General features: G+C 40.3%; 4 protein-coding genes across 6 annotated transcripts; 1 reads left to right on the top strand and 3 right to left on the bottom strand.

Moving 5' to 3' along the window:
- Positions 1-14,510: 14,510 nt before the first annotated feature.
- Positions 14,511-62,503, bottom strand: slc49a4 (solute carrier family 49 member 4). Its single transcript, XM_072686128.1, has 9 exons — positions 62,034-62,503; positions 56,406-56,499; positions 47,623-47,891; positions 45,437-45,566; positions 33,603-33,711; positions 27,521-27,588; positions 23,361-23,488; positions 22,600-22,782; positions 14,511-15,660 (listed from the first exon to the last, which is right to left on the bottom strand). The coding sequence occupies exons 1-9, from the start codon at positions 62,332-62,334 to the stop codon at positions 15,545-15,547; spliced, it is 1,398 nt and encodes a 465-aa protein (XP_072542229.1). The 5' UTR covers positions 62,335-62,503; the 3' UTR covers positions 14,511-15,544.
- A 61-nt stretch (positions 62,504-62,564) lies between these two features.
- hspbap1 (hspb associated protein 1) lies at positions 62,565-76,206 on the top strand. 2 transcript variants are annotated; one of them, XM_072686131.1, is made up of 8 exons: positions 62,565-62,682; positions 63,531-63,728; positions 66,128-66,312; positions 68,632-68,768; positions 70,004-70,175; positions 72,845-72,928; positions 73,819-73,929; positions 74,596-76,206. In XM_072686131.1, exons 2-8 carry the CDS (start codon positions 63,545-63,547, stop codon positions 75,106-75,108), a joined length of 1,386 nt encoding a protein of 461 aa, XP_072542232.1. In that variant the 5' UTR covers positions 62,565-62,682; positions 63,531-63,544; the 3' UTR covers positions 75,109-76,206. The 2 variants fall into 2 exon arrangements, with proteins under 2 accessions (XP_072542232.1, XP_072542231.1); XM_072686130.1 differs by lacking the exon at positions 62,565-62,682 and adding an exon at positions 62,695-62,779.
- Positions 75,753-92,793, bottom strand: slc15a2 (solute carrier family 15 member 2). Of its 2 annotated transcripts, XM_072686123.1 has the most exons (25): positions 92,691-92,793; positions 90,544-90,587; positions 89,834-89,933; positions 86,592-86,638; positions 86,173-86,260; positions 84,366-84,507; positions 84,176-84,268; positions 83,988-84,087; positions 83,351-83,441; positions 82,970-83,047; positions 81,906-81,988; positions 81,739-81,822; positions 81,553-81,642; positions 81,403-81,447; positions 80,097-80,132; positions 79,791-79,879; positions 78,640-78,721; positions 78,416-78,541; positions 78,094-78,249; positions 77,895-77,941; positions 77,612-77,719; positions 77,331-77,430; positions 76,876-77,019; positions 76,693-76,797; positions 75,753-76,513 (listed from the first exon to the last, which is right to left on the bottom strand). In XM_072686123.1, exons 3-25 carry the CDS (start codon positions 89,871-89,873, stop codon positions 76,301-76,303), a joined length of 2,187 nt encoding a protein of 728 aa, XP_072542224.1. In that variant the 5' UTR covers positions 89,874-89,933; positions 90,544-90,587; positions 92,691-92,793; the 3' UTR covers positions 75,753-76,300. The 2 variants fall into 2 exon arrangements, with proteins under 2 accessions (XP_072542224.1, XP_072542225.1); XM_072686124.1 differs by lacking the exons at positions 89,834-89,933; positions 90,544-90,587; positions 92,691-92,793 and adding an exon at positions 88,235-88,363.
- A 4,717-nt stretch (positions 92,794-97,510) lies between these two features.
- cyp27a3 (cytochrome P450 family 27 subfamily A member 3) lies at positions 97,511-111,134 on the bottom strand. Its single transcript, XM_072686132.1, has 9 exons — positions 110,776-111,134; positions 106,475-106,665; positions 105,394-105,593; positions 103,434-103,631; positions 102,891-103,054; positions 102,641-102,807; positions 101,842-101,923; positions 100,949-101,152; positions 97,511-98,524 (listed from the first exon to the last, which is right to left on the bottom strand). Exons 1-9 carry the CDS (start codon positions 111,013-111,015, stop codon positions 98,402-98,404), a joined length of 1,569 nt encoding a protein of 522 aa, XP_072542233.1. The 5' UTR covers positions 111,016-111,134; the 3' UTR covers positions 97,511-98,401.
- Between the last annotated feature and the right edge of the window lie 323 nt (positions 111,135-111,457).

The following is a 111,457-nucleotide window of genomic DNA, read 5'->3' as shown; positions in this document are numbered from 1 at the left end:
ATATTATTCAGCTGGTGCTTGAAAAATAAATAGAGCCTCTCTCCAGGCAGGATCTCGCATTCATTAGGCTAAACTAAGTTAAATGGTGCTGACATTATCTTCAAATACTGTGCAGAGAAACAAATTGTAGCTATTGTCTGGCAAAAAATTTAAAATAGTTGTTAATTGTGAAAAAGTCTCTGAAAAAAAAAAGTAAAGAAGAAAAAGAAGGCTATTAATGCAGTCACTGATGCAAAGCAGCAACAGCCGCTATTTGAGTGCTGCTAGCACTTCCTTGTGGAGAATCTTTAGTCTTCTTAATATTTACGATGTATTTCCATTACAAACCAGGTCCACAATGTGCTTCATATCTAACAGCCTGCTGTGATTGGCACTTAGCCTAGAGTGACCATACATCCTCTTTTTCCAGATATGTTCTCTTTTTAGGATGTAAAAATGCCTCTGACTGGGATCTCTAGATTGTGTAAAATCTAACTGGCATTCACTTCAAAACTTCAAGACTTGCATCAGCCGTTGGTTGAAATGCGAATGGTTGCCTAAAATGCCTAATTGCAAATGTAAAAAAAACACAAACCAGTTACAGAAAAAAAATCTGTGGTTTTTTCTCAGTGGAACCAAATGGACCAAATATGCAAATCTATTATCAAATCAGTCACAGACACTCTGTTACAGCCTGTCAGACACACCAGGAGGACTGAGCAGTGGGCCAGTGAAATAGTGGATTTTATGAAATAATAGACTTAATTTTAATTGTATAAATTTTGCCATGAAACAAATGTCATATAAAGTGAAATGTATTTAATGCAATGATGGATAAACTGGTCAGAAGCTTGTGGACATAAAATGAATTAGAAGGGTTATATTATATATTATTATTATTATAGGGTTATATTATTATTATAGGGTTAATGCAAAAGAGAAGTCCTTAAGCCAGTCCAGGACAAACACAGACATAACAAAACAAACATAATAAAAGTCTAAAAAGCAAAACCAGTAAGCCAACAAACGAGTTACTGTAGCCAAAGGGGATAAACCTAAAGACATAAATGAGAAGAAAACCCGGTCATACTAGAAATTACCTGCAGCAGCACTTTACAAGTGAAGAACTAAACAAACAGTGTGTGACAATGACAGAGATGCCATTCTTCCTATTACAGGTCAGTGGAGCACCAGGATGATTTTGAAGCTGTTATTTTGAGGTAAAATGCTGCAGCGTCTTGCTTTAAATGGAAGTGATTATGCTACTGTGCAGTTTCTGATCTGTGACACTGTTTGTGTCAAACTTTGTGACATTTACCATTACATTTTGAAGCTGGAGACTCTCTCACGCTAGTCCAGTTATTGACCTTAGCCTGTGCTGCTGTCTCTGTGATTACAAATGTGTAACATTCACTGCTCTTCCAGAGTAAAACACACCTGTAATACAAAAAAATAACACAGAACATAACAGCATCCATAACATTATTTATTTACTCAGTATTATTAATGTTGTACTGCTCCAGGCCATGGGCTTGTGGGTTTGACCCTTGCTCTGGTCTCTGTCTTTGAGGAGTTTGATTATTCTCCCCCATGTCCTCTAGTTTCCTTCCACCTCCCAAAATCATGGTGGGTGAATTGCCCATGCTAAAATGCCCCTGAATGAGAATGAATGGGTGTGTGGATACCTTGCAACCGTTGCGGTTTGTCACGAGACAGAGGTGGACATACTCGCAGGATAATGTTTTAATACAAGACAAGAAAACAGAAACCAAGTTTAGCAAAATAAAGAACACAAGACTCACATAAACAGGCCAAATCAACGAACCATGAACTGGCATGAACACAAACGCAGGAACAGGAACATTTGCGCACATACATGCACAAGACCAGACAAGGGACGACTGAAGCAAAGGGGTACTTATACGGACGCTAACAAGGGAACCACGAGGAACTAACAAGGGGGCATGGCTAAAGAGGAGACACAGGTGGAAGCACTAATAGAGAGGCGTGGCTAAGGCAGACAAGACACAAACAGAGCACATGGCAACACAAAACAAAGGCAGACATGACAACAGGGGCAGGCATGACAGCAATGGACTGGTGCCCTGTCCAGGGGTATCCCTGTCTTGTGCCCAATGATTGTGGGTAGGCTTCGGCCCCACCATGACCCTGACCAGGAAGAAGTGGATAAGATGAATGAATGCATGAATGGATAAATATTAATGTCTGCTGTAGATCTAGGGTGATCTACATTATATTTGGATTTATTCAACAGGATAGATATGTTTGATATGCATCACGCTACTGTGTGTGTATATGTGAATGTCGGAGGCAAGAGAGGGTACGCAGCAGGGAATTTAATATCTGAAGGGGTATAGGACATTTCATTATACTGTAGACTTGTGTAGATACATATTTAATAATAATAAATCTGAATTGAATTACATTTTCATAATTCTCTTTCACATTAAAAACCCTCCATTGCAGCACTTTGAATATTAATCAGAGGTCCGTGCCGCAATCTCTTACATTTTCTATTTAACTGAACTATTGTTAACATTCAGCCAGTTAGCAAAGCCTTGATTGTGACTCCCCTCAGTAAAGGGTCTCCATCTCCTGCTAGAGGCTTAATGTATCCCAGTTCAACCTGAGTAAGCTGTTTGCAGTTATATTACCTTTGTGGTTCTCAAGAGGAGCAAGTGGCAACTCTAAATCATTTATGTCGCGGCGAGCTCGGTGGGAAAATGCAATGCAAGCAATTTTTTGCCACCCCGAGTAAACAAGAATGACTCAGAAGTTTGAAAGTAACCTGTACTTGAACAAAGCAAAAAGCGGTAGGTGCATTAAACTCAGGAAAGGGTGGGAAAGGAGAGTGGTGTTGAAAACAGCACAGCGTTTCTCAAAGCACAATTCACTAGGCTTTTAAGCAATTTCCCCATCTTACTGCTTCACTAAAAATTGAACCCATTTCCCTCAACCTATTGGGAATGTGTGAGTTGACACACTTTTGGCAGTGAAAAGAATGCACAAAACATGCACAAAAATGGGACAGATTAGCACACAGATGCTGTCTTCGTCAGCTTACAAGTATTACTGATGTTTTTAAAAGAAGACTTTATTTTAGAACATTACTTCAGTTCTTTTTTGACGAGAGAGCGGCAGACTATTGTACAATAAAAGTCACTTTTTTCTTTATAAGGTCACTGAGTTGTGCGTAGTCATCACAGATGCCACTCCATTACTTTTTTAATTGTCGTCTTGGAGGCTGAAACATTCTGATTTTGTAGCATATAAATAACTCAAAGTGAGCTTAGCCAAGCTAAAGTACTACACATGGCTGGGCTAGTCGTAGTTGTCATTAATAATTAGCTGTAGTTCATTGTGATGCACAACTAGCTCTTCCAATGCAAGGGAGATGTTGCATAAGTAAGCAGAAAAGAAAATGAACGTCCCATTGTATGTACTTGGACTGATACACTGACCCAGGATGCCATAAAAGTAAAAGGCTTCTGCTCCAAAAACAAACAAACAAAAACACAAAACAACTTTCAATCTTTACTACAGTTTGCGATTAGCATGGACAAAAAAAAAGTGTTATGGTCAGATGAGACAAAGATATTTTGAGGAGTAAAGGCATTGGGGCATTCAACCTTAAAAAAACAATTTACCAACTGTTAAGCATGGTGGTGGTAGCAACATGCTCTGGTGCTGTTTTAACCCCTTAACACAGGAAGGCTAATTACACACTAAGGTGTATTACTCAGTAACTACAGGGACATCTGTGCAAACTGATGGGGCTATTCTTTGGTAATAGAAGCTTGTAATAATACTTTATAACAGCTGTTTTAAAGGATAAAAACTAGTACATTTTTACTGATAGTGCTCACTGGTACTTTGGTGCAGGATTTGGGAAAGTCTTGACCTCAAATATGTGGACAGTGAACTTGTGAAAAACAGTGAAAAGTTGGGTCTGTGATTGGTAAAGAAAAATATATTGAACCACTCTTCTCTACCAATTCTGTCAAGAACAGGTGTCAAATATCTAACCGTAATTCTGCCAGAAGCTTGCTGATGCCCACTACAAGCATGGTCAAGTGTAACTGGCTAAGGAACTTTTCTTTGACAGTCATGTTCATGAGGAGTGGGTGTATATTGTCTAAAAGCAATTTTATATAATTAGAAAAGGAGAACTAGGCAGTGGGGTACATTAACGTGTTCTTTTGAAGAAGCAATTCATCTGCTTTGCTTTATGCATTATTTAAGAAATCATTCAGCATGAAGAACGTCCTGCAGATCTATTCAATCCTTAGCCTCTAATATCTAATTTACTGCTGTTTCATAACACATGAAGTGGCTGTAGACCACAAAAACCAAACGATTGCATACTTTTGTGATGGACAGGCCATTTTAAAGCCTCTTTTATTCCGGCACTCTGTCAAACAGCCTATATTCTTCGCAGGTGAATTGAGTGCCGATGCCGATGCTGAACTCACTTGTCCTATAATAAATCTACACAGAAGAATGGCTCTTTCACTAGGCTGCTGCACTGCAGGAAATACTATCTTGGCAACCGAAATGCTCCTAACTTCAGTCAGTATATCTAATATTCTTCATAGTTAGATTATTTCATTATGATGGTTGATAATTAATAATGATAATGGTTGGTTAATTATGTATAAGTTAACAAAAGGTCACCCTTCATTTATTTATTTTACAAGTTGATTTTTCAGGAGATATTATGGAGCGGATAAGTGTGGAGATACTATTTAAGCGTTTAATGCTTTCACAGAAAAGGAAGCTCCACTATTGCTTGAAAGCTGAAACAAATCTAGCAGTTTCTGCCCACCCTTCTATTGTGAAAAAAACACAGCGCAGTGGCTCTGAAAGAACGTGAAGCTAATGTGAAAGCCCTTGCTAAGAAAAAAAAATAGACAAAAAAGAAGAGCATTTGATTCCAGACCTCAACATCATTGAAGTATTTGAGATTATTTGGCTCCAACTTTTATGACTTTTGGAGTACAAAGAGTGGATATGATAAACACTGAAACACTGAAATATTACATTTTATGTGTTTAGCATTTTGCTATCATTGTTATTAATTTCTTCATAGCTGTTTTGACACAAAATTAAAAACTCTAGTACTCACAGTCCTGCCAGTTTAGCAATTGTATAATATTCCTATAAGCCCATAATAACAATAAATACTACATACTGTGACATGCAAATATTTTGGGAATCCCTAGTAAAAAGCTGTTTTTTTGTTTTTTTTTACAACATTTCAAACACAATTACTGTAATATTTTAATTTAGCATGACAAATGGAAAGGAGCATTTGAGCTCTCAGATAGATCTGACCAAGGCCTCAGACCTTAATCAGCTTGTTAGGGCTATGGCTTGTTCACAATCATCATTGGGAAATGCCAGGTGATGCAAATGTCAAAGCTTTAGAAATAGCCTAACTGCTCAAACTCTGTCCAACATTTAGCAGACACAAGCTCCTCTAAGCAGCTGCCCAGCACTCTGAACATTACAAAAAACAAAAAGGAACAGTGGAGGTCAAGTTGAGGTCTGGAAGATCAATAAATCTTTCATGGGGAAGTACTCGTAGGATTGCTAGAAAGGCGAATCACAATCCCAGTTTGAGTGCAAAAGACCTTCAGAAAGGTTTAGTAGACCGAGTGGTCTGAGCACTGTTCTGCTGTGCACAAAGATGACCTTCATGGAAGAGTCATTATTAGAAAACCCTTCCTGTATGCTCACCACAATGGAGGAATGGGCAAAAATCCAATAAACAAGAACTGAAAGCCTCTTATCTGGCTGCAAAAAGCATTTACAAGCTGTAATACTTGCCAAAAGGGTTTTTTTTTGTGTTGTTCTGAAAAAAAATTATTTTTGTTTAAAATATTAAAGAAATGTATCACTTTTCAGGTAAATCAGGTCCCATTTTACTTGCCAAGCTATTCACAGTCACAGATATTTAGACCAGGAGTGCCCAAACTTTTGCATTCCACTGTATATTGACCACATTTGATGATTTCACTTGTCAATATGTTTTATCTGCAGTGGTAAGAGTCTGAGCAGAGAGTCTCAGGGGCTCATTTGACAGCATTGTGCTGAGAGTAGACCTGCTGCTGGAGCCAGGACACTTCGCCACAGGAGCTTGATTTGAACAAAATGCTGCTGTTTAGGTGAAACAACAGAGCGGGCCTTTGTGATGGACTCTTTACTTCTCTGCTCCTCACCTCTCTTGCTGTGACAAGGACCCTAAGCCTTGTTCCTCAGAGTACATCAAACATGGCTTTGTATTCAGTCAAGCCAAACTGACATGGAGGGGGGCAACCCATCGACCCTTGACTGAGGTATACCTCTTTAAGGTTATTAGATATGCCCTCTGGAGGGCTTCACGGTGGTGGAAAGAAGCAGGAAAGAAGGATTTATGAGAGTGCTGTAAATTTCTCTTGATTCAGGGGAGTGCTGAACAATGTCAATGACAAACGACCAGCCACCTCCTTGGCTAAGCCGCTAGTCATCCCCAGAATTGACCTGTTTCTCCACATCTCTCTTTCTTTGGTCGCATCAACAACAACAGATGCTGAGAATCAGTGTTCCTTCTTTCCTGACCACACTTTGTGCTTTGTGCTCTGGCTGTGAGTTCAGCATCTGTGTCTCCGTATGTTGTACAGAGCAGGAAAAGCTGTAAGTATCGAATTAACACAGCTTGCGGTCCATCTCAGGGTGTCCCACTCACCGCTCTCCATTTGCCCACTCATACACACTCACCTCTGTGAAGCAGCAGCACAGCGCAGGTAGGACAAACCTGGCAGCTCTGCTCTGTGGGTTTGACGTCAGCACATCTGAAGAGCAGGATCTGCAGCAGCTGCCGTGACAGCAGTCTGTCACAGCTTGGCCATCAGTTGCCATAGGGACAGTTTAATGGATCTGCTGACTTCTTACGGCCAGCCTCCTCAGCTCCGGGCAGTTTCTTTCGCCACTGCGCCACTTTTTTATGGCTGAACACAGATCAAAGCTGCAGCTCCTGACCTGCCACCCCACACCGCCCACTCCACGAACCCATCTCCACTAGCCCTACAAGCCTCTGTGTTACATTCGTAAGTGAACAAAACCCTTACATACATACATATTCACTGCCATTCAAAAAAAAGAGACACAGTAAAAGGGCAGAGAAGCTCTAAGGTGGTATCAAAGGGAATGTTCTGCTTTGGTCTCTTTGCACAGAAGCAGGAGTTCACCTTTGATGAGTGAGAGAGGGGCTAGCAGAGGCTAAGATAGTCCCAAGGCCCCCTCGGACTCTGAAGCAAGAGGGATTCCTGTAAGGTTTCATCAGAGGTGGTAGATTTTCAGAAAATAAATAGAATATATACCGGAATACATCAAAAGGTTAAGAACACTCTAATTTTCCATTTTTGTCATACATTCAGTGACCACAAATGCTACAAAGGTAAGCAGTCAACTGCCAGTGCTTTTGAGAAAAAAAGTGTTAGAGAATAAGTCAGTGGTTAACAACTTACAGCGGGTCTGCAGCAATGGAAGTAAATTAAGCTACAAGTGTGTGTAAAAGCAGTGTTGGAACAGACTGCATTACTGCACTTTCTACAGCAGTGCTGTAAAACCCAACTGCACTACTAATTAATAAACTACTTAAATACTACAGAAAGTTGGGCTCACTTAAGCCAAACTAAGTCCAACTAACTCAACAATGAGTAGTTGAGATACACACTCAGCTTGTGTGAGATCAACATTTTGAGTTAAGATGAAATTATTCAATTGAATTATACTGAATGCAGTGAACTTAGTTGTTTCAATGGCATATGGTGACCTTTAGGGTGTGCCTTATGTTTGGCATTGTAGTGCAATCCTGAAGAGTGAAATGCATAACTTTCCCATTGGCTCCTGGCACCATCTATTTGCATATTGGGTGTGTCCTTCCACCCTGCACGCACCGTCATTGTGTAGTCATTCCCCCGAGGCTACCTTCTCGTATGTGGTCAGTAGTATCTATATTGTGGTGTAGCTGTCAGGCCTTCAATGTTGAAGGTTGTCAGATCAAGTTACCACTTGCACAGTTTGTGCTTTTCTTGCTCAAGCACACTTGATTAATTGGTAGATTTTGTTGGCCTGTTAGAGCAGTGACAACAGTAAACTGTGATTTGTGGGCACTGGTACCTACCTCTTGCCTGGGTCTTTAAATCTGGACCTTGAATCCTGTTCCCAGTCCTGGATTTCAACAGTTCATGTAATTGATTGGTCAGTAGGGTAGTGTCACACCTTTGAAAGGATTACAAAGTCCAGGACTGGATTTATTCTGAAACTAAAGAACTAAACTCACTCGTTAACTGAATAACAAGTGCACACTGCGTTTTCTCAAACCATTCACTTAACAAACCATTCATCAGGTTTTATAGTATATTTACACAGCACTGTACATTCAGACAGATCAAATTGACTAGAAAAAGACACTTAATAAAGCACTATGGCTCTCAAAAATGTCACTCTTTTCTTTATAGAAATGACAAATAAAGCCAGTGTGTTGTGAGTACAGTTTCATACATCACTAGAAGACACTTGGAAAACTGAAGAGGTCTGGAGAATCAAATTCCCATCAGCATCAGAAGACAAGTTTCTAAGAGTCAACAGCTTGTGTGAGATGCAGCTCCCATGACAACACCTGTAGCAAAGCTGGATCACCTACTACCAAATCAAATGTTTCAGTTTGTCCTCCTTGCTGCAGTAGTAGCCTCTAATTTATGAGACATTGTTACAGGTATTGGAACATTGCTGGGAGGATTTGATTGCGTTCAGCCACAAAGCCCACTTCAGCTCATCCCAAAGATATTACTTCAGAGAACCTTAGCCCAAAGCTGGATGCTTTATACATGTCCAGCGTTTGATTTGTGGCATTGGTCATTAGGACCTAAGCTTATGTGCAAATTATTCTATAGGCAATCCTTTTCAATGGATTTACTGAATACATAACCAGTGTATATGTGATTGTCCATGTCAGCTGTGCAAGATGATCACTGATTAGAAGGGGTATCAGGATACTGCTGTGTTAAAGTGTGTGTTGATTACTGAGTAAGAAATCTGGGTGAAACTTGAAATGTTGGGAATGAAAGCCAAAAAGACAGACACTTGAAAATCATTGATTTTGGTACCCGCTACTGGGTTTAATACATATTAACTGAGGCGTGTACTGCCGATGCCCATCTGAGGCTTGTTCCACCAAGTCGCCCACAGCAGTAGAGCATGACTGGTGTAGGAAGGTGTGCTGTGATTTAAATGAAATGCCTGTATGATCAAAGACTGAGCTACCCTGCCGGCCGTGGCATTTCCTCCCGTCTGGATCATATAATTGCTCTGGGACGTGCTGCTTTTGGTTAGGCCACGTCTCCCCGCATTAGGGCCGTGCAAATGAATCCAACCCTGCTGCCTGCTTGTTTCTCCCTCCCTTTTTCCTGTTCAGGAGTCGGGTAGGCATCATGAGCATCTTCCACACATGCTCTCCTACAGGACGACTCTCATTAAGTACAGCGTGCTGATCGGGACCCTGACTGTTCCTGTCTCCGACTTGATCAGTGTGATCTGGTTTCTCAGGCAGCAGAGCGAGCGCTGGAGGGAGACAGAAGGCAATGATATCGGGAGCATGTTAACACACATTCCTGCCAGCCAACCGGTGTAATGCAAACATGTTTACCCCCATGCAGCATCTATGAGGCTCCAGAATGCTAATGCAGCGGAATACACGGAGAAGCAACAGAGGCCAAGAATAGCAGCAAAGACTGACATACTGTGGCATTACGATGTAAATTGTAAATGCACTGTATTTGAAGTCTTATCACAAGAAACGCAAAAAGTATGCAGTGTATAAAAAATGACATACATAAGCAGTTATGTAAATCCGACTTGTAAAAGCGTCATAGAAAAGCATTGCCAATGGAATTGGATGATCTAGTGCAGCCACACATGGGCTTATAGTCATTGTGCCCAATGCCAAGCATCACCTAGAGGGATTCAGAGCCTTCCAGCATTGGGATGTGAAGCAGTGGAATTGTTCTCTAATGTGATAGAGCTCCATCCAGTAGGATCTGGATAAGTTGGAGTGGTGTTTATGATCCACATCAACTGACCATCCAACTGGTTCAACATCTACTGTAAAGTCTTCCCAGGAGAATTGAGGGACATACTCCATATTAATACCCTTGATTTCAGATGAAACATAGGATGAGCAGATGTCGTCCAACAAACATTTGACATATCTTGTGCAACTGGCACAAGCAATCACTCTGGCCTAAGACTAATCAGTGTTCATCCAAGCAGGCCTACATTGAAAGTCCCTTCTGTAAATTTAATGAAGAAATGCTGTCGTACTCCATCACTCTCTCCTTGACCCATCACCATGCTTTAATTTCTGCCAGATGAGCAAGCTAAAAAGTATGTATGTTCGCAGTTTGGTTAAATTAGGCTGTAGGAAAAAAACAGGCATTTTTCATAATACAGGTTGTTTGACTTGAAGTCTTCTGAGAGTTCTTGCTACGAACAGATGCCGTATTTATGAAAGAGGAACTGAAGGAAGAGTGGAGGGAGCATTTGAAGTGAAGACTAAAACCCAAAACAAATGAGAGGGTATGAAAACGTCAGCTAGACTGACAGTGAGTCCTATTTCCATCAGCAGGTGTGTAAGGCATTCAACAATACGAAGCATGTCAGAAAAGAGCGTGCGTGATCAGAGAACCAAACTGAATGTTTTACCAAATTGCTTGTCATCGAATGAAAGTGCCGGTTTAAAGACACAATCTTCTTCCAGACAGTTCAACGTTGTTGTTGACATGCAAAATTACCACCACAACATGCTAAAAGTTACAGAAAAGCTGTGCTTTGCACTCTGAAACCTTCAATTTAAACAAGTTTTAACAGACAATTTTCTTATTCATCTTCAGCACTTTAAGAAAACAATCTTGACATTTGGTTCCTTCAGTGACTGCAACACTTATTGGAAATACAAACAATAAACAGGTCCTCTTCCTTCGCCAAAATGCTCCTGTAAATGTTGTTTGGTGTGTATATTGAAGGGATACGATCTTTGACCGTAGTAATGATTGTGGAAGCCTTTTTGGCACTATACAGAACATCAACAAGCGTTTTTCACTAATCTGAAGATACTTTTTAGCTGATAAATAATCAGCATTTTAAGCATTCAAATAGTTAAACCCAGTGCCAACAAAACATGGACGCCATGGATCCATACCCTTCCGTTCTATAGAAATGAAAGTAATATCTGCCATATAGAGACCAGAGGCAGAGCCAGACTCGCCTATTAGGTAGGCCTGCCCCCTTCTCCCAGACCATCATTGAGTTACAGTGCAGCCTAGAGGACCAGAAGCAAAGCAGATTTTAACACTGCATACCTAGTATGTCCAGTTAGTGTGACGTTTCAATAGTTAAAGTGCAGTTCATGTATTTTATTACAAAACAATTGAGATTTCCATCAAATTATAGTACCAGAGCTCAGCTCTGTTTGCAGCAGAGATGAACTGAAGCTTGTACGATCCAGTTTAACCCAAACCAAGATGCTGTAATGAATAAATGAAAAAAGAAGGTGTTTTAAATAGCATTTGGACTCAGTGCAGACCCGAAAATAAATGTGACGAGAGCGCTGGTCAAGACCGATTACAGATACTACTACATTAAAGTAAGCTGGCTTGCTAACAACTAAATAGTACAGGGAAAACTAATTGTTGGAATTATACAGTGGAGATAAAAAGACAGTTTAGAGGAGACCAAGGAGATGGAAATTGGGATGAGACGTATGGGGATGCACGGAGCTACACATCACACTGCAACCAGCCAGCAGAGGCGCTGGACCTGTGGTGGCTTCACTTTTGAGAGATGTTGCACTGTCCACGTTATCTGGTTAAACCAGATCACATTTAAAGCAGCATTATGCAAGAACTGGTATTCTTTGATCCTGGGCTCCTCCTACAGTCAGAAAGTGTAATTTAAGCCTGAGCCACCCTTACAGGACACATTACACATGCATTTCTGGACAGGCTGAAAGATAAGGAACCACCATCTGAAAATGAAAGAAGCATGTGGACTGAGACAGAGAAAGTACTAATTACAGGAATCACATGAATTTGTCTCGGTTTGTGCAGCGTTACTTAGTTCTTGCAGTTGTGTTGTCTGGCCCACTTCACCAGAGTTACATAGTCCAGTTAGCAGAGTGCTGAGCCCAGAGTAGCAACAGTAGAGATGTTTTTCCTTCCATATGTCAGTGGAGCATTACAGTTATTCTGAAGCTGTAAAAATGCTACATATTGTGGCTTTAAGCATTCAAACAGTTGGGTCTTCATGATTGTATATAGAACAGATGTTTTTTCTTAACCTTCAAAGAACCTTTTTTTAGTAGTGTAGCTTAGAGCACATGTTAATCCAGGTCATACCAGACAGACACTGAGAACTTTCAGCACATCCTGCCTGCTCTCATCCATGACCTCATACTGGAATGGGTGGGGGAGGTCACAGCATGTTTAAAGGCTCCAGTACAGTGAGCTCATACATGTTAGCCACAAGGTTTCATTTAGGGGAGCTGAAAGAAGTCCTCTGCTAGAAGAAAGCAAGTGGTCCCTGGCCATTTCCTGTGATGTGTTGGTGCAATCACAGTATTGTAACATATGACTCTGCCTGCCCCCTGTACATACGCTGTGAAAAAGTATAAGCCCCCTTTCGAATTCCAGATATTTGACCCAGTAATTGGCTAAATCACTAAAGAATCATCACTGTTCCAAGTAAGGTCTCTTTGTTTAAAGATAATGTCTCTAATTATGGTTTACCGGAGTCACAGAACCACTGAAATGTATATTTTTGTACATTTCAGTAACTTCCCATTTTTTTCTTGATCATGGCATATATACTGCTGCTTGCTGAGACTCTTCAGCACCCTTTTCACTCTCAAGAAGGCTGGCAGTAATCAAGCCTGGGGGCCTCCAGTTTAACTGATCCCCAATTTAATTATGAGGGGGCAAATACTTTTCCACAGCACTGGGACTCTGCATCAAGACCTTGTTCTAACAAAAAGTAAACAAGGCTTGTTCTTTCAAAACAGGTTTTTAATAAGGTGCTGAAAATCATTGACATACAGAATTTAGAACGAACACACGGACAAGAACAACCTGATCCTACGGAATCCCTCTAATTACCATTACAATTAGAAACACGTCTCCTAATCGCAACTCTGCACAGAAATCACAGAATGCATCACAGTGGTGAGAGACAGAGGAAACAAAATTGCACAGGTCACTGTTAATTAAGGCAATGCTTCACAACCGTTAGGACAGAACCTTTTTGTACAAAGAAAAGAACCGCAATCCACATGCAGGCTTGTCCAGAAGAGGTTCAAAGCTGTGCTTTCTCACAGTCTTCAGTGGCACAGCAGCATAGACAAGGACTGGTTGAAAGTAGAATGGCTTAAAACACTCACAGAGATACCATGTGACCTCTGAGTGAACGTTTGATGCTTTTTACATCAATGTAAACTGTAAATCAGCCCATAAGGTCCAATCTATGGAGTACACCAACATCCACAGTAGATCCACCAAGTTGGTTCCCCATGAAGCTTTTCTGAGTAATGGTATCTTCTCTGTTCACAGCTCGTCCTTGCCTTCTTTGGAGATTTGCTTTAATCTGAAGCCCAGGGACCTTACATTAAGCCATCCTTTAGTGGACTTCTAGCTGTGATATCTTCTAGCATAGATATTCTAGCTGTGAAATCCTCTGGAGTAATATTCTAATAAATAAGGGTTCATAGTGGGAAAGCTGCCAGGAAAGGCTTGGCAGTGAGTGGACCATGATTATGTGAAACTGCAGAGGACCTACTGCATGCCAAAGTCCAACAAACTGGTCGGCTATGATCATCTCCCCATATTAAGCTCTAATCACTGAGAAGATCATGGGCTACATTAGAAAATGCAGGCTACCTGAAGTGGACACGTCGCTCATTTTATTAATAAGGTATACTAGTCTAATAGGAGTGAGCATTTGAGGGGGGAGGAGGGGGATGCTGCTAAGTGGTCCAACTATTAGTCATTGCTGGCCATGTTAGCATTCTTTGACAACCATCCCTTCAACCAAGAAACATCTGCTGGTGCACAGGCAGTCTTATATCTACAGCAGTCTGCTGTCAGCTATGATCATCTTCTCATATTAAACTCTGTAATGACTGAGAAGACTATGGGCTACATTGGAAAATAAAACGACTAGCAAAAAGGTAAATCTCATAAATAACAAACACAAGTCAGAGAACATCAGGAAAACAAACAAACCAAAAAAGAATTATGTGCAGAAGTCCAGCTATTATTCACTGTTTGCCATGTTAACATTTTTAAAACCATCCCTTCAACCAAGAAACATCTGCTGGTGTTACATCTACAGCAGTTACTGATGGCCATCCCAAGCACTGCAGAACCATATTCAACTAGATACACAATCTGTTAACAGTCTCTTAAAATCTGTTAGTGTTTTGATCCCTCAAAAAAAAAAAAAAAAAAAAAAAAAAAAAAATCAAACAAGTATGCATAAATGATCTAATCCCCTTTAAAACATGCTTGATTGTATAAACCCCAATGCTACAACTGTAAAAAATTGTGATCACTTCTGAAATGCCTATACAACTGACATCTACAATCTGCATGCAGCAACTGTAAAATCGAGATGTATAATCATGGGGAAAACTGGCACGACCTTAAATCGCTTCCGTTATACATATTAATAAGTTCAGGGACAGAAACCCTGTGACCCAAACAAAGGCCTGAAAGCTACCTCAAGGCAACTGCTCCTACTTCAGGTTTCTTTGAAGAGGCTCTATCCCATCAAAGCCTTTGAAACGGAGGTGCAGTCTGAATCCCACAGGGAGATGATGTTGAAGGCTAAAATCATTGTTTGCATAATAATAAGCGCTGAAGAGAAAAGATTACAACAAGAAGAGAGCAATCCATATGCCACTTAATCATGGGTACCATCACAGGTCGTTTAAAGCACTAATCCCCTTCACAATTTGCTCGCCCATGGGTTTAAAGAAATGCTAAAAATGCTAAGAGGTCCCTTCTTTAGACAGTACCAGGGGCTTGTGCTAGACATCTGACTGTTCCAGACGTTTCTACGTAATGTACACAGAAGGACCAGTGACGTGGTGCTCAGCAGGGGGCGTCATTATATACCCAATAGGAGCTGTAACATCTCCTTATAAAACACATCATCATTACATCCTTTCAAAGTTAAAAAAAAAAAAAAAAAAAAAAAAAAAAAAGACCATTATATCTACAACACTGCCGTTTTAGCTTACGCCTTGGTTTCTGTCGCTGGATAAAAAGCTATCACAATGCACCATCATGTATCTTTAACCACTACAAGTTCTAGAAAACATGTAACGAAAGTTCAGTAAAATTGAGAGAACCACGCTGCACATCCCAGGTTCTAGTTCTGTGTTCTTTGTGCAAGTTGGTGCCAGCAGAGCTCCTTTTCTCCAGGTTACAAAGAGGCGTGGTGTGCTCACTCAGACTGACACAAAGACGTCCAGATACAGGCGGTCGTAGGATTCCCTAAAGAAGAGAACGAGAAGCAGGCTGAAGAGGCAGGAGCCTGTCAGACACCAGTTCAACCAGGAAAGCTCTGAAACACAGAAAGAAAAATACGATAGCAGTAACTGCATTCACTAGGATGAGAAGTAATGTATGCCACTGGCTGTAAAAAAGTCAAAGGTCAAAAGTCAAAAGTAATTGAGAAGGTGTTATGACAGGTAAAGATTTTGATTCATTATTCTCTTGTACCGTACCCTTGTCTTTTTAACCTCTTATTGGTGAGTGGTGAGGGCTTTAGTGGTTAAGTGGTTAAGTGGTTGTTAAATGTGGCAACAAGTGTAAACTCATGTGAAAGTAACCCAATATGGACAAAAGTATTGGGACACCTGCTCATTCTTTCTTCTTAAATCAAGGGTATTAAAAAGAGTTGATACTGCTTTTGTTGGAGTAACTGTCTCTACTGTCCAAGGAAGACTTTCTACTAGATTTTGGAATTTTGGATTTTGGCTGTGAGAATCTGACTGCATTCAGCAACAAAAGCACTGATGAGGTGAGGCTGTTGGATGATCACCTCACATCCCATCTCACCTTATCCTCAACTCATCCAAACAGTATTCCAGAAAACACAGCTCCACTGTTGGGGGATCTTTATATCCCTCTATCTTACACGTGGCATTAGGCATGATGCAAATGGGTACATGTTTTGGACATTTGGACCTATAATGCATTTTCCTTCATGTGCCTGTGTAAGAATGACACATGGGAATGTACTCAGTACAGTAAGTGACATCTACTAACTAGAGCTGTCTTATGATGCAAAAAATGTCTGAAAATTGTATCCTCTACCTGGATTTAAAATGAAATGGATTTTGCTAATGAAAGCTATGTAACTAACTTTGAAGGTATAGTAGCTTTATTATGTAACATTATATTACTTTGTTAAGATTACAAGCAAATGTTCACTCATCTTGCATAAGCAATTCTGACTTGGATGCAGTCACGCAAAAATATAGCTCAAATCAAGAGGCTTTTACTGTCTTTTCATCTGGGCAGAAGTACACAGTGGAGCGAAATGTATTTTCTCCAGGACCACAGTGCAATAAAAGCTGTTGAAATTATGAAGTTTCAATGGAAGTCATCATACAAATATTTCTATTGATCAATTCATCATGGACATTGCAAGTTTTATGGCAATGCATTGCATGTAATGATACCCAGGTTCTCACTGCTGAAGCTGTTGAACCATTTTATATTAAAATAAAGCTGTTAATGAAAAAACAGCTTTTCTAGTGTTAATGAAAAGTCAATTACAACACTGTTACGATGGCACATTATACATGTAAGTAGTTCTGGTGAGAGGAAATTAGCAGTGCAACATGTTTGCTTCAATATAATTACAGTAATTGTGAGTGTTTAAGATAAGCACAGTGAATATCCATTTATTGGCACATTCTCAGTCTAATATTTTTTGTAACATTTAACATTAAAATTGCTACTCATATGATAAGCAGGGTAGAGAGAGTGTGTCCTACTAAAAGTCGAAACGAAACCTATGCCACTTGGTTTGATGTGTGTTCAGTCTATTCAAGGGTCTTTTTCTATTAAACGTACAAATGAAAATTGCTCATGAAAAGAGGAGGAAGCGGCACGCAAGAGTAAATTAAGCCAAGTCTGCGGAGAGCATGTGACCTGTGGCACGGGTCACAGAAACCACAAGCACAATGGATGAGAACCTTGCAGCATCTGCTCTAGCCCAGGTAGAGCACTGGGACTAAATATAACACAAAACAGGTCAAACGCACAGACCCTCGGGACTGGGGGAAAGCGCACCTCTTAATTCAATAGAGGAGTGGATTTCAATTTGATGCCGCCCTGAACCCAGATAACGGGTTGATCAATTGCTCCAGAAGAGAGCGCTCCAATCGATGCTAGAAGGTGAAATCCATGCTGGGTCAGCTGCTGGGCCCATTTGGAGCAAATGATATGATTTAGCCATGCAGCACAGTCCACATCAGCTAGCGTGGGTCTGGAGAAGGGGGCTGAGACAGAGAGGGGAAGATGAGGAAGGTAGCACAGATAGGAGGCGCATGGGGGTCCTCTCCAAAAGCCTGCTCATTAATCAGGCCTCACTAGCTAGCCGTTCAGCAGCGTCGGGCTGCAGAGGTAGGTTAATGGAGTCGTGTTTATCTGGCCGTTTTGTCTGTGCCACACGCCTGCCCTGGCCTCATCAATTTAAGAAGGAGAGGCAATGTTAGCGGTGCTGCGACCACAATGAATGCTAATGAGGGAAAGGCTCGCCCCCCGCTCACGCTCAGGTAATCCAATCAGCTGCTCCTAAAAAAGCCAACCAGCCAGCAGCGGTCAACGTTCACCCCTCAAGCAACAACAGAAAGGAGGATGCTGGAAAGAATGAAAAGCGCTGCAGTCTAATCGTGAAGTCTTTTTGCTGAGAGTGGCCTTCACCAAGAGCACGAGGATCTCTCTCGTTCCTCTCTCTTGTTCCTCTCACTCTCGCTCTTTCCTTAGCAATCACGACCAGCAATTACAACCTGCCTGTCAGTTTGCACGGTACTCAAACTGCTGCTGTTATCCATTACTTCCTTCCTCTCCCCACTTTTATACCTGGTGTCAAGAGTGTGGAGATGTTGTTATTAAGGCACCAATTCAGGCTGACTCCTTCGCTCTTGCCGGTGTCTTCTGGGATTTGGTGTGGTGAACAGTCCAGAGCAGCAAATGACAGCATTAAGAGCTCCAGCGCGATGCTGAGCGGAGGGACACGAGTGCCGACAGAAGGGACCAGAGTTCTCACTGTCTACAGGGCTAAACTCTGCGGCAGGCGTGATGTTCCTCTTACTGCCCGTAATTATTCTTAATTGTAGCCCATTCAGTCCCCAGACTGACGGCTTCTTTCAGCCAGGCTTAATGGCTTCCCAGACCTTTCTGTAGCACTATGGGTGGCTAATGGCAAGCCTAATGATTGGTATGCTCAATTTTCTCTTCATGTGAAGAAAATCATCACGGAACAAAAACAAAAAGCACATCTTTTACATATTTGCTCATCCTGGTACTGTCCATCCTTCCAAGAAAAGAAGATGCCGTATGCGTAAACATGACCTCCATGCTCCTCCTGTCTGTGGTACCCTCCTTGCCTTCCCCTTTCTTTCTCAGCCCCCTTCTTCAGGTGGACTGTGCTGCATGGCTAAATCATATCATTTGCTCCAAATGGGCCCAGCAGCTGACCCAGCATGGATTTCTGTCCATCCTTCCAAGAAGAGATGATGCTGTATGCATAAAGATATAGCACAGACAGTCCTTTCACATGGCAGGATCTTTAACTAAGCTCTAGTGTAATTGGTAGATGGACAAGAGCTCTGGAACCATGATCTTCATGAAACCGTAACTAATCATCTGCTCATCCTGCTATTGTTCACAATTCCAAGGAAATGACCTCTGACCAAGCTTTAACGTTAATGGCCGTTGAACGTGTACAAGATCCCTCAAATGAAAACCTCTCCTTCCACGAAAAGAACTGACTCCAAGACCTTCGTGAAATGGGAAATGATGCCTTCAGCTTTACTGTTTGTTCCTGTCAGATGAAGCAACCAGACATAGAAAAGCAAACCAAACGACATTTTCCAAGCAAAGCGAATTACCTCTGCGAAGCGTCGACCCTTTGACAGCAGATAGACAGCCAGCATAATGCAAGAACAAGACGACCTTGCTAACCTGGTTTCTTCCCGCAGACACACAAAAGCGTTTGGGGATGTGGCTCTCTGCTTTGTATTCCGCCCACCCCCTTCTGCCAAATGACGACCATAGAGCAGATGGAATCAAAAGTAGAAATATATCCATCTTTTCACCCTCATTCATGCTTTCAGATTCAAAGTGAATGAGCTGGGCTCACAAGTATCCCACTGAGAGGGGCTGTAATGGAAGGAAACTCAGTAATGTGAGACTCCTCCATTTCAGTATGAAAGCAGACATACTAATAATACAATAATTCAATTATCATTTAAGCAAACTGATGCTTTAGGGAAGGGCTTTCAGCTCTGGGCAGCTCAAAATGTGCAGAACTAGAAAATAAGTGAACAGGCGGAGGTGATTACTTTCCACAGAGAAGATCTGAAATTCAGACTGACAGAGCTGAGAACTTAATTCTCGTCCGTATGAGCAACAAGATGGAAATAGCTGATTAATTACAAAATGATAAACATGGAAAGTGGAGTGAGTCACTGGGGAAGATTTATCAACCTTCTGCAGGAGTGTTGCAGTTTGTGAAGTAGGCCAGTGCATGTGTTGGAATTTATCAGTGCGGCACACAAAGCAGTGAGCCACGAGTGAACAGGAGACCTTTTGAACAGAGCCATCGCGATTAATGATTAAACCCATTTATAAACCAGAACAAAAAAACTCCTTGATTAAAATATGTATCAATACATAGGCAACCGTCTGCATAATAATGCTCCTACTGGTCTTCCTAGGATAATTAACTAAGTCTAATGGACAAACTCTCTTCCAATGGCATGCAAATGTTTGGGCACCCCTAGTCGAATTGCATGTTTTGTTGCTTTTCTATAACACATTCTCCATAGTAAATTTCTGCTCAATTTAATAAAGAATATATTTCTACTTGCTTGATTTACCCTTTTGGGGAATAAAAAAAAATATTAAAAATAAAACGTATGGCTTTCCCACAGAGGATACAGTAACTTACAGCAGAATCTAAAGTCCATCACTCTACAGAAAGAAAGATTAAGATTTCTAAAAAGAACAAGGCAACATGGCTTAAGTAGCAAAATGACATCTGAACAAACTACAAGACTTCTGATAACTTCCTTTGGACAGACGAGACTAAAGTGGACATGTTTAGCCATAATGCACAGCTCCACAATTGGCGAAAACCAAACACAGCATGTCGGCACAAACACCTCATACCAACTGTCAAGTATGGTGGCGGAGAGGCAATGATTTCAGGCCTGTTTTGCAGCCACAGGAACTGGGAACCTTGCAGTCATTGGGAAACAGAGTTCATATTTGACTCAAAGTATTACAGTCTCATCTATCCAACAGCTAAAGCTTGGCTGAAATTGGGTGCAGCAGGACAATGATCCTAATTACACCAGCAAATCACAGAACATGACGAAGAGTTGTCCAAAATTTCTCCAGAATGAGATACTGATAAAATCATACAAAAAAACATTACTTCAAGTAACTGCTGCTAAAGGTGGTTCTACAAAGTTATTTATTTATGAGGTGTACTTTGTTTTTCATTTTATGTTTTTCTTTTGTTTTTTAAAAAAAAAATTAACACATGGCTTTTTCATTTTGGCTTCATTTTCGTTAAATAAATAATGACATGATGGAATCTGATCTTTTGTTTATCTTGGGATGTATCTACCTAATTTTAAGACCTGCTAAGGACTAGGGATGTTTTTTTTTATAACATCCTGATACGTTAAACCATAGAATTCAGTGTACTTTGTTTTTTCCACACGACTGTATGTCCCAGTTGTACATAGTAAAGCGATCGGCATTTGAAGCATGCCAAATATTGCCTAATTGCTAATAAACATTCTAAGATGTGCAATACATTGAACATCGCTGGTGTAAATAAATTGAAAGGATTGGATCCAGAGTGCACATTTTGATAAACACAAGAGGAGCACTTTAACAAGTGAGGAAAATGCGGATTGGAAGGCTTCAGGAAGATTCTGATGAAACTTGAGGAAATTCATGAGCTCCTTCAGTGCGTACACAACTGCCAAACTGAGACAGAAGGGTCCAAGGACTAAGTCAACAGCACAAAAAAAACAAAACAAAAAAAAAAAGATACAGTACACACAAGACCATACAGGCACTGTCTGCTCGGTCCACAGCTTCCGCCTGGTCTCAGCTGGTCAGTGCCTCCACCAGATGCACAGAGGTAGGGAGTGTCATGTAGCTTTGTTTGGGAGCGATAAGAGTATCAGATTTCAAAGGCTGAGCCATGCTAAGCTTGCTCATCATGCTATAATCTTCTCAGGGGGATCAACAGGAAGATGGAAGAGCTGGCAAAATCTTTCAACACATCGGCCACATCCAGCTCCCCACTCACTCACACAAATCCAGCGTGCTGTCCGTCATAGCTGCACACGATCCGTGGAAGAGGCTGAAGGGGCTAACGGTGACGTTTGATGGGGCTGGCTGAAACAGTTTGTGGAACACGCTGCGACGTAATTCATCATTTATCATGATTGTGGAACCTCAACATGAATCAGCAGTGATTAGACACAGACCCAAACAGAGCGGGCTCCCAATGCTAATGTATATGCATGAGCACCTGCCCTCTGTCAAAAGCCTTTAGTGAGCACAGACAGTGTGCACTATTGCTTTATGCCACATTGCTTGCTACGGAGTGAAGCGCCTGTGGCCATTCTGCTTCAGCAATAGGCAAGGACGGAGCAGACCTGGGATAGAGCTATCATTGAGCGCTTGCCTAGCCACCTGCTCACCAGGAGGAATCTGTCAGCAAGTGCCTCATCAATATTCAACAGGAAGCTTTTTATTTACCCAAGAGGAGAGGGGGAAAGTCCTGTCAACCTCTTGGCACATTATTCATCATTCCACCTGATTGGCTTTCTCATGTGCATAACCTTATGGTAGAGGCTAATCAGCATTCGGAGGGAGGACACAACTGCTGCTAATAAACTAGGCATTCTCTGGCTGACCGAGACCAAGCTCCACTGATTCCATACCATACAACTGTAAACAGACTCCTCATGCTCTGTTCTGATAACAAGTCTCAGCAACACCATGCAGGGTGAAACAAGTCACTATACAAGCTGTGACCAAACATAGTAGCAGTCTAGCTTCGAACACTAGCCTGGAATTACAAAGTGTACTGCTGGAAAATGCTCTCAGCACCTTGCCTGCTCCTCAAATCCACTTCAATTAAGCTGTTGGTAAACCATACAACAAATTTGAGATTGAAAAAAATTAGTGGAAATATACATAAGTCAGTCCTTCTAGAGAGCAGTGGTAATCAATCTACCTGTAAAGTAGAAGGTGAGAAAAAAGAGCATCAGGCCCGTGAAGAGATTGCTGAGGAAGGTGACCACTCCACAGGTTATTCCCTCTGGTACCGGGTAAACTGTCTCAATGAAGAGCTCGAAGAAAATAGGAATGCTGCTGTTGATGAAGATGCCCACCAGGATGCAGGAGGTATAAAGGGTGGCTGAGGAAACAGAGGAAAGCATTAGCATTAGTACAGTCTAATTTTCGCAGTACCAGGAATGGTCTATATTGCACATTAGGGGGATGTGAGAAGGCCCATAACTCAAACAGCATATTACTTTATGTAAATTAAACCTAGGAAAAATTCAACACTCTACTAAACACTCTGTTGCTCAGTCAAAGCCGGCTTCTAGACAGCCACAGGGTTCAAGTGTGAAGTGCATGCTTGCCAGGTGGAGAGAAACCCCACTGGGCCCAAAAGACTGTCTGGCAGTAATGCTGGGAGAAAGTAGATAAAAAAAAAAACAGGTGCCAGGCAGGAGATGATGATGGATGAAAATGCCCGAGTTGGCTGATCTGAGGGGCATATGCTCATTTCAGGCCCTGCTTATGTGGAGCCACAGTTCCTGCTCCTCCTCACTGATCTGGACCTAATGAGCTCCGCTGGCTCTCACGCTTTCAGCGGCATCGCTGCGGTTTGCCTACGCTGCTATTTGCCACCGATACGGCCCCGCAGGCTTCCACTTTCAAGCCCTTACGCAACACCGCAGGCAAAGGTTATATTTATCCCCAGACTACCTTTAGTGGAAGGCAGGTGAGTGAGTCGGGTCAAGCAGGTGAGAGTGAACCAGGTGGCCGCCAGGGAGGCTCCAGCTAGCATCAGCACCAGAAGCAGCTTCAGCATTCCCCGGATGAAATCAGCAAACCTGCAGAACATTGCCGGAGAGAGGGAAGAGAACAGGAGAAAGTCATGAATTTTATCCGACACCATTGCGATCACAAAGTGATAGCAAAAGCTCTAAATTACCGCCCAGCATTAGACAAAACTTTTCGGAGGTGTTATTTCTGGCAACAGCGCCGGAGGAGAGAGAGAAAAGGCAAGGAAAAAAAAACTGTCCTTTCATTTTTCTGTGTTAGTTTCTGTGGAGAAAAAGTCCTACTGAAGTTGACTGACAACTTCAAATAAACATGCAAGCGTTTGATCCGAGTCGAACTCAGTCGGCGGAGACAAAGTTCTCTCTCCACTGCTCCTGCTCACAAATTTCTATCAGCGCCTCGTGTAGATAGAAGACTGTCTCCAGGGCATTTCTCTACAATGAAGAAATCAGAGGTAAGAAAAGCACTCTGAGGCCCTGTCTGGTTTCGCTGTATTCAGTCTCAGTTATTACAGGTTGGATTAAAACAGCATACAATCTTAATGGTAAAAAACCTACCCACGTAGGTACGGCTGACACTGTACAAACCATGTCACCAGTACAGGTAAAGTAAAGGTTAGCATCATTACAAAAACAAGGCTTTAAAAAACCCTAACATGTGTAATTACTTACTGAACAGAGTGTTCTTAACAAATGCGTGACCTGAATGAATAATGCAAAAGGCAAATGTCTCCACTCAGTGCTGGGAAACACACTGTGTTTAATGTCTACATTAGACTCTGCCCTATTGCCCTAATGGATTCTTAGGAGAAACCGAAAGGGTTCTAATCCACCCCTTGTTCTTCTCCCAAAATTGGACACTGAATGCCCTTAGACAAACTCTGATAAGTTAGTACTGAACAACTAAGAAGTGTTTCAATTAGAGGTGTTCCTTACAGACATCATATTCAATACACATAGCCATGCTGAGAATATGCGGTGCCAGTATTCCAAAGCGCTGGTATTAGAAGCTCCATCAGCCTTGTGTAAAGGTCCAGTTTTGCTGGGTGTCGTGTGCTCCCTGCTACGGAAATCATGGCCAAAATAATCTCATTTGTCTGAGTGACTGGTTATTTCCCAGTAACACACCAGTGAAACAAAGGAATGCTGACTGCAGGAGAAATTATACAAGTTATAAGCATTACATTTTGCCCTCCTGCTCTGTCAAACCCTCACCTCAACTGCATGGCCCAAAGGGGGCTGTTCACTTAGTAAAAGATGATGATCTGGTCAAGGTAAAATGTAAAATGTCAGGATCTCGGATTAAGGACTCAGAGAGAGAATACCAGGGGGGTACGTCACATATGCTCCTCAAACAGAACCCCAGACTCTCTCCCTGGCTCTCTCTCACTATTTCTTTATATCGTTCTTCCTCTTATTGGCTATATTCACTCTGATCTTCAGGGTAGTACTATTTATAGGTGTTATTCATATAAGGTATTTGCCTTTTTTCTCTGGGTATAGCCTCATTACTTGATTTATTAGCCAACTGTATCCTCCTGTATGTGTGGAGGGACAACGATTACAATATAACTTATTACTATTATTATTATTGTGTATTATTCATAAATCCATCTGTGTGACCAACATGAAGTTTAGCCTGCTGGTTTGCTATTATTCTAACCTGTAGTTAAGGCATAATGCTACGCTAAGTCTTAAATAAGGTCCTTTGGGTATTCATGTTTAAAGTTATTCAGACATTACTCATATAATGTAACTTGTATGATTAAATAAATAATTACAATCAGGCATTTAACTTTCACCCGTCTCTGGGCCAGGTTTCAGCGGTAGGGTATACAGTAATAAAAATAAATAAAGTAAAGGGGTTTAGATACAGAACAGAACAGCTTCATAGTTTTAAGATTATCTAGAATAGTAGTAGAGAGTGTTTAAAAGTCATACTTTTAATTAAATATTTGAGGTGTTCAAACTGAAGATAAGTGCTGAATGGATCACATCTAAAAACAGAACTAATCAGGGTCATTATTTTATTGCTGCGTATACTGAGTAAGTGGATACAGGTGGGTCTTGACATGCAAACATTTGGGAACCTGCAGTAAGCTGTTAGCAAATTAGCAACATATTCTAAGCTTAGGTGAAGCTTGGAAATGAACATGTTAAAATAAAACTAAATAAAACCTCTTGTTTTTTTTTTTGTTTTGTTTTTTTACCTTTTTATACTGAATAGAATTGTTGTTTCCAAACCATGGTGTGAATCAAACCGTGACTTCTGTCTATCCCTACCCCCTTAGTTCTAATGAACTTGAATGGTTCAGTTTTTATTAAGTCACAGCATGTATATAGAATTTTGTTTACATGGTACTGATGTCACTAAATAAGAGAGCTGCATTTGTGGAATGTGGCAAAATCTTGCTACTAGCAGAGCAAAGTCTGAAAGATCAAATGGCTCAAGGCTGCTATATATATATCTGAATTTGACACTTCTCTAAGATAAAAATACTCATCTTCAAGGTAAATGATGCCATTTCAGTAATAACAAACAGCATTATCTGGATGAGACAAGGTCAAAACTGGGGTGCAAATGTATTCAATTCTCCTTCTAGTACATAGAAACCTTTTCACTTCAGATGGCCATTAATTAAAAGCTCCTTGGGTAGGCAATGGGCCACTGTGTGATGGAGTATATGAGGTGTATCTAAAAACAGCAGTGCTACTCCTTACACAAGCTGTTGCGTGACAATTAAAAGTCGCAGCGCTGTTCATCAGGTGTCTCAACGCGTCCAGCCGTCACACTGCGCGGCACAACACACTAATTGACGTACGGAGCCTTTGGTGATTCATGTATTTGGATGAACTGTGGCGTGTCGGTGAACGGGAACGCATCTTGGAGGAGAAAAAGAGCCATTAAAAGGTGCCTCTGGAACCGAATCAATTATAATGTGTGGCCATCACCTCTGGAGCTCAATGTTAATGCAGTCATTTTTCTAAAGCCAGGACATGGCCCACTGGGCAGGGAAGCAGGAGCCAGTGGCATCCAATAACTCATGTTCATACATGCATTTGCATTATGATTCGCAGCAGACGAAGAGCACTGTGGCCGTTGGTAACTCACGGGGGCCCATTAACGGCACATCGGCCTGCAAACGATCACTAATGGCACCGCAAAGGAGCAGGCTGCCAGGAGGAAGTAGTGGGGCATCTGTTGCTTTTCTCTGACGCCTCCTTCACGCGTTCCCAACAGAGCCTCCGGCTGGCCTCCACAGACGCCGTAATGACACACACACAAGCACAAAAACCAGAGAGCCAATCAGCGAGGCGTCTGGCTTCTTTAATCTGTCTTCCTGGATCCCCGTCCAGGCTGCTGTCCATAGTTCATTTGAATAACAAGCCGATCTGGAGCCTTTCAGTGGGCTCTGCTTTGCCCTACAGCTCTTAAATGATGTAAGCTCCATCATGTTTCGCTGCGAACTTTACCGCTGCCCCAGTTTTAACCCTGGACCAATGATTTGCCAACTGATTATCAGGAGGAGTTATACCCTCATTTTCCTAATTACAACATTTTAAAAATGTTCACTGTTCCCAGAACTGCTGATTGGACCCAACAACAAACATTTATTCATCAACCGGAGACAAATACTTTCCTATCGCCAGCTCCACAGTTTGGTTGCGTCTGCGCTAGAGCCTCATCCATCAGCTTTGCGGCGCGGCCATTTCATTAGCATTTTCAGCTGCTGCTCATCACAAAGCTGATTTTAATAAATTAGGAGGGCGAGGAGAAATTAGCTGGGGAGACTGGGAGAATCCAGCCCCAAATAAATAAATAAATAAATAAATAAATGAGTAAAGAGCTGGGCTTTAGAAAAGCAGTGACATTGACAAAATAATGTTTTCCTTCAAGGTCAGGGAAGATACAGGGAGGGGGGGCGATTCATCTCCCCGCAGTGCCGGGCACAGGAGATTCTTAAGATACGTACTGCATTTAAATGTCTCAGAGTACAAGGTACACGGCTGCTAGACACAAAGCTTCAATTTAATTGTATTCTGCTGCTTCTGCCCTCCTTAAGGTAATGTGTCGGTGCTTACCTTGCCATAGCTACTCCAACCACACAGCCTCCAACAATGGACCAAAATCCTATCCAACCTGCATCCACCTGTAAAACAGTGTAAAGGGGAAGAGAGAAAGAGAGGATTTTATTTCTTTAAAAGCCGGTCACAGGCTTCAGACCTTCAAGTCTGGGGCATTCTTTTGGTGTATAGGAGTAGAAGACATGGCAAAAATATAATATCACAATACTTAAAGACATTTTACAGAATTGATCATATCCCTTTTCCCGCATCTGTGTAGAGTAGTGCCTCTGCATTCGTGCATTCGTCTTTGTAATGAGGGCTTTATGCACTGCAGTCCTACTCGAACACCCCTCTCTATGAAGTTGTGGACTACAGACTGTTCTTTATTACACAGTCTGACCACATCTTGCAGTGACATTCTCAGTCACATGAGGAAGTCACTGTTCTGTTTTCATTACATTTGGCCCTAACGTATGAGGATCTCTTATGATAACTGAGCTTGCACTCTCAACCACAGTTTCCAGCCCTGTCTACTGAAATGCAGATGTGACTTCAGTAACTGTTCCTACTCAAACACTGGTCAGTTGGTCAGTCTTTGTGAACGAAGCTCCTGCCATGTCATTGACACAATACTTTTATAAAGTTTCAGACATTATGTTTTCCACACTACAAATGCTTTTATTTACCTTATGAGAATGCTCCTCTGTGGTCGCAGCTGGGCAACTAGGTCCATTAATGGTGCCTTGAGGCCAACAGATGGCGCTCTGAACAATGTGGTTAAAACAAAGAATTGAAAGAATCCAAAATATCGGATTCAGATGAAAATAGCCGATACTCGATAACATTACAATATGCCCGGATCGGGACGCCCCTAATATACATAATATTATTTTACACCTGCAGGGACATCTGCTCATTCATTGTTTCACTCATTCAAGGGTATTAATTTTTTTTTTATCCTGCTTTCGTTGGAGTAACAGACTCTACTGTCCAGGTAAGGTTTTCTACTAGATTTTGTACCATTGCTCTCAGAATTTGATTACACTCAGGCTTTATATCCCTCTAGCCCAGGCCTGGCATTAGGCATTGAGAGCTCTATTCTATCGGTAATATTTATCTACAACCTGTATGTGTGTGCATATGCACATCCGTGTCAACAATGGGTGCAGCTTAAAACAGTGAATTTTATTAGAATTGGTTGTTCACAAATTCAGTATTTGGACATATCGTGTACATCGCTGCTGTCCAACAAAAAACATGCATCTCCATTTTTATCCATTTTAAGTTTTCTTCATGGTTTGAGGTTGCTCTGTACATTGTGTGAATAATGCTGGATGAATAGACCAATAGAAATGCTCTAAATTACTAAACTTGTACAAAATGTTCCACTGATGTCCTTTTAGAGTCAAGAACAGTTTTGCCTTCTCTTGTAAAATCACCATGTTGGATATACATGTTTTTCATTAGGCTGCGACGGTATGACCTTTCATCATGAACGGACCAATAGAACAGAAATGGTCCCGTTACATTACCATTTTGGAAATGGAGGAAATTTGTTCAGTGAGCAAGAAGATATTTGCACAAGACATTTTCCTAACTAGCACACAAATAATATAGAGTTTTATTTATTCTGCTGCCCAGATAAATATTTTTAAACAACTTAAGACCTCTGCACAGTATTTTGTGCAGAGAGAAGAGTGGAATGAGAAGGGAAGAAGGAAGAAAAACAAAAACTACAAAGGAGACAGGATTATTCATTGTGATTCAGGGGCATTGCTTATAAAACTCTGGCTGCAGACTGAAGCAGCGTGTTTGCTTTTGGAGGGAACATGTCAATCGGGTGAACAGAAAATTGCCAGTCTGCATTCTGTCCATGATACAGGTCTACAGACTTCAGTAAGAGTCCTCTGCTTCAGCTTGTTTTAAATCAATGCGGTGACTGACACAACCTGTAGTCCACCATAATGGTAGTGATGAGATACCAGAGGCTGCATTTCAAACAGCTATCAACCCATCACCTAAGAAACCCTTAAAGAAAAGGCTCAATGCTGTTGATGAAAACTGGTGATTACAACCTTTTCTACAATCGAATAACATATAATAAGAGTAATTTATGGGAGACATTTGTGTGCATGTGCTCATCCGATTACCTCAATACAGTCTTGGCTTTCTCACAAGTACAAAATGCCACTTCATTCCAGGTTTGTGTTTACACTAATTAGTCAAGCAAATACAAATTGTTTCAAAGTCATTTGGCTGCCAGGAAGCGAATCCAAGCCACATCATGCAAAGGGAAGAAGTTAATTAACGGCTATATGCTAAGTGGAAGCAGAAAAGATGAGATCTGTGGCATGTAGAGTGTTATCATGCATTTTCTGAAACATGGTCAATAACAAGGAAATGAGTATGAGAAGCTGAAGTTAAAGCCAAGGCTTCAGGCTCCTGGCACGCAAGTGTGTTTATAGCCCTTAATTCTCCCTTGTTCGAAAGCCTGGGGGCAAACAAACATGGCATCAGTCCTTGAAATGAGCTCTACCTCACAAACCTACACCAGTTTCCTAGCAGTTTCATCAGAGAACACAGCTTTCAAGAAGCAGCCAGCTTTTTTTATATCATATAAAACAAGTTATTGTACGCCTGTACACCCTGTGTGCTCTACAGCGGTTCTAATGAAACCCATCGTTTCTACTTTTATGCTCATCAAACTCAGCCAAACATCTAGAGTTGGTAGCGACTTTGCAAGGGCAAAAGGCGTCTCCCTAATCAGAGAACGCAGCCACTTTGTGCAAGCCTAATGGCCATTCTCCATTAACAGAGCAATTACATGGGACTGATTTACGCAGCCAGGGAGCTTGCTCTTAAACGTCACTAATTACAGTCCTGTGCGCTTTATTCCACCATCTTGTCTAGTCTCGTTCCATTCCTAGCAGCGTAACTCTGACAACACCATGAAGACAAGAGGCACTCGGCCTGAGTAGTGCTGTCTGATGACTGATTTTGCGCCAAACTCGAGCTTGAAGCTTGAGCTAGTTCAGTGAATTTGAGGTGAAAGTGCTTTAATGAACTCTCTCGAGTTCTCTGTAAACTCGACCAGCATCAAACTGTTCTAATTCTCACTTTACAATGTACACTATTATTTACAATAAGGTATTAAGGTACTTTACATTTAATAAATGTGTTATTAATCTTTTCCCACCCATTAACTTTTCAAAAGAATGCACAGCAGCAGCTAACCTCCTCATTCCACCTTACAGCTCTTTTCCATGGTACCATCTAGCACAATTTCAAACAGCTATGGTGGCATGCAACAGTAACAATGATAGCCAGACAACAAGCAAGCTAGCTAGCATTTAAAGCAGCGGTATGCTGAGTCACCATTAAAGGACAAGGAGGTGTTCTTGCGAGCACTGTTCTGCCTACTTCACCAAAGTTACATAGTACAGATAACAGCATTCCAAGACCAGAGTAGGAATGGCAGGGATGCTATCCTCTCTATTACAGGTCAGTTGTTTAATACAGCTGATATTTTAAGGTAAAAATTCTATGTAATGCTGCTTTAAATATAATGGTATTTTGTAAAATGTTTAACATGTAAAGTCATTTAGATTTTTTAAATATATTAATAGTGGAATGATAGAGGGCTGCCCACCAAAAATCATGTATACTTAGATACATTACTATTTTAGAATTACTAATATTACATCCAAAAAAATAGGTAAAATAACTATTTGCATTGTGGACACTATGACTGCTGGTTAACACAACTTTTGACAATGCATCACAGAGTGCGAGAGTGTGAGAGAGAGAGCTAAAGAGAGAGAGAGAAGGACCAGCAGTGTGCTATACCATAGGTAAACCTCTAATCATTGGGGTTACACACAGGACCAGGCCTATTCCCACCTATATTCTAAATCACCCACTATGTTGTAAGCTCTTCACAAAGGTCTTCAAGTAGTAACTTCTTATCGTCAGTGTTCCGCTGAAAAAGCCCGCAACATCTCTGGAAGGCTCAACAGTGAGGTCTGATATCCCAGACCCACTCATCTCTAAGCTCACTGCACAGAACTATCACTTAACCAACCTCAGAACTGTAGAACCACACTGGCCTCCCTGGTGACTAAGGCCGTACCCAGCCCCACTGGGACCTTTGATGCATGCTCAGTGCCGCCAGTTCCATGGGGACTGTACAAACTACAACAACAACAACAACCACAACAACCACAACAACCACAACAACCACAACCACCACCAAGGGGGGGGGGAGAAGGAGAGAGACCAACTGTCCTTTTCTACTTCCGGCGCCGCACGAGTGGCCACACTTTACAGCAGCTCCGTCTCTTGAGACGCTATTTTCTCACCTGTATTAGGTTTATTTACGTTTTCTTAGTTATGTATATTATAGCTGTATTTATTAATATAGCTGTACTTATAGTCAGGTTTACTGTTTCCTACTATTTTATCTAAGTGTGCAGCAGTAATATTATCTGATAGCAATGTTTTTCCTGTATAGGCTTTATCCAATTTCTGTCGCTTACTGAAAGGCCAAACTCTGTTCCACATGGACTACAGTGCTTCTCGTTGAGTTCTATATAAGGGCAAAGAGGAAACGCAATCCCTGCAGTCCTGTTAGGGCAATAAATCTAGGTACAGTGTGTCCTTTGTGATTGAGAGACAATAATGGACAGAAATGAGATGTACTGCATTTGTTTGGCATTGATGTCAGGAACCATTCTCAGAATGGATCCTTCCTCTGAGCGCGGATGTTTGGAGAGCAGAGTGCAGCGAATGGGCCCGTGTCCAGCTGAAGCAAAATGGTATTGATCTACGCCTGAGAAAGCTTCCAGTGTTAACCAGTATGAAGTTGTGCAAGGAGGCGAAAAGCAAATACAGCACATTCACAAGTCGCTTCAGGTGAAAAGCTATCATTCCCATCTTGAATGTTCAGATCTTCCACATAAACAAAAGGTAAACCAAAGGTATTCAACACATTTAGCGATCCTGCTGAAGCTTAACAAAGCAAAAGGACAGAGCAGCAGAGAATATCAATATCAATACTGGGGTTTTCTGTGAGAGCTCACTCTCGAAAGTGAAGAACGAGACAATGATGATGTCTTTGACAGCTGTGAGAGACACAGGAGAAGGGCACTGTGCCTTTTGTTTGATTTCCTCAGCAGCAACATGTGTCTAATGATAACCTTGAACACAACACCGCCACACAAGGGACGAGGAAACTTCACATCTTTGTCTCCCTCAGGCCCTGCGCTCAGATCGGCCTTGAGTGCTGCGTGACCGTTTTATCTCGCCGCCCTCAGGTTTCACATGCAAATGCGAGGAGGTTGGGAAGAATCAGGGACGCCGAGATGGAGGACTTCTCTCATTACGCTCTAGGGCTATTGAACGTGGAGTATTTTTGCAAACATGCAAATAAAGCAGTCTCTAGCATGTATGTTTGATTAGACTCCGACGTGGACAGCTTTGGATTATTTCAAGGCCGTAATTAGATCTTTTCAACAACAGTTCTGAAGTTCAAAGTGTATTCACATAGGCTTGCCAGTTTTTAATGAGGAGGCCCAGGAAGGAAAACAGTTTTTTTCGTTTTTTTTTTTTTTAAGGTTTAGCTGTGGGCTCTCATTCTCAGCTTATGTGTGTATGCCCTGGGGTTAATTATGAGTCAACATTCATTTTGGCCAAGGAAATTGCATTTTTTGTGTGCTTGCCTTGATCATAATTAAAGTCATCATCAACACAGCTACAGAGGAATAGAAGGAGAAGTCTGACAGTGATCCTCAGGTAACTGCAGTTTAAAAAACCGCTAACCCCCACCTCAAGACACACTGTACATGAAAGGCAGATCTGTCCTGCTGACAATAAATTCATCAATTTATAAACACGAGTCTTTTGCTAACTATAACTATATGCCATAATCTTCTACCATCAGGCTCGGTTTAGTGGTGCTTGAAATTACGAAGATGCTTTGCTAGGCTCATCAAACTTAAAGGGCATAAACTTGGACTCGTTCCATTTATATAAAAAAATAATAATAAATTCACAGAGCCTTTTACACAGGTTCTTTATGAGAAGCAATGAGATTTCTTACCTGGCTGACTCTGGCGGGAGTCAGAATCATGTCCAATACCCCAGACCATCCAGCCACTACTCCTGTAGGTACTGAATAGGCCAGGGCTATCATGAGGAACCTCATATTACTGTGAAAACAAACAGCAGAGGGAAACTTTGATTATTCTGAACATCAACATCTTCTGCTTTCTTTTCTGGGCTTTCCAGGTGTTCAGACCCGCCACAGACAGTTAAAAGAAAATGGTGGCCTTCACATACAACTGATACCTCTGCACTTTCATTACATTATATTACACAGACCGGGAGAACTGGATGGCTGGAAAACTGGACCTTGAATCTTTCACCACCAGAAACATTTCCCAGTGATAGAAACATATGGTTATGCATGTAATCATGCTACTCTAAAGGAGAGGAATGAGGTACATATGGAGTACAGGATAGAATAGGCCAGGGTGTCTGTCTGAGGACACCTTTATTCATGCCTGCAAGGCAGATGACACACAGTGATGAGAGTAGGCTCTTAACCTCTTAACCACTTTTTAAAACTCTCATTACAAGCATCTGCCCTGAGTTCTATAAGCCACTCTTCATCAAGCTTAACAGCAAAGCAGGACAACCTGTGCTGTACCTCATTCCCCTCCTTCAGGGAACAGTGGTTACATGCATAACCATAAGCTCCTCTCAGCCAATTCACTCAGTACAATAAATGGAGTTTTGCACTTTCTATTCATGCTGGGCACAGCCAACACTGAACAGACAGAATCCTGGAAATTAGTTACAGTGATGTTGCCATTCTCCTTTTGAATGCAGCCACTTTCCTTCAAGTAACTCCAGATTCTTTGGGACAGATGTCTAAAACTTAGTAGTAACAGCGCTACACCAAGCAAATGTGTAGCATAGTATTTAAGTCCTATTCACAAAGTGCTAAGCACAGTGCTTCTTGGTGCCTGTTCCTTTTTTTTTTTTTAAACATGACCTGAATAACAGCCAATCAACTTTACTTACCAGTGCTCAGGACTTGTTAAGGTGCCAAAACATATCAATCAGAGATTATTTAAAAAACAAACAAACAAACAAACAAAAAAAACACTTTGACAAATTACAGAAACAGTAAGAAATAATAATCACAAAAGAGCAGCAGACTAATATATTCAGTCTATATTTGTTCATATTTCTAACTGGCAGAGTAAACTCAAGTTGTTGTAAAATACTCAATATTAAATCGTCATGTTTACGATAAAGCAAAATCCAAAATTAAGAGATCTAATAGAAGAGGTCTTCTAAATACATTGGTTAATCAGTTGAGTGTGTGTGTGTGTGTGTGTGTGTGTGTGTGTGTGTGTGTGTAATCCACCTCTGCGGTACAGAATTTTGCGTGGTTTACTAATTGCTGATGACGAATGCAAATGAAGGGACAGATTTCAAAGCAATGGTAGCCACTTGGGACTAATGTAGAACTACAGCTACTTCCTCAGGTATATCTACTGTTTCCCGCTTCCCACGTTTTGTCTCCGGATAGTATCTGGATGTACATTGACTGGACACTGTTTACACTTGTTATTAAACAGCGTCCCCAGTTTAACAAGATGAGATCAGTTTTCGCTTTCCTGTGTAAACATCTCACCAACACGTACATCATTTCTGCTTAACTTCCAGAAGACTGTCTCCAGGAGACAGTTTGAACAGTTTAGAGGAACAGTGATGGTTCTGGTACAACAGATGTTTCTCACATTCCTGTAACAGCCTTGTCAAACCACTATTAAACCAAGAGGAAACAAACTCTTTAATACTGCTCTGTTCTTACGCTAAATAAGCACAAGCACAAGGTCGGCGGCACAAACACACAACAGAGAGCGAGGGCGATAGAGCAAGAAGGAGAGAGAGGCCAAGATCCACAGAAATTAATACTTGTTTCAACTTTTTTTAACAGATGTAATTCTGCTTGCCTGACAGAATCCGATCACAGAAATCCCATTCTGTTCACACTTGTATTAAATGTGGACGAGGTTAGTCTCTACCTCCTCTGAATGTGGTTTGAGTGATCTCATCATTTAATGCGTCTTCGGGGTGTTTACACCTGGTTTTTCCATTCGGTTTTCAAGTGAAAACCAAATGTGATCTGTTTACCAAAAATGCAGGTTAATGCCAGGTGTAAACAGGCTCTAGCATTGTTTCGCTAAAGCTCTGCTTCCAACTTCAGGTCAGCAAAAGAAACAAACAACTGGTCACACGAACCAAAGGTACAAACAACTTTATTATATATAATATCTAATATATATAATATGTTACAAACTAGTCCTTTATGATGGGATGACTCAATAATTGGCAATGATTGATGTGTAATACAATAATGATACTTCAAAAGCGATACTGGAAACAATACTTGATATAATTAACAGTTGATGTTATAACTATTGTTTTAGCAGGAAAATCCCATTGTCAGTTTTCCAAGATCACTCAGGCCTCCTGCAAACTGCACAGATTAGGGGTTTACTGAGAGCATGTGGAAATCAACCAGAAGCTTTGCAAAGGCCAAAACGTGTTGCTTGGCCACCCTACATAAAACAAATCTGACGCCTTTCTTTCTGATTCAGGAGCGCAAATGGAGCTTCATATGGGATTCAAGGATAATAGTCACTCTAGTACTGGCCCATGCACCCTTCAATGGTAGTAATAATATTAGAGAGCTAACCTCTGGCCATTAAACTCCCAAATAATTGAGTGCTGACCAAAAGACCGTGCCCCGCCCCCTCACCTTCACTTCGTAGCATAGCATAGCCCCAACCTGCCAGTTAAGTGTCAAGGCGTGACTAAACCCTGATAAAGTAGGTCAGGGACCCCCTTATGAAGATATCACAGCCAAGCAGCAAAGTCAAAATTAAGCGTTTTTGACGAATGAATAAGACTTCCAAACTTGACAACATCCAAAATTGTTACTTGGATCAATTGCTAACCCAGCAGTACACCCACTTTGATTTTAGAGTAACAGCTGATGTAGATACTGTTGTAGAATCACAGTTTGTGTCCCAGCTGAAACTGCTGCAAAATTCAGACTACTACACTGAACTGGTGAGAGGCTATTTCCAAACCCAGAAAACATTTGGGTTTGACAAGCAAAGTTTTTTATTCACAGTCACAGAGTTCATTTTAGGCTAGCTGAGAAACCCAGCTGCTGAATGTGTGGCAATACAGCAACTGTGTTTTCCAGAGCCTTCTACCTTGATCACGAGATTACATCCACTTTGCAAGCACATGCACCAGCCGAGACTCTGTATTTTGGCTAGAGACACTTTTATGCACTTTATGAAAGTGATGAAAGTGTGAGGAGTTTTAAAGCGGGCCAAATGGCAGACAGAGGTACTTGAAGGCCGCGCCGTTAATGCAAATCAGATACTGAAAATATTCTTCATGAGATCTATGGATTAAGAAAGGCTTTGTCAAAAGTTTTTGCATTTGAAATTTGAAAAGTTTCAAATGCTTTCTTAATGCTGATAGATCCACAGTTAGCTGCAGACTTTTAGCTGCACCATTTTCTGGTACCATATAACAACCCTTTTCCGAGCCCAACTGAAGAACTACTCTTCTGGAGAGTTTGCTGAAAAGATTGCTTGAATTGAATTTGCTGAAAAGATTGCTTGAAGATTGAAAAAGGGGGTGTTTTGGTTGCAGGATGCTATTATTTCATATGCGTTACCTCTCAAAATTCTGGTATTTGCCCTGTGTTCTGCCTGTGTGTCTGCTTGTTTCATCAGGTTGCTTCATGTGCCACTTGGAACATTGCTGGGGGTTGCCTTGCAATTGGCTGATAGTATGCCGACTATTAGATGCAACAGCATTTGTTTGTATAGATTTATGGAGGTGGACTGCAGCCTATACACTGCATGTTGTGACTTGACCTTGGCTTCATTGGCTCTGTATGAACCACTGTTTACGCTCTGTTAAACCATGCTTGGTTCTAGTGTGTCTGCCTTCTAGGCAATTCTAGGTAGTTGTTACCATCTTCCAGGAATTTGTAGGGATGGATGTCTTGTTTACAGCTAGGGAGTCTGGGAAGTATTATTGTTATTTTACATTATTTTTGGTTAGATTAGAAAAAGGAATTTAGGGTGTAGGATGTATTTAGGGTGGGTAGGGTCTGGATGATTGTATGTAGGACAGGGGCTAGACCAAGTCAAGCTATTTACTGTCCAGCTGGTGATGCACATTCGTAAATGGCGTAGTCGATGGATGCTATTTGCATTGTGGTCATTGTCGCTAATTGACCCTTTGTATGTATGCATGTATAGATTTATGAAGGTGGACTGCAGCCTATACACTATTTGGTGACTTGACCTTGGCTTCATTTGCACTGTATGAACCACTGTTAACACTCTGCTAAACCCTGCTGACTGCCTTCTAGGTAATTCTAGGTAGTTGTTACCATGTTACAGGAGTTTGTAGGGCTGGATGCCTTGTGTTATAGTTATTATTTATAGAGGTGGACTGCAGCCTATATACTGTATTTTGTGACTTGACCTTGGATTTACTGATGCTGTATGAAGCCCCGTTATAGTAAATTCTACATAGTTGTTGCCATCGGAGTTTTTTATACGTCCTGCTTTAGCTTGTTTAAAGCTTGGGAGTCTAAGAAGTATTATTGTTATTTTTCATTATTTTTAATTAGGTTAGAAAAGGGAATTAAGGGCGTAGGACTTTTGGTTTATTGTTTTGGGATATAACCCACCCTGATACCATCCACTGCTGTGGTTACTCAAAATTTATTCCATTTAATCTACGTACAAGAAGCATCTGGCATTGTTTTCTGTTTTTTGAATTTAGGTTACATCCTTTCTGGAACCTAGACCATGAGCCAATTTACTGCAATAGAAGGGAAGGAGAGATGCATCAACCTCACTGTCAAGAACAATTCTGCACTTTAGCCTCTTCAGCAAACCAAATTGTTCTACCGCCTAATGAATTCACATGCATTTGAAAAACAAATATCTGTCTCATACTTTGCAACAATGCAGCCAACACTGTCCAACAGTAGGACATGTATGTGTTTGTCATTGGATTTATTACATACTTTGGAAATCAGTGTTCACACCACACTGAAATGTTCAGTTTGTTCCCAACTGCTCTGTTGTCCCGTCACCCAAAATCTCTCCAACCTATCAGCCGAGTGACAGAGAGATAAATGTATGTAGGACAGGGGCTAGACCAAGTTGACAGCCCAGGCAGCTCTCAGGCAAGTGTAATTATAGAATGGGGCAAGTGCTTGGCAACAAAGTGTTGTCTTTTACAAATCGATTTCACCTTCCCATGCACAGGCATTTCTCTTCCTCAATTCTAAATATTATTTTAAACATATCTGACTTTGTACTTTCTGTTACTCACCAAGCATACAGATAAGCAGAACAGACAAACAATCATTTCCCTGCAAACCAATTTTATAGAAAACCAATATCTTCATGGTAATGTTTAAAATTCATTATTGATCAGCAGAATTAAATTAAGTGATAAAAAACTGAAATATGCTGCTAGCATGAGTATATGTATTCAACCCATTGAGACTAGTACTTGGCAAAACCAAGGTTGTACAGATTTGTTGCTTATGAACCACAATTTTGAAAAAAAAAAATCACTGATTCTTGATGGGTTTGACATTTGGAGTTGTTCAATCACATTCACCTTTTTGTTGTTCAATCACTCCTGTCTCACTTTGGCCTGATAAAAGGTGAAGTTTCTTCAAAGTGATTGTTGGTCTCCTTGTAGCTTTCCTCACTTACAGTCTCCTTCTTACTCCAATGCTCACTCAGATTTTGAGGGATGCAATTTCCGTTGATCCAAAAAAAAAAAAGGTTACTGCAATATTAAAACTTTTTGTAGTTATCTATACCTATCTCCAATTTCCTTAGAATGCTTTTTGTTTTAATTTTCACAACTTTGCTTCAGATTCACATCTACTAACCTTAGATATGTATTTTTTTTTCATTTACAGAAAAGGAGAGTACATAAGGAATACTGAATCTTATCTGCTTTAGATTCTTTCCATCCATCCCTCATTAGTGAATACAACACAGTTCCTCAGATTTGACCATTAAAACACGCTCCAAGCATGATTTGCCACTAATCCTCATCTGATGCAAAGACCTCTGGCCCTATTTTCTCCTTATCTATTAGCATTTTTATGAGAATCTCCTCAAATCACTGCATTAGAGTAGCAGAGCCAAGAGTGTCTAGAGATACCCCTTACAGAATCAGCCCCTCTCACCTTTGTGGGTCTCTGGCAGCACTCCAATCACTCCTGTCCCAATTACAATCATCAGCCATGCTCACTCGCTTGCTCTTCCCCTCACAGCCCAAACCGAGCCTTCTCTGATTTCCCTGTGAGGGTGAGCTCCTCCATAAACCAACAAAGCAGCTGACAGTCATCACAGTCACTCTCCAAAGACACTTTGTTTATCATTTTAAAACTGTCTGCTTTGCTGAGGATATTTTTTTTCCTTGCCAAAAGCATTTTTCGCACATTGCATCTTGAAGGGACAGCTGGCGAATTCTTGAAAGCATCAAGAATGAGCAAGACATGACAAGTCTTTGCTAATCTGAGGCTTAGAAAGATGCCTGCAAATTATTACCTCTGTCTCCAAGATGACGTTTGACAAACAGCATGGGTGCTGGGCAAAGCCCACTCCAAGCCTGTGCAGTTGTGGCCTTGGTGAAGTCCTATGAGAGCAATCATAAAAAGTGTTTTGATGGAGCACCTTTTCTCCTAACTGCATCCGTGTCATTAACCTTCCGCCGGAAGGAAAATCAATACCTGTGCACCTTTTTTTCCTCCCAGCAAGAGCTTATTTAGATTACAGTAGGTAAGCATGCCAGGCATTTTCCTTTCCTGTGAAATATTTCATAAGAGCCACCAAGCCAAAGGCATCATCAGCTAAGTGCCGTTTGTCCTTGGCAGGCCCTGTTTGCTGGAAGCTAGAATGCTTCAAAAGAGTGAGCCATTTTTATCACTAATCTCAATCAATCCTAATACAATTCCATCATCACTGTTACCACAGTAATCAGGCTCTGGATAATGGTTCTAGGAGAGCTGTTATGAAGTGATGGCATGATGAGCATTAGAGAAAGACTTCTGTGCAAACAATCAAAGCCATTAAAAGGAGCAGTATCTCAAACTTATGAGACACTGAGGTCTGAAGGTAGAATTCATAGCTCCAAAAATGAGCAGCGAGTATACTGCAACGACGGCCATCCCTCAACCTCAGTAAACAACCTGCCTCTACGGAAACGCGCCTTCACAAAGCTCCAAAGGCCATTGCTGCTGCACTCTGGCACAACATGAAGGTGCCATGGGAAGGTGCACCACAGGGTTGTGAACTACTGGTCGTTTAAAAGAGTGTGTCCCTGTTCCAGTGCCATTTCTTTCTAGTCCACAGCCTTCAACCCATTCCAACTGAGCAGAAGCGAACACACTCAAGGCGAGGACGGTCGCCTCTGATCTGTAAACACTGACACCGTCTCTGGGTTTGATAAACAACCTCTATCAAGAGGAGACTCTGTGGAAAACTTGTGTACGCTGTGGTCAGACTGAAGCTGGCAGAGTTCTGTGACTTGTAAGAGTACACAAGAAGATGATCTATTTATCGTGCAGGGACAGTGTGTCAACTTAAGACTTGATAATTAATCTAGTGGGATGGAAGCACATCTTTGATGTGCATTAACTAACCAGAGCAGATGGAGAGTGGCGAAATGACAAGACCCTATTCATTAAGACCCTGTCCCTTGTCGTCCGTCACCGTTTCCAGATTATTCAGAAGTCGGGAAGGACATATTGATCCCAACAAAATCTCTAAAGTTGAGCAAAGGAATTTTATAAGTTGCATAGTGGTGCACCAATACTTGGGGAAACACAACTTGCATGAACTGGTTATCGTGTTTAAAGTAACCAATGTAATCAAGAAAAAAAAAAAACACCACCACAGAAACCTTTCCAGATTTCACAGAATTTAAAGCAACATTATGTAATATTTTAACCATAAATTAACATCTTTAAAATCATTTAGGTGCTACACAAACTCTATTATGGAGAATAACAGGACAGGACAACGCTCAGAAGAACTAAATAAACTGAATTTCATTTAGGTAAAATCTTATTTTTGTAATATTACTACATCAGTCTATGGGCTTCTTTGGTATCTCTCAGCTCATCTAGAAATGTGAATTACACTTCCCGACTATAGGGAAGTGTCCCAGGAGCAAGAAATTCCAATTGTCAATCATAAAACTTTAAAAGAAAAACGAAGCTAGACATTTTTACCCCACTTCATCCTTTTATAGAGGCATCATCAAATAATGCATCTACCAAAAATCAATCACATCAATCACTAATGTCAATAATAATAATAAAAAAAAGCTGGCAACAAGTCTCAGTTTTAGTTAGTTCACTTTCCGACATACACATTCCCATCTAGAGTGTTTCATCATTTACATTTAAGGGTTAGGGTTATCCAGAGCAACTTACAAAAGTGCTTTGTTATTTACCCAAGAATAACCTCAGCTAGTTTGAATAGACTAATAATTCAAAGATACCTCCAAGTTTAGACACTACTAAACACACGTCAGCAAGGAGACCACTCTGCTATTCGCCCAAGTATTCTCGGAAGAGATGGGTCTTCAGTCTCCGTTTGAACCACTTATGTGATGTGGTGCACACCACAGAAAGTCATAAATATGAGAACACAAAACAACAAAGCATTGAAACCTGTAGAAAGATAGTGGGTGGGGTAGGTGTTGGAGACCACTGCTCTACAGCAAATTCAGAAACATGCCAGCAAAAACGGAAAGGCAACATCAACTCAAAACGGAAAGGGAAGGTCCTTATCAAAATTCATGCTTGTTGCTGACTGGTTTACAGTCTGAGTGACTGCAGAGCTTCTGATGGAGCTGTAAGTGAGAATTCTAAAATGTGTATAGTTTGCTCCTATAATTTCCATAAATTTGTGGAAATGTAATTATCAAGAGCTTATTATAGCACATTATAAACAGGTTGGATTCACACGGAGAATGGTTTTTGAACGCTGCTTCTGGTACGCGTCTTCCTGTTACTAAACAACAGTATAATTGTGCTCCCAGAGCGCTCGGCACAAACCACAGCCTTGCGCTAACTACGCCACCTTCCTCAGGAGCCAGACGTGCCATATAGAAAAAATGTATTCATTATTATGTTTTCTTTTCCATCAGATAATACACAGTTTAAACAAAGTTACAGTCATTCAAATGCTAAGGGGAAACCTACAGTGGCGTACTCCGGCATTAAGGAAACCTAGTATATACACAGATGGAACCGACCATTATAAGATCAGTTTTAAAAGTTTTGCCTAAAAGCCACATACAGGAACACAGACTGCATTTGCATTACAAAGCTCTCAATATTCACTTACACCTGAAAAGGTGACAGTAAGTCTAATATAATTCCATATAAAAATCATTTTGTTTGAAATATGCATGAGAATGTGCTAGACGCATTAGACTCTTATTTTTCCTTAAAGCTTCATCAGAAGCTTTCTATTCGCTCTCCACGCGGTCTCTGACGCACACTGTACCAATCAGTATCCAGCAGAGATTCGGCAAGCACCTACCCTTTCCATTTTGAGTTCTAATGAGCTGTTTTTAATGGGCTCACATTTCAGGTTTTGCTGGCACTGTTCTGTTTTTGCAGTCATTCCTCACAATTTGCTGGCACATTTCTGTTTATCCTACCGTATTTCTGATTATGCTGGCATATTTCTGTTATTAATGGCTTGTTTCTGTTTTTCTATTCTTTTCTAGACTTCTAGTTCTGTGACATTCTCAGTGTGATGTTTCCAAATATTCTGGTTGTACATTAAATCCGTTCTTCCCACTACCAGTGAAATGTTCCACAGTGCCACTGGCTGCAACACAAGCCCAAAGCCACATCAATCCACCCCTGTGCTTAACAGTTGGAGAGGTGTTCTTTTCATGACATTCTGCACCTTTTTCTCCAACCATATCTTTGCTTATTGTGATCAACAGGTTCTGTCTTAACATAGTTCCTTTGAAAAAAATTCTGAACATTGTGGTGAGAATGTACGACACAAAGTGCACCACCACTCCAGAGTCTACTAAATCTTCCTGAAGATAGGACAACATTAACATTAACATTAACAACATAGGACAAATAAGGTTCACATCTCTTGGGGTTTACAAAGTTTTTACCTGCCTACTCTACATTAAAATTGTACAAAACAAAAAGAACACAATAATCTTGCCAAAAATGTTAAAAACACTGTTTCCTCTATTTAGAGATGAGTTCATCTTCTACTCACTTTTTACTCGCTTTTCCAGATAACAGCAATAGAAATTTGGACTGGGGTGCCTAAACCTTTGCTTGCCACTATAAATGTACAATAAAACCAAACATAGTAAAAGGCTCGATTTAGTGTCAAGAGAGAACATTACACTACGGTCTTCTTGTGGTTTGCTCCACATGAATGACTAAATGAGCAGAGAGGTTAATTAGATTCTCAATAGCTTGTAACTGCGGGTACTCAACACAGACGCTCAAATCATACAACAGTAGGAACGGGCATTCCAGTCAATCTGGCATTTGCCAAATGACAAGCAGCATCCTAAAAATAAATAAAGAAAATTGCACCACTCAGCAACATACTGCAACTGTACTATATTAAACACACACCCAGACCGCAAATCCATAGCAGGTTATATGTGGCTTAGAATATTCATTAAGCTTTTTGTGCTGAGTTTTTAGGAGAAAGACAAATGGACCAGGTTTAGCTCAACAAAGGTCTTGGATGAACTATGCCAAATTAAGATTAATCTTGCCCTTTTACAGAATTACAGCAGAGTATTAGTCTTGGTCCGGCTAATCCTGAACTACTGGAGTGCATATAAATACAGTTAGTGAATACATGCTTCTAATTCACTATAGCATGATAACAATGGTCAAACCCCAATCTGTAGCAAGAGCCCTTCGAGCCACCATCCTTTAAGATCCACAGAAGACAAGCATCCAGATGTTTCTCTGTTCTAGCACTGAAGGGATGGATCGAACGAAAGAGTAGCTTGCTGTCTTTAAACGCACACTGAAGACTCACCTCTTCCAAGAGTACTTGGGCAAAGTGTAGTGTGTGTTGAGTATTGTGGTCTCCATACTGACTGACCTTGTGGATCCTTGTCTATACAGACTAGCTATAGGTGTAATCTGAGTGAACAGTAAAGCACTTTTATAAGTTGCTCTGGAGAATAGCATCCGGTAAATGCCTAAAATGTAAATAATTAGATTTAGTTTTATTAACTGAATTATTTGTACTATCTAAATGGATTTGTACTATGCCCTGTGCTGTGCAGGTTCTCTTATCCAGTATGTGGTAGCCTTTAGCCAGCTGCAGTAGTCTTTGCATGCTTCTACTTGACTAAAAAGATCAGAACCTCTTACCAAAACTTACTGCTCTGGAAATTATATTTAACTTTATAGAGTATTAAAAAAAAATCTAATATATATATATATATATATATATATATATATATATATATATATATATATATATATATATATATATACCTCAAATCGAATCCCATTTATTGTCATCACATTAACATGTGTAAAGGTGAGTGAAAAAAAAAAAAAACTCTGTCCAATGACAGACATGTATCTCCATTTTTATCCGTTTTTAGTTTTCTCCGTAGTTTGAACACAGAACCATCTATATGAGGTTTTTCATGAGGCTCGGAGCTGGAGTAATTCATTTACAGAGTCGTTAAGGTTGTTGTCCTTTAGGAATTGGCACTGTGTGGCATTGTTTTAGGTGGGAGCTGATAACGACTTACCTCAGCAGTCTGCAGATGCTGCTCCTGTAGCTAAGACGCTGGCTAGCTGCTGCTACGCTGGGTGGCATGGGTGGCCTGGAGGGGAAGTAGAACAGCACTGCTGCAAAGAGGAGCAGAATCATCCCCATCTCTGTATGTTCACACAGAAAAATAAACACTGTTAACAGGTTGACAACACACGTAATTCAGCAAGCTGAATGTCCAGTTTAATCTCTCAGATACCGTAAAGCTCCACATAAATCAGTCTCTGTTAATAAATAATCTTCAGCAGCCAACACAGCTGAGCAAACGTCCTCAGACATTAAATTCACATTGAGAGAGTTAGATCCCAAGTAACACCATTAACCGTCATCTGGCTCACATTCATTATATGTTAACTATGAGTCCTACAGGTTTAACACACTAACGCACAGTGAAGAATCGCATAACGAGGGTTCTCATTAACCCTGGCCTATGCAAATGTAATGTGATTACACTGTTAAACGCTGTGTTGCAATTTACCTCACATTATATGTTTTACAACCATGACTGAAAATTTGATTGAAACTGTTCACGTGTGCTAGCTCCTGTGAAAGCCTTGATTTATCAAAGCAACCTCAGTTTAATAAAGGTTTGCTGCACTAACTCTAACTCTCTACTCTTGTGGTCACAAGATTCGGAAACACTGTTGTGATGATCTGACTGCATTTAGCCACAAGAACGTTAATGAGGTCAGTTGCCGATATTGGATGATTAGTTCTGAATCACAAACACCACTCCAAATCATCCCAAAGGTATATTATGAAGCTCCATCATTCCAGAGAACGCAGTTCCACTGCTTTACATGGGGCATTATCATTTTGGGCTCACATACAGCTCCTGCAGAGAATCCTATGCTATTAGCAAAGTTTTTCTACGGAGATTACACATTACATGTGCATTTGACTCATTTTGGAATGAAGATACCTCAAAGCAGGTGAATTCAGTAATAAGAAAGGGTCTACAAATGTGGAAAAGTGTAGGACATAAGCTAACCTCACTGGAAGGTTTGTTTCCACTCATATGTTCAGTGTAAGGTCAAGCTGCTAAACAAGAAAGCCAATTTTACAGCACTTTGCACTCTTTTTTTTTTTAAACCAAGTATTATCATTTCGGACAGCCCCAAAGTTTAGACTACACACAGTGTGTGCTATGGGCTCATCTCGCACCATGACTGTGCGCATGTTCATGGTTGGTACATGCCATCATTTGCAGAACCTGTGGTTGTCTATGCAAAGACTGATGAACATGAAAATGGAAAACCACATTTCACAAGTGTGAGTTCTACCAATACATCTTAACCTGTTAACAAGTTAGCATTGTGCCACGATAAGCTTAGCTTAAACAGATTGACGTCTAACTACAGTGAGTGCAAATGTCACACTGGAGCATGAAGACCCACCAGCTTTTCTTTGGGTTGGTTGGGCTCAAGCTATGAATCTTTAAATGTAGCCTTAGAAGGACAAATTGAGACACTCCTCCTAATGCACAGTATTATTTAATTTGGTCTTTTATAACATAAGAGATATGTTCAATTAAAAGACTCTGAATATGATTATAGAACACTGTTGGGACCGCCATTGGGACATTTCCCAGTGTGTCAGTTCCCAAACAGCAGCACTTGGGTAACATTGCCCTTTTCCACAATTATGCTCAGTTTTATGGACTATACATAGGCGTTCTCCAGTGCTTATTTTAGGCAAGACTGAGTATTGCTCTTCTGAATGTTGGATGAATGCTTTGTTCCTCTTGAAGGGACATGCCAAAATAAGTGATTTCATTCCACTGCCTAGTGGTGCATATGGCTGTCCCTCAGACTTCTACAGCAAACAGAATTTTCTCTTGTTTTCTGTCTTACTAAAAAAAAAAAAAAAAATCTTTTAAGTTTAACAAAGTTGGTCCCTCATTCTATTACAGGGCTGGATTTCTTTTCTTCTCTTTAAATACTTTAATTTTCTGATTCAGTAAAGCAGAACAACAGCAGGCTTCTTTAAAAAGAAGTAAAGTCCAGCATTGTTCGGATATTTGATTTCGATATTTGGAGTGACGTCTTGAATCAATTTTTTTTTTCTTCTTGAGATTGCTTTTCAATTTGGTCAACGTTTGCATGGCTTAGACACACTTTGAGCATGTCTTTTATTTATTTATTTGTATAGATAGTACCATACCTGCATAAAGGACGTACTGTATCCTGTTCCGGATGTGCTCTGGATCCCAGTGGGTGACTGTGCTCTGTGTTTGTGTATCATTTGGCGCTGGCACAGCCAGAGGACCAATCAAGAAAGAGCAGGCTGCTCCCAGGTAGCCGACCAATGATGCAACAGCTGTGGCAGTTGCCCTCTGGTCCGGAGCAAACCAGGTTGTAGACAGGAGCGGACCAGCACTCATTAGGGTTGGACCAGCTAAGCCGTTGAGAAGCTGACCCCCATGAATTAACCTGCAAAGCGAAATAACAAACAGTCCCAAGGACATACCAAATATGATTCATTTTAAATGCAAGACCTTTCGACACCTAGTTTCAGTAGGAATGGCATGCATAATTTGGGTAATAATTTGAGGCCATGTATACTTAGAAATGCAACATTTGCTAAAAGCTGAACACAGAAACACTGCCCTATGCTCTCTAAAGTCACATTTGGAAAAACTGAGCTGAATAAAATAACACATAAAAAAAGAGAATGTGTTAGCCTTTAATTTTGGAAACATCTCCTATAACTGACATTGACTGAGAGAAAGTGTTTCCCACTCCTCCATGCAGAATTATCTCAGCTGCGTGATGTTTGAAGTGTTTTTTGCATGCACAGCTTCTTTCAAATCACCCTGCAGAATCTCAATAGGATTCAAATTCAGGGTTTTACTTCGACAATTCAGGGCTCTCCCTTTTTGTTCTTTAAGACATTCCTTGGCGGATTTGCTGGAATGTTTTGGGTCATTGTCATGTTGCATGGTTCACCTCCACTTTAGTGTCAGTGTTTGAACAGATGGTCTCACAATTTCCTCAAGCACATTCTGACACAATAATGCTTTATATTGTAAAGAATATATGATGGAGAGCTAGGCAGACTCTGCTGCAACAAGGCTAGTTTTGACAGCTGAAAGACATACAGGTGAAGTAAAAAATACTGAAAAGGAAATCTCAAACACACCACATGCCATATCATCTGTAAAATGCTGTTTAGGCCTTGTTCTAGTTTTCATAGACATAGACATAGAGCACGATTTTAAAAATAAAGCCAGCTGCAGGCCTACATGTTAACAGAGTCTACCGGGTCAGGCAGGGACCAATAATATTATTTCAGAAAATGATATCACAACAATTATCAAAGCACTTAAGATCAAAAAACACCATTTCAGCAAGCAGGGAAAACAAACCCAATTTGAATCAGTCTATTTATAGCAACAGGTCTGAATAACTTACTGTCTAATGTCAGACATGTGACAGTGCAACAACAAAAGTCAGGCTTTCTCTCTGTCGGTGTTTGGTGGAGGGGAAGGGAGAGGGTATCCACTGGGAGTCTCCTGATGGTTTTGCTCTGTATGAGTAAACTGGGCCCTAACCTATCCCCAGTGTTGAGTCTCAGCACCAATACAGACAGTACTGCTCTTCTGAATCCCTTTCCATCTGCTATAAACAATATGCACAGAGCAATCTGAAACAAAGGGTTTGGTACAGGATGAATCTAAAGCTACAGTGCTATTTGAATTGTTCTTGAGTTTTTCAATTATGCAGGAGAATGTAAACATTAATAAGTCCAGATGAACCAGCAATAACAAAAGGAAACCATGTCCTGACTTTGTAACAGAGCTTGAAGTATTTGTCCTTCATATCAATTCTCAAATATTTGCCGGGCTCAGGACAGGTTCAGATTTCACAGTGCATCTCTCACCTTTAATTGGTTTTGGCCAGCATTTACTACTGCTTTACTTTTTCTGCAGACATCTGCATGTACAGAACAGCCTGCCTTGCTAAGTTCTATGTCGATCTGAGAAACTGGACCAAAGTGAGATGTTTGCAAGAGTAGAATAAAAGACTGGTGGCTGCAAAGTCCTGTTAAACGTCATTGCGGCTTTCCACGGTTCTCACAATCTTGAAATGTCAGTATTAAATGTTTTTCTCCATCCATTTCAATAGCTTATTTTATCTCGTCATGACAAATGGTTAACATGAAGGACAGGACATCCTCTCCACAAGATGATTTGTGACTCATCTGATGCATCAAGGTGGTTCGGATTAGAAAATCTATTGTTTGGGTTGTCAAACATTGTTGTCTTGCTTATTGTTGCCTCCTCCCTTACTGCTGCGAGTGGCCACTTGCATAACATGGATTTAATGCACTTCCAAGTGTTGAGTTGAAGTTTACAAGGCAGCATAATCATACTGAAATGGAACCTTTGGATTTGGTGTCAAAATGCCACAAAATGCAACTATAAAATGTTACAGACACTGTTCAGAGCAGCTGACTTTTATAAACTATGCAAAATTATGGCAAAATTGGAGATACATGGGTTCCAAGTGGCTGAGCAGTCTAATACATTGCCCCTATGGCATAGCATGCTGCTTTGCTATCAATTCTTCAGGTGGGTAGATGGTGCTCTCTCTCTCCTCACCTCACTCTTGAGGCAATGTTAGTTAGCACAGGCAGAGCGCGGCAGTGCTACTGCCCGGAAATGCCACTGCCCGGAAATGCCACATTGGTGGCAGTTTGAAAACAGGGCGGTGGCTGGCTGGCTTTGCATGCATTGGTGAAGACGTGTTAAGTCGTTACTCCCCTAGTGTCGGGAGTATGGGTGGGTTAATTGGTATTACCACTTTGAGACCTGGGTCAGATCTGAATACCACTCTTGGGTCCTGTCGAGCCAGATTTGCCAAAATGTTCTTACATTTGAGCACAATTTCAAGGTCAATAAAAGCTGTGGTATGGGCAAAAAGCCACATCCATTGTGATTTAATTTGATGGTGGGGGTGGGGTGGGGGGGCACTGTCATAGCATACCTGAAATCTCATGATTTGAAACATTATGGTCAGTAGATTTGGTCATAAACCATTCCAACTATACAACAGTGATACCTCAGTGAATGACAAAATAGCCTTAGCATGTCTTACCTTGTAAGACCGATGACTAAAATGCACTGATCTACTCTCCGAAATCCTGTGAAAAAAAGATTTCCCCTCACCCTTTATTCCTCTCTGTTGTGTTCTTTGTCATTTTTTTACGTTCTGATCTGACTTTGCTACTGTGATAGAGTTTCAAATCCCAACTAATATGCTATTCAGTTTTAATCTAGCGACTGTGATGTTGGTGTTCACGCTAAACCCCCCTTGCGGACACTTTCCATAATGAAATAGGCAAGTGGCAAGGCTTTGTTTTGGAAGCTGGATGGAGACAGAGCTTCCACTGAATAAGCAGAATCCCACCACATTTGCATTAACGGCAGAACTCATTGCGACACCGCTCACGTAGCCCATAATTGGATCGCAGCTGATTCCAAATCCCAAACCCAAAGCTGATCATTACGACTTCAAGACTGTTGCCAACTACTGCGTGAAGGAATACGAAAATTATGCTAAAACTGGCATAAAGCCAGACAATGATAACATCAGATTTCACCCACTGGATCGAAGCAGGGGCCAATGAGTTCCATTCACTGCGCTAATTCACTCCCTTTCTAATTACTGGAGGCAAAAAGTTGTTCATGGGTGACCTGAAGCCCCGCTGTGCGATCTGTCTTCAGGATCAGCCGATGCACAACCACCACTCCAGATATGGGAGTGAGGCTGAGGAAAAGCTGAAAGAAGGGAAGTGTGAGCGAGCTTGGCAATTTCGACTGAGAGAGCATGGCAATTTAGACCGAGATTATTAACTTAACAAATATCGATAAGCAGTGGCAGAGGGAGTCTCAATACCCTCTGATTAAACAGCCCTCGGACAGAATGTGTCCATTACTCCGCTCTAATAGCCTGTAAGACTGGCACAGCTGATGCAACCCCGATCTCAAATACCACCCGGTATAGCTGTGCAAGAAAGGACCTGGCAAGGTCTCTATAGGTTTCAGACCTATATTTACTTCACAAAAGCACCTGTATGAGCGTGACAGTTTGTACCATCAAACATCCCTATTGAAACCAAGGCAGTTTTAGCTGTGAAGTCCCAACACGGTGAGCTTCTTACTCATGTTGTTGGCCTGTTCAACAAAGGCTTTGATGACGCGATCAGGTCTAAACCATTGTGGAGAAACAGACGGCCCAACAGGGTAGACTTCTGTTTGGCTGCCAGGAGCACTATTGCTGTGATGGCTGGTAATTTTCCTATGCTCTGATGAAGTCATGGCACTCATTGTGCCATGGCAATACGGTTGGCAGGGCTGCAGATGTTCCTGCTGACACATTAAGACCGAAATAATCAGGAATTCGGCCACAGCACCCAAGCAGTACCCCTTAATCAGAGGCTCTGCTTGCTATTTGCATACATTTGCCCTGACGATTACAATCTGCTTTGATTTGAGAGCAATCATTGGCATTCCCAATCAGAGGCCAGCGCAATAATGATGTTCTCACACCTCTTCTGCAGAAAGCTATGCCTCAAAGGTGTCCTGCACCAGCACGACAGACAGACAGACAGAGCAGTGGATTATTCAAATAGAAGAATCAAAAATACCCCACCAACGAGAGCTCCGTGAAAATTACGGCTCATGAGCTCATCAAATATGATGGGCTTGCTATGCACACACATTTTTTCCTCTCCAAACCATGCTCATCTATCTACCATCGAGGGAGCCTTTTAGTTTCTAAGTTGAGCTAACAGCCATTCTTTTCAGAGTGCTCAGTGATGTTGATACAAAAGACATTGGTTTGACGGTTTTAGTGATGTTCTTGAACTGTCTGACAGTGAATCCTGTGGCAGGGTAACTCATGTCATAGCTGCAATCGGAATCAATCTCCTTAACCAGAGCTCCTGATGTTTCAGTACACATGCTCATTACTTCTAAGAAAGACATAAGGTCACAAGAAGGAAACCTTTCCTTCTCTCTAGGCTGAAGACCACTTAGCCACTCAATTCTCAATGCAAGTGCTGACACCTACTGGTGGACGAAGAGGACTTACCTTTGTCCTTTTTGGCAATTTCTATGTTTTCATTTTAATTTTAATGAGCATAAAAAAAGAGGATTAGTGGCTCCAATAACACAGGGTCATAAGACATGGTATGCATGGTGAACTATTTCAACACCTCTGCCTGGCAATACATAAGCCTACAGGCTGAATCAAAGGCTTAGAAACACACTACATAAATTCAGAGTTTATAGCTACAAATGACACCTACGGTGTCAGAAAAACTGTAAAATTGAGCTGCTGTGTGTGAATTATAAAGTCTCCGAACTAATATTAGACTGTCATTCCATTCCCTCTCCAAATAACATTGATACAGTGCTGCATAATGTACTTCTGATGAATATCTGAGGGGGGGGTGGGTGCTAGCGCTACGGTACGTCTACATGTTTTGCACTGTACCACACTGTATAAAGCACAACCTGTGCTGCGGAAACATTAAGAAAGTAAAACAGAGCAAACTGCACACACTAACTCATTTGGTCAATCGATAAACTGTGTGACACAATGACACACTAAGAATGAAATTCTGTACTGTGCCCAATGGTGAAGCCATAAGTGTTGGCATCTGCTGCCTGCAGAGGCTTAGCCTTAAATCAATCTGTCTAGGAACAGAGGAAGCTTTAGACATTTTGTTCAAGACTTGTGCATTTCTGATAAAGGCCAATTTCCCACATGACTGTACAAAGTCTATAGTCAGATCCTGGTCAGTGGTCTTGATTAAAACACAGTCAACACTTATCAATTATGTTAAAGGTTGACTGCTTGTTTCACACTGACAAAAGCAGGGATGCATGATATTGGTATTGAAAAAAAAAAAGATTAATAAATACACAAATTAAAACTGTTTTAATACTTAAGCTGTATTTGGTAAATGATAAGGTTTTGCAGATCTTTTTAACTGATACTGAATGACTAGTATTAACTGTTTAGAAACAAGCTACTTTTAACACAATCCGTCCTTTTTAACTCAAAAGCAAGAGAACATGAAAATACACCGTATCTGTAATACTAGGATGCAAATTGTTTGCAGTCAATGACTGCTTTAAGTCTGGAATCCAAGGCCATTACCACCTGCTGAGTTTGCTAAGCAGTTGAGATACTTTGTCAGGATTCAGTTGCTGTTTGTAGGTATTTCTATCTTCAGTAAGGGACGTTTTGCAAGAAGCTCCTGGGTTGCTTTAGCAGTATGTTCTGGGTCATTTTCCATCTGTACTGTGATGCACCATCCCTTCAGTTTTTCAGCATTTGACTGAATCTGAGCAGAAAGTAAAGCTCTACACACTCTCTACTCACCCTGCTACGTCTCTTGGTTATCCCTTTACCAATTAACATCACTGACATCAGTGGCAGCCATACATGTCCATGCCATAACAGTGCCTCCACCATGTTTAACATATGAAGCAGAATCATGATCATGAACCGTTCCTCTCTGTCTCTGTCGTAATCAAGTTAATCTTTGTTTTATTTGTTCAAAAATTCTTCATCCAGAACTGGGCAGCCTTTTTTTATCTATGTTTTCCATCAGTCTAATCTGACATTGTGTGTTTAAACCACTGAAACAGCTGTGAAACCACTATATTTAAATAAGTTGTCCGAGTTACTGTAGCCTTTCTGCCAGCTCCAACCATCCTTGCCATCCCACATCGATGTCTCTCGTCAACAAAGCAATATTGTCCGCAAAACCGCAGATGTTTTTTCTTTACTACACTATTCTGAGTAAACTCTCGAGACCGTTGTCCTGACAATACCAGAAGATCAATGGTTCTAGACATACTCAAATCAACTTATCTGCCACCAACGTTCATGTCACACTCAAAAAAAGTGAGATCACATTTTTCCCCTCATTCTGGTTGGTGTGAACATTACCTGTATATGCATGATTTTAATGCACTGCAATCTTGCCATATGATTGGCTATTTAGATAATTGCATGTCTGAGTAGATACAGGTCTGTCTAATAAATTACTCTGTGAGTGTATACCTGTATTATGTATCAGCAGTAGGCAGGTATAGCCTATATACAGAACATAAAAATATTGAATATGAGCATCGACCCACAATACTGTTTCCTAGAATTTATAAAGCTAATTCACTTTAACCATGTCTTTAATCTAACTTGTAATCATAATAAGTCCAAAACAGACAAAAACATTTGTAAACTAATCCAAATAAAGCAACAGCAAATTAGGTTATCTGTCTATAAACCACCATGACTTCATCACCATCATAAAATACCATTGTTCTTCTGAATTCCTGTTTGTTGGTTTGGATGCTAACAGGACTGAAACATGTAAATCGGGTTACAGACAAAGGACACTGACTTCCGTAAAAATATAGAATTTCCAGTGCCTACCAAAGCAAAGTGTTCTGAAATGAAGCCATTCTGAACACTACATCACTTTTTATACAGAACGTCACCCCTGAACAACACACTTGATCAATGATTCATTATTTAGAGCAAGTATTTCTGCTCTCCTCGTGTAAATCACAATATTGTCAAGAAGACAATAACAACGACACAATTATATGCATAGGAAATTCACTGTACATTGATTATCTGCTAGCCTGCAGAAGCATGAGCTCAGAATCAGAAGACACTCAATAAACCGCTAAACATTATTCCATACTTCTCGTTAAGGAAATAAGATTTCTGCCCTCAGTGGAGATCTTAAAAAGAAGCTTTACATCATCAGAAATGAGCTCAGTGTTAAATATAATAAGGAATACATGGAGGATTAACAGTAGCAAGCCTAATGAAATTACTTCCTCAATCCAAAGTCACTCAGATAACCTTGCCTGATCCTTCATCAGACATACAATTATGTCTAAAAGGAAAAAAAGAGAGATTTTCTGAACATATCATATTCATAAGGGAATACTCTCTCCCCACCAGTTCCAGAGCTTGTAAAGCTGCCTGTATTTCTCGGCCATCTCCGCATATATGAGTGGGGGGGGAAATAAATAAGGAACTTCTTCTTCTAAGACCTTTTTTGGCCTTATAGAATGTAACAGAACTACAAAACGACAACATAAAGCCTCATCAAATGTCATTGAAGCATTTTTTGAAGCATTTAAGATCATAGCTGACTCCCTGAGGAGCCCTCACCCCTCAGTCTCTACATTAACAATAGAGAACATAAATGCTGCAGTTTAACTGTGCCACATTTAGATGCATTTTATTAGATGCATTTTATCAGAACTGTTGACCAGTCAACACTGTCAAACAAACATATATATATATACACACACACATACATACACTCGCAATATTTGTGCATACACACACACTCGCAAAAAGTACTTTATAAATATGAATAGCATGAATAGGAGTCATTAACTTGGAAGTTACATAGGTTTTAATGAACCCTTGTTAATTAAGGAATATTCTAGTTCAGAAAACACTTACAGCATTACAAAGCTTTTAGGAACCTTAACTTTTGATGTTAATATAAAGAACACTCTTATGGCAAAACATGATACTGCAGATAAAAAGCCCAGGCAGCAGAAGCCTAAAACCTACCAAAAACAATTCTGAAGCCTGAGAAATCTGGAAAATGTCCTCTGTCGGTCTAATGTGTGCTTTGTCTCCACTTTTACAAGCATATTACACGGCAGCAAATAAAAGTGCATTTCCAAAAATGCAAGGTTTTTAAACATTACAATATTCCACCTTATGACACAAATCTCATCACGGCCAAGAAGCCAAGGGCAAAACAGAATGTGCGCAATTTAAACTGAATTGAAATCCTTCCAGAGCGAGGTCTGAAAATTGCTTGGACCTTTCCGAATTTTTCTTTGGAAATAAATGCAGGGTGAAATGGCGCGTTGTGAATTGGAGTCTTACCAGCGCCTCAGTTGTAGGTCAGGGAGGGGAACGCTCCGCAGGGCAGAGCCCAGCACCATGAGGAATGCTGCGAGCAGCAGAGAGGCCCGCAACCCTGCACCACAAGACAAGAAGGAAAACGGTCAGTGAGCAAGTTCATCCATACTTATCATAAAAGCTGATTTGAAAGTCACTTCAAATATTCAGATTCCATAAGACTGCAAGAGAGCACAACAAGGGAAGAGCACTCTTTTTTAGAGCTCTGTTACATGTAGGTGGTGTACAGAATGTGAAGAACTACAGGTTTTAACCTTATAGTCATCCCATTACTATGTCACTGGGAATATGAGTACATGATATGTTGGCAGGTAAGACATTTTTCACTGATAAATGGAAAAATATATTAGTACTGACACATGCATAGTCCCTAGTCCCCAGGATAGTATAGTGGATAACACCAGTCCAACACACAGAAGGTCAAAAATTCAAGTTCGTGAAGTATTAGTTAGTATTTTATCATATCGTGATACATTTTGTTATTGTGGTGACAATATGCTTTTCTAAGCATATGAAGGATGCTATTAGTGCCTAATAAACACTGATCAGCAGCAGGATTCATTACAAACAGTGTAATTAGACTGATTTAATTAGATGAAGTGCAGCAGATGTTGAATAAAAAGCCCTGTACTCAGTTCGGGAGAGTATCTGAATAGCAGTTTTTAAGAATCTGTGGCTACTAGATTCTACTAATTTAGATTTTTTTAGTCTGTGATTACATCGTCATATATCAACAGCATATACTTCAAAATGAAAAACTAGTACTAATTACCAGTCACCAATAATAACTAATTAACTAGTTCTAAAATGATCTGAAATGCCCAATTGTTTTTAATACTGAAACTTTGTTACTGTCTGTCTGGTTGTCTTACAGCCTGAGGCAGTATCTGAAACTGCCCTGATAGTCCAACAATGTATTTCTGTATTTCAAGTCTGTTTGCAACATGTGTTTGAATTGTGCTATCTTATGTGGAGTTCCTTCAAAAAATAACTTCATTAAAAAAAAGTTAAAAAAAACACTTTAACAAAAATGGTTCCCAAAGTGGCATTCCTCCAGACAACCCTTTCGGGGTATTTTAATTTTAAGTGTGTGCTTTTCCACATAGGCTAATCAATAAGATGTTAAATGCAATCTGGAGATGTCCTGATGTGTCCTTGAGATAGCCTAAGCATTCTGAGTTAAGATAGGCCGCAGCGATGTGCCCGTTTCTGTAGCGAAAGGCCAAGAGAAATGTTTAAAACATGAGCAGCGTTTCCTGTCTAACTCAATTCCTTCTCCACCTGTCCGTTCCCAATGCAACTCACATGACCATCATTTAAGGGAAGCTTGAAACCGACACTTTCCTCTCTGGCAGTTTCAATTCCTTCATAGACAGAGAAAGCCCTGCCATAACGCTGAAATAGTCCGGTCTTCAAAAAAAGAAGAACTTTAACTGTATTGCCGAGGTTGAGGCACAGCAGATACTGTAGGGTAAATCTGTTCGTAGGGAATTAATCATCAAGTTCCTTAATCTTTTAAATATAACTTTTGTAACCATTGATACAAACAATAGAGGTAATGTGACGAAAATAAACAGTAATTCACTCTTTAGACCTTGTTCATTGGCCCATAATTTAGTTCTTCACTTCATAATTACATTACTGACATAAGTCAAAGTTTGCTAGACCCTAAGATAGAGCCCTGTTGGACTCCACAAAACTAAAATTGTTGTTGAACGGTTTACAAATGATTTGCAATAGTTTCTGCATTTGGATTAAAAACTGAATCATGAACATAGGGGTCAAGTACAAGTTATTCATTGTTTAGCATCAAGAAGAAAGCAGCAAATATATTTAACAGAAATAGACGGTTAAATCATATCAGAATGATCAGCATTTAACCTTTTACTTTTTTTATGGCTTTCATGCATTCAATCCTTGAGTTCAGTCCTTGAAAATGCTGTTGAAGCATTTTCTGTTTTTCACCTTCCAAGTGACCCCAAATGCATTTAACGATGTTGAGGTCTGGACTTCGGCACCTTGATTCAATCAAAACTAATGCAAGCTTCTCTTTTCCCACCATCTATCGAAGACGAATGTTTAAAGTGATGTTTCTCTCATTATGGCAACTTCAGTGGTGTACCACGTTACTTTCACAATTCTTACGAATCTCATTTCTCTAAATCTCAAGTTCTGAATGTTCCATTTTCTCCCCCTCCCCCCTATGTTCTGTAAGTCTACACATAAAATGAATACTTTGTACTTTGTACAAACGGGTAGAATAGGCAACAACAAAACCATTTTACATGAGCACTTACCTTAGACGCAGTCGATTAGCTAAAACATCAGGTATCTAAAGCGAGAACAGGAGATGCTAGGCTAATACTGCTAACAAACACTGGAGTTGGGCTGTCACCAATCTCCTCTCTGTAAATAAACCACCAAAATGTCTCAGTCCACTCAAAATGCATCCAGATCTTTGTTTGTTTGTTAAAAAAGAAAATTGATGTGGTTTAGAACGAAGTATGACCCACTTCAGTGCTTGCCATGCACAACTGTAAAAAAACAGCATGTTTACACAGCTTTTCAATCAATGCTTAAAGAAAACAAATGAAGATGTTAGCATATATTTACAGAGAGGAGATTGGTGACAGTTCAAGGCATGTGTTTGTTAGCAACGTTAGCCCAGAATCTCCTGATGTAAACTCAAGAAGCACACATCAGATACCAAGCATGTCTTGGCTGATTGACTGTATCTGCGGAAAGTGATAAATCACGTTAATTTAATTTTCCTCCATTTCTTTAACAGACGCTGACTGGAGATCAAATAAATGATGTGTGGTGCTCGCCTGTTTTGCATTACTTTATTTCTTTGCCCTATTGGTCTCTCCATTTTTTAGAGGTATGAGGCTTAATTAAGACATCACTGACACTGCAAAGGAGGTTTCAACAGAATAACAGCAATTTTAAATGCATACCCTGTCAGTACACTGGTCATGTGTTTGGTAATCACACGAAACCATGTTGTGTTCTACATTTATATGTGCTGTTCCAGCTGTAATCAGCACACAAACCAAACACAGCACATAATTAATCCCAGTAATTGCTTAAGTCACAGTAATGCAGCTCTAAAAGTTATAAAAAGGTGTACTGCAATACAAGCTGCACTGCAGTCTGATATTAACCAATTTCCTGTGATATGTTTCTCCTCCCACAGCGAGCAGTTACAATAAAACTGGAAGTGTAAAAGAAATATCCCTTAGTAAAAGCAGTCCACAGGCTCTGTTAATTCCCTCTGGAAAGAGGAAATCGTCTGCAGACCTTCATAATGAAAGCCATTTCTCTTCCGGTTGCATTAGGCAAAGAGCATAGTGAGACCTTTCCATTTTTATTGAAGAGAGAAGATCTCCAGCGCACACACATGTTCTACCAAAAGAGGCCACATTTATTATTTCATAGATGAATGGATAGATGTAGACACAGGGCTGTAGTCTTTTGCCTACATGACATATTTTCATTTTAGCCGAGCAAGTGCCTGACCTGAGCCTGATGGGGCCTCACCAAACACCGGGTTTTGGGCTGAGTTTGAGAACTCTAGCACATATAATGCCATTCAAAGTTTGGAATCACTGTCCAAATCTTTCAAACAGATGCTTTAATTAAAATACGGAATAAATGATCATTATTTAACTACTGTGCAACTTAACCTGCCTCGCCTAATTTGTAGGAAAGTGAAATAAAATAAAAGAACCTTCAGGAATGATGAACAGAGCTCTAAAAGCATCTAAATGAGTTTTAAACACAGTGATTAATACTGAGGCAGATAACTACACTACAATAGTAGTGTATTCCTATTAAAATACACTTAATAGGGTGCAAGAACACCTACTATTCTGATAGGGTGGGAGATGCAGACTAAAGACCCACCTCTTCAGAGAGTACTTGGGTGAATAGCAGAGTAGTATGGTCACCTTATTGACTTGTGCTTAGTAATAGTAATAGTAGTAGTAGTAATAGTAATAGTAGCACCGGGCTATCGATAACAGGGTTGTAGGTTCGATTCCCGGGCTTGGCAAGCTGCCACTGTTGGGCCCTTGAGCAAGGCCCTTTACCCTCTCTGCTCCCCGGGCGCTGGAGTTGGCTGCCCACCACTCTGGGTGTGTGTGTACTCACTGCCCCTAGTGCACTAGTGTGTGTGTGTGTGTGTGTGTGTGTGTGTGTGTGTGTGTGTGTGTGTGTGTGTGTGTTCACTACCACAGATGGGTTAAATGCGGAGGACACATTTCGCTGTACAGTGTACACTATACAGTGACAAATACGTGCACCTTTACCTTTAATGTCTAAGCTTAGAGGTATCTTTGAACTATTAGTCTATTCTAACTAGCTAAGGTCTTTCTTGGGTAAATAGCAAAGCACCTTTGTAAGTCGCTCTGGATAAGAGCGTCTGCTTAATGCCGTAAATGTAAATGTGGGGCCTTGATTATTTTAGCATGGAGGGAAAGTTTGTTTGCCATACATTCTCCTTTCCATAACCCATGTACACGTGAAATGGGAATAACCAAAGAGGAATTACGCAATCATTCCTGGAAACCGAGTCGCAGGCGTTTCATCAAAATGAGTTTTACACTGCCCTCAACTTTCCAGGCCCCTTTAGTGCCCTACAAAAACGGATCATGTCAGGGGTGAGGTGTGGCCTTTTAAAGTAAAGCATCACCTGCTGACTCGCACTACCCATCATGTGATTATGTGGAACTGGTTTCATGACAAAGCAGCTGTCAAGATCTTTTATGGTTACAATATTGCTTCAGCGAAGACTGACCTTTCACAAGTCCCGCACTTAGCCAAGTCTCAACTTTATAGAAATGTTCAAACGAGGTCAAGACTAAACTTCTGCTGTTCTTTAAAGAGGAGAACAGCCTGTTTAATGGGAGAACACGGGCATCAAAACTCTCAAGTAATCCCCAAGTAATCCAGCGTTGCCAAAGTGTCAAATACGGTGTTGATTTAGCCGGGTTAAGCCTACTCAATGTTGCTGCATGACCCACATTTAACTCCATCTGGCTCTTTCTTTTTCTTTGTGATTACATCACATGAGGTCAACCAGCCATATTCCTCTGTTCTGTCTGAGACAGCGAGGCCTTTTGGTTAGCATTAGGCTTTGTTTTGAGAGAGGTGAGGGCAGGGAAAGGGAGGAGAGGCTGTCATTTGTCATTCTTACTGAAGAGTTTCTGGAGAACACTTGTGAACCTGGGCAGATGAGCCCCAGGCTGAAGTGTTACTGGAGTGTTTTGGTACATGCCTTTTGTCTGGTCTAGAGGAGGAGAGGAGGGAGGCAGGAAGGGATCGATGGCTTTTCTATCTGCAGATGTGGATAATCATATTTTAGCACACGCCTTGACAGCCATGTCCAATCACTGTAATTTATGAGGTGCTTAGACTTAAGCTGGACTACGCTAGCTAAAGATGCCCTGGGCTTGTAAAAACCCAACATTAGTCAATATCAGCAGGCGGGTAACTACAGCAGGCTGCCCAGAGAAGGACAGCAACAGCAACAGCAGCAGCACCGGCTGCGGCTGGTTGGTGGAGACTCGTGTTGGAACAAAAAGACCTCACCTTTCTTATCCATCAGCCACACAAACAAGAGCCATGGGATGAATCCCACGGGCCCCCAGATGACTAAAACAGCGATGTCCGTCGACGTGAAGCCGAAGGCATGTCTGGCTGAGTTCTGGATCGGGCCCCAGGTGTTCCAGACCATCCCCTGTAAAAAGCCCAGCACCGAAAACAGAGTGAGAACCACCCATCTCCTCGCGTACACCCTGCCGTTGCCTGGCTGAGGGCTGCCGTTTGTCTGCGGCTGGTTTGGGCCGAGCAGAGGCTCCCTCTCCCCCTCCGTGCTCTCCACAGCACCCATCGAAACGGCGAGCTGCTGCTGCTGCGGGCTGTGTTTTCCTCGTATCTGCTGGGATTCAGTCTCCTATACGATCCAGTGAAGAACACGCAGACGAACCGTCTGCGCCCGTCGATAAAAAAAAAAAAGAAGCGAAAACAGCCGCTGTCAACACGGCCACAATTCAAACTTTACCACGCATGCGGCGCCGCCAGCGGACGTGACGACTATGTTGTGAAACTGCAGCGCTGGGGCCGCCATCTTGGATCTGAGCGGTGTTGCCGTGAAGGGCGGTCTCACAGCGGGCAGAGCCGACATGACCGCTGTTTCACTTCCGGTCCGTTTGGGGAAAAACACAGCCTGAGCTCTCACGTGAGTTTGTTTACAAGGGAGAAAATGGACGGGAAGTACTAGTCCTGTGCCTGTTCAGGGCATGTAAACGAGTGTGCACACGTGTGACTGCAGTAATGTGAGATTTCTTTAAAAACTCGATATTACTAGCTAGCTAGACATTTGTTGTTGTTTTATTTTGCACAACTGAGAAAAGAAAAGCAGAACAGTCAGCGAGGTAGCTGTAGCTAGCTAGCTAGTTAGCTAGAGACCTGCTACCTTTGGAAAGTAAAACGTGTTGTTGTGCTGAAAGTAATTAAAAGGGTTTTTTTCACGTGTTTTTTTTTTCTTCACATTTCTGCAAAAACATGTTATTTAAAAAAAAACATTTAAGCTACACTGTAGACACGTGTCCTAATTATACATTGATTTCACGCTTCAGAGAAGAAAAGCCCTTCCCATCATTAGCTAGCTATCTAGTACAGTTCTCAGCGAGTGTGTGTTGTGTTCAGTAGAGGTACTAGATAGCTAATGCCTGCCTCTGTATGTATGAGCATGTTCACTTTCATCAGCAGCTCCCCTGATTTTCCCCTGATTCCCTTTAATAGAGCTAGCTAGCCCTGATTACTAAACCTTGGATGGTAGCGTACTAGCTAAATGCTGGGTGTCTTCCAGGAGAGCTTTGGTAAATAAAGAAGGAAAGAAGGAAAGCAACCATCATTTGTGATGGTTGAATTTTATGAATTAACTATTGGTGTCAGACTGAACCAAAAGGGCATGTTCAATACATCATGTGATTACGAGTAATTTAGTGAGATAGTGATAGTGAGCAGCTCTGTGTTTTGTCAGGTTCAGTGAATGTATGCAAACCAAAAGATGTTTTCCTCCAGTAATCTCTGCAGATATGGCCACCAAACCTTTCAGCCCGAAGGAGGTGCAGAGGATCATCCAGTTTCTGCACAGGCCAGCCGTGTTCCTCAACATGACTGATGACTGGCCAGGACGAGATTGGACTCTGGAGAATTTGGCACTTTGTCTAGGAGAGAAGTCTGTGTGTTTTCGCATTGGAAAACGCAATGAAGAGAAAGGTACGGGATTTTACATATAGATGTTTAATCTGAACCAACAAAAGCAGGAACTTGAACATTTTTTTTTGATGGCTGGCTAAATGATGTTATAGGGCTGGTTTCCCACACCCGGATTAAGGCTAATCCTAGACTAAAAGGAATTTCCAGTGGTGATTCACCATTTCACCGCTGGCATCACTAACACAAGACTGGGCCTAATCTGTGTACTCGAAACTAGCCCGAAATTCAGCATGATTTATATTTCAAGTGCCCAAAACGCAAGACTTATGGCCTTCAGACACAAATCATGCTACGAAAACCAATCCTCACAGCCATGTGTCTAGTGCTGACTCCAACAGCTGATAGACTGACTCCTACAATTTTTGTGAATGACTTTACACAGTCCCTAAGAACAATTTTCATTAAGGGTTAAGTGCTAATAGCACAGTACTGTAGTCCGCATCAGTGAATGCCAAGACCTGAGTGAAAAGTGTCACTGTCAGAACCATCCAATCACTGTGTTTACCTGCAAGAAATTTAGAGGCTGTTTACAATTATTGAGTTATTATTATTAATAGTAGTAGTAGCAGTAGTAGTGCCTCTGTTGGGACATCTTTGAATGCTTCTGGACACATCATCAGTGATGTTCCCGGATGCAACAGCAGATGTACTTATAGAAAAGATGATGATGATGATGGTCGTAGTAGATTTTCGATGGTCCCTAAATCTGACACAGACTCTGTAAGCCAACATTGTAATTATGTCTGCGTTAGAGGTTTATTAAGTAAATTTGCATGCACACCATGGTTAATATTAGTCTGATTAAGTTCATGTGAACACCATGGCTTGATTTTTCATAGTCTGATTAAGGTCCTAATCAAGCTTCAGGCGGTTCCAAGTAGATTTAAACATGTAAACATTTACTTCAGTCCACAGTTTGTGGTAGGAAACATACATAGGTAAACATCAGTGCATCATGGATTGGGCATTTACCATTGTAAAATCAGACTATGTTGCAATGGAGGGTTGTGGATCCACCGTTTCTGGTAAGTCAGTATTTGTGGAAGTCTAAGGGGGTAAAACTAGTGAAGGGAAGTGACTGAATGGGTGAGTTATGGCGCTGGTTCTGGGGAAGGTCCTCTCTGTGTCCTTTCTGACATGTTTTTTTGACAAAAGTGTGTTTTTCAGGCTTCTTTTTTCAGTCCTGGTGTTGTGATAACCATGCATGTAGTCTCTTTAGACAAACATTGGCAGTAGGATGGGTCCTACAAAAAAGCTCATTGACTGTTAACATGGCATGGTCATAGAAATGGCATCTGTCCACCAGGTCAGTTTGTCAAATTTCTGCATTTCTAGAGCTACTCCAGTCAACTGTAAGTAATTGTGCTGTTACTGTGAAGTGAAAATAAACTTAAAAGAGGCCTAAACGTAAACCTATCTCAAGCCTAGAGTGAGTTGAAACGCAGCCCGTGAACCAGGTTGTTACCCAACATCAGCATCTAGCGCTTTTAGAGAAAGCCTTCTCAGAATAGTGGACACTGCAGCAAAGGATGGACCAACTCCATATCAGGTTTTGAGATATTCAGCAAGCACATATGAATCTAAAGTTTGGGTGTCCCAGTACTTTTGTTTCAAGTGGTGCTTCACTGGTGAGTCATGCCAAAGAAGCACCATGTTTGTAAAAGAGACGTGTGAATAAAAGAGAAGTGTGAATATTCTTTAAGATTTTTAAAAGGTTCTTCACACTTGCACATGTCTCTTTTACAAATCTGGTTCTTTATTGATTGCATGGTGACAATATACGGTACAACAAGCTCATTAAATATCTTTTTTAAAAGGTCTAAGCAGGGAATTGAGATTCTTGACTGCTTACTTGGTTGGTCAAAGCCCCTTTTGGTGTGCATCAGTGGCAGCAGCAGATAATTTACTCTGTCAGCATGACAAAGGTAGACATTTCTTCCAATACTCTAGTTGGTTAATTTGACTGCTGAATCAATTTTTACAGCAATGATTTCTGACAAGAAACTCCCACTCCCAGTCAGAAGATGTAATTTAGCACACTTGATTATCGTTGCTGTCCGCACACCGGAACTGGCGCATTGTTCAAACTAATGAGAGAGCAAATCAAACCATTTACTTTTTTTTCTTTTCTTTTTTAATTTACCAATCCACTTTCAAAAGGCAGGAGACAGTTGATAAATGAAACCTCATGTCATTATAACATGCTTTTGACTTTCCAGGTTGTAGAAATTGCGCATTTCTTTCAAATATTGTATTGAATCGATAGGCGCTGGGTTTAGAATGAACAAGAAGAGTCTGGCTTCAAATGGTCTTTGAGGACTTATTGATGGAGGTTGTGCTAACAATGCCTGTCTCTCTCAATTTAGATTTCAATTTGGTCTTTCTTTAATCTTCACCAGGTCCTCTTTTTGAAACCCAGTGCTCCTATGTCGAAGCCACCCTTGCAGAGTTTTTGTGCTGGACTAGAGGAAGTAGTGACTCATCTGTGGGCCCATTTGCTGCCTATCCCCTTTCAGAGCACTGGGCCTATGCTGATTATAAGTATATTATACTGCTCTTTCAGGAGAGGACCACAATGTTTAAGGTAACGCAACCTACAGTACACATGTCCCTCTGTCTTACAGTGTATTCTTTTCTGGTTGTTTCTTCTCTTCTCAAGCAGTATCCTAAGCACTGCCAGAACCAGTTCTGTTTTTCATGAGCCTGTTTTAGGAATGTCCTGATCCGATCGAGATTGAGATTGGGACCGACCAGGCATATTTTGGTGGATTGGGTATCGGCTTTTTTAATCCCAATCCAGTTCAGCGTCTTTTTTTAACCACAGTGTTCAGAGTGTTCAGCCGGGAGCACTTATGTGTTCTCAGACGGTAAGTAGAGGAGTGTGAAGCTATTTTACAGTGGAACATGAGAACAGACCATAATACCTGAATCTTTATACAACTAGAGTGTAAACACTGTTTTTTTTCCTGGCAGGATAACTGTGTGCCTTTTTTTTTTAAGATTGCCCTGTAGAGTGTATTCAGAACCGAGTGGAGGCTAACGGTAATGCTAATACACACATGCCATAGAAACCCAAATCATAGCAAATTTATCTCTCAATAAAAGTTATTTTATATAATATATATCATATAATCTGTAGTCGACAAACAACAACATAGATCAGTCTAGACACTACACAAACACAAACATACACACACACACACACACACACACACACACACACACAAAGTGACTTGCCTTGAGTGTGTTTTCAAGAGCTAGGAGGTGAGTCACATTGGATTAAACACACAGAGAAGTCACTACTAAACTAAAGTAATCAGCCCAGAATGTCTCCTTATAGAAACTGGTACTAAAATAAAATGATTTTACTTAAGTACTACTTAGCAGCACAGCTTATCTAAACTGTATTGCTTAATTGTAATATTATGTATTATTCATACAAACACAAAGATCAGATCATATCGGCTGATACTCAGCATTAAGAGATCGGATCATATCGGATGGGGGGGGGGGTCAAAATAACCTGATCGGGACATCCCTAGCCTGTTTATTTGCATGGCGTTGCTTTGCACAACTGCAGGGAGTTATAACTGCTGTTTTAATACCCAAACAAATATAATGGAGCTACTTTCACAGAATCACATTAGACTGAGCAGTTGCATTTGCAACCTCAGTGTTAGCAGAGTGAAATGCAGGCAAGTGTTTCTGTTGGGATCAATAGTCATTGAATTAATTCAGCTGTTTTCATCATTAATGCCTTTTCTCTTGCGCTCTGCCCTGATCTCTAAAGTACTTTATGTGGGTATTCGGTGAAAGCTGAATTGCAGTAAACTGAAAAATGTCTAAGCTATTCGAAGGTTGTTAAATGCCATAATGATCTCCCTTCACCCATGCATCTCAAATAGCAGCCGAAGTCACTGTGTTCTGAATTCTCTATTGAGTTCCCAGTTAAGAGGCCCACTAATACATTAGTTCATCAATGCTGACATTAAATGATCATATGTGGGTGGGATGGGAAGTTTTGTCATTGTTTCGGTGTCGGCCCATTTGCTCCAGCCTGGTTTCGACTAAAGGGCACGATTTTCATCTAATATTCATCACTCATGATAAATAACGTTTGATATCAACTTCATGTTCACTACTTTCTATTGCTGCTGTTGTTTTGAACAGTCTCTACATTATCACACATTTGAAGTCTCCTTTAAAGGAGTCTTTAGAAAACTCACTAAATCACTCCGTGTGTATTTCCAGCTCCTGTCTTCAACACTCATGGTGCCTTATGTTGCGTTGTGTTTAGTCTGGAGACAGTAGTGGTGGAGAGGCAGCATTAGTTCGCCCCAAGGTTGCTTTGACCTGAATGTGTGGCTCTGACATTCTCTTTCCCTTCTTTGTAAATGATAATAAATGCTCATGAGCTGCCAGTGTTCTCTCTTTTGACAGCAGTCCTGCCAACGCCAAGCCCTGTGAGACTGGCAGACATGAGCTTTTCTTAAATGATGAATAGTGCTATTTAAAAGTTGCTGAAAGCCTAGATTGCACAGTCTGTCATTTACAGTCTCCTGGATATGTTAATGGTTTCATTATCCAGGTTGCTGGGCAGCTTCCCCTAGCACTTTCTCAGTTTCCCTTTTGTTACTTTGAAAGAAAATGATTGACAGCTCACATAGTTAGGAAATGTGGTGTGCAAAGAGTAAATATGCTCATTTTTCATTCTGTATCACAACTGTTCTATTATGGAGCAATAGATGAAATAACGAAAGCAAAGATAATGAGGTGGTCATGTGGTGTCTATTTTCTCTGTTTGGCTCTATCTAAATTCACTGTTCTGCCACATAGTTCATCATAAGTGCTGCTGTTTATACAGATTGTTTTTAATCCAAGTTTAGAAATTGATCTGTTGCAGGATTTGGTGTGGTCAGACTTTGGCTACTCTGGCCGTGATGGACGAGAGAGCACTCTTTGGATTGGGACTAGTGGTGCTAATACGCCATGTCATCTTGACACCTATGGCTACAATCTTGTCTTTCAAATCCAAGGCAGGTAATGGTACAGAGAAAGGCCTTACAACCTCCAAACACTGAATATAGCTTTAGGGTTGTATTCAAAACCTGGGACACACACACAAGAAATAGTCCAGCTTCTTACTGGGAAAGCTCTAAACTAGATATTGGAACTTTGCTTTGGGGAGTTGGTTGCACTTAAAGACAAGAGCATGGAGGGCATCCTTCTTCTATGAAAACTACTTAATTAAATAAATTACTAAATAAAGTACTGTATCATCATATACACGTGCTTGTTATGCCCAGGTGTATTGATATTGTCAATAGTAGTGATGGTTAGAATAATGAAAGTAATGGTTAAAGGTAATAATGATAATAATAGCAGCAGTTAGGATCCATGTAAGCTTTAATGTAGTCAGTAATGCAGGGTAGGCAGCTAGTTTGAGGCATGCAGCAAGTCCGAAGCTGGTACCTGTGGTCTGGAAGAAATGTTGGATGATTAGTTCTAGATCACAAGCATCACACTAACTCATCCCTAAGCTATTGGATTGAACGGCATCCTGAGAACACAGCTCAACTGCTCCACAGTCCAATACTCGGGGCTGGAGTCCACCAATGTCTAATAGAGTTCAGGCACACACCTGAACTCTATAAAAGGTCTCACAGATGACCGTGTATGTCAGAGTGAAAAGCAAGTCATGAGGTTAAGAGAATTAGACCTGAGACACCAGGATTGTATGAGGGCACAGACAAGGAAGCGCAGGGTAGCTGCCATCGTTATCAAATTTAAGAAGTTTGGAACCACCAACAGTAATCCTAGATCTGGCTTCTCAGCCAAACTAAGCTATTAGGGACAAAGAATAGTCACCATAAATGAGGTCCACAGCTCCTTTGTGGAGATGGGTGAAAGTTACAGAAAGACAACCATCGGTGCAGCACTCCACCAATCAGGCTTTTATGGTAGAGTGGCCAGATGGAAGCCATTCTTCACTAAAAGGCACATGGCAGCCTGCTGGGAGTTTGCCAAATGGCACCTGAATGACTCTCAGACCATGAGAAGTAAAATCTTCTGGCTTGATGAAACAGTGGTGGCAGCATCATGCTGTGGAGATGCTTTTCTTCAGCAGGGACTAAAAGACTAACCTGATAGAGGGAGAAATGATTGTAGAAGATTATACAGCAATACTGTGCAAAACTCTTCTGCGTAAAACTAAAGGTTTTGAAGGGTTAAACTACGACTCTTGCTAATACTGATAAAAATAAATCTCTTTTCAGAAAGCGATGGTACCTCTTTTCCCCTGAAGATGTTGAATGTCTATACCCAACACGTATACCATATGAAGAGTCCAGTGTGTTCAGCCAGGTCAGTGTGATTAAACCTGATCTGTGCAGATTTCCTGCTTTCAGAAGAGCCAGAGCCCACATCGTGACTCTGCAGCCGGGTCAGGTAAGGAACAGTTTGGTCCAGAATCCACATCAAACAATGGTATTTTACATACAATTCAAAAGAAGTCATCATATTACAGGGTATTCTGCAAAACAAATGAATTTTGACTGTTCTTGAATAGTGATAAAAGCGTCTCTTAATTAAAGCAACATGGAGGAATTGGTATTCTTGCTCCTAGGCATCCTCCTACAGTCAGGAAGTGAAATTCACACTCTCAGCCCCCCCTAAAGGAAACACATATACATGCATTTCTGGACAAGCAGAACAATTATATATGATTATTCAGAGTCACATAGTGCAGTTAGCAGCAGGCCGAGCCATTCTCCCTATTACAAGTCAGACTTGATATTGAAGCTGCTATTGTAAGATTAAAAAAACGCTACCTAGGGTTCTCAGAGAACAGAGAGCTTCCCTGAACGTGCACTGCTGAGACTACATGAATATTAGAAAATATGAATTACCCCCAGCTATGAGCACAGTACTGTGATTTTTTTTATTTCTTGCACTTTGCTGATATACTCCTTCCTTTATTTTAGTGTACATTTAACCATATCAGTCTTTACAAAGTGATTTTGCACATAGCTCCAAACAGTCAGCTGTCTTACTTTCTCAGTATGAACAATGGAGATGAAACAGTCAGCAGGGTGTATGTGTGCGTGTGTATGTGCGCGCATCGACCTCCTTCTGATTCCGGCAGCGTCTGTGAAGCCTCTCTGCTCTGGCTCTTTGAGAGGCGAGACGGTGGCAAGGCAATTAGTGGCAGTCCAACACAGCTAGTGTGCTCTCTGGGAGTGCTTGCACTTTCCGCAGCATACTAATGAAGACAGGAGACACACACACTTCCATTCTCACGGAGGGATCTTAACGCTGCTCCACTGCCCCAGACTGCAAATACACAGTCAAGCCTTACTAATGGAACATGGCTGAATGTTTTTGTACCTTGAGGTTTTCTGCATGCCTTCAACTTGGTTTCAAAGTTTGAAGTCCAGTGCAGTCACTCTCATCTTTGCTGATAGAATGTGTCTAATCACAAAAACCAAAGCAAAGAAACTGCGACTGCAGGAACCTCAGCTGACGTTCTCTTTCTAGAGGCTCATTTTTTGCCCCGCTAATGTGAAACCACCGGACCATGTAGCAGAGACTCCTTAGCTGCCAACAGCTCACTTAAGGATATTGAGACGAGGCTGAAGGCGGCAGCGATTAGTTGACGTCATTCACACGAAAAAGTTTGCAATCGATGTGTCGTTTGTTTAAGAAAGACACAATGCCCTTTTAGCTAAATTACTGTTCTAAGAGGACAGCTCGACTCAAACGTTTAATAGGCGTCATTCTCAAAATGTCTGCTATAAAAGCCTGCCAGCTTTGATCAAGTGACATATGACAGATTCGAGCTACTGGGTGCAGGATATGTTTTATTTTAAAGGATTGAGCCTTTTTCTGTCATTTTTCTAAAACCCCAGACAGTTTGAATGGCCAGCATTTTGTTTATATGCTAGCAGTGCAGTGGCCGTTTCAACAGTCGATAGAGTGAGTGAGGAAAACTGATTATATATCCTCCTTCTTAACTTTCAACAGAAGTCAGTGTAGAAAGATTTCCAAGTTAATTTGGAGCATTTCTATTGGTCCATTCATCATGAAAGTTTCACACAATGTAAATAACAACTGCCAGATTCTATCAGAAATATTATATAAAAAAGGCTAGTTCTATCAAAACGATGGACAAATATTATTTACGAATTATACTGGCGCTAATAAGGGTAGAGATGGCGGGGAGGGGTCCAAAAAATATTAGCATGATGCAAATTCAGTTCTGAAGTGCCCTGTGTGAGCCTTACAGTGCCTTTCCTTTGTTTTAGTGACATGACCTTTTGCTTACAGGCTGCAGCCGCCACTTTAATAATCCGCTGCGTCTCAGTGGGAGAACGATGGACAATTAAATGGGACATATTTAGAAAACCTCACCTGCACATGCATTTGGGTATCTGGAATGCATACAAACTGTGAAACACGACAACCTAGTCAGTTTTTTTTGGTGGTCTGTCCAGGTCTGAAATCTGAGTAATACACCTTAGTGTATAATAAAGGAACAGGTACTAAAACCTGCTGTTCTAAACAGGGCTGTTTAGTCTATTAAATTGTCTATTATATTGTTTGATTTTGTGTTTACTACTGAATTTAAATCCAGAATGACAAAAGTTGACCATATGGTAACAGTGATTGTATGCATATTTTGTTCATCTCATATGATTAAATTCTAAATGTAGATTAAACAGAGTGTTGAGGAGCCAGAAGCAATGTTCATGTGGAGAGCATGCATGAATAAAGGCTACAGTGCTGTCCAACCTCTTAGACCCTGTCCGTTTCCATGAAGATAAGGGTCATTCAGTGAGCAGCTGGCTCTGTACAATCAAAACAGACAATATAGAATAGAATACAGCTGACCCCTAGTGGAGAGCGGAATACCGACATGTGCTCTGTGTTTGTTGTCTCTGATTGAGAACACACTTGAGAATTAGTCCAAAGGCCTGAGTGTGCTAATCTGTGACATCAAATTAGTCTACCAGGCAGACTGCAGACCTGTTAATGTATTCCTGCAGACTCAGCACAAATCTGGCCTTGTGTCCCATCTCTGCTGGATTTCTGAATATTGTTTCTTGTATTTTAATTAGGTGCTGTTTGTCCCAAGACACTGGTGGCACTATGTGGAGTCAGTAGACCCAGTAACTGTCAGTGTGAACTCTTGGATTGACATGGTAAGACATGATTGTGTTTAACTTTATGCCATTTCAAGGCTGCTGACAGTAGCAGTTTTAGAGTAGCGTCTACAAAACGTCGATGATGTTCATCACAACTGTCAAGGTTTGGAATTTATATCAAGTTTTTGAATTTGTACAGCTTTATGCATGTTAAACCTTACACTTTAAAATGAATTTAAATGAAATTGTAATCCTTTGCATCTTCACTCTGATGGATATCATGTTACAAAATCCACTGCAGGTTTTATCATGAGCATGTGCAGTAAAAGATATGTGCTTGGTTTATAGTGCATATCTTAATTGTCCCTTGTATTTTACTTTTTTTTTTTTTTTTACTTTAGGTCCACTTCTAACATGTGCCTCACTTAACAGGACCATTTACAGTCTATCTTTATACCTTAGAATTAGACAAGCTGTTTTTGTTCCCATGCCTTTAAGGCAGATATATGTACATTTCCTCTGCCTTAATTGGCTGCGCTGTATTGTGTCTAATTGTAAAAGCATTTTGGGCTATAAAACTGTGTCACTTTAGCACGAACAGCTGGGGCTAAACTGCTGTAGGCAGCATAGCCAGATATATGTACATGTAGGTTTTTGTGGCATACTACAGCAAACTCTTCTATTAAAAAAAGTGGAAATTTTGGTTTTCCATGATATGGACTAGGTTTTCAAAGCACAATGTGCACCGCATAAATTCCCTGAAGCAACGTCTGAATAATTCATGCAAGTGGTATATTGTCTCCAATGCTGCCTGCCACAGGCGTTTACTGCAGTCTCAAAGGAACTATCAGTTGGATCCATGTCAAAGACCTGTATAGAATGGTAAATAATGGATATGGCCTTCCAGAATGCCCTGATACTCATACAGTTGTGTTTTTTTAATGCAGGAGATCGATAATGAAGCCAGAGTAGGAGAGGCTCTTACCAAGACCATAGTGTCTGCCCTAAAGACCACGCCAAGCCTCGACAACAAGGACAACTGGCTCAACCCCACTGAGGTATTTAATTAAATATACATGAGCAACAAAATGTTCTTCATATGTCACACAAAATATTGTCTTCATAGCCAAGTTCTAAAATGCTCTAAAATGACAAAATTGACTTTACATTGGCCGCCAGCCAGTGTATGGATTTGTTAAATTCCTTCACCAGCTCACCTGTTGTATCATTAGGCACTGATTTACCAAACCAGGTGTTAGAAGATAACTATAAATAATACTAGACTCCCATGCAGTGAGCCTTAGAAATGTTTAAAGTCAACACAGTGATGTTAAATAGACATTTGGGCCTTTTAATAAGTGACTAAAGCAGATAAAAAGAAAGAATGCTGAGCACAACGCCCATCGCCTTTCAGAGGGTGTCTTGGTCATCGATTTTTGTTTTCAGTTGTGTTGGCCTTGTCCTCAATCTGTACACATGGCTGAAAATGAGGAATCTGCCTGTTGGCTCAGTCCCAGCTTTGGACAATAGCTGAAAGATTAGGAATGCAGTGCATGACAACATTGAGGAGACAGTGCCTCACGCTGTGCCACAAGCTGCACTGACCACAAATGTGGGCCTGTTTGTCTAGGATACAATTATCCACTGGCTTTCAGGGAGATGAGGTCAAACTAAAGAGCTGAAGTAAAGACTGTACCTCTGACCACTATGCCTTTGTTTTAAAGGAGGGGATAGCTTCACACGATGAGAACATGAAGTGCTTGAATCTGGCAGTAAAGGCTTTAATGGATAACAGAAGCACCCAAGCTGACGACTGCACAGAATTAGCAGGCCAATCCAGTGCCGCTGCTGTGAAACGGGATGCTGCAGGGCGTTTGAAGACCACAGCCACTGACCCAGTCCCTTCCTTCTCAGTTCCCTTCGGAACTCACCTCATTCCAGTCACGTGTGACGCAGACTGCTGTCAGAAACAAGCCACAAGCCTGAAAGAGACTCCCTTGTCTAAAGACAATGCATACTTTCCCCCTCGAAACAGAACAAAGCCCCAGCCTGCGAATACACATGAGAAAGAAGAGGTAGCCAGGATATCAGGAGAGCCAAGAGAAGATGGAAGAGATGGGGAGAAGTACAGCCATATATCCACCAATGATGTGCTGGACTGCCTGCTGCATCCTGATGTCATACGCTTGGCTACACAACTGATGATTAACAGACAAAGGGAACTTGTCCCAAAATGAACAACACATCTTTTAAATGGAATTTATTTTGAATAGAAACTTGCAGCAACTAATAAAGTAAAAAGAAGGAATTCCTCTTGCAGCTGAGAAATGTCTGGAATCAGATTTGAACTAGGAAGCCTAGGTTTATTATTCAGCTATTAATCCTAATACTTATGGGTTTTTTTTGGTAACCATCCCACATGTTCTGTTTTAGGGCCTATGGAAATGTTAATTGTGACAGTAATGTAATTATGAAAGTGAAGAAGTGTGGGAAACAGGGTCCAATGGGTTAAAATGAATGAAGTCAGAGAGATAGTATTTATCGATCTTTGAGCGATGACGTAGAAGAACCATTTTTTTGTTAGTGTGAAGAACCTTCAAATCCGTAAGAGCTGTAAGTGTAAGGACCTTTGTATCCTTATATGTCAACTTTAAAATGTTCTTCACACACAAATTTATGTAACCATAAGTGGCATCACTCAAAGAACCATATACGCCACCTGTATTGTTGTTGTGCTTAGTGCTTAGTGCTCTTCTAAGACACTTAAGTGATAGACCTGGTGCTTCAGATGCAGCCTTTCTGTGGTGGCACTGTGGTATACAGTAAAGAGACCTGCTGGGAGCTGGAGATGATTTGGGAGAAAGTCTGAACAAAACAACAATTAAGGGAATTGCTGGATTTAATTGAAGCATTTTTATGTAGACAAAGAGAAGCCGGGTACAGCATTAACTGATACATGTGTCTATGGAAATGAAAAATTAACAAGCTGATTAGTGTTAGACATATTAAGCTCAAGTTAGTCTCTGAATGGCACTCCCTTCACATTGTTGGTGGTCACAAAAACACATACACAACTTTAGAACTACTTACACAGTAAAAATTATCATACAAATGGCAGTCTCAAATGGCAGCAATATTATGTCTATATACTTACGAAGATAAAACATTCAAAGATAAATAAATCTATAAAAATTATGCAAATGATTTAGATTGAATAATGTACACAGTACTAGGTATGTTTAGAAAATCTCCCTTTAAGAAATTCTGGGTTTTTTTTTTTGTCTTTTTGCTTAATTGATACAATAAGATCCCTGAGTAACAGAGACCAGCTGAGGATCAAATAAAAGTACCGTCTGATACAATTAGCTTTGCTCTGATTTAGAGTACTTCAGTATCTTAAAAGGAAAACATCAGAAGGAGCGAGTTCTGCTACATCTTGGTTCCCTTTGGAATGTCATTCATGTACATGCTCTCCTTTTCCTTCTTGTCTTTCTTCAAGTCGTCCATGTTGTCTTCCTTTGCATCCTCTTTCAACATCTTGTCTAGGTGGTCAGGGTCCACGTAGGTGTAGAAATAGGCCATGATGGAGAAGATGATGCTGACCGCCACCAGTAAAGCAGCAAAAAGCACAAACTCTGTCCACTGCAGATGACAATACATGAAGACTATAAACACGGCAAATCTACATTCTGCCAATTTATTTGCCAATTAAAATAGAGCCTGTTTCTGTTCACTGGTTTATCTTGTTAAATGTGCACAGTAACTTATATTTATACAGTGTCAACTGCTCATACATCAAACACCCTTGCCCTTTTACTTACCTGTTCCAGCCCGGCTCCTTCTGCCACAATCAGCACAATGACATTTCCAAAAGCCACAGTCAGCAGCCAACCTGCCTGCAGCACAGACTTCATGCTGGCTGGGGCCTACAAACAACAGCGTTAACATTAGCAACTGAAGGTAAATGAACCTAACAACTGAAAACGTGCTGCAGATTGACTTACCTGTGAGTATGAGAATTCCAGACCAGTGATGGAGAACATGACCTCTCCTGCAGTGATGAGGACATACTGGGGGATCTGCCAGGCAATGTGAATGTTATTGGGTTGGACATCTACCATCTTGTTCCACATTAGGTTATCTGAATCCTGTACAGAAAGAAAAGGCAGGTGATGAGACACTCTTGCATCACTCTGTTCACTTGCCTTGGCTCCAAAGTTTGGACTTTCTTTGCTCTCAGTCTTGTAGTTTTTAAAGGCTTTAAACAATGGTAGACTAGAATAAATGTTACTTACTACTTAGCAGATACAGATCCTACAATTTACAAGACTTACATGCATTTATAAGTCACATGAAGCCAAAGAGACTGTTCTTCAAGAACACTGACCGCAGTAGCCTAAACACACCAAAGTTTGTGCAGCAAAATATTATCCACACTGAATAACAGAGTTAGGTTTACCCCTCTGAGAATGAATGTGTAGTAGGCACCATAGTCAAGAAGTCCTAGATCGGTCTGATATGTCTTCAATGTGCTCGATAAGCATGTAACATCCATGTATCTGTAACAAGAAGAACAACACAAGTTAAATCATACAATATCATATTTTCATGTCCGGTTGTACCCTATTGAGCATGAAAAAGAGAATGGGTCATGAGTTAGACTTTAGACACTCCTTTCACAAACAAGGTTGTTGTGTCGTGACTAATTAGGTGAAGACACTGGTTTGGTTAAATACTTACTGTCTTCTGTCAACATCTTTGCTTGGAGAAATCCCATAGTTGCTTGACACATCAAAATGTGTCCTGCCTAAAGTTATGTTGATGTTGTCTGTACGTGTATTAATAAATCTAAAAGAAAAAGCAACATAGAAAAAAGCAGAAGTTACCTATTTATACAGTGCAGCACATGGAATCACAATCTTAGTCTTAGCTGACTTATAACTTCACTGAAGTTAAAATGTGACTACAAACACAAATGCTAGAAAACCTGCTTATTATAGGACTCAGGGAAGCTGGATCTCACCTCAGAAATGGTTCTCCCATCTCAGATTTGGTGAAGTCATCTTTTACCTGTAAAAATAAGAATGTGATAAATGAATGTGATGAGAATGTGTTTAAGTTCACTTGTATGGCCAGTAAAAAATGTAAATGCGTTATTGAAAGTATGCTATATTATAAGTAGCACAGAGCACATCATATGCAGAAGACAGCTCTGAACTTACCAAATTGCATGTAATATCATTGTATAAGATGAGACTGTAAACAGTGCCTTCAGAGAAGTTAAGACGACATTCGTGATCGTGTCCTTGGTGGGTGACACTGACGGTGAGATTCTCGTTGATATCATTAAGTGGAAGCCTCAAATATTCCGGAGGGTCCTAATGACATGACGAAAGTTTGAGATTTTAATAATCTGCAGTGTACCGTCTGGAAACAACCTTCCTTTTTCTTAACACTACAAAAACAAAGTAATAAAATCAATAGGAAACAACTGAACACTACTTAATAAGAATAAATGTTTATAATAAATGGCTCATATCTCACATCATATGGTTTTATTGGTTCGGGGAAGAGACTGTGTCCTGGAATTTTCACAGAGACATCTCCAGCAGCGAGGTTGAGAACTTGCAGCAGGCATTCTCTGGCTGGTGGAGCCTCCACAACTGTTTTCTGCAGTGGAAAACACAATGCACCTAGAACTTAACAATTTTAAAAGATTTTGGTATGAGTCGAGTAGGGTAGATAAGCAGTTCTAGGGATTTACTTACAATGACATTGACTTCCACTACAGTCGCAGCACAGAAAGCAAGTGCGGCAAGGATCATGCCTGAAGCCATCTTCTTCAGAGGTCTGAGAGCACAAGAGAGACATGGATGCTTCACGACATGAAGGGAGCAACAGTATTTAAAAGATAGACTTAACACGTTATAGTGTGAGTTCAAAGTCAGGGATGATCCAAATATCTGTAAGGTGCTAGATTAGACTGTTTAATGGCAGCATTCAAGCTGTCAGAATCAAAGAAACACAAAAAGAACATGGATTTACGCATTAATCATGGTTATGAAGTCAGTCAGTGGGCTTTTAGGAATTCCTTCGAAAATACGTGGACTGTGCCGGGAAACCGACTAGTTTAACTGAACTCTACAAATTCTGCTAAGAAAAGCAATCAAACATCCAACCAGAATGCTGCTGATGGCTACCAAAACATCTGGTCAAGATGCAGCTTGCTTAGGGGCCCCATGCTGATTTCCCCTCAAGCCTACGCCTGGCATTAGGCATGGTGCCAAAAGGTTCATGTCCTATTGGCACAACAGAGCCCTAGTCTATTGGCAGTACTTTTCTAAAGAAACTAGATGACAAGCTGTGTGTGTGCATTTGCACATCTGTATCAGCAATGGGTGAAACCTGAAGTAGCTACATTCATTAAAAGAATAGGTGTGCACAAACATTTGGACATATAGTGCATTTTTATTATGAAATTGTTTCCAGACTATTAGTCCTTAGTATTGGCACCTATGGCTATAATGTCTCAGAATTGACTGAAAGTATGGACAGCACGGGTTTGTAGAACTTTGTGTGCCTTGTTAAGCCGGCTCAAACAGAATAATAATATAAGCTAATATAAATAACATATAATATAAAATAAATAATATAATATAATAATAGCTAAATATGAACCAATACATAAAGCCACCAGATCCTGTACATACTCCTGCATATGAAGGTAAAATGACTTTTTGGTCTTCACTCATTGATTGTGTAAGAAGCACCTCATTTACAGTACACATTATATAACCAGTGACACTTAGGTCCATGTACTGTTTTCCACTCAGCTAGACAATATGTCTGTACTTCGATTCCTGTTAAAACTTTATTGTGCTTCACATTCCACACACAGGTCTCTTCTGGCTGCACTTACGTGAGCTTGATCCGACAGAGGCCGATGAGAGGGTACACACCCATGTCGAAAATAGGGACGAACACCAGAATCAGCAAAGCATTTAGCATCTTAACAAAAGGAAAAAGACAATTAGTGTTCATGCACGCACACACACAGAGCTTAATAGCCATCATGATCCGAAAATCATAAAAATGTACTGCTAATAAAACAGATGACACAACATTTTGTGGGTTGAGTTTCTTAGTAACATCAGTCATAAAAACGTGTAGTGTCTATCAGCTGTGGAGCAATAGATGGGAAGATGTGTGCGTGTGTAGATTGTACCTGCATATGATCAGGCTTTATTACGAAGGCCCCACCCTGTAAAACACAAAATAGATTATTTACCTGATTGATTGTTATCTAGTCCACAGAATCTCCCGCTACGATAAGATAAAAAATTATATTTTATCTATCAAAGTGTCTTGAACATCATTTACAATGCAATCCCACAGCATTAATCCAGTGTCTATAAAACATTTCAGCAGCATAAGCACACTCTTCAGTGCTGAACACTGCAGTTTATGACACTGCAACATTGATAAATACTGTAAATACTGCAATATACAGGAATTTTCACCAGATTATACCAGAACTCAGTGATCCAACATAGCATGACATTGATGATGCATTCAGGTTATCCAAGACTGGAGTAAAATAAATGCTACAGTGCAGATATAATCTGAATGATGAATTTTTCTTTTGTATTAAGCTGCAAAAAAGTTTGCACCTGACATTGCCTGTCCTTCAATGTGACTACTGCGCATACTGCGATGGCCATGCTAAAATGAGATATTGAGCAGCTCTAGTTTATTTAATGAAGAGATCCAATCATGTATTACTTTTTACTGGAGTGAAAATGCATACAACAATACACTGAATTTTTATATTATTTTTATATTTTATATATTTTTATATTGAGTTTCCCTCAAAATTAAATAGCAGTAATTAGTGGCATAGCTGCTATCAATTCTGCTATATAGCATAAAATAGATACTGTGAATCATCCATACGTAGAACTGATATGCTAAATGTATTTAAAACAGAAACTCAGTAACTAATGGTCAGCCTGTAATAAAAAATAGCATATATACACACACATTACTATACTCTCTAATAAGTCTAATTTATGAAAAATAGTATATGAATAACTAGAACAAAATCTATAAATAAAAACATCTGAAGTGTGGAAAACCATATCCACACCCAAGTTTTCATTTTGGTCTTTCCAATCAATCAACAGTCCTCCATTTGGAGCATTGCTACTTCTCACCTAACAAAGGTACAGCTAACAGCAATGTTGCTGAAACACTTCTATCATTACATCATTAAAACAATGTCAGACTTCTGTGGTATCTGAGATGATTTCATTTCATGTTTGCACTCTGTGGAAAACACTTCACTGCAGTAAAAGCAATGACTGCCATTCATCCCTGTGGGCACAAACAACACACTAAACCACAGAGTCATACTACAAAATACAGAGCATGATGATGTGCACATACATTCAAGCCACAACTGAAATGAATGCTTAACTTCAACACAAACCATATGAAATTACCACCTGTAGTATTTATTAAAGTGGACTTACAAAATCCAGGTTCATCCTGGTGGCCTGGAGAGTCCAGCGAGACCCCTGGCATCAAACAAACCAAAGCAAAGTGAAAAGTAGGAACAAAGGCTTTCAGGCACTGTAACAAGTAGGATGTAGTAGTTTATAATATAGGAATTAAACTTTTACCTGCTGATCAAAGAGAGCCCAAAACATAGGTAACGGGATGTAGAGCAACAGCACCCTCAGCACCATTTTGATCTCCTCAATGACACGTTTCTGGAAAGAAGTAGATCAGAACAGAACACCTGAGTACAATGTGTTTAGAAATCCACTGTTGACGTTACAATGGTTTCCAGGTTTCTTCATTCATACCGAATACTTCTCCTCTGCCCAGTCTAGCCAGTGCTCTCGTTTTGGGCTGTTCTTGGGCCTCCTCCACCGATTGCGTATGGCAAACTGACCAATTCAAAGGAAGGGAGTAGAGATTAACTGAGGGTACATGTTATTGCATTGTTTCCTTGTTTGTTTTGTTTACTTACCGAAATGCATTTGCAGACAGTCAACAGGACATTTCCTTCAGGTGGAGTCTTTTTATACAGCCCGCTGCCAGAAATGAAAACCACTAGAGAAAGAAAAACAAGCTGTGAGTGGACACAAAACTAGAGGTTAAAGCATTCAGTCGGCATAACTTTTACACTCCATTGTAAATAGTAACTCAAACATCTGGTACCAGTATGGACTTAGATGTTTTTTTTTTTAGTCAAAATGAAGTTACATAGGGCACTGCAATTCAATGGTTTGATCAAATGTTTTTATTTTGAAAATAAATAACCAATCATAGAAAAAGACATACGGCAGGAGTGTTCATTACAATTACTGTACATGATTTGCCACTTATCACTACATACTAGATATGCAGTCCCCAATAACTTTGAGAGTACAAAGTGTTTATAACATTAAAATCACTGAGACAATCATGGCTTCTGGTTCCATGGATCCTGAACTCAAAATGTACTTTTATGTGTGCATAAAAGCACAATGGTGCTGAGTTTGTGCTAAACATAAAAGCATATGTACGTTAGAATCAATGTTTTTGCAGGTAGGTCAGATATTTAAAAATGTCTTCAGAAGGAACTACATCAGAAGTGGCTGACAAGCCTCAGACTCCAGAAAGTTAACTGGACGGGATAAACATTAGGCTAAAGGCTTTGAATATTCGGAAGGCAGCTTGGAATAAGACCAATAAGTCATTTCTATTATGCCTCTGAGTTCTTTTCTTTGTACCCAGGCTGCCTTTGCTTCATGAGTTTAATGTTTTTCCAAAGCTGTTTATGTGGAATGAGAACTGAGGACACCGTCTTTACAGTCTAAACATATTGCTGACCGAGGCTGAATCTCCACTCCTTTTGATCTGTATGGGCTTTACGGTTCAGGCTATTTAAACTTACTGCCTTTTCCAACTCGAGAGCTCAGAGTTGTCTATGGAGGCAGCCGAGCACAATGGGACGCTTGTGTTACGCTGTTTATTCATCAGTGCTGCTGCTCGCAGAACCTGTATGATATAAACTGTATGACTTTGATAAAAACCAGGAGCTGCACTCACCCAGAGCAACGACCATCAAAGCTGCAGGGACCCCAAATGCCAGAGCGTAGCAACCACTCCCAAAACACTGCACATCATCTGTGTAGAAAGCTTGTATTCAGTCCTGTGGCCACTCACAAAATATTAATCTTAAGTTAAATGCATAACGGATACAATAAATGTGCAACTACAGGGCTAAAACCTAAAGGTCTAAAACTCCATTTACAATGTGTGAACCTTTTCACTTTCCACTTAAACATTGCCCTAAAAGATTTCACACAGTTTACTTAAGGTAAAGGAAATTCTGCCCTTGATGTTCTGTGAAAGGAACCACTGGCACTTTCAAGTCAAGTACACTGTAAAACGCTAACGGTTAACACGGTAAAAATGACTGAGACTGACCTCTGAGAATGGGTGTGATGATAGTGGACAGTACACTTCCAGCATTGATTGACATGTAGAAGATAGAGAAGAACTTTCTCCTCTCATCTACCTGAAATGAAACACATCAACAAATACACTGATTATAAAGAAGTTAACAAAGAAATATGTATCAAATGTGTGTTTTTGTACATTTTTTATATAGTTTTTTAGGTGTAGTATTGGCAACATAGCAAAATAAAATATTTAAAATATTTGAAAACTTAAACCCATTCACCTAAAAATGTAGATGTATTGATGTAAGAAAGCTTGATTTTTACATCAATACATCTATATTTTACACATGCACTCATGCTGAGCTAATCATTTTTTATTTTCTTTCATTGAAAAATACAGTCTCTTTACATTGTTTAACACTGCTTTACATATGGGCTGCAGGTTATCTTGTAAATATCAAGATAAACAGAAACAATTACCTGGAAACATACTGTCACATTAAAATGTAACTATTTAGTTCCATGCTGTTTGGTGGTTGCTTTTACAAGTTGCTCTTGGCAGCACTGAGATGAGGACATGACTCTACTAGCTCAGCATGAATGCATGTGACTAGTTGTACAGTGACCATGACTGTGGTGTTAACCCATTATGATTCACTCACATGCTCCTCGTCAAACTGATCTCCACCAAAGGCAGCGACACAAGGCTTGATTCCTCCAGTCCCGAACGCGATCAAGACCAAGCCCAACACGGACAGAATTCTAGGACAAGGTGAAGCGCATCATCAGCTGCTGACACGTTCATGTGATACAAAACACAAATGATATAAATCACACACATCCAACTTACACGTGTACAGTGCTGTCTCCTACGTCTGGAATGGCACCAACAGACTTTATCACATGACCAATGACATATATGATGGAGAGATAGATGATGGTTCTGTGAAAAGAACACAAAGACCAATTCTGAGATCAGTTCTAACTCTTACTTTGCCTAATAATGAAGTACAAAAGTGGGTAGCTCCATTAGAACCTACTTGAACTTTCCCAGCCAGGAGTCTGCTATGATGGCCCCTATAATGGGAGTAAAGTAGCACAGGCCAGAGAATGCATGGTACACAGCTGTGGAGAGATTCTTGTTCCAATGTAGGTAGTTGATGAAGTAGAGTGTGAGCACCGCTAGACGAAAAGGAAGAAGAATGTAACGCTGTACTTTTGCATATGAAATATTTTTGCATTTTTTGAAGCACAGAATTATGTAGCTTTGTGTTTACTTGCTCAAGCAACTTCAACTGCATTCTGTGAATCAGCTGCATATAAATACTGCATAAAACTATTCAGATTTCTTATATTATGGCATGTTATGCCATTATGCTTATGTAGATGTTTAGAATATAGATGTTTAATAAAAATTAAAAAGTTAAAACAGTGGCATGCAAAGGTTTGGGAACCCTGGTTTAAACTGTTACTGTGAGTGGATAAGTGAGTGGAAGATGAACGACTCTCCAAAAGGCATATAGTTGAGGTAATACATTCTCTTTAGTATTTTAAGTAAGATGACTGTATTGTTTCGACTTATTTATAAAATCAGCAGCCAGGGGTCTTCTAAGCAGCTGCCTAGAAATCTGAAAATCCCAACTAGTGCCCCAAAAGCAGAAGACTAAAGGCAGTTACACTTTATGGACAAAAGTACTGGGACACACCTCTTAATAACTGAATTCAGGTGTTGTATTCATTCAGGATTCTATAAAATCAAGCACCTAGCCATGCAGTCTGCCTTTACACACATTAGTAAAAGAATGGGCTCACTGAATTCCAGCATGGTGCTGTAATAGGATGCCACACTGCAACAAGTCAGATGAGAAAATTCCTTTCCTCCTAGTTATTTCACCATCAGCTGTGAGTGGGATAATTGAACAGCAGCAGCATTAAGGAACCACAGCAACACAGCCGCAAAGTGGCAGACCACATAAGTGTACAGAGCAAGCTTGCCAAGTGCTGAAGAACACAGTGCACAAAAGCCACCAACGCTCTGCTGACGCAATAACTGCAGAGTTCCAGGCCTACTATTAAAGCTGCAAGGGGGGCAACTCCATATTAATGCTCAGGGATTTAGAAGGGGTGTCAAAAAATAATAATACTCCTGTGGGTGTAATGTGTAGGTGTCCAAAAACTTTTGTCTATATGGTGTAGCATTCATAGGCCAATGTTATATCAAAATGGCAGCTAGCAGGAAATAAGAAAGGCCAAGCTGGGGCCTGCAAAATACTTTCGGGAAGGTTTAGCAGACTGTGAAGTGATGGTGCACTGGCCTTCTTGGTAGTGACTCTTGCACAAATATGACCTTCATGGAGGAGTCGTCAGAAATTCAGCATCAGAAGTTGTCAAAGGAATGTCTAAATAAGATGTATTTTGGAAACAAGTCCTGTGGACTGAAGAAGTGAAAGCAGAACCATGACAATGCATGGTGCCCAAACATTTGCTTTAGTCCTTTTCCTTTTTATGTTAAATTGGCGCTTGGAAAAATGGAAAATAAAAATATTAAAGAAATGTTTAATTTTTTTACTTCGTGCTTTCTGGAAATCAGGTCATCTTTTACTCACTTAGCAATTCACAGTAAACAGTAAACCACATTTTGCCTGCCACTGTATGTATAAACTGTATATTTAATAACTCTCAAAAAGCTGATATATGACACAAGTCAGTCAAGTCATCTGAGTGGAAAGAGAGCCAGAGTCCTTTCTGTTGTTTGAATGGTACTGGCCACAGTGATAGCTATGGTTATCTACACTTTACTCTCATTAAGACTCTGTGACATGCACAGGATTTATGCTCCATCATTACCTTTCATGCCATAGTAGGAGAATCGCTCGCAGAACTCATTGACTACAATGAAGCCAATGCTGACTGGGTAGTTGGTCCCACATATTTTCTATAAGCACAAAAGGAAGGTTCTCTTTAGACTGGATTACTCACAGGCAGTTTTCCACACTCATCATCAAACTCATACATTTCTGTTATCAGAGAGAAGCTTTATAACACTGCTTTATTAAAAGCCAAAGGTCACGCAGACCAGTCCCACCCCATGATTTCATTACTCTGTCATGTGGTACGTTTCCTCATTTAGCTGTTGTGGTTCATTTATCAGTCTCCTTCATGCATGTTTTCTTTAATGTAACTGCTGGGAATGCATTTCAAATACTGGTCCTTCAACAGAAAACTATTTGTGCACTGTGAGATAAATGACAAATATAACATCTTACCGGTGAGCGCGGCTTTTTACCAGTCTGGCTCATCTCTGTGTCATTATCTGAAAGATAACAAAAGCATTGATCAAACGTAGACATTGTGACTAGATGCACCTAGATTTGCATAATGGAGAAATGGAACCACATTTATTTACAGACGATTATAGTCAACCTCATTGTGGTGCGTCAATGTGTTTGTTTAGTCTTATTTTTGGAAAATAATATATATATATATATATATATATATATATATATATATATATATATATATATATATATATATATATGGGCTTTTTTGTTTGTTTGTTTTTTTACAAAAAACAAATACATTTACAGCAATTAACAATTCAGTAAAATGAAAAACCCACACACTGTAGCACATAAACATTCCCAAAATCTATACAACCATTTTTTATAACTATATCTGCTGATACCGATATTATTCCGATATCAACGTGCATCTGTAGCAATGATGACTCAAGTAAAAGTACCAGTTCTAAAAAAATAAAATAAGTCACCAGTATAACAGAATGAAATGAATGTCAAGAAGGAATTATGAAATAAATGTGTCTAAAATATAAATATTAAATGTAAAAGCATCTTTCCTCACAAATATACTTCTCAGTATAAATATACTTCTCAGAAAAATCTCAGCAAAGTACAAATCGCTCAAAAATATTTATGGGTACACGTATCTGAGAAAACAGAAACAGAAATTCCATCTCTGAACACAAATGATCTTCCATAATAAGCCCAACTAGGACTGGGCGAGATGGGAATAAATACTATATCATGATATTGAAAAACTTTAAAACATGATAGTTTACACAATCCGTATAAATCACAGACTAAAAACATCAGTAACGACAGATTCTTATAAACCACTATTCACATGCTCTCCGGTACGGAATAGGGTCAATTTTATTCATTCATACATCTGCTGCACTTCATCTAATTGAACCAGTCTAATCCCACTGTCTGTAATGCAACCTGCAGCTGATCAGTGTTTATTAGGCACTAACAGTATCCTCGATATGCTTAGGAAAACATACGGTTATCACGATAACAACATTTATCACGATACGATACAATATCGTCGTATTGCCCAGCCCTAACCCCAACTGTTTTAGTGAGCTACAGCACATTTCCAGTTAGACACGGTTAGGATCGTGGACTTCTAGCACACGAAGGCAAGAGTGTCTCCTGGCTTTTTCTTCCACTGCAGTTGTGTCAGTCAGTAACTCATGGAGTGCCATGGAGGATGTGGCCCATATGTGGTGCGGTAACAGGACACGTCTGTCCCCTGGGCACTTTTCTTTTCTGTCTTTAACACCAACACACACTCATTCCTACCCCTGGCTTAGCAGTTGCAGAGTGATGGACACGCTGGAAATCTGTGCCATTTAAACCACGTTTTCCTAAAAAAAAAAACAAGCTGAACCACATGGAGGACACCGTTAACTAGCGTAGCACTAGTGTAGCGCTTCTGTATCGAGCGTAAAGACAGAAATCTGCAGGGGGTTCTGTTCTCCTCTGAGGAACACAGTGTGGTAAAAGCGTGGTGCCGCAGAGGCAGTGGTTAATGTAAGGTTAGCGTTCATTAGAGCTCTAAAATCATCACTCAGCCACGTGTTCTCGCTGAAACGCAGCAACTTTACCCTTAGCGTTGCCCATATCTGCTCCTGCAGTCCTGCTGTCAGTTAGCCGCGTAGCTCTGCACTTCTTGAGCCTCGACCAAGTCCGTCCTCTTCTCCACTCCTCTCCTCTCCTCTCCAAACACAGACTCTCCTCTTATAACTGTTAGCAGGTTAACCCTCCCTCGTTAATCTTTTTCTGCTTTGCCGACACTTCACTCGCCTCCAACTGACTCGACTCAGTGTCACAGAGTCCTCAGCAGAGTCACCCCCAAATCTCACTCCCTCACAGGCAGTGTGTGACTCTGAGTTGTCGGGGGGACACAGAAACTCCCACTGCTGATTTGTCCGGTTCACTCCTATGATTGAAGGCTTTTCTTTGTTTAGTAACTACAAAAGACTCATAAGACTTAATAAGTAATAGTGTATAACATTTAATATATAATATCATAATTGCTGCATTAGAAAAATAAAAAATAAAATAAGGAAATACATTTACTGTATACACAATTCCCTATTAGTCCCTATCATTTACTGCTGCTGGTCTGCTGCTGCCTGGCCTTCATACCTCTGCTTAAGACAAATGCTCAACTGGTGCTGGCTGACCATGGATGACCATGGCTGACCTTCATACTTGTGTTCGAAGCACATCAAATGCTGCTTTGTATTGGTGATAAGCATATCAACTTCCATTGACAGTGACCCGGAGACCAGCATTCAAGCGTCACATTACAGTGTCGTCCTGCAAAACCCCTGTATCTCCAAAACTGTAAAGAAGATTGAAAAAAAGTCCAGACAGTTAGACTGTCTACATGGTAGCCATAAGCACTGTTTTACAATTTGCAGTGCTCCAGCCACACTGTCAAAGGTAAAGGAGGTTCCTTGAGGAACGTAAGGGATTCTTCCATTTGAAACTGTGGAGGAACCCCTTCAAGAAAAAAAACATTTTAGAAGAAAAAGATTAATTGAAGGTTCCTCAAAGTACCTTTAGAGATCCCATCACAGTTTCAAATAGAAGAACATCCAAAAGTTCCCTAAGGAACCTTTAACAGTGTGGCTGGAGCACTGCACATTGTGAAATGTGTTTTTATGTAAGTCTGCGGTTATCACATAGACAGTCTAGCTTCAAGGGGAAGGAGAACTTTGTCTTTTGCTTGGGAAAATCTTGGGAAAAATAAATAAAGATAAAGTAACTGAAGTAAGATTTCATGTACATTTTTTTACCTGTACTTTAAAAGTAAAGCCTCCCTCTTTGGTTCTAGTCTATGAAATATAGTACAAAAACTGACTTTAAACTGTGTAATTGTGCTTGCAGTCTGCAGTACTGATTATACACATTCATATCAGAATATTATGACCACCCTTGGTTTGGAATGAACTCTGCAGGGTTGGTCACAGATGCCGCATGACAGGGTTTGTTGCACTAATAAATAAGCGAGCACACCAGTCAGTTGTAGCAGAGTGTAAATATAATAGGATGCTGTTGAAGCTGCTTTGGTGAAGCTGCATGAAAACCTCTTATGAGAACTGTGTAATGCTGGGTGACCCCAGTCATATTTGTGTGAAATCCTGTAATATTAGTCATGTTCACATGTTTCTTTCAGTTCAGATGAGATTCTGTACCTCTCAGGTTGTCAACAAATGCTTGTGTAGAGCTGTCCATGAGGGTGCGCTGAAAGTGGTGTAAAAGAAAATACACTCCTTCACTGTAGGGGAAGCTCCGCTACAAAACAAATAGAAATTCTAGCATGATGCTGCTGAAACCTGACAAAAAGCAATTGTTGTACATTTACCTTTTAGACAAATGAATTTTGATGAGGGAGCATAACCTCCTGTACACTCCCATAAAAGAGTCAAGCAAAGTCAAAGCTGGATGGAGTGCCACAGTTTTTTTCTTTGCCGTAATAATTGATTGAGCATAGAAATGCCAGATTGTTTTGTGATGGTCTTAGAAAGGTAGTAAATGATACATCATTTACTGAATTGGTGGCAGTAAAGCAATACTGTGTTAATCCTGCCTCCATATACAGGACCTTTGTAACTTTCTGAAGATTGGGAATAAAAAATATGGGTAGAAGGGAGTGGTGTCCAAACGTAATGTCCTCCACTGAATAGTAATGAAGTACAGTCTTAGAACCTTGCTCCTGCAAGGCATTTAAACCTGTACACCAGTTTTTTATTTGACATTGACTTTCCTCACCAAGTTTAGAGTTGATCATATTGAAATAAGGACTTCATTTCATAATTATATATTTTTACAGTCGATTTGGTATCTGTCAAATAAAATTCACATCCCTGCTTATCAGCAAATTCTTTATATAACAGTCCCTTACTTTTATAGGAATTCTGTGGGCTTGTTAAATCAGATGATCTTGACCTGCTGGTAAAAGAAGAAGGGTTTTATAAGTATAAGTTTATATAAGTACAGCAGATGTTTTCTTACAATGATGACATCATTCAGTAAAATCTTGTAAATTGTAAATGTACGTAAATGTGCAACTTCTGTAAAGGTATAGTTTAGGTTGGTGATAAAGAGTATCCTCCTTCATCATCGTGGGCCTTAATGGAGTTGTGTTACCAAGCGAGCTTTTCTTAAAATAGAAAAATGAGTTTTCATGTAGTTTCATACATAACAAATTTCACATAATTTGAATCTGACAGTTGTTCTTTACAGTATATCAGAATCATATGATGAATACAAATGCTCCAAAATGACTTTAAAAAGGTTGCCATTTTGACCATTTTTTATTTTGTTATTATTGAATTTTTCTCCCAATTGGTGTATTTCATAACTCCCCTAGCACTCTGACACTCAGACAGGTAAGTCTCCTCCGATACTTGTGAGGCCAGCCACCGCCTCTTAGTAAAGTGGAGACCACTGTCCATGAGGAACGCTGCCAGAAGCTGGTGTCTATGCAGCACATTTCCAGCAGGTCATAACAGCAAAAGGGTTCCACTAAGTACTAAAGACGCTTGTCATGAAGGGGTTGAGTAATCCTGAGGCTGCAGTAATCAGTAGGCATTACTGTAGGTGTTGACGTTGGATAAAGCACTTGTTCTATGAAATGTGTTGAGATATTTAAATTGGTCTTGTTTGATTGGTTTATTGCAAACAGCTGGATGTTTGTAAGGTTTGCTAATATAAACCTAATTTGCACTGGGGGCTGAATAATTCTGATTATTCTAAACTTTTTTCTCCTACTTCTACTTTTACTTCATGTTTTGGATGAGTTTAATACTTTTACTCTGTTCATTTTTTTATGTAAAAGTAAAGCACGGTTACTCGATACATTTATGAAGATGGTACGAATCATTTCAAACCCACATTATCACCACCAGAGCGGTACATGGCCCTGTCACCGGGTTTGATGAAGCCGCCTCAACATTGAGCAGAACAAGCAATCAAGCTTGCTGCTGCAGTGAGAACACTAACACTAGAGCTCTGTTAGTTTATTCAGAGATTAAAGAAGCACCAGAAGAAACACCATCTTCACCACCTTCAAATACTGTATGTGGCTGAATGGACTGAGATCTTTTAGCTGTAGTTTAGTTTACAGAGAGTTAAGCTCCATGTTTTAAGCTGCTCTCCTCACTGGTTTTTACTTATGAAACACTGGTATGTGGCAGGTTGAGTCAATTCCGTTCAGCCTTACTTTTGGGCGAGTTTGTTTAGAGAGTTAACTGAAGATTCATGTTCATGAACTCTGTCTAGTACATTCCTGTCCTTGTACTACAGCCAGAGCAAGGGTGACGGTCCTTAAGTCAGAGCATTTGAAATAATATAAACAATGATATTCAGACTTTTGACTGCTTTCTGTAATAACTACATCACACAATACTTGTACTTTTACTTTTAGTACTAAAGTAGTACATTTTAGAATAAACTACTTGCAATATTTAGGTACAAAAATGTTGAATACTTTAGTACTTTCACTTAAGTATGGAGCTTAAAGACACTTCTACTTCTACTTAAGTCAGTCTTTTAATAGAGCACTTGTACTTTTACTCAAGTCTGGGTCTCTAGTACTTTATACACGTCTGAATACAGGACAGGCAATTACAACTGAGCTCATTATATTTATCTTTCTTAAAGGCACAGTAACAGAATCAGTCTGGCTAATTCTGAGGGATAAAGAGACGTTGGAAAATAATCATGTAAAAATGAATCATGCATAAAAAACACACAAACAATATAAGAATGTACAGCCCTGTCATATAATATATGAAGTTATTATTAATCACTACTCATATAATTTTTAGGACTGTAAATGGAATATATGCCTCATAATTGCCTTAATTTATATGTTATATAATCTTAATTTATTCCATGGCGATGAGTAGGCTGTGACAGAATGGGTAGGTGGAATGTAGTTTCAGGCTGAAGATGGGATGGTTCTGAATAATCTGTTGCAAATGGTGTGATTTATTAACAAGGTGAAAACACACAGAAAAACACAAAAACACAGGTTAAAATATTGACCTCACTCAGTGGCAGCACAGGTAAGATTGAGGAGTCCATACTTGCTAGCTCAACTTTATAGCCTTCCTATCCTCAGTCTCCTCGCGATCTGCGGTGAGTATCCTCGAGCTAGCCCCCTACTAAACTTTTACCCTACCTCTTATAGGCTTAGCCCCACCCCTGCATCACCTGAGCTGAACCATTCCACTCTGCAGGGGTGTTGCTGTCCTATAAGAGTCCTATAAGAATCATATCACAAGGCCTTAACATGTAATATTACCGGTAAGATGTTTCCTACAATGCGCACATTTCCCAGCCTCTCTCACTCTGTTTTCTGTGACCTAGGTTAGAGACATCACCCCTCTCATGAGCCAGCCGTGTTGGCCCTCGGCACACTCATGAGTGAACTCCGTCTGCTCTGCCTCCTTTTTGCTGAGCCTACTAGGAAACAGGCAACAGGTAATACACAAGGTTTTTGGCAAATTGTTTGTGTGGAGCGATGAAACAACAGAAGTCTTCCTGATCAGAAGAAGATGCAGCACGCAAACCCAAGAATATTAGTGATCTGGAGGCCACTATCCATGAGGAATGGGCTAAGGTTCCTCAGGAATGCCACCAGAAGCTGGTTTCTTTATGCATCGTGTGTGCAGCAGGGTCATAACAACAGTTCTACTAAGTACTAAATACGCTAGTCATAATAGGGATGCACCAATCCATCTTTTTCAGTTCTGATACCGATACATAAACTTTGCATATCGGTCGATACCCGATACAAATCTGATACCATTGCTGAATTAATACCTCACCATGTGGAAGAGACTTGAGGCATCAGGATTGACTTACACATTACTTTACCAACTTTGTAAAACTAAATATAACAAATTACCACATAAATATAAATGTACTAAATTGCTATTTATTTGTCACTAAAATAATAAACAATTGTGCAGGACCTTGACACAGCATTCAAATTCTAAATAAAAAAGGAGTCAAACTAAATAAATAAATAAAAGGTATCAGCCAAAACTGAAAATAAGTAGCTTCCCTTTGCCAAACATAAAAATAAACTCTAGCAGCCGAACCTCAGAATAAATAAGCAACTTGGCTAAACATCCACGCAGTAATCAAACACTGCAAACATGTAAACATTTAATGCAGTCTCACACCAACAAATTAAAGTGAAAGGATTCGTTCCATGGATCAGCCTAATTATCCGATACCTGATCCAGCTAGTTTTGTTAATATCAGGACAGATATCTGACCCTAATTTTAGATCTGGCATCTCTAGTCATGAAGGGATTGAATAATTCTGAGACATCATTCGTCATTAAAAGTGGCATTTTGTGTTGACGTTGGAGAAAGCACTTGTTCTGTTAAATGTGTTGAGATATTTAAATTGGTCTTGTTTGATTGGTTTATTGCAAACCGCTGGATGTTTGTAAGGTTTGCTAATGAGCCTAATTTGCACTGGGGCTTGAATAATTCTGATTGAAACTATACCTGAAAAAGCTTTCTGTTTTCTCATAGCCTCAATGATCTCAGAGTGATAGGCAGCTGCTTAGAAGAGCCCATGGCTGTTTTCATAAAGCTTTCAAATTTGCATCACCTGTGATCAAGCCACAGACCTTGGTAAAAGTTTTCTGAGAGCTCAAGTGTCTTGGGGCGACCAAACCTTTGCATGCCACTGTAAATTCTATATGAAGTATCTGAATATTTTTCGTTTATCCTGTTGTGGGTAGTAAATCTGGACATGAACATTTTGCACTCAGCATGGACAAGTAAAAACACTTTTTCCTTCCCTTAAGTAAAATTGTGAGTGTAAAGAACATACAGCTACAATAATAGACACTGTGTGAGGTGTAAGTGGAGCTCTTTTGGAAAATAGATAAAATACTCCATCTAGTGTATAGATCTATTAGTGTAGCTAATGTATATGTTGTGCATGCGCTAGATGGCACTGTTCATCCAGTTCTGCACTTCTGTCTGTGGTCACTGAAGATCCTGACATTCCTCGCACCGGCGGTCAAGCCAAGATATACCAAAAAAAAAAACTGAAATAATGAAATAGAACTTGGGCATTGAGGAGTTCTTTTTAGGGGTTCTTTTACTTCATACCGATGCTGTGGCTGTTTTGAGGTTAAAATGTTATGTTAAAAACTGGGTCTGTCCAACATTTCATATTACAGAACAATTTCTCAATTCAATACTAATAGCTGGATTTATTCCTGATACCGAACAATAAAATGAAAGTTTCATTAAATAAAAAGTCTGTATCATCCCAGTGAAATGAAGTGCATAGATCAAAGGTTTCATCTTTAGTTTAAAAAATACAATAAAATATGAATATACTGTATTTAAAATAATAAATAAAAGAGTCCAGGGGTCTGGAGTTATGGGTTCGATCCTCGCTCCAGTCTATCTGTGAGGAGTTTTGTGTGTTTTTCTCACGTCCGTGTGTGTTTCCATCACCTACTACAGTGTCCTCCCAGAAACACACACGGTATTGGCTAAAGTGAAATAGCCTGTATGTGTGAGTCAATTGATTCCTGCCTTGCACCCAATGATTCTGCGTAGGCTTTAGACCCTGACTAGGAAGAAGTGGATAAGAGGATGGATAGAATATATGTGTAGGGGTGCTTGTGTGATGTATGTGTGATGTAGAGCGCTGAGGGGTATGGTAAACTTTTTTGAATTACATACATATAAATGTAGATATTATTTAATTAAAACAAATCAGACAACTCCTAAAGTTCCAGTCAATCTAAATCTCATCTAGAACTGATAAATGGACCATGCAGGTTAATAATTGAAATAAAGAAAAAAAAAAGTAACTGGGTAATAACTCATTTGTCCAATTTGGGATCAAATTAACCTGCATGGTCCACACACACACACACACACACACACACACACACACACACACAAACACTTTTTTTTAGTAGAACTGCCAGATTATGATGCAATAATGTTCTATTATAAAACACTCTATTAAACTGAGTCACGCCTCAGAGCCTTCAGATCAGGAACACCTCAGATTCATAAACATTCTTGACCGCAATGGCTGCATGTTTTTGCCTTTAGGTTGCAGGAAAGCTCAGGTTTAAATGGATAGCTGGATGTTATGTTACCTCTTAGGTTTAGTTTAACTTAGGGATGGATGAACGGCTGTCTGATCTATCCATCTTTCTGTCTTTCTATGGTAGATGGAAGGTTGGAGGGAAGACTAGATATGCAATTTACATCTAAAAATACAAAATAGATAGATAGATGGGATAGATATAGTATACATAAAATATACATAATTTGATTTAGATTTCGATCTTAGATAAATAGAGAATTAAAGAAATTACATACAAATTATGAACAGGAAAATATGTAGATAGACAGAAATGGAGGAATGCATGCATGGATTATTTATATCTAACTATCTATGGTGGATAAATGGATGGATAGGGAGTTAGATAGAATATATGAATATTCAAATATTCAGATCTGTAGGAAAATAATTAGATGGTGTGGTGCATCCCTTGGGAAAAGGTGTGTGCCACAAGTGACCTAGCAGTGTTAACAAATAACATGGAGTTGGTTCCATGTGGCCAACAAATTACTGCGCTGCGTCCGCCTCCAGTGGTTCACCGTCCACCAGGTCACAGGACCCCAAGGATGAAAGGATGGAGGATTATCTATCTTTCTATGGTGAATGTCAGGATGGATTGAGAATAGATATGCAAATTACATATAGAAACCTAGATAGGACAATAGATAGAAGGATGGATGGGGTAGCAGATAGGCAAACCACATTTAAAAATAAAGAAATAAATGTAATAAATATAGATAGATCAAAGGATTGAGAAAGGAAAGGGATGCACAGAAGGAGGGTCATCCATCTTATTTCTGTGGTGGATGCACAAATTCCATATCAATATGTAGATGGGGCAATATATATACATAGATAAATATGTAGATAATGAGGAATAGATGGAAGGAGGATTATCTATCTAGCTATAAGGTGGATGTACAAATTACATATTGATCGATAGATCAAAGGAAGGAGGAATGGGTGGAGGATTATCCATATATATGCCATTTGTGTATCTATTCCACATCCATTCTTCCATCTACCAGAGAAAGATAGATAGATATATGGGTCAAAGGCTGGAATAGGTATGCAAATTACATATTAAATTAAACAAAAATGGAAGAATAGAAAGAAAGAATGGATGGATGAATGGTTGGAGGATTATCTATCTATATATCCTTCTATGGTGGATGGGAGTAGACAACCTGGGACCACAGAGGCCGAAGCGGAAGCTGTGGACTCCCCTAGCTGGCTTACAGGCCTCCTGCAGGGCATGTGGCGGTGCTGTAGGCTCCCCATTCCCTACGTCCCCAATATTCTCCGTCTTGGGAAGCCTCCTCTGGGACAAAAACAGACTCAAGGAGGTCCCAGAACTGGCTAAAGAGGGAGAAGCCTCACTATTACGGTGAAATCTAAACCGCCCAGTCCAAGACAGGCATTTTTGCTTACACTGACCTTTTGACCTTTATATATCACCATAAGTCAAAAGTCAAAATAATACTCAACCAGCTACACAACAGTACTCAACACACTCAACACTACTCATCAACTTCAATTCTCTGTCTGTGAACGCATACTATTGATGGGACTCATGAAAGGCCATGATACCATGAGATTCCAAGCTTGTTTCACAACAATGAAACACTGAAACCTTTAAACCATATTGTGTTTAGGTGCAACTACTTGCAAGTTCACATCATACAGTCTTGCTGTCCCTCTGTTTTTGTAGCACGCTGATATCAAGGGGTTGGGCAAACGTAGATGAATGAGTCTACTTGGTTTATTTCTGTTTCCAAAATGTGTGGAAGTGTGTGGGAAATGTAAAATGCAGCATTTAAATATTTCACTAAAAGGCACAGGAAGGTCACAGATATATGTAAAAAGACACAAATTGTCCACAGCAGCTTGAAGCAATGGTTACATCAATTTCTAGTAGTCGTGTTAGTGCTAGTGAGTCATGCATGATGCATGGAAATGAAAGAGAACTCATCTGACCCACATATGAAGCTAACCATTATTTACATTAACTACTTAACATTGCATTAAAAAGCACTTGGCTGGAAGGTAGACATATCAAAAGACAGCAGGTGTACTCACTTGCTTAAAAGATCTACTTCTAGTACTCTCGCTAAACCACTCATTGAGCTAATCATTATGTCATTCTCATGTTATTTACAGAATACTAAACTTACAATAAGTCACTGTCATTCAAAACCCTTGTATCTCCAAATGGCAACTTTTCTAGAAAAGTAAAAACCTTTGTGAATTTAAATGGAAGTCATTGTAAAAAGGTTCAAGGCATTTTGGAGAATTTCTATTGGTTCATTAATAAAGGAAATTTGATACAATGCAAAGAACTGTCAGATTATGTCAAAAAGTAAAAATGCCAAAAATTAAGATGCAAGTTTTGTTGCACAACAGCATTACACTGAATCCTTTCAGGTATATGACTAAACAAATCACTTCGGTATTTAAACCTCAGGCATTATTAGCGGCACAAGGTAAGGGCATTAGTGTATTGTGGTCTTTAAGTAAGTTTCTAGAGGAAGAGTAGTCCAGGATTTCTTCAGAAAATGGTTATGCAGAAGTGGATACTTCAGCGGATACTAATGTGGAATCGTCAAGCAGCAGCTTGTCCTTCAACGGACTGCTTTCACTCCAACTGTCTGTCAATAAACTGTAGGTCGATTGAAGTGGCCGGCACCAGGAGAGTTCTTGTGATTGGCTTCACGCTCTTTCCTGTAGGATCTGGCCGCACTTCATAGTGTTTAATTAACTGAAAAAAGAAGAAGAGAAATGTCAGGAGTGGAAAAAGTACTTTGTGGAGAAACTACTTAGGTGAAAGTTTGGGAACATTTTCAGAATATGTGTGTGTGTAAAAATTGGCCTCATTATCTATGGGTGGTAGATATATATATATATCACTGCTGTCCAATGAAAAATGTATTCCATTTTGTCCATTTTTAGTTTTTTCCATGGTTTGAACCCTGTTGCTGCTTGGTTCACTGTGTAAATAATTATGGAGGAATCGACCAATAGAAATGCTCTAAATTCCTTGGAATAAACTCTTTTTTTTACATTGACCTTTATTCAAAGTTTATCCCTCTCCTAAAAATACCATTTTAAAGATCAGTTGGAGATGTTTTTCATTTGACAGCGATGATATAGAGTAATGTATGAAAGTATTGGGTCACCCACTTATTCACCCGCTAAATCAAGGGTATTAAAAAAGAGCTCCAGAGTATCCAGGGAAGGCTGGATACTCTATATTTGGAACATTGCAGTGAGGTCAGGATGTTGGATGATCACCACATCTCTTCTCCAACTCCCCAACTTATCTCAAAGGTATTGGCTGGAGCACCATCATTGCAAAGAACACAGTTCCACTACTGCACAACTCAATGCTGGAAAGCTTTGTACCCCTTAAGCCCACTCCTGGCATTAGACATGGTGTCACTAGATTCATGTTTATCTACTCCAGAGAGTCCTATTTTATTGGCAGTACTTATCTACAGAGACTAGAAGAGTTCTGTGTGCATTTCCACATCTGTGTCAGCAATGGGTGCAACATAAAGTACCTGAATGCATTCATTAGAAGGGATGTCCATAAACATTTGGAATATGTGAATATGTAATTATACACACTGATCTGAATACTGATGAGTTGTATAATCTAAAGATCCAGAGCCTTTAGTAAAAGTTCCCAGGCCCAGATTAAGCCTAAGCATAAACTACAGGAGTTTTAATTGTGAAATGCCATTGGCACAGCAATATATCTATTTTACTGCTTAATCAGTGTTCATTAAATCAGCCATTAGTGTCCAAGAAAAAGACAAATCTAGAAGATACACTATGTAAAGCCCCGTGGAACGTAACTGAGACAATGAAATAAGCTGTAAGTGTTTGTTATTGGGAACTACCATGAGCATATTCTGCACTCAGTTACCTGCCAACAGACAAAGTTGTGATCAGTAAAACCAGACATGTTTACTGAGACCAGAGGTGAAGGTCTGCAGTAAGGTAGTGTTCCCACTCTACTGCAAAACCAACAGACCACAGTGAATTCACTCTGGGTTATTGAAGGGCATGTAACTGCCTTGTATCTCCCAGCAGGCACATGCATGCAGTCCCTATTGCACAAGCTTTCCATTCTTTAGGGGAACTGATTTACCTGGATTTTGACTGCCATGACAAAAAATTAGTACTTGACACAAACCTGTAATACTGACCCACTAACATCACTGCTTTGGGTCATAAAAAGACACTTTATAGCTTGGTAAAAGCTAACAGATGGTCCTCCTCCACAAATACACAGTTGAGTTGTATGACTGATTGAGCGGATAAATTATTCTGTGTTCTTTGACTCGTGTAATAATTGCCCTTAAAACTATTTGCAGTTGCTTCCAAAAACAACACATTTTGCATTTTCTGTGCAAACGCTGTGACTAATGACTGACACCTACATAACACAAGACAAGAATATCTGAGACTACAACAGAGATAACCTTGAGAAAGTTACAATATAGGGCTCTTGTGATAATGTATCTATGGACATGAAGCCATAAAAGGTGTCTCACGATTGGTCAGTTTCAAAAACCAAAGTTCAAACCCATGTAGTTAACCCTTGTAGACTCTTATCTCTACTCACCCCAACACCTGTGTTTCTCAGAGCTGATTGTGAACTACTACAGTGACTCCAAAAGAAAAGAAAGCAGTGTAGTAAGAGATTAAGCAAGAAAGCAAAAACAGCAAGAACCCTTTTACACCTGATCTGGGTTTTATGAAAACATCCTAGTACAAAGATGATCCTGTTCACTAGTGGATCAGGACACTCTCTACATCCCTCTAAGGCTGCATTTCCACTGCTGGGCCAAGTAGTTCTGAGCACAGGGGCACATGGACAGTATCTAATAAGTATGAGTACAGTGCACTGTATCATAATAAAGTTTAGAACACTTGAGTCTGTTATGGGCCTCGTCCGACATCGCTGAGGCATTGCTAGCATGGCCTGGCTGACAGCTAGTCCGACATCGCTCCCACACCTTTAGCATGGCATGGCCATCTGCCAGGCTCGTTCAACATTAGTACTGCCCAGCTTGCTTAAGTGACCCTAATACTACCTAAGCGTTATCAGGATAAACTCCTAATACAGAAACCGGGCAGGGTATGAGGTGTCTAAGGGCTTGTTTGTGATCATTACCCGAGACAAGAGGAGGTACATCTCCAGTTCAGCTAGTCTGCGGCCCAGACAAGCACGGATGCCAAAGCCAAAAGGAACTGAGCCGAAAGGATGCTGGCTTAACTGCTTCTCTCCCCGCAGCCAGCGCTGAGGTGAGAAAACATGAGGCTCAGGAAATATCTTCTCATCATAGGACACTGCATAGTGGCACAAGTGGAACAGAGTCTGTGAATGAGAGAATCCACAGTGAGTGAGGAGCTGTAAAAGTCAGATAATCATTCAGTACTACGTTACTGTGATTACTGTTTCAGCACATTTCAACACTCGGATGCATGTGGGATAAAAACAAGAGGCATGGATAGATAATTATACCTATATTTCAGCTTAGTGCAGTTTCTATACTAGAAATACATGATAGCTGGTAATGTTTTTTATTGTGTGAATGTAATTCTCTAGAATAATGTTTTAGGTATGTAATACACACTGGGCCAAACCCATACACTTCACTGCCAGATTTACTGTGACATTAAGAGCAAATAGCACATTTGCTCATACATTTATTCATACATTACCAACTTGTTTTACCGTTTGCATGACAATTAGGCAATTGTACTCTTTTCCCTGATTTGCACGCAGCATTAGTGACTCATAAACCACATTCATTCGATTTCACCATTTCCAACTAAGACGATGAAATCAAATTCATTATCATTTAAAATCTGTTCCTTAGGACCTCCGCCCACTCAGCTGATTAAGCGACATGTTTAAAAAGCTAAAATTACGATGATGTTAAAAAGACAGTCGTGCACAGAGAAGCACCACTCTAACTTTATGGATAGAACCATGCCACACAATTTGCAAGGGAGAGCACCATTAATTATTTATAAATATGGTAAGGGATGAATGAATCTTACATTTTTAGGGAAGAGGTGACCTCCCACCACTATTTCACTGTCAGCAACAACGCGAGCATTCCCAGGTACCACAGGGTACAGGCTAAAGGGAACAGAAAACAAGTCATCCAAAAGAAACACTTCCACACATGCATACAGAACTGGGTACCTTCTCTGATTGCATAAGTATGACTGCTTCTCCCAATATGCATAACCCTGACAGCATATTGTTAATATCCATCCATCATTTTTTTTTTTCACTGTCTTTAAAGGTCAAGACTAGAGCTGCATGACATTGGAAAAATGACACTACAATAGTTTTTTTTATTAGCAATATATATTGTGATATTAAAAAAGACTTTAAAAAGAATCATTTTCACCAGATTCCACCAGAAGTCAATCATTCAACATGTCGTGATATTATGTATTCTGTGTATCCAAAAGTGTAGTAAAATAAAAGATACTAGACAGACATATATAATCTGACTCTGGTATATATGTCATGGAAAATAAGAACAGGTAACATTTAATTAAATTTGTTCTACATTACATTGCATGCCTTACAATGAGACTACTGTGCATGCCTACATAGTGATAGCGGTGCTAAAAGCAATGTGTTGTTGGTTTTCTATACTAATTAAATATATACTGACTTTAATATATAATGAATTACAAAGTTAGATGCAAAACGCATAATAATAACAATAACTCGGTATTATTAATTTAACTAACATAAGTTTCAATTAACATAATAACATAATATTAACAAAATAACATAATCTGTTTCAATTGATATCACAAAAAAGAACCAGTTTCTCACCGAAGGGTCTCTCTAACAACAGCCTTTAGCCAAGGCATCTTGCTGATATCTTCGCTAGAAGTCACTTTGTCACCTGGGCAAACACTAATCACTTCCTCGTATAGCCTCTGCTGGATTTCTGGCTCTCGGGCCAAGTGGTACAGAGCCCAGGAGATCGTGTTGGAAGTCTGGGGAGTAGAAACAACATCAGTAAAAGACATCTGATCCTGGCGGTCTTCATTTAATTTCCAGTTTAATGTTCAAAACTCACAGTGTCGACTCCAGCCAGCAGCAGCTCAGTGATGCTTCCCAGCACTTCTGTGGGGGACAGCTGTTCGCTGACCAGCAGGTGAGTGAGGTATTCTCCCTCTATTGGCAGTCCCTTATTCAACTTCTCCTGAATCTCTGACATCTTTTTCTGAACTAGATCATCCGCTGAACAGTACAACATTTAAAACATGGGACACGTCTCTTTTGTAAAATGTCATCTGACAACTGCAGAGAATGGTTATACTAGTTTAAGGTTTTATGATCTTGCCATGACAATAGGTCATAACTTGGTGTGCACAATATTGGTACATGATGTGTCATTTTTTTTAGTATCAGACTAATTAATTAATTTGCTGAAGTGGACAGCATAGTGGATATTATCAGTGCCCCACACAGTCCAGACAGGAATGACCCAGCAGGAAACCAGTGTAAATAAAACATGGCTTTTCAGGGGGCCAAATTCTGAGCATCAGAAACTAAACCACTGAAAACCTCTGATGTGTTAATTTCACATCTGTGTGGGTACTGAATAGACTGTACTCACCAACTTTGAATAGGTGGTCCCATGAAGCCACAAACTGCTTCCAAAATGGCATATAGGGCCAAGAAGACTTGGGGAAGAGGACAATGATGGGTGAAAGACGGAACATCTCCCCAACAGAAAAGATGAACTTCTGTGTTTCTTCTGGAACCACCTCTTTCAAACAGCCCATCCGTGTCTCAAACAGCACTGAGCATATTCCTGCCAATCAAGAGAATAACAGCAGAACACTGAGTGACACAAGCTAAACAATCTGTCTAGATTTCCTTTCATACATTTCATTCTATATTACACTGTTTCTCAAAGATACATATTTTAATAGTTCCCATTTATGTACAAATATGACTACGTGTCTAAAATACTGTTAGGTAATTAGACAGGGGTTAACGAGGGTGCTATGACTTGTCTGTGGTTACACAGCCTCATACAATCATTCAGAATTTCTCTGACCTGTCCCACAGTAGCCCTTCTGACACTTTGGCCCAGATGGCATAGCCTTCCTCAGTTACTCTGTCTAAGTAATAGTCTAATAGTCCACACAGCCCAGACCTTGACTAGACCTTGAACAGTGTACTATTATTCTCTTTATCTTTGTGGTTACACAGTTTTCTTTCTCAGCCACTTAATGATCCAATTTTATATCCAAAATGCAATGGAATTGACAGGAAATACTGAATAAGTATAAGCCTTTAGCATAGAAATCGCTTAACCTTCCCTTTCCTGTTGTGTCTAAAGTCTGACATGTGCATGCAAACGATCAGCAGACATTATATCTAATCAACACATGAACAATGATCAACGTCACCCGAGAAGAGTCAAGGACATTTTGATGCAATTCCAAGGCCTCTAGATGTTGCTGAGATAGTTTGAAGTGTGTGTGTGTGTGGTCTTCATTATCTGTTCTTATCAATAAATACATCTCTAATTTTATTACAGATGTAAAAGCAGAGGAAAGTGTGCAGAGGTTAGACCTGTGGATAAGTGTTTTCTGAGCACATCTTGAACATTCTGAATTTCAAACGATGTGACCTGGCAATAAACCTATCAGTAGAACTGGGCGTTACGAGGTTGTTTCAAACAGTGTGATGCACTGAGCAAATACTGCTGTTAACTGTTATCGTCACTTATAAGGGTTGGGCATTGAAGCCCCAATTCCACAAAGAGCTGATTCTTCGAGCTCAGACAATGAATGGGGAATGAAACAACCCCTTTTTCAACACTGAATCAACGATAGTTCACTGGGTTTGTTTCATTCCCAAACTGGTGGGAAGTAAAATAGTTCACAATCAAAAGGCATAATCAGTGCTGAAAGACTTGCCTACTCAAAGAAGCTGCCAGAAAAGAGTGGGCCCTGTTACTAATAAGCTAATTTAGCTGGCTTTAGTTATCCAGACACTGTGATATGGTTGAACACGCCATATAATTAAACAGACAGATGTCCCTGAAGATCAACTGGATCAAGTGGGGCCACATGAGTCTTTGTTTTATGGGGTTAGAGGGGTATAAAGCATTGAACAGTGGAGCAGGAATAATGGTTGGTCCTCTATCTAATACTTTTGGGATGAGTTGGGGTGGTGATCATCCAACATCCTGACCTCACTAATGCTCTTGTTGCAATCAAATCATCACAGAAGACAGCCTTCTTTGGACAGTAGAGACAGTTACTCCAACAAAAGCAGGATAAACTCTTTATTATTAACCTACATTTAAGTACTTTTGTCTATATAGTTTATATATTTTTAAATAAAAACACTGAAAAAGCAATATCATGACATCCTGATAGAGATACATCAGCCTGTCCATACTGCCCACACTGTGCACCTCTGTGTTCTTGTTAATGCATATGTAGTAAAGTGTTATAAAGCTTTTTAAATATTCACAAATTAAAGAGAACACTTGTTTTCTAAAACCAAACATTTAGCAAAACAAAATCCCAAATGTGTTTTAAAACTGATTGTTTTACCTTCAAAAGCAAACTTGTAGAGTTCTCCAGCTAGGTCATGCACAATTACGCCATTGCCTTTTGTAGTCCTAAGCCAAGCCACCTTCTCTATGAAGTCACTCACCACCTCATTGATGGCGTTAGTGTAGGAGGACACATGTTTGGGCTTCAACATACGCGGGTTTAGGATGCTTCTGATTCGCTGCCATTCGGCTCCTATTCTACACACCAACAAAAAACAGATATTAGCTACATAATGCTTATATTATCTACACTGAATCCTATCTATAACAACTGAGTTATGGAAAAAGATATGAACTCATATTCTGGTAGACATTCTGAGTGCTACTCCAAACCAGAAGATCACTGAAATCTCATTATATCGACTTTCTATTGGTTACTTTTTGCTGGATCCAGGAAAAATGATATATCTAACTGCTTTGGACATGTTTTAGATTGTCGTTTGGTTTCAACATTAAATCATAGGGTACGAATATGCCATACACAGTCATGAGAGATTAACAACTCTATCTTTTAAAGTGCAGGTGTTGTGAGATGGTCTCAGAGCTGAATGAAACAGTTTTCAAAGGATTGTGAAACACCCTCATAAAACACAGGGTCACAAGGGGTGATGTTGACACATACCCCTTCTTGGTTTCAGTCAGGTAGGGACTAGACCTTGGTGTCTCTGTGATTATCTGTGCACAACTAGGTGTATGATTTCAATGTGTATCAAAAAACGACACAGCGATACAGTTTTACACTTTGATATGTTACTGCAGTCACTTTCACACTCAAATGGCCCAATACGTTTTTTTTAATATATAATTTCTTAAGTGTAGGTTAATTTTAAAAAATCTACAAAAACAAAAATGCTTTCTGCACATCATAACATCAGTGTAGTATCATTTTAACATATAAAATGTATCAATTAAATCTTTTATTGGAACTAAACATATCTATAATACACTGTTATGCCTGTTATGCTACAGTGTTTAAGATATGTGTTCACACTACCATATAAACACGTGTAAAAACAAACAAACAAAATAAAGTACACCTTGTGTTCCAGTCAGTATGGAAAGGGCTGGAGAATACTCACTCTGTGAGAGGGCCGTAGGCTTGCTTGCGGAGTTCTCGGTAGGTCCTCCAGTGGGGCATGTCAGTGCGAATGGGGTGCCGGCCTTCCTGCCTCAGGACCTGCTCTATCAGCTCTGCGCTGGCCACGTTCACAATTACCAGTGGACCATACTTGGACTTCCACAGTGGCCCATAGATTTTGCTGTGCTCAATCTTTACAGAACAAAAAGTTATAAAAATGATATGATAAATATATATATAAGCAAAGCAGCAAACGGAAGAAAACTGAGAGAGCGATATAAAGCCCCCAGCACTGGGCTGTGGAGCAGTGGAGCTGAACTCTCTGGAGTGATGGAGCTGCAATGAATCCCCCTTTGGAGTTGCAGTAGTATTCATCCAACATCTGTACCTGTCCTTCTCACTGACATACTTGTGGATCCTCACAGCGAAGTTCCACTATTTAGTGTTTCCCAGAAGAGTGGGGGCTGTTACTGCAGCAAATGTGGACATATTCCTTATTTACACACTTATTTAGAGAGAAAGAGTGGGTAAGCAGATGTCCACAAACATTTGGACATATTGTGTGCAGTATGTGACAGACTACAAAATATCAGTTATTATTCAGGAATGATTTAGAATGTAGCAAGTGTGGTTCCACTGAACTGAAAGTGACTGCAGTATCAACATATATATCCCGGTACAATATCTTGATTTCCATGGCTAAGCAGCTGCATGCAAGCCTTACATGACCAAGCACAATGCCACAGTCCCGGCTGGAGACTTTGGAGCAGTGGTAATGTTCTGTGGCGTGACAAATCATGCATTTCTATCTGGCAGTCTGTGCCAACAGTAAAGTTTGGTGGAGGAGGGATAATGCTATGGGATTGTTTTTCAGGGGTTGACCTATAGGCCCTTTAGTTTTAGTAAAGGGAAGACAGGGAGACATTTTGGACAACTGCATGTAACTGTATTTGTGGAAACAGTTTGGGGTAGCCCTTTCTGTTCCAGTATGACTGTGCCCCAGTGCACAAAACAAGGTCCATAAGGGCATTGTTGGGGGAATTTGGTCTAATCTCAACCCCATCAGACAGAGAAATTCCCTGACCTCACACATGCTCTTCTGGAAGAATGAGCAAAACTTCCCACAGAAACAGACTTATATATTAATGCCTACTCTATTCCATATTAATGCCTAAGAAAAAGCTCCATTAGGTGTAATGTTCAGGTTTCCTCAAATCCCCTACTGCTGCACATTGTGTTCCCGTTAATACTGCTGATACTGCATCATGTGCAAAAGTAAAGGCACATTAAATATGTGTGAAAAATTCAGAAAACGAATAGGAATAGCGTGCTGTAGAGTACGGTTTGTTCATGTCACAGAAAATCAAGCCTGAAGTGCCCAAAATTTTGCATAAGACTCCTTTTCATTTGCAATAAACATTTTTAGATTGTATGGTAATAATGAACCTTGGATTAATACATGAATTAAATTAATCAATATATTCAAATGGTAATAATGTCCTTCATGAATGCTGTGGTCTCAGATGGCAGTCTTTATGTAATGGTAAAAGAACACTGTTATAAGTACTGGTAGTACTGGTGTTCAACATTAGTCTGGTAGTACTGGTGTTCGGCATTAGTCTGGTAGTACTGGTGTTCGGCATTAGTCTGGTTGTACTGGTGTTCGACATCAGTCTGGTAGTACTGGTGTTCGACATTAGTCTGGTTGTACTGGTGTTCGGCATTAGTCTGGTAGTACTGGTGTTCGGCATTAGTCTGGTAGTACTGGTGTTCGGCATTAGTCTGGTAGTACTGGTGTTCGACATCAGTCTGGTTGTACTGGTGTTCGGCATTAGTCTGGTTGTACTGGTGTTCGGCATTAGTCTGGTTGTACTGGTGTTCGACATTAGTCTGGTAGTACTGGTGTTCGACATTAGTCTGGTAGTACTGGTGTTCGGCATTAGTCTGGTAGTACTGGTGTTCGGCATTAGTCTGGTTGTACTGGTGTTCGGCATTAGTCTGGTAGTACTGGTGTTCGGCATTAGTCTGGTAGTACTGGTGTTCGACATCAGTCTGGTAGTACTGGTGTTCGACATCAGTCTGGTAGTACTGGTGTTCGGCATCAGTCTGGTAGTACTGGTGTTCAACATTAGTCTGGTTGTACTGGTGTTCGACATCAGTCTGGTAGTACTGGTGTTCGACATCAGTCTGGTTGTACTGGTGTTCGACATCAGTCTGGTAGTACTGGTGTTCGGCATCAGTCTGGTTGTACTGGTGTTCGGCATCAGTCTGGTAGTACTGGTGTTCAACATTAGTCTGGTTGTACTGGTGTTCGACATCAGTCTGGTAGTACTGGTGTTCGACATCAGTCTGGTTGTACTGGTGTTCGACATCAGTCTGGTAGTACTGGTGTTCGGCATCAGTCTGGTTGTACTGGTGTTCGACATCAGTCTGGTAGTACTGGTGTTCGGCATCAGTCTGGTAGTACTGGTGTTCGACATTAGTCTGGTTGTACTGGTGTTCGGCATTAGTCTGGTAGTACTGGTGTTCAACATTAGTCTGGTTGTACTGGTGTTCGGCATTAGTCTGGTAGTACTGGTGTTCGGCATTAGTCTGGTAGTACTGGTGTTCGACATCAGTCTGGTTGTACTGGTGTTCGGCATTAGTCTGGTAGTACTGGTGTTCGGCATTAGTCTGGTTGTACTGGTGTTCGGCATTAGTCTGGTTGTACTGGTGTTCGGCATTAGTCTGGTAGTACTGGTGTTCGGCATTAGTCTGGTAGTACTGGTGTTCGACATCAGTCTGGTAGTACTGGTGTTCGACATCAGTCTGGTAGTACTGGTGTTCGACATTAGTCTGGTAGTACTGGTGTTCGGCATCAGTCTGGTAGTACTGGTGTTCGACATCAGTCTGGTAGTACTGGTGTTCGGCATTAGTCTGGTAGTACTGGTGTTCGGCATTAGTCTGGTAGTACTGGTGTTCAACATTAGTCTGGTAGTACTGGTGTTCGACATTAGTCTGGTAGTACTGGTGTTCAACATTAGTCTGGTAGTACTGGTGTTCAACATTAGTCTGGTTGTACTGGTGTTCGGCATTAGTCTGGTAGTACTGGTGTTCAACATTAGTCTGGTTGTACTGGTGTTCGACATTAGTCTGGTTGTACTGGTGTTCGGCATTAGTCTGGTAGTACTGGTGTTCAACATCAGTCTGGTTGTACTGGTGTTCGGCATTAGTCTGGTAGTACTGGTGTTCGACATTAGTCTGGTTGTACTGGTGTTCGGCATTAGTCTGGTAGTACTGGTGTTCGACATTAGTCTGGTTGTACTGGTGTTCGGCATTAGTCTGGTTGTACTGGTGTTTGGCATTAGTCTGGTAGTACTGGTGTTCGGCATTAGTCTGGTTGTACTGGTGTTCAACATTAGTCTGGTAGTACTGGTGTTCGACATTAGTCTGGTTGTACTGGTGTTCGGCATTAGTCTGGTAGTACTGGTGTTCGACATTAGTCTGGTTGTACTGGTGTTCGGCATTAGTCTGGTTGTACTGGTGTTTGGCATTAGTCTGGTTGTACTGGTGTTCGGCATTAGTCTGGTAGTACTGGTGTTCGACATTAGTCTGGTTGTACTGGTGTTCGGCATTAGTCTGGTTGTACTGGTGTTTGGCATTAGTCTGGTAGTACTGGTGTTCGGCATCAGTCTGGTAGTACTGGTGTTCGACATCAGTCTGGTAGTACTGGTGTTCGGCATTAGTCTGGTAGTACTGGTGTTCGGCATTAGTCTGGTAGTACTGGTGTTCAACATTAGTCTGGTAGTACTGGTGTTCGACATTAGTCTGGTAGTACTGGTGTTCAACATTAGTCTGGTAGTACTGGTGTTCAACATTAGTCTGGTTGTACTGGTGTTCGGCATTAGTCTGGTAGTACTGGTGTTCAACATTAGTCTGGTTGTACTGGTGTTCGACATTAGTCTGGTTGTACTGGTGTTCGGCATTAGTCTGGTAGTACTGGTGTTCAACATCAGTCTGGTTGTACTGGTGTTCGGCATTAGTCTGGTAGTACTGGTGTTCGACATTAGTCTGGTTGTACTGGTGTTCGGCATTAGTCTGGTAGTACTGGTGTTCGACATTAGTCTGGTTGTACTGGTGTTCGGCATTAGTCTGGTAGTACTGGTGTTCGACATTAGTCTGGTTGTACTGGTGTTCTGCATTAGTCTGGTTGTACTGGTGTTCTGCATTAGTCTGGTTGTACTGGTGTTCGACATAGTAGTTCGACGTAGTGAAGAACGGACACTGTAAAATCACGTCCAGGTGAAATATGAAGTCCTTTACCTGCATTTGGTGAGTTATCTGGAAGTACCCTTTCCCAAAAAGCCAGTATAAGGAGGTGAGGAAGCTGGGTCCGCCCAGGTCCTCCATAGTCTTAATCTTATCCCCATTCACGACTGTGGAGGAAGACGACCGGCGCCGCTCGCGCACGCTCGCTAAAACGGAGGGTCCGCATTTCAGCCCGACCTGATGTTCTCGCTTCCCGACGAGCTGCAGACTTCTCACGAGCGACTTGCAGAACATTGCTGAGGCTCCTCCGACAGTGCCAGCCGGTCTGTGCGCCTTCGTGCTGCGTCGGTCCTGTAATGGCCTCCTGTTTTTAAACAGAGCAGCAGATGAACTTGAGTGAACCTGAAAGAGAGGAGCAGCTCGACTCGCTCTCCCTGAAAAGAGTCCAAAGGTCTAAACACGCGTCCAACCACCGCAGCAGCATAACGGATTATTTAGAGACGATAATGATACACTGCTTTCCCCACGAGTAGAGTCCCTAACCCCCACACTCTAAATAAAGTCATTCAGTGGAATAACAACTAAATAAGGCTTTACAAAAAATAATAAAATAATAAAAAGAATAAACTGTGTATTATTGAATAAATACAAACAATAATAAAATAATAAAAATAATAAACTATGTATTATTAAATACATACAAAAAATAATAAAATAATAAAAAGAATAAACTGTG

This window comes from Salminus brasiliensis, chromosome 8, assembly GCF_030463535.1.
Source record: "Salminus brasiliensis chromosome 8, fSalBra1.hap2, whole genome shotgun sequence".
In the NCBI taxonomy this organism is placed as follows: Eukaryota; Metazoa; Chordata; class Actinopteri; order Characiformes; family Bryconidae; genus Salminus; species Salminus brasiliensis.
Note: the sequence above shows the minus strand (reverse complement) of the source record. Positions and strands in the feature narration are given on the sequence as shown.

What these genes read in the sequence shown, in the direction of transcription:
- slc49a4 (XM_072686128.1), bottom strand. Translation starts at nt 62,334, where the DNA reads ATGGGTGCTGTGGAGAGCACGGAGGGGGAGAGGGAGCCTCTGCTCGGC. An exon ending in GACCTACAACTGAGGCGCTG is followed by an intron (nt 47,892 to 56,405) that starts GTAAGACTCCAA and finishes TTCGCTTTGCAG; the next exon opens with GTTAATTCATGGGGGTCAGC. An exon ending in AGCATCTGCAGACTGCTGAG is followed by an intron (nt 33,712 to 45,436) that starts GTAAGTCGTTAT and finishes TTGTTTTCACAG; the next exon opens with TAATATGAGGTTCCTCATGA.
- hspbap1 (XM_072686131.1), top strand. Translation starts at nt 63,545, where the DNA reads ATGGCCACCAAACCTTTCAGCCCGAAGGAGGTGCAGAGGATCATCCAG. An exon ending in AGAGGACCACAATGTTTAAG is followed by an intron (nt 66,313 to 68,631) that starts GTAACGCAACCT and finishes GATCTGTTGCAG; the next exon opens with GATTTGGTGTGGTCAGACTT. An exon ending in ACTGGCTCAACCCCACTGAG is followed by an intron (nt 73,930 to 74,595) that starts GTATTTAATTAA and finishes TTTGTTTTAAAG; the next exon opens with GAGGGGATAGCTTCACACGA.
- slc15a2 (XM_072686123.1), bottom strand. Translation starts at nt 89,873, where the DNA reads ATGGACAGCTCTACACAAGCATTTGTTGACAACCTGAGAG. An exon ending in TCCTGGCTGGGAAAGTTCAA is followed by an intron (nt 84,269 to 84,365) that starts GTAGGTTCTAAT and finishes TTCTTTTCACAG; the next exon opens with AACCATCATCTATCTCTCCA. An exon ending in GGAGACAGCACTGTACACGT is followed by an intron (nt 84,088 to 84,175) that starts GTAAGTTGGATG and finishes ACCTTGTCCTAG; the next exon opens with AATTCTGTCCGTGTTGGGCT.
- cyp27a3 (XM_072686132.1), bottom strand. Translation starts at nt 111,015, where the DNA reads ATGTTCTGCAAGTCGCTCGTGAGAAGTCTGCAGCTCGTCGGGAAGCGA. An exon ending in GCCTACGGCCCTCTCACAGA is followed by an intron (nt 105,594 to 106,474) that starts GTGAGTATTCTC and finishes GTTGGTGTGTAG; the next exon opens with AATAGGAGCCGAATGGCAGC. An exon ending in GTCACCTCTTCCCTAAAAAT is followed by an intron (nt 101,153 to 101,841) that starts GTAAGATTCATT and finishes TCTCATTCACAG; the next exon opens with ACTCTGTTCCACTTGTGCCA.